The following is a 144,179-nucleotide window of genomic DNA, read 5'->3' on the forward strand; positions in this document are numbered from 1 at the left end:
TTCCCAGATCATGTCTGCATCCTGAAATTTCATATAAGTACTTATCCGATATTTATTTCTTATGTTGTACAATATAATAATTATAATTATTAACAACCACAATTACACGTAAAATTACTATTTCATGATTCTAAATTTGTACCTACAATATTCCTCAATAATGAATGCTTAATGTTAAAATGATAGGTATTTCCATTAATTAATAACAAAATTTCGATTGATATCAAAAAAAAACCTGCCACTAAAATTAAGCAAGCTTATCTTTTATATAACATATTTTATATGCCACCTATCTTTATATTAAATCTGTCAAAGGATTTATTTGATATTTATCGTCAGTATACTGGCAGAAAACGTTAAGTCAGAATTTAGCTGTTTTGACCTAATAATGCAACTTGATAGATTTTAACACGCTCTATCGTCTGGAAAAACAAGCTCATTCATATTCCATTTATTGTTTTCGTAATTTAAAGATGTCAGTACGAATTAAGTTAATTATGTTCGCATTTCTTACTGGAAAATAACTATAAGTACACTTAAAGTTTTATGACTGTAGAGATTTAATATTTCTATAGCTGCACAAAAACGTCAACGTGACTTATATCTTTTTGGCTGTACACATTTATGCGACTGCTAGGCTATTTGTACTAACTTAACTAAATTGCGTACGTCACCCGCGTATTCTACTCATCGGTTGACAGTTGATTTTATATGCATCAGGCAGTTTTCAGCGCAAATAAGATTTTATTTTAGGAAATATTGACAGCAATGCACCAAAGATACGGAGGCTTCGAATTGCTGAAGGTAGAGCGCGTGTCATTCGTAATTATGTATTTCTAAGAAGAAATAAAGATTTGTTGGCTATGTGTCGTAGTACCTAACATTATACCTCCAGAACTACATCCGTGGTGTGAAAATTTGCCTACTTCAACTTCATTGGATAGGACGTCATTACCTGAGCCATCGGAATTTGATTCTGATGTGGAAAAGGAATAACTCTTATGTAATTTATCTCAATTTATGTAAAATTAAATGTGGCTAACATAATTAACTATTACTTGTATGTTTTTTTTTTATAAAATAGATCATAGGTAGGTAGGTACTTAACTTTATCCTTCCCTAAATACACGTAATTGACATAATTAATTAGGTATTGATTGTATGAAAAAAATTATAAAGACTATTTTAATTTGAAATTAAAATACCAATGATACACAAAAAAAGTCATCAAAGTAGATATTTTTTCATAATAATGTCAAACAGAAGTACCTCTATTTCTGTGTAAATTTCTAATTTATATAAAATTGCAAGTAAAAAAATCCATTTCTATAATAATTAGGAGTCTTGTATATTACTAGCCAACTACCTATAACATTTAGCCTATTGCCACTCCATTGACTCCAATAGTGTACTGGTAGAAAACGATAAGTCACCATTTTATTTACAAATTCAAAAAATCAACAATATCTATTACAAAAAATACTTTCTTATACTTGAATTGAATTCTTACATGATTAATGCATTTCATAGAGTGGTTGGTTTAATAAATAATGATTTAGGTGAAAAAATAGAGAGCTCCAAACTTCTTGATTTTAGAAAAAGTCGATTTTCTCAAAACAAGGATTTTTGACTTATAGCTTTCTGCCAGTATACCGACGATATAATATGTGATAAGATAAGTTAGTGCTTACGTTTTATGGAATTCAGTTATCGAGTACTGTCCGACAAGAAGATCTAGACGATAACCGGAAGTCGCTGTAGTCGAAGTGCGATTAACTAAATAGGAGGAGCTTGTTAGTTCACAGTTTTAACACGTGGACAACTCATCGATAACCGGAAGTCGTTGCAGTCGAAGTGCGGCTAAAAACAGGAAGGGCTTATTAGTTCACAGTTTTAACACGTTGACAAGAAGATCTTGTTCGACAGTAGTAATATATTTTTTTAGAATGAAAAAAAATTAAGTTTGAAAATAGGTGGGGTCTTGATCAAACTTGTTGCTAATATTGGAGCAATTGCTCAAATATTTCTGCATAATTCAGCCAAGTCATAATATGTATTTCATTAGTTTAGCACCAATAGTCAAATAGTGGATAAAATACTCGCCTCTACTCCCTGTTTGTGGTCAACTACTAAATTCACATTTTTTTTTAAATCTATATAATATATGTGTTTGAATCCAGGACATATATATCTTTATTTCTAATCTTTGTTTCTAAATGTCATGTTGTGAACGTCTTAAACTTATAATTTGTAATGTCCACAATATTTAAAAAAAAAAAAAATTGAAAATTAAAAAAATTGATATTGATTGACCCAATGGTTTTTAAACCAATTGCTAAAAACTAATCCCTGTATAAATAACTGTTATGCTACCTCCACTTATTTGATGTAGCTTTTGCTCAATAGTAACAAAGATTAAGATTCAGTTGAAAAAACGAATCATAATTAAAAAACACAAAAATTTCAGGTGGGCACATGGTGGTACCGTTCAATTAGGTTTTCGGGTGATCAAGTATTGTTAGACACCACTCAGATATACATATACTTCATTCACAAGACACCCTCCATGGCATTGAAGCGAGTGATCATGATATTGGCTGCCAGTTGCGAATTTGACAGAAGGCACAATTCTGAAGTTACTGAAAGGATGTCGGATAATGAAGAAGTCCCACAGGTTTATAGAACATTATTTTTTACTCAATTTATGTTATGTACTTGTGTGGCTATGAAATTCTATTGTGTAATAAAAAAAATATTAAATAAATATGAACTCACTAGGTATATCACTGACGTACTGTATAAATAAGTACAGCCAAGATAATAATCTTAAATTTATACATGCCTAAAATCTGAATAAATTAATTAGTCATGTGCATTGTTTCGACTATTAAGTTATATCTAAATTTTAAATGCTCTAAAACGTTTTGCTATGCATTTGGCTTTACCAACTTTCGTAGCTTAGTAAAATATACTTTTGAATTAATAGCAATATGTATTTAGAAAGCTGGTGCACTTAATGTGCATTGGTTAACTGGCATCCATACCAAATTAAAATACATTTAAATAAGTGGGCTTATGCGTAGTCAGCAATTTTCGAATGCATAAGAAATAACACATAACGATAAAACAGGTGGCAGTCTTGGTGCAGAAATTTAATGTAAGTTGACAGCTGTCACCTAATTACGTATTCTAAACTAAAACTTAGTAAATATAGTATTTACAAAATTGTTTTGTGTATCGATTATTAAGTATTAAAAATGTCTTATATATTAATCAAACTATACATACATATTATTATTGTGTTGCAATACCTGCAATTTTTGTAGTATTGTCCAAATGCATTTATTCAACTAAAATATTGATAAAGTATCCAATGGATTATTTAACTGTTATTTTATAATCAATTAATTTATATTGTGAAATTTTCATGCTTAAGTATGCTTGTATGTATGGATGCTTGTATGTATGTATGCTTGTATGTATGTCAATGAAAAAATATGTTACTTAATTTATGGAAAATTACGATTTAAAAAAAGGCAACAATTTTGATAAACAATAACGATCTTGCCATGTTAGTGATTGTTTTGCTAAACTGCTATTTGTACATAGTATTCATAATTATTTAGTTTTACATGTCGTTGATATTCTATTCCAGCCATTTATTTTGTAATTAATTAAGTTATGGTGAGTTGACATATTTTTTTTAAGAGGGCACTTTTGTCTAGCAATATTTATGAATATGCTAGTTGTCATGTCGAACCTATGGCTCGTGTGCCACTAGTGGCACACAAGATGATTTTGCATGGCGCGCGAACGTTTGATTTTGAAGAGAAAAAAAAATACCTACAATAATATAAAAAAATACAAAAAAGTTTTACAAATAAATGTATAGGTAAGTATATGATATTAAAAAATAATGATAAAATAGTCATGCGTATTTTCTTCAGTTTTATTATTATTTTTACCAACACAGGCCTCATCAGGCAACTGAGGAAACCGCGCCAACACACTCTGATTTTTTATCGATTTACAATGCTTGAGATCAATCAGGCAACTAAAAATAAAAATATTCAACCAATAAACCTGATGAAATTTATCGGCAATCATTCAAATATAAACTGCTGGTTGTTATTTTGCCTCAAACATAATCACTAAAAATGGAAAACCGTTCAGTGATGAGGAATGAAAGACGGTGGTTAAACTACTTCCACAATCTCTTTGAAAATTTTGAAAATAAGGAAAAAAAATATTCAAAGAATAAAAGATATGCCTTCGACTAGAAACACCGTGAAAAATATAATCTCAATAACTCAATTATAATTTTTAAACTTTTTTAATAGTATTCTGAAAAACTATCTTTTCACTTTTTTCCCCATGAAAAACTGCTCGGCACGTCAGACTGTCGTAAAATAGTATTTGGGATATTTTGGCACCCATACGTAAAAAGGTTCGCCAACCCTGTGCTACTTGATTGTAAAACGTCTGCAGAGCTACATTAGTTGTGCACATTGATTATTAATTTAACGTCTAGCTATTTCCAATTGCAGCTATTGCGTGAACTCCCGAACCTGAATGAAAAAAATAAAGTGCAGCCACTATGCCGGATTTATTCAATAAAGGCTCGTGCTCTGATGCATGCTCACTTATCGAGAATGACGCTCAGCCCGCATACCCTGGAAAAGGACAGACAATTGGTTGTGCGCAAAAGCCCATACCTGATTCTCGAAATGGTCAATTGCGTCAATCAACTTATTGCGTTAACTTACGCGGGAAAATGTAAGAATTATCAATCTTTTAATAATTCCTTTCAAAAGCTCGGTAGCCCGGTAGAAAAGGTTAACCTGATCTGTGCCGGGAGGGTTTGTATGGCGGTAAGTGAGAGGCCGCGAATTTTTTAGCAAAAATAAAACCGTATTAATATTTTTTTTTTGAAATATCATTGTCTTAAGCTCTAAGGCTTTATTAAATTCATACTTATTAATTACCATAGCATTAAATTCATTGCATAATAATTAAATATTAATAATTCATTCATCCCAAGAATGTAATAGTATTTAGTCTTGTTTCACTCAAAACTGTTTTCATATTATTTTGTAGAAATATGTCTGATCGATTTTACCTAGCAATACTCAGAATCCTACAAGTTAGCTGAGCGAAGGGTCTGCTTCGAAACCCAGGTACCTACAAGCTTCGGGTATAATTTATATGCTGTACTGTAAACTGTAAATGAATTTCGTCAAATAAAACGCCCTGTTTTCGCCTGCAAATCCGCGTTGTCAATCAAGCACGCATATCCCTGAGAGTGAAGCCAGCAGATGATAAACCTTGACCTTACTTCATCACGGGGGGGTTCAGCGCAACCTACGCCCCCCCCCCCCCCCTCTGTCCTTTCGGAGGTGATATTTGGGCCCCGAACGTGGGGCATACGCCTTCTGATCGTGATCGTCTGCGATTAGGAGGTAGGCAGATATTTTTTCACCCGAATCCAAGCCCTGATAAGCGATTGGCAACCGGAAGAGAGAGCGGCGTGTGGAATCATCTGAAACAATACAGCGTCCAGAGGCTCGACCTCTGGTGGCGCTCAACTTGCAAGCAAGCAGAATCATCAAGCCAGCAAGATGCCGCCTGTTATGGATCCGCCGCAGTTGGAAAACTATCGCCCGCCGACTCATCGTGGGTGGCGTTATTTACAAGAATCACTCACGAGGATGCTGCCCAATATCAGCACGCAGGAGCGCTTACATTGCAAAGCCAAGGACTCTCAATGTTCCCGACCAGCTGCATCATCAGTCGACCCTGGCCCATGGAAAGATACGTCTTGGAGGTTCCTGGCGCCAACTGTCTGCGCGCCTTGGAATCAGCCCTGGTCCTAGACACGCAACAGCAAAGTGTGTAGACGGCGCCATCGCGCGTCATCTGCCACACTTTAGCAGAGTCAAGCAGCCTTCTTCAGCAGAGAAAAGCAGCCTCCAGCAGCAAAGCGAGCAGCCTAGCAGCATCCTCAACCAGCCGTTGCATAGCGTCATAGGCTAGGTAGTTTAAAGTGTTTTGTGTTTGAATGTGGTATAAAGTCAGTTTAAATATACAAAATTTTAGCGTCAGTTTATAGTAACCTAAGCCTGTGTAAGGCGGCTCTCGTGGTGCAGTGGATAAGGCGCTGGCCTTCCACCCGAGAGTTCTGGGTTCGATTCCCGGTCATGACAAAAACATTTATGTGTTTTTCTCAAAGCCTGGGTGTTTGTGATTGTTCAAAATTACTAACAAACCACCTTGTACGAAAAAGCAAGGACATGGTTATTAATAATTCAAAAAAAAAAAAAAAAAAACCTAAGCCTGTGTAAAAAAAAGCCTGTATCAATTATGTGTTAGCATAGTTTTTTTTCATGTAAAATTATCTGTCAGTGTGTGTAACTGGGGGCAAGCAAGCGATCGGAAAGTGGTTGCGAGGTATGCATCTCGGTGAAGGGTCGTTCAATTTTCATGCCGGCATTGTAAGAGAGGCTGGGTACTGTAAACTAAATGATTTTCGTCAAATAAAACACCCTGTTTTCGCCCGCAAATTCGCGTTGTCAATCAAGCACGCATTTCCCCGAGAGTGAAGCCAGCAGACGATAAACCTTGACCTTACTTCATCACGGGGGGGGGGGGGGGGGGACCATCGCTACCTACGCCTCCCCCCCCCATCCTTTCATAGGTGATAACGTATATAATTGCAAAAAAATACTTGCATTCTAATGAAATATTTCGCGGACCCCCGCAGAAGCCCTGCGCCCCCCAGGTCGCCGCGACCCATCATATTAAGTAGCACTGTTCTAGGTTGTATTGCAAAATCATCCCAAACCCCCAGTCAGTAGCGATAATTAGAGATTGCAGTGCCAGACAGAATGCATTTTCAATCCTGTGGTGTTGCAATGAAAAAATTGAATGGCTTCCTGATATATTGTAAACCCCAGTAATATTACTCAGTAATCATGAATACAAAAAGCATTTCATCAAAAGAAGAAACAGACGTACATCAATTGACTATTCATGGGGATGTATTTGATTTATTATTCATATATCAGCTTGCTGTTTACCAGTCTGGATTTGAATGCATATATTATGCAATTTTTAAAGATTTATCCCATTATCGATTCATTTCACTGACTGAAAGTTTTTTTCTATCTTGAAGACAAATTTAAATTAAAGGCCATATTCACATGTTTGTAATACAATTTGAAAAAAGAAACGATGTACAATGTAGATAAAAATATCGCAGAGTTCTGCACCGTATTTTTGTAACAATGAGTTATCTTCTTTTTATGTTTAAAACAATTATTGTGAAAAACATACCTACTCATATTTATCTTAATACTCCCTTATGGCTATCCACTTCTTCTTCTTCGATGGCGCTACAGCTCAAGTCGAGCCCTGGCCTCCTCCACTGCCGTCCTCCAGCCGGAACGGTCCTCCGCACGTCTTTTCCAGTTCATGATTTTTAGCAGCCGGTTGGCATCTTTTGTTTCATTTCATCCATCATTTCGATGGCTATCCACTAGTCGCAAATTACAAATTCAAGATGTTGACAACATGGCATGAAAAACAAAGACATAAAGGCAATATTAGTAAAACGAGTAAATACAAAAACTATAAAGTACATGGAAGTATGTTGAATGAGTTAAGTATAAGTGGACCCTATTTTAAGAATTCTTAAACAACGTCCACCTAAACTCATCGTCTTATAGGTGGAATATATCAATATCCGAAGTGGTTGAACACAGTTATTGTCTGTCCAATTGGCATTACCAGTGACAGGTTAGTTCTGCACCGTGGGAGAGCAAACAACTGATGATTCCGATTTCTAAGATAGGACACAGGTTTTCCTCAGGATATACTCAATCCACCAGCAACGCAAATTATGGCCGTATAATGCACGATATCATAATATGGTTTCTAAAAAATTCATTTTTCGTGTACTAAATTTAAGGTATGCAGTGTGTTTTTATCATTATTTTCATACTGGGACAAATACTCATAGAAATGGTTTCGTTTTTGAATATAAAGAGAGTTCTTAATACATGTTTTTGAGATTTTACTATTATAATTACAATGAAATGCGTGATAAAGTCGATATGTCTTGCATCTTTGATCTGTGGACTTGCAGAGCAAATTTGTTAAATATTAATATAGTAAGTATATAAAACAGACAATTTTTGCTTTTCATATCTTCGATATTTCAATGAAAATTTTTGATATTTTGTTTAATATGGCTTATAAAAAAATCCTCTGAAGATTGGATGAATAAATAAGAATTTGAATAAATATTTACTTACCTACTGAATATATCCATCTTTCGAATGAATCATATTTTGTTTTTTTTTTATAAAATGTTATGCAGTGTCTCAAAAACCCTGTAATTTTTGTTTCATTAAAGTCTTATATGTAAATCTCTTTTTATTTCCAGTCCCGAAAAATCTACTTCCATCAATAGGAACAATGGAAAATTGCATGAAACTATCTCCTATGATGGTGCAAGCATTGTGGGAGTTCAAATCTCCTTTGTTACAATTGCCGCATATAACAGAGGATAATTTGAAGTACTTCACGGGCCGAAAAAGGCATATACAGACTCTTCAGCAATTGGCCCAGATGCCTGACGAAGAAAGACGGGTGCTCCTGCGCGGACTGAATGATGAACAATATGAAGACTTGATTAAAGTTCTATCTCACATGCCTTATATACACTTCCATGTTGGCACCGAAGGCATGTATTCAATTGTAACTATTTAACTCTACATAGCTTCTTACTATGTAATGTCATCTCTTGTCATATGCACCCCCAGGTATTTAAAGCTGCCGATATTCATGTTCTCTCTGTTGCTAATCAGGAGGAAATCTAGATAAGAACAGGTGCAAAATGTTGATTTACACAACAATGCGAGACGAATTGTTATCCAGCCTGGTGATTGTCGTTTGAATGTCCTCGATTGAGTTTTAGAATTGGACAGAGCCATCAGCGTACTCCAAGTCATACAGTTTCACCGTGAGGATGACAATTATGCCTCTGTCAACACCTGTATTGCTGATAAATTTAGAGACTTAAATATGACAAAATTATATTTGTATGTATTAGATTATATTATTAATAAATCACTTTCGAATGAGTAATTTCAGCATCGTATTTGAAAATTCCAGCAGCATTGACAATTAATTGCATTAATAGTATGTTCCAAATTTACATGTCATGTCTACACAGCTCGAGGCCATATATTGTTGTCCATCTGTAAGATAGGACAACCTGGTTATAATGTCTTTGTTTATGTGCAGTGATTGATGATGAAGATCCTGGAGTGGTAACTGCAAATGCAATTGTAACAGTAACAGTTACTCTTAGACGGTCCTACATGAAAGATCTCTTCGGTGATACAACAGTGAAAGAACAACAACAACTCAAGTTAGTATTCAATTATCGATACCATAATGTCTAGGAATACTTTTAAATTAAATTAGATTTAATCCTAGTTTATGCAATATAAAAAACAAGCTTTTTTACTAAATAAGTCATTTAAAAATTTTCACAGAGAATCAGATGATATAGTGGAGGATGGCGTTGAAAAACCGGCTGTTGTCGCTGATGAAAAAAAGAAAGACACAGTGAACAAAAAGCCAGTCTGGATGAAGCAAGCTAAGAAATCTTCGTCTAATAAAAAAACAAAGAATAAAGCTCCATCGAAGCAACAACAAGCGAAAGAAGTTAAAAATGTGGCAGCTAAAGCAAATCAATCTTCCCCCGCACCTATTAACGGAGTTGCAAAGAAAGCGGCTAAACTTCAAAATGCTGGTGATGACAAAGCAGGTACCTAATTATTGTTGTTTATTAATCGCTTTAATGTTGTTTACTGTCAATTCTTGGTAGTAAGACATTGTAAATACGTATTCATTGAAATGAAAGACAATACAACCTACATAATTTAATAAAAATCAGGACCACTCAAGTGAAGATTGTCAACTGATATTATCTTTATTTATTACTTTGCCTGTTATTTAATAATAGATACATCATTTGCTCAATAAGTGTTTACTCAAATTTTTAGATGACTCCGGTTTATCTGAGTTATCAGATAACGAAACCGGCGGGGCTACTGAAGGATCAATAAGAGATTCAGAGAATGAAGATATTGAAATTGATAATGACAATGACAAGAAATTAGATGATGCTGAAGACGATGATACCGAATGGAATAAGTAAGTATAAATCATTTCAAAATTATTATATACATATATCAAATTTTTTCTCAAGATGTGAATACAAATCATATTAAACTGAATAAGTTAACTTTATTACAAGATTTTTTTATTATCATTTTCAATAATTATATTTTTACTAACATTTCATTTTATTAGATTCCAGCAGAAATTCCAAAAACGGGAACGTCTGGAAGGAAGATCAAAATCATCACATCCTGTGCATTGTCCTTATTATCCAGAGGTATATATTACACTTACATACTTTAAACATTGCCTATTCTTTAATGACTATTGCACATGTACCTCACTTAGTGGAAATACTTGAGTATAGTACGACTACATCTTTTTGGCTACGTGTTAAAACTGTGAACTAACATGCTCTGCCTTTTTTACCCGCAATTCCATTATAAACTAACAAGCTCCTCCCATTTAGTAGACAACAGCGCCTAGAAGTGTAGCCAAGAAGATTTTGTTGTACAGTAGTTATCATTCCCTTTGTTAGAACTTCTGTTATAGATACTTGAATGGCACCTTGATTTGCTCTGCTCTTTATGAAATGTGCTCAAAGGCAAAATAAATGTAACAATAAAATTTGAAAAAAAATCCAACTACTGCCTGTCACGTTAATGTGGAAAGGGATGATACTGATAAGAACTGATATGGACTGATAAGCATTCTTATGAAGGAAATAGATTAGGAGACTAGCATGCACTAAGTGTCAATTTATAACCAAACGCAAATAAAGCATCAAAACATAAAGCACCTCCTTGATATTTGAAGGAAGATTGATAAAAAAGCGAGCCAGTTTGTAAGTACTCACTTTGATATCAGATAATATATAATCAGATATGTATTGATTGTCGGTAGCACTGATAAACTCGAACAAACATGTCACAGATTAGGTACATGGAAATAAATAATCTAATGATATGATATCTAAAACCAAACTGATGTATTTAACTTTGACGTAACACACGCTAAATAAAATATGAAGGAATAAAACCAGTGAACTCTTTAAATAATATAGTGAAATAAAATGATTAACAACACGAGCGGGTTTTGACGTATCGATCTCAATCGATTTTCGAAGACTAAATTCACGCCGCTTGGGTGTGGCTGTGACGTGGTACTAGTTGAATCAAAGAATTAACTGTTTCAACAGACAATAGAATAAAATAAAACAATATAAAATGTCCAGCGAATTAAATAATAGGGAACAAAATAATATAGTAGAGTACATTATATTATTGTCTGGCAACTTCATCTTGGCTACGTGGCAAATCTGTGAACTACAATCCCCTCCAGTACAGCTAATCGAACTTCCGGTTTCAAATTAGGAACGCCCCCAAATTATTCATTACATTTTTGACACTTCATATTGGACGCATTTACGTAATTTGAAGCTTTTTATATTGAAAAGATGTCTAAAACAATACGAAATGATGTTCGAATTATTATCAGTAAACTTTTGATTTATTGCGAAGAAGAAAAAGAGTCGTATTTAAAAGGCGAGCCTATACAATACTTTCAACAGGCCCATTTTACGGGTTCCTGTCATGTCAGGTATGTCAAAATTCAGTGTTGTAATACTAGAAATATTTCCCCAAATACTGGAAATTATGTTTGTATATTATAAAGTTATGGGTATCGTAATCTATTTTATTAATATTTTTAGACGTATAATAATTAAGTATAAATGATCATTAGTTAGTTAATGAATTGTCCTTGTATTTTTAAACCGATAAGTAGGTACATATTGTTTTAAAATTTATGTAAGGTATGTGTTTCTACAACAATTTTACTAAAAATACGATATAAAGACATCATTTGTAAATTATAAAATATGTGATTAGGTCATCAATATAATATTGAATATGTTATATCTTTCACTTCTACTTTTTTAGTCATAATTTGTGTTCTAGTTATTTAATTAATAAATACCTGCAGCAATATTATCAGTTAATGTGGGTTCAATGATACATTTCCTTCCAAATTCAATAATTACGCTGTATTAATTAACCTAATATAATAGTAATAATTAAGAGGTGAAATTATTTGAAAAAAAAATTCTATTGATATTTATTGAACAATAATTAGACTTATAAATTAATGTACTTATAAACTTACTGAGAATAGAATTGATATAAACTTAAAACCTAATTTCGCGGGATATGTTTTCTCAAAAAATGACAACACTGTGAAAATATTCTATTCGCGACAAGGGCGACTTCCTGTTGTCGCCTAAATAATGTTGTCGTACAGTACATACAAAATCGCCAATACAAAATTTTAACTCTATATTGACAATTTAAATTTATGATAATTGCTAACTTCACGACTTCAGCGGCGTTGTACGAATTGAATCAAATTAATACCTGATATTTCAAAACTGTGATAGATCCAATTACCACGGCCAACATATTTTATAGAGTGAATAATGCAACTAAAATAAAAATGAAATCCTGCCTAACAAAACTTTATTTATTTATTGAATAAATTTTTTTAATAAAAAGGAAGCTAGACATTACCAACCTTTGACAAACAACTTAATGGCTTTAAAGATAAGTGAATCATTGTGTTTTGAAAGGTAACAATTTCAACACGATGCGATTGGCGCCATTGTCACGAATATGTTGAAGACTGGTAATCTGATAAGGATTCTTATGAAGGAAATAGATTAGGAGACTAGCATGAGAAAGGAACAGTGGTCGTGGGTAATTGATTCACCTCTCTAAGCCCAAGCTACCTGTCGGGTCAATCGGCCATGTTGTCTTTGCTGTAAAATATTAAAAGAGAAGGCGCCACCACGATACCAGGTATCGTGGAATTAAATAAAAAGATACTATAGAAGGTAAATAATATTCTGTAAATGAAACACGGATTAAGAATTTTAACGAATGTAAATTGTACTATAAATTTCGAAACAAGGTAAAGTTACAGGCTATAACAAAGATGTAAAATTAACCTATCGAGCACAAGCCTGGAAATAATTTCAAAATAAACAAATATTGTAACAAGAGAAATCAATCCAATCAACCAATAAGCCAATAATTAATTAACTAATTCGGTGGAGCGTAATATAAATATAAATAAATAACATCAGGCAGGAACAAATTTATAACTTCGGACCATCTTGTACGTGGTTTCGTAGGCCGCCGCCCAGGGCAGGACCAAACCCGGACCTTGGTGTGGCCATCGTAAGGGTGCCAAGAGTAAAGTGCAGGAACGAGCGTCGAAAACCAAGAGAGAAAATCTGCCGCCGACCGCCGTTTTATTAACTTTTTCGCGTTGGAAATGTTTGAACGGCCAACTTTCAAAGTTTGGTCTCGCGCATGCGTTAAAAATGCAGATATATAATAGTATAAAAATAGATAATCGAGTGTTCCAGTTGAATCGTCAATAAAATAGATGTTGGTAATGTATACAAGAGTATTTTGTATACATGAAATGCCGTAACTGCATACATGCGTGGTGATATACTTGCACAATAATTTTGTTTGCACAAATAAACATGGTGTAAGTATGTATGATAATACTAATATTTCACAAGTCTTTTCACTGTACAAGTTGAATTCCTATATTTGTATATTTGTGCAGGAATAATTGACCATGTCTGAACCAGTCGTGTTTTTCGACGACATGGTTCAAATGTAAACTGGCACTGTTCAAGTATATTTGATCTGTGTGGAGGCTATATTATGGCCGTCCTCTATACTGTTATACTGCAATAAAGGTATACCGATCAATTATGTAGATACATTTGTAACTGGCTTTAGCAAAGAATATTATTTTCCAATATTGTTTTGAACTAGATACAGATTTTTGTAATCTCAGAATTTCTTTGTAAGTAACAAGAGGTAAATGGAATGGTCATTGAGGAAAAATTAATACATGTTGATAACACTATTTTGCGCAAATTTGTCTCTATAAGTAAACATGCTAAAATGTTAGAGAAGTCAAAAAAATTAACAGTAGCGTAATGTGGCATGGGAAGGTGCTTGTTGGGCATAGTGCGGTAGAACCATAAAAAAAAACTAATTGACATGAAGGCAGACAAGAGGTTATAAAGGTTGGCAAGCTGATGAAATGATAATGGTCTGGATAAGCCGCCCGGTGAGTGGATAACTGCCAGACAAACACAGTCATACAGTGGTACCCAAGGGGCACTTAATAATCACAGGGATACCCTAAGTCGGGCCTGTGCACACTACGGCCCGCCTGGTATTTCTGTGGGGTCTGCGAGCTTTAATCGTATTTCTAAAAAAGGTTTACTTTTTTCTACGTTTTAACGTCTTTTTAAAAATAAAATTATAATATACATTAATTGCACAGCCGAGAAGAAATTTGCAAATTTGCAAAAAAACTCTTGATTCACACAAATTCGAACAACTTAAAAATTCTTCTCGAAAAATGTTATTTTTGGATCTTACATATTATGTGAACAAACATTTTCAATTATGAGTATCAATAAAAACTCTTTACGATCAAGCATCATCGATGAATATTTACAAGCAGTTTTAAGAATCTCAACTAAAAATTAACACCTGAAATTTAAAAATGTAAGACAGTTTCATTATTCTGATTAAATTGTTGGCTATTAGAGAACCATTTATTTTTTTATGTTGAAATTCCGTTGATAATAAATAATGTATGTCTAAAAATAATATTTTACTTGCGGTCCGCCGTTCATTTTATATTCCTAATGTGGTCCTTCATCCAAAAAGTTTGCCCAGGCCTGCCCTAACTCATTAAGTTCAGCAGATGTATATGGCAGCGAAGTGAGACTGATAAGAGTGGCAGGAGTTTCATCCAGCAGTGGATCGACCCCGGCTAATGATGATGAAATTATACATGTTATATTTTCTTTTCTAGGAAAAACAAGAATATTGGTGGACCTATATTTGTGATAGAAAGTCACATTCCCTACTCACGGCACCCACTCATATAACAAACCTTGTAGATTCTCAAGAAGTTCAACTGAGGTTTACAGCGCCGCGGTGGCCAAACACTTACACTTTCACTGTTTGTTTACGGTCAGGTAAATAAAACCATTATTTTGACTAAAAACTTCTTTTACAGATGAGAGAAAATTTATATTCCTGTGCTATCAACTTGTTCTTCACGATGCATGTGAACAAATACAAGACGGTTTCTTGAAGTGTGCTTTTAACACAGAGAACTGTCAGCTATTTATAGGTTAATAATTATTCAACACGAAAATGCACGTTGTCTTTCAATGTGTTTGATCCAGTGCAAGCACACAAACTGAAATTATTTACTAATTCACCAGTGTTGATTCGACTTTTCCCATTTCTCATTTATGCACATATGCATTATGGTTACATAATTTAGCATATTCAAGCCATAGACTTACCCTCCTTTTCCTTTCGCGCACAGAATTATCTCTTTTGATTTTGCACTGATCAATCAACTAAACATTCAACAATCCTCGTATGTATCTCCAAATATTAATTTTGAATGTTATAAATTACCACTTTCGCAAGTTGGAGCGTGAACGGGCAAACAGATTGGAGGTTATTTATATTCACATTTTATGAAGGATGATTATCATCTATTCACTTACTTCCATTTGAGTCCTTGCACTAGATAATAAACACCTTTAACCCAAAAAAAATCTTTGGAAAACCTTTTTGAATTTGAGCTAACACACTAGTGACCCGATAAACCTTGTTCCAATATAAATGCTCCTTAATAATATTATGTACCTAGTTCTCTTATCAAATAATGTTCTTTGGAATTCATATTCTAGATTCGTATTTGGGAATGGACCAACAACAAGATATAAAATTAGTCGTTCACGAAGCAGCTGTAGTGCCAACTGACCACCCCCAATGGGAAATCAGTGATTCAGAAAGTGATCACCAAGCACAGGTACACAAAATAACAATTTGCCTTGTAATTCTTTCCTACAAATAATACACTTGATGTTTGGAATAATGAAAAAAGTTGATTCCCGTTTCTCGAGATTTTTTTGTCCAGAAACTTCAAGATTTTCCTCGAGAAATCATTGATGAGAATTCGAGAAATGTTTCCAGGAATATATAAAAAAAATTGAAATTCAGAAGCAGCATTGAAACAGTGATTTTCTTACCAGATTTAGTGTTTTTTAATCAGGCTTTTGGCAGTAAATCTAACATTTTTTGACACTGCAAACATCTTGTAATCTAACCTGCAAACATCTGCCCAGCATGTCAGATTCCTGATTTAAAATAAATCAATAAACCAATCTTGAGTTCTCGAGAATCAAGTAAGTATTCTTGAATTCAAGAATTGAACAAGTTGAGTAATCACAAACTCTACTTGGGCTGTGTAGAAATAGATATATTAAGTATCAGTGGCGAAGGGTGGAGGTAGGCTGTTAAGATCCGCCATAAACAGTGCACATTAAACTTTTTCAGACATACATATTTGTTTTCATTGAAATAAGACTACAATTTACAGATAGTGTTGGTCAGTTTTTAAAATTCAATTAAACCCTGAGAAACCAAGCCATAATAGATAATAGTCAAAAAATACATGTCTATCCATAAAATATATAAAAATATGCAATTAAATCATACATAACTTTGAATATTTTATAAATAGAATAATATTTTTTATTTATTATAGTTTGGTTTAGCCAGGTCTTAATGAATTAAAAAAAATTAACCAACAATATGTGTAATATGTATTTTTAATCCAACGAAAACAAAAAATTATGAATGAAATTTTGTCGTATTGCCCAAATTAGACCAAAACTATTATGGTTTCGTTTAGGCAAGGTTTAATTGATTTTTAAAAACTAACTAACACCATCTGTAAATTATGATATAATAAAACAAATACATATGACTAAAAAAGTTTAGTGTGCACTATTTATAGCGAATCTTAACAGCCTACCTCCACCCTTCGCCACTGGTAAGTATATCTGAGGTTAAGGCAGGGCAGTGGAGGAAACTTGCGGCCGACAATTGTGAGTGGAGATGTTACCTAGAGGTGACCGCGATCCACATTGGGTTGTAGCATTGATAATAATAATAGGTACCATGCGCTAGATGTGTATTTTACAAGATTTTGAAAGCCTATTCAATTTTTTGCTGGAAATAACATTTATACTCCTGTACTCAAGTGACTCTTCTGTATGTATGATAACTAAAATGTTGTTTTTTTTAATTTTAGGATGGAAATGAGAGTGAATTTACCACAGACGATGAAGTTTACGATGAAGACTAAACCAGTGTTCTTCAACCGGTGGTCCGCGGACCAGCGCCGGTCCGCGACCATGCTATCAACCGACTATATCGCTACACGATTCGGGGAATTAGCATTAGATGAAATGCTGAGAGAATTTTTGAATGCTACTGATATTAACCAGAAAGTCATATTCAACATCATAAGCCAACATTTAAAAGCGTTAGCTGAAAACTTTAATAGATATTTCTCTGAAAATTAAGAGCTACCTACGTAAAGGCGGACCTCTAACCTCTGGATTAATAATCCCTTTTTGGAAGATATTAAATCATGCGCACTTGATCCTCGTGAGAAAGAAAAGCACTCTGATGTCACTCTGGTGTCCAGACATAATATAAAGATCAGATTATTGGTAATTTTTTCGACTTCCTATTTCTGTGACAAGACTTTTTCATCTATGTCAATAATAAAAACCAAACAGAGATATCGAATGGATGTTAATGCAGCGCTTCGTCTCACGTATATCAAATTTGCTTACAAAGAAGCAGCAGCAGATGTGGCACTAACCAAAAGTTGTAATTTAAAAAAATAAGATATAATAAATAAAATTCTATCTATAATGGTTACGCTAATACCGGTCTGCGAAATATTTCTCATATGTTTACCGGGCCGCGGGTGTTAAAAGGTTGAAGAACACTGGACTCGACAATATAATATTGTGTTAAAAATTAAAATGAACTGCATTTTGTGATGGTACTTTAAAAAGGGTTTGTCTGTCTTTTGTGCCGTGCAATCAACAATCTGACTTAGTCTCATAGTCTCTAAGTATCGGGTGGGAGTCAAATGTTTATTAACTTTTTGTGGTCAGGCATGGTGTGCTTGTGCCGCTAAATAACTTAACTTGTGACAATATAAATGATAACCCACGCATCTTCGAACAGTTATTAGTCATTGGTCCATTAGTTGTTTTTTTTTTATTATTCACTGAAATGTATTTACTGAGTTGCATTAGAAAATATAATGTCTATCATGATTTTTTTCACATTTATAATATATTATGTGAACTGGGGAATTTATGATATTATTAAATTTAAGATTATTTTATATGTTAGCAATACATGTGTTTATACATTGAATGAAACATTAAATACATTTATTGCCAACATTATTTACTTCCAGCAAGTTGAATCTCAAGATACTGATTATGTACAATGATTATAGGTTATCAGTGGGTAGTTAAAATATTTAATTAAATATTCTTCCGACACTGATCAAAAACATTATTTTGAAGATAGAAATCACCAAGTGCATTTTTTAACCCATTGGAGACCAAACACGAGAAATTCTCATGTTAGAAGAGGTACTTGGTAATGTTTTTTTTTACACCATATTAGGGCATCTATTGAAAATTTGTGTTATTAAATGTGTTTAGAAAGAAATGCTCTACTACAGATTTAATAAAAATAATAATGATTCTTACCAACCAGTTATATTGGATTTAAAAAATATCATAAATAATAAAAATAGTATCTACTGTATTTTATATATTTTTTTAATTTTCAGTTCGTGACATCTGTTGATTGAATCTTTAGTCCAATATGTATTATAACGGTTCACTGCACATAAAAAAATAAACCATCCATGTTTCCATAATCGAAAGCACTTAAAAATATGTGTCAGAAATGTTATTGACCATTTTTTTATCGGCATTACGATCAAACATCTGTTGAAACTTTTACAAACTTTTGAAACGATTTTACATACAGGATAATACAGGGATCAGTTTTATTAAAAAATTATCATTTGTATTTTAAAGTATTCCGATAATAAAGTAACTTCTGAAACTTCAGAATAAGTTCGAAAAATTACACTACTTGCTAAAAATGCGAAAAGTACGTCATTTCTCATTAATTTTCAGATATTTTATGCGTTATCATACGAAAATAGATAACAATACAAGCAGTTTTTTAAATCTTTAGGACGTAATATTGATATTTTATTTAGCACTAAACTTAAAATTCTGAAGAAAAATTGACGAAAGCTTTTATTCATTGAACTTTGAACCTCCCTATCATGCTTTAATTATTTGTGTTTTCTTTTCTGTCTTTTAAATCAGTACTTCTCAAACTGGGGGGCCGTGGAGCTCCGTCCAGGTAGCTGCGAAATGTTTCAGTATTTGAAAAAACAAAAAATCATAACATGATTACTGGACCATACCTGATACAAATCAGTCAAAATCTCGAATTTTTACACGATCAGAATACTTCATCTGATATGGATAAGAATTGTAGAACTGAACTTCGCCTCTTTCTTCCCACTTTAGTGATGAAAAATGGATGTGTTTTGCTTTATTGATTTGATTAGTACCTAAATAAAATGACACTGCTGACCTGTTAATTAATATTTAATTACCACATTTAAATATCATGTTAATTATATCTAATGGCCAACTAATGCAATATATCACTCTCGACTTCAATTAAAAGTTTTATACTTGATCACATTGTCGAATCACAACGATTTTTTAACATAATATACCTATTTCCCAAACTTAAATGAATACCAAAAGTATAATTGCATAAGAACACCATTTGCTAAATCCTTAAAAAATGATCATATTACGTGGGTAGCTCAAGAAGAATTAGTTGATATTATTAGATCAGATAATTCCCTTGAAGTCGTATTTAATGAAAGAAGTCTTATAGAATTTTGGATAAGGTGACAGCAAGAATATCCATCAATCGCAAAAGCAGCATTGTTAATCATAATTCCTTTTGCGACAACATACTTACCTATGCGAAACAGCGTTTTCATCATTACTGGTAATAAAAAATAAACACAGGTTGTGTCTTTCAACGGAGACTTTGAAGCAAACCCTGCGAATTAGCATTTCAAACATTGTACCGGATATTGATTTATTATGTAAAAATATGCAATCACCCCCCTCATTAAATTGTTTTTGTAGGCTATAGCTGTAATAAATTTGAAGTTAATTTATTTTTTATTTTTTGCTTTATAAGCAAGTAAATGAAATGTTCTATTATTTTTAATAAAAATGTACCTATAATAATAATTCATGTTAAATAAAGTACTGTTGGTTACTTAAGACTAAAAATTTTGGGGAGGGGATTGGATTAATTTTTTCTGATTCGTCATTGGGTCGTGGTATGAAAAAGTTTGAGAAGCACTGTTTCAAATCATATAAAAAGCGTCCTTTTTTATTTATGTTCAATTATTATGTGTTTAATTATTTAAACACATACTTTTTGAGTTATTATTATTTGATTGTTGGAAGTCAATTTATGTATTATATCGTCTCTGTTCTGGCAGAACACACTAACTGGATAATACTAGTTTTGAGTAATTTGACTTTGAAGTTGTTAAAATGTTTGAAATAATGGTCTATCATGTGAGTTTATTAAGTATTCGTAGTAGAAAGAATGACTTTAAAATAAAGACTGTTTATTTATTAAGAAGGTTTCCAGACGGTAAAGTTTGAAATAAGGAACATTTTGGTACTAACTCAATATGTCATTTTTTCGAATTAGTGTCTTCTGCCAGAACAGTGATGATATTATAATGTGTTGCTTTAAATGTATACAATGGGTTAAAAGACTTTGCATTCACTACATAGTGTGTTGATTTAAATGTATATAGGTAATTTTTTTAAACACTTATTATATTATGGCAAATTTATTATTCCATAAATTGTAATAAAAACACATTGAGCTGTATTACTATGTAACATTAAATTTGTGAAAGTAAAGTGAATAATAATTGGGATCATTTTATATGTATATAATGTTATATTCGGATCTTTTAAGTGAGTTACAACCCTGTTTATTTTCTGTGAAAGTCACTTGTCACATGTACTTCGATCTGACTGTTGGTGAAGTGACAAACTGCTAGAAACACTTCCAATACCTCTCATCTAAATCATCTGAATTACGCCTTCATTTGTGCTAAAGAGCAGTAATGATGATAATATAGGAATAGGTTGAAATTAGTTGTTCTCGTGATAACTTATTCTAAGCTACTTATCACCTCTGAAACAGTCATCAGTCAAAGAGATAATTGAGGTTATTAGTTTCAAAGCCGGTAAACTCCGTTTCAACATTTTTTGACATTATTGATTCTGATTCTGCAAGTATTTTTCCATTAAGTAAATGTATTTAAAAAAACATCAAACCCAGTTCCACTTGTAGTTAAATATAATGACACCGTGGTCGATTTCAATGTCGTTTATTTTCATCAGCCGCCATTTTTCATATTTTATGAATTTATGTAATATTTTATGTATTTAAACATGATTTTTTAATAATTTTAATGACAGACATTTTATTTTGCTTTTTCCGATAGTTTAATAATATTTTTGCAAAAAAAAATTTCTATTTGCAGTTTTAAATTTACTTAATTATCTTAAAATTGCGGAATAGGGAGGTTGCCAATTTTTAAACCAATAGCTTCAATTGTATTGAGTATCTACAAAATATTGTGTCTTTTAAGCTGTCCGTCGGCAGCGATCCATGCACACAGACCCACTGCTCGCCTGGCAACCCTTTCGCCGTATGATATTTAGAAGCTGATTGGCGCGGTATGCCTGCACGGCGGATAGAGGGATAACGCAACCACCAGATGGCATTAACTTGTATTAGTACTAGTATTTAATTACCACATTTAAATAACACGCTCTAATTATATCGAATGGCCAAATTATGAGGGCACAACAGATGTGCCGTCCGCGTTGAAAGGATTAATGGACGGACAGCCTTAAAACGTAATGTTGATCACACCCTGTAATAAGTAATATTTTTTAATGCATAATAAAATTAATCACTTCATTGTCAGTCTAGTTTATTTCAATAAAACTATTTTCTTCTGTAAATAATATATTTATAATTTTTCTTAATCTTCTTTTGGTGTCGGAAGATAACATATTAGTTATCTTGGCCAGGAAGTTGCACGTTCTTCAGTCAATTGCCAGCGGCATTTAGTGTTGATTATATAGGTAGAGTAGTTCCTTCACAAAGGTTTCACATTTACGAATGAATGATAGACCATGAGTTGAAGGCACTTTTATACCTATTTAAACGAAAATTAGTTTCTTTTGTGGAGACAGTTGAATTTTTTTTACCGTAAGATTTGTGTCCTATGATTTAAAAATTTAAGTAGTTAGGCGAGTCTTACGTTTTTTATTATTAATTATTACTTATTTATTTATTTCATACCAATAATATGCAGCCTCATTGGCGATTTCTTATAATATTAATTTAGTTGTGACAGTACAGTAGAGTTATTTTCATTATAACTAATTAGGGAAATTAAAATGCTAAATAAATATCGTCAAAAAAATATTTATTTTTCTATACATTGGATTAACAATAATAAAATTATCTCGTAGTGTCAAAATTCCGTCACTACTTTCACGACAATTTATGTACCTATTTTGCAGTTTGAAAGATTTTTTTTGGACCGGTTTATGGTTCTTGAAATATTTTAAATTCAATTTTATTAAAATTATCTATAAACGAACAATATTTATTGAAAACATTGAAACTTTAGAGCGAAAATTGATAAATCATTACCAAAGATTTCTTTTAATACTGCTTGGTAATAGTTTTAAATTACATTGTTTTTATTAATTCGAATATCCTTTTATACCACAGAAGTATCATCATTCTTAAAATTATTTGTCATTGCCATTCACCATTGCAGATCAATTATTATTCCATTATTGATATACTTCTTAAATTACATGCTTCCATACTGAGTAGGAATTATGATTATTGAAAATACCGATGATTCATTTAAAATCTAATAGACATACAACCATATTTGAGACATTTAAGAAATCTGAATTGTATTTCAACTATATATTTGATAACTTGGTACTTTGAATAGATACTAATTTAAATCACTGAATGAAGTAAAATAATTATTGTATTAGATATTATTAAAAATATTTATTTGAAAATTGAAAAACATAATTTCCCATAATGAATCAGACATGAATGACTTTCCATTAATTTTACAGTGTGCAACTACTTACCACAATTTTATCACTACTCCACTCCAGTGAAATTAAAAAAAAAAATAGACGGGATTGAATGTTACATTGTAATATTTATTTCATGATTAGGAGGAATTAATATTTTCTGTTAATGTGATTATTTTTACAAAAAAATAAATGAAAGGTTTTTCCACAAAAACTATTTTTCGTTTTATTTATTTTAATGTTAAGCTCAACATTACTTATGTATGTATTGCCTGATAGCTAGTTCCCAAACTTTTACTGTAGATGGAACACTTCACAAATCCTAAAATTTTAACTGAACACCTTGTTTATTTTATAGGGTAGATACATAATCAATAAATTTTAAAAAATGCGAAAAAAAACAATAACTATTATTTATTTACAATAATATATATAAACATGACACATTACATTATAAGTGAATGAAGTTCTTAATGACTGATGATTTTGGGTCCTTTAATTGCAAATCTTCTTGATATCAGGCACAAAATTAGAAAGTTGAATCCTTATAATATCTGGTGTGGAGTCGAACCTGTTCCTGGACTTTGACCTGTAGGATGCTTGTAGGCCATCCATGGACTGAAACCGTATGCTTTTGACTGACATCGATGAATTTGAACGATGAAAACCTCGCGCATTCGAAAATAAAAGAAAATCACAAAAAATTTAAATCCGTATACAACGCCATCTCTGATACATGACAGAAACAATAAAGAAGAAACAAACAAACAAAAGAAAGAATGATAATCGAAATGTCTAACTGTCAATGGTGTAGTGTGCCCAACATTTCGTGCTTCATGTCAACAGCTCAATTTGCTTGAAAACGATACTCATTGGGATATGACAATCGCTGAAGCAATTGTTTCTGCATCTCCAAGTCAGATATGCACATTTTTTGATATCATTATTTCGACATGCTTCCCATCGAATACACCTGAACTGTGGAACAAGTAAAAGGATGGCATGTCAGAAGACATTTTACATCGAATTTGTGTCAGTTCAGCTAATCCCGATCTCGAGGTGAATGAGGAGATACATAACCAGGCTTTGTTTTTGATCGAATACATGTGTTACCTCATGTGCGGCAGTTTTTTAGTCAAGTTAGGAATGCCAACGCCACATCGTGGAATGAATAACGCTTTCAATCGAGAATTGGAACGTGATCGTGAATATGATCGAGATGCATTGAACCAATCAGTTCGAACGAATGTACCACTGTTGAACCCTCAACAGAAGGAAGTGTACGATACGTTAATGAAGGCAATTGATGATGGAAATGGTGGCTTATTTTTCCTCGACGCGCCCGATGGAACTGGGAAGACATTCCTCATGTCATTGATTTTGGCTACTGTTCGTGCGAGATCCGAAAATGTTGTAGCAGTTGCTTCTTCTGGGTTAGCGGCCAGGTTGTTAGAAGGATGCCGAACGCCTCATTAAATGTTGAAATTGCCGACTGAAAAACCGACATGCAACATTGCGAAATACTCAGCAATGGCCAAAGTTTTGTTAGCAAGTAAAATCATTACCTGGGATGAATGCACAATGGCGCACAAACGCGCATTGAAAGCACTCAATCGAACTATGAAAGATCTGCGCAATGAATGACTCAAGAAGTTTTGGAGGCGCAATGATTCTACTATCTGGCGATTTTCGCCAAACACTACCAGTCATTCCAAGATCGACCGCTGCTGATGAAATAAATGCTTGCCTCAAATCATCGACTCTGTGGTGCTATGTGAAGACACTTCAGCTGACGACAAACATGCGAGTTGCATTGCTAAACGATCCATCTGCCGAAGATTTCTCCAAGCAATTGCTGACTATCGGTAACGGCCGTGTTCCTTTTTTTCTTTCCGTTTTTCGTTTCCGCTGAATTTTTCCAATTTCGTCTCAACTAAGGACGAACTCATCAACAAAGTGTTACCGAACATCATTGCTAATCACAAACATGACAATTGGTTGAGTGAACGAGCATTCTTGCGGTAAAGAACAAAGATGTGGATCACTTAAGCTTCACAATTCAAAATCAAATCGTTGGTCCACTGCATTCCTTCAAATCTATCGACTGTGTAACAAACGAAGACGAAGCAACCAACTATCCAACTGAATTTTGAAACTCATTGGATCTGCCTGGCTTGCCACCGCACAATTAACGACTGAAGGTTGGCTTGGTAGTCATCATTGAATTGAAATTGAATTACAATATGTGAACTTACCAGACCCAGGATTCGAACATGGGACCCTCGACACTATATACCAGCGCTTAATCCACGTGGTCATCGTCATGTACAGTGTGTACAGTTCAATATAATTAAAATACTTTTCACATTTTGATTTGATTTTTGCACATTTATTGAACTTATTCATTTTGAGTATTCATTTTAACTTAATAAAAAACTGAATTTAATTCAGCTAATAAGTTAACAAAAGATTATTGATTCTGAGGCGGTACGAAGTTTGCCGAGTCAGCTAGTAAGTAATAAGAATGGTAATAAGAAAATCCTGCTCCGCATAAATATGTCAGAACTAAAACAATAATAGCTTGTTTTTGACACACTTTGGGGTACTCTTCTAATAAATTCGTGGAACACATATTAGAACATAGGAACATAGTTTGGGAAACCCTGAGTGCTGCAGCTGCTAGCTGATAGAGGTGATCGAGAAATAATCAGAAAAGGCCAATTTCGAATCCTGAGAAATTAATTTTCCGAAATTCTCAATTCGAGAAATCATCAATGATAAAGCGTCAATTACATTGAGCTTCTTTTTTCAATTTCAATCTTTCAATTACGAGCTGTTTATTGGCGAATTTACAATTTGCCTGTAAAGTCGCCCAGTGTAATCATCGAACAAGCTAATAAGCAGGTTGTAAACACTGTACCAAGAAAAGTTGAAAGCCAGTCAACTTTACACGCTACACGCCGGCGTGTGGGCCTACTGCGTCTGCGCAGTAGAGCGCAGTAGCAACCTCCCCGTAAAAAAACGAACTACGTTCTGTCAAAATAGTCGCTGGCTTGTGGCTTCTCAGCGAATGGAAAGTTTTGTGTGTAATCATCAAATCGCAGTAGCTGAATCGCCCGCTTTTAAATTCGCCAACAAACAGCTCGTAAAGAAGCTCAATGTAGTAATTGACGCTTAATTCTCGAGGAATCAAGAATCTCGTAGAATGGTGAATCGAAAATTATTCCAGCATATTTATTTAATATTGTGAAATAACACATTATGTCATATATAACATATTGTGAAACAAGTCTGAATATAAATAACATAAAAATTTTTGAAGTGCGCAATATTAATGATGGGTAATGGCTTAGGCATGCATTACACTCTCAGAGATGTTACTGAGACAGATTGCACATCCGGTCTGCATATCTGGTCAGTACTGTATTAAAGAATCGCTCCGATTAGTTTATTAGCCACAGGTTCCTACGCAACTTTAGTGTATGCAGATTTTACTGGGGTAATAGCTGTTAAAGCCGTACATCAGTTGAGGCATGGTCTAAAAAGATCGTTGCTAGGCGATGCGCGGATTGCGGGTCGCGGGTGCAAATGACGCCTGTCAAACGAAATATTATTTGTCATATAAATCCAACATACGTCCATTTTATGTTCTGTTTATTGTTCTATTAGTAACAATAATAATATATTCATTGACATGTTTTCTTTTTAAAGTAAATGGGTAACGTTTTTAGTCATCTTTACACGATTTAAGAATTAATTGGCCCGTCGCCATCACGAGGCAAAGTGACGTGTTTCTAGCTCGACGTTCTCTCACTGAATGCGAGCGAGTCCAAAATTTCGTCGCGCCTACAGTTGAAAATTATTTGCCTTTCACTGATGCGTCACCTTAAGTTAAAATTACAATTTAAAATAAGTATACTTATTATGATCAGTAAAAAAAAAATGAATTTTTTAAAAATTGATGTTTAAACAGTTTATTCTCAATGTTAAATGGATATATCTGTTTGTTTATCCGGATTACATTCATTCCCAATTAGTCTGGATAATCGAGATTCTACTGTAATTGACTATTTCTCATGCCTCGATGACATTGAGCTACTTTACAGCTGCTTGTTGGCGAACTTAAAAGCGGGCGAGTCAGCTAGTGCGATTGTGATGACACACAAAACTTTCGACTTGCTCAGAAGCCACAAGCTAGTGACTATTTTGACAGGACGTAGTTCGTTTTTTTACCGGGAGGTCGCCACTATCGCTCTACTGCGCAGACGCAGACCGGCCCACACGCCAGCGAGTAGCGTGTAAAAGTAGCCCGGTTTTCAACTTTTCTCGGTAGATTGTTTACTATCTGCTTGTTAGCTTGTTCGATGATGACACCTGGGCGAGTTTATAAGCAGATTGTAAATTCGCCAACAAGCAGCTTGTTAAGTAGCTCAATGTCTCTTTCTCAGCTTGCTCAGCGACTTTTTTCGCACATAGGCAGCCGCACCCCTCGCATCGGCCCTGGGCATAGGTTGTGCGTCGAATTCCATGGGTTGCCGGTTGTATACCCAACGCAAAATACCCGTTTTTTTTTACGATAATATACCTACGTTTCGATATACATAACTAATAATCTCAGTAATAAAGCATCCTTCCATATCAGCGGTCGCGGCTTGCCCAACATTGGGTTTATTTCTGTCTGAGTCGGGAGGAGAGTCGCCGACAAAACGAAACCGGCCTGCATTCGAGTGAGACCGCTCAACGAGAACGCACGATCGCACTGCAACAGCTCAGTCCTTACGTCATTCGCCCGACCAATAGTAGCCCCGTCAGTATCGTATTACCAACATCTAAAAATAACAATTCCTACCCGCCATTTTTGACTTATATATTTTTCAACCGTAATATTTTTAAATAAAAAACAAACGAAAGAAATAATTACTTATTGTATGTGTTAATACGAACGTTTTTGTGTTATTTAGTTTATTGTGACTTGTGTTGTTTTATCTTCAGTTTGGACTTTGTACGAATATAGTGGAATTATAATAACCCAGGTAAAAGATTTCTCTTTTATTACATTTAATTAGTGTGTCCCATCATTCGATTATCAACATGTCAAAAATAAATACAGGTCCCATACAGACTAAGATTTACTTTTCGCTGCAAACTTGCGCTAGTTTAAACTCATAGCCGAATAACTTATAGGAAGAATTATTCCAGCATCCAACCCTGTGTAGCTCAAATCATCAATAATTATAAATAATATTAATGCGTTTAATTGTGGATAAGAAGTTAAACACCATCAAATATGGCCGATGATAATAATTTAGTAGAATATTACAATCTCCTTTAAAAGAACTACAACATAAGGGTTCTGCAATAGGATTCTCAAATGAATATTAATTCATAAGTCTGGCTTCATGCAAATAACATGTTATATTATTTTGAACTTACGTTCCCAATCTAAAAATAAGTTTAAAATACGTAGGGGACTTATTCTTACCCAATACAAATTGTAGAATTATTTAGTCAATGAAGTTTTTCGAATATATATTCAAATGAAAGTCAAATATAATTTTACTGTCGGCGCGTTATTTTATTGCAAAATAAATATTTTTGAATTTGGAATATTCCGACGCAGACGTCGGTATTAGGTACCTATACCCCGCAAATCTTCAAAGAGTTTCAAAGCTTTACTGAAACTTTTCCCCTGGCTATCTCAAATTTCTTGTTACGTGCTTTTAATTCTAATAGGCATGCCCGAGATTATTTTCAAATCGTTTTGCAAAATAACGCGTTCGACAGATGGAAAGTTGCCAAAATTTCGCAATGTTTAAAGAACCGAACGGTTTGTTTAAGTAATTACAGAGTGAATGCACCCCCCACTAATAAACTGTGACTAACTTGTATTATCGATTTCCCATAGGTTTTCGGATTTAATGATCTTTTTTGAATTTGACCTTAAATATAGTTATCGAATTGTAAAGACAAACAAATAAATATAATGTACATATTACTGCTATAAAATGACTTCACACTGTAGTGGAGTAAATTAATGAAAGAAAATTCAGTTTCCGGGACGTCGGGAAAATCCAATCCGGAACAACACCGTGAAAATCCATAAACAAGTAGCGGTAACTTTTAATTGGCTATTATTTTGAAAAAAAATAATAGATTATGAAAATGTTGCCAAGACAGCTAATATTATTGATAGGTATATAGTTATTTGGCACACCGAATAAAATGAAAGTATAAGTTAGCATCTATTAATCATGTTAAATAATAATATGCATAACGCCGATACATCATTATAAAATTATAGGTGAAGACATTTTCATGCAGTGTATTGGAATCGTTTTTTTATTAGTTGGCCAAATCAATTTTATTTCTAACAATATGGTGGACAGGAAATGTTTTTAAATCACCTGAATATCATTGATGTACTTACCTGTTTCCTTGTAATGTATAATCTCCAGAAGCCGATATGCACATATGATTATGATTATTGCTAACATAAATTATATTTTTAGAGAAGATGACATTACAATAATATTTGTAGAATTAATGAAAAACAGGTTTGTTTAGTTTTTTTGTTGTATGCACTTATGCACGGTCCAGACGAAGATACATGTTCGTAAACAAATTAACATTGCATAAAAACTATCCACAAATATTTGTATTTAATATGGGCAGATGTTTAGACAAACAATCTAGTTAAGCCATGTTTGGAGAAAAAAAACTACTGTTTCATCGGACGTATCGACGCATGGTCTTTTGAAATGTTGTTTTGATTAAAACACACACACATTTGTACGATTTGTACTGTCTATACTGCATTATTAATTTAATTGAAATATTTGCAGGTGTGGACGTGTGTTGAATTTCAAAATTTTCAAAACAAAAATAAGTACCTAAGTACTGTGTACGTAAATTTAGCCGGAAAAGCTTAAAAACCGTTGTATAATAAAAATTATTAATGTGGATATTTTGTATCTTAGTCTGGATTTAGGCATTATGCATATTATTATGATAGAATATATTATAATTATAATGAAACCATCGATGATAAAGCATGATAAGAATGTGAATCATGTAAATAAAACACCAACCGGTGGCAATTTTATTTCCAATATGAAAACAAAAGAATGCAAAACATTCTTCAGTTATTTACTTTAAGAAGCAAATTCGACGAACGCATATTTTGAATTCCATGCTACTGTAAGTACTTATTAATTGCACTCTGTATATAATAATCAGAAGTGGTAATAATAATTATTCATCTACCTGCCTATAATGCCTACCTGCTGAATAGTAAATATTTAACTTTTCAACAAGAATGTTTATAATTAATAATCAGTCGAAGCGTGCGGTTTAATTATTTTCAGTCTATAAAACGGACAGAAAATTCATGTTTAGTTTATAAATTATTTTTGGGAGTTCAATAAACTCGTCACTTCTAAAGGAACATATTTTTTTTCGATCAACGCCTAAAATAAAGTTTTTTTACGTTGGTATCTATATATTATTATATTACAGTAAATACTAAATATTATATAGGCTTTACATATAAGAATGATGAAAACAATACAATTTTGTGAACCTTTATGTTATAACAAAATCATAAGCTTTAAATATCATATTATGTACTATATTATTATACAATACATATTAACATTATAAGGTTAATTTTCAGGTGTTCTTTTTGTCACGCCGGATATTCCAATTTTGAAATAATGATATCGACAGAAAACTTTAAAAACAATTGAATGTAGCATTAAATTTGCTGTCACATTCACCTTACGTACTGGCATGGGTGGGAAACCCCAATTGACTTATTATACTCGCTGGTTATTAATTAAATTAAATAAAGTCATGTTGACCTCTTATTTTAGATAGGTATACAGCTTCAAATGTATATAATTTTGAAAACATATTTTTTATAAAAAAGTTGGTAGGGAATATGCTCGACGTCTAAATATGTGATGTTGGTGCTGATAGATTGGTGATTCATTAGTAAACCTACTTAATCCAGTAAGCAGGTAGTAGAGTGCCTGTCTACAAAGTCGTGAAAACGTGTTTTAATCCAGCATATGGCAAAAATTACATGTTATTTTTCAATGTGTTGATCCAAAGCAAGGACCCGATGCTTTGGGCAAATGGCCAACAACTATTCCTTTTAAAAATCGTCTCATGACATTCATGTGATTCGACTAGTATATAGTAAACGGTAAATTACTTTAATTAAGTATATAGGTACATATCATTATAGAAATTAATAAAACTCTGGCATTGTCCGATTTGTCCATTGTACAAAATGGTAATATTGTATCTCTTTATGTTGGTCACGATCTTCGAAACAGTTGACCTATAAATGCTGCATTCAGGTTTCATGTATTGAAGAATGAAGGTTAACGATTATGACAGGTAATTTTTAACGCAGTGAATTTTCTCCTTTTATAGATGCAGGCGAAGTTTTTTCACCCTTTGAAACGTTTTTTCATCAACTCAACAATCTGTGACCTTGTTTGGACAGATGTTTTGTAAATTATATTTGATTTGCCATATACGTAAACGATAATAATATTAACTACTATAGATTTTACTCCAATACTGACATTTATTATACTATGTATACACTGGCGATCACCCACTAGGTACTTTGTCCCCGTGAAATACGAAGAAAAAGTGGACATGGCAATGAAGGAAAATACTGATTCGTATTATTGATTGTTCGATTTCTAGGCGCGCGTCTCTCAAATCACGCCTCAACCAATATTGTTGTAAGTGCGTTATTTTCGTAAGTTTCTTTTGATAATGTAGACGAAAGTCTACTAAATTGGTAGATACCAATACCTATAGATAAGCTGCCATATTGGTCAAATGTTTCTTTTAAATCGACAACCAGACATTACAATTTTGTTTTCAGTATATTTCTTTGCTGAAGTCATGGTTATAATCATGTCCTCAGATTCGTCATGAACATTAGTCGCATCCAGTCAAGTACCTACTCATTACAAAACAACTCTTTTGTATGGATAAATGAACAACTAGGTACTTTAGAATGTATCCTACTTGCTCCTTTTTCCTTTAATTTTATCTACTCACTTGAGATTCTGGATTGAGAATTAACAGAACATATTGAAATACTTATAAGTTTAAAAAATGCGTTAGAGCAGTTGTTTACATACAATCACATAATTATTTATACGTGAGAAAACCCACTCGTGTATGAAAAAATATAAGCATAATATTATGTAAAAACTGCTATCGGTAAAGTGCATGAAAATCACTAAATTTGAAGCCAAAATAAACCCATCTCGGTCACCCATGCATTGGAGTTCATATTTTAATCCTCAGCTCTTCAATTATTATTATTAATAGTATGTAGGTACATATTAAATAATAATTATTATTCGAATGCACAAAGTTATCTCGCGATAAGTGCCACATATTACCCATGTTTCATATAAATAATATACGAATATTATCTGTAATGTTTTCGTTACATAATTTGATTAAATCAGTATGTACTACGAAATTTTGTTGACTTCTGAATTTATTCGATTGAAAAGTGTAATTATATCGATTATGATTCGTTGCTCATTAGCATAGAGTAGACTAATATACTATATCTCATTAGTCATTAGTATTACAATGATTCAAGTTATTAAGACTACTTTTGGTAAATAATACAAAGATGCCAACATCTTTTTAGTTTTGTTATGTATTAAATATAGTAAACACTCAAATTTATTAGAAAATTACAATGTTGTTAATAATCTCAATATTTTATTCTCGGCGAAAAACCATTATATTAAATGAAATAAAACAGAATAATATGTAATAGGTATTATATAGTTAGTCAACCGATAACAATAATCCTGAATATTATCATTTAATCAGATGCTGTAGATAGGTAGATACATAATTATTATGAATCACGTACGTTGACTTTTGCTTGTAGGGATGCTATTGAAAAAAATATTATAAACCCACCATTTATTTACAACATAATATTATCTATTGTAATTAATTGATTATTGGCCCGATCAAATAATATAATGTATGGCATTGCCATTTTCTAAAAATATTTCTAATGATATGATAAAACGTAATATTAATAAAGATAGTTAAGTAGAAATTTTCATACAATTGCACAAATAAGAACCTAAATCATAATTATTGCATAGTCGGTATGTACGTTATCGATTATTTTGTGGGGATGCTCCGTGTCTGTTGCATCTATAGACCGCAAGCCACTGCTAGGTACCTACTAGATATGGCTATATTTTGTTTTATTTTGATATTTGTATTATGTTTTGTTTATGTAACTACTACAACACAATTTTATTAGTTTTATAACAATAATATTGCGTTATTAACATCGACAATCAATCGGCATTTAGTTTCTGTACCTACCGGTCAAGAATGCGCACGAGTGCTTTGAGATAAAAGTTATCGAAATATTTTCATATGCCATCGATAGATTAGAGATTATTCTATTGTCCGCTTTGAATGACTCATTGGGTATTGTAATTATCTCTATTTATAATTTAGTCATCGCATCCACAATGTAGGGGTCAAATATCTATGTCAAATTTTGACATTCAGACATTTCAAAAATATTGATTAGATTAAATTACATAATGTAGCTGTGCTCTGTTAATTAAGAAAACTACGGACAACAAAACATGATTGGTGATTTTTTTTATAGAATGTTATATATTCTATTACTCTCGTTTATATACATTTTAATATTATGTTAAAAATAAGTCGAATAAGTTGACGCAAATATTTCATTTGCGATTTGGCCGCGCAATGAATATACCAGTCGAATACGTTTCATCCTTTTGTGTAGGTCGGTATTTCCTACGTTATTCCAGTTCTTGTATATATTATTTTAACTTCACTTTGTTTACTTCTATCAAAGCACTCGTGTTTGGATTAGTTGTTTCAATGAAATATCGATGGTTTGAATAATAGATGCATTTTTCGGAGATTGTTTCTTTTAAGATGGCACATAACGTATTTTCTCAGAGCAAAGGAAGTAGTGAACATCAATTTGTCAGATTCAATGTGTGGTTTTCGTAAATGTGTTAAAAGGACAAATACATTTTATTCTCTCGTTTAAGTTTATTAAGCATCCATAATTTATAAAACACTTGAAAAGTATGTAGGTGCCTTTCCAAAACAGTAACAGCACGGTATTGGTGTTTTATATTATGATCTTATGATACATCGCACATCCGATAAAATAGAGTCATAACTCAAAGAGTAGATTTTTCAGTAGAGCCAAAAAACTAATATGAAAATGGTCAAAATCACTTTCTTGTATGTTTCCCGCATTACTCTTTAGAGCAGGGGTGGGAAAACTGCGGCCCGCGGGCCGCATGTGGCCCGCCGGGTATTTTTTTGCGGCCCGCCATCATTAATTGTACTTCTGATTACGAATAACTTTTTATAATTTTTAAAAAAATATTGACATTAGATTAAAATTTGAAGAATTTGTTGTTTCGTAAATGTATTATCTCAGTACGTCTTCATTGCGTCTCGTCTCACACTATGTAATCACTATTTTCTACGTTGAACATCGTGACACATTTAAATACTTTTAACTCCGCGTTGCAAGGAAAAAATATATGCCCATGATATGGTAAAAAGTTTCAGATTTCAATTAAAACTCAAATTATTCCTTCAACAAATATCGAATAACAACGTGGACCACTTTCCAACTTTGTAGTTGCTGAATATACCAGAATATAAATTTGAAGAATATTGTAAAATTATTAAAGCTCTGAATGACGATTTTTTACAAAGATTTAGTCACTTCCGAAAAATTGAGACAAGTTTAGCAATAGTACGCGATCCATTTTCAATAGATATTGATAGTGGACCAACAGAGCTACAACTTGAGATTATTGATCTGCAGTGTGACACTGATTTAAGAGAATTGCTTCGTCGTGAAGAAATCTCCAAATTTTACAATGCCCTTAATTCAGACAAATTCGACCAACTTAAAGATTATGCAAGAAAAATGTTCGTTATTTTTGGATCAACCTATGTATGTGAACAAATATTTTCGATCATGAACCTCAATAAAAATTCTTTTCGATCAAATATCTCCGATGCCCATTTACAAGCAGTTTTGAGAATATGAACTAGAAAATTATTACCTGAATTTAAAAAAATGTTAAAAAATGTTTCAGTTTCAATTTTATTATTAATTTTTTTGTAATGTATATTTTTCGTGATAATAAATAGTGTATATCTAAAAATGGTATTTTACTTGCGGCCCGCCGCTCATTTTGAACTCTTGAATTTGGCCCTCCATCCAAAAAGTTTGCCCCCCCCTGCTTTAGAGCAATGCCCATGTTATATATATATTTGGATTCGTCGTAAAAAATGCTATGTTACATTGTAAAAAAAAGTCATTTTACAGAAAGAAAATCGTGAAAAACTTGAGTTGTGACACTTTTTTATATAAGATTTCGGAATATTTCAACAAAAAATATTCAATTCGAATTATGACAATATAGTCATTTTCCACTTTATGACTGTATTAAATAATAATATAGTATCTCAAATTTTGAGATACGAAATACAATACGTGCACACACCGACGCGTCGTAAAGTAAAAAATGACACTGTTTGAGAATGAACACGTTCAAATTAGTCTAAATGTAATAGTCATAATTCCATCTAGTGGTTTTAATATTAAAGCTAAAATTATGACTATTTTTTAGCAGATGGAGATTTTTTTTGTAAATCTATACTAAACTCAAAATCGTGGTTTTTTGACTTATGACTCTATTTTATCGGATGTGCGACATCTATAAATTTTGAACTCTCAATAACAGCATACAACGAATGTGTCTAATGTATTTTTTTTGTTAAAAATAGATTCGTTCTCATCTTTACATAATATATACAGGTTAATTGAATGCATCATTTGGTGATTAATTAAATAATTAGTACTGGCGTCTAAATTTAAATAGGTACAATAAAATTATTTGAGGTCAAGGAATAAATAAAATGCGATGAATCTGCATTAAAATAACCCAGGAAAAACTATGTTTAAAAGGTCTAACGTCTAACTAACGTATGTTGTATTTCTCGGTGTAGGATGGCGCAGCTGATCAGCGTCAGACTGACCAGACCCGACAACTGTCCCCTCGGGTTCCGCCTTCAGGGGGGCAAGGACTTCGGAACTCCGCTGGTCATCCAAAAGGTAAGTCCTCATAACAAACATATACATTTAATTTACTACACAACTACACCATCGCGACTTTTTTTGTATCAGATTGAAAGGCTAACACTTAGGTATTTGGAAATAGTCAATAGGTACATTGGCACTCGAATTTATTTAAGTATCTAGCTATTGACAATTTATTAAAATTATAATTCTATTTTCGTTTGTTATGTCAACAATAAAATTATCTTTTTAAGAAAAATATTCAGACGTTCGTCATTTTCGTTTTGTTACTAGGGTATTTACTTTCCATTACAATGTGCAGGATATTTTGGTTAACCGCATAAGTAATATCATTTATTTATTTAAATAAAACACGTAAATTTGCGGTTGTCTTTTTACTCACACTAATATACGTTAGTCAGATAATACACCAATATAAAATATGTCAATGCATACAAGTTACATGGTCGATTTTTTTAAATAGGCTGTCATCTTATTATGACGTGTTCATTTATTTATTATTAACAAATTAGGTAACGACGTTGCATTTATTTTGAATTTCAATAATTAAAACGTTGAACTTTTGTAATTGCAGCAGTGACAAATAATGTTTTTATAATGTCAATCGATAATAATTGATAATTGTTATTTTTACATAGGTACCGGTACATTTTCGTAAAATAATGACTTAATGCCACCGTAGTTATAATCGTGTAATCTTTTATAGGACATCCATAGACTAAAACCGTATGCGGTTTAGAACAGTGTGCCATACACTTACATTTGCAAATTTAGTAAAAATATATTTTCATGAACAGAAATCTTAGAATCTTAAATTTAGTATGGCACACGGTCCTAAACTGCATACGGTTTCAGTCTATGGATGGCCTATTAGTATGAGACCAATGTCGCAATTCTAAATTGATAACCAAAATATGATATACAATTTATAACAATATCATAACATTCACATTATACTCCGTTAAGTAATGATATTGTAAAACAAATCATCGTTTTTTAGAAGGATATTTAATACTTACAACAAATTTCGAGCTTTTATAAATGCGTACTTTTATTATGTTACCAAATTAAGACGAATTGATTTTCTTTAGAATCATCATAACGTTGGAGTTATTTATTAATGTAGGTTATGTGAACTGTCGAGTCTAATGAAACGAAACATGATGATTGATGACAATTGTAAAACTTTTTTGTTAATTAGTTCACAATAATTGATTAAATGTACCTATACCGATAAAGATATAACTAATATTTTCATTATAAGTAGATTTTATCATGCGGTAAATAAGGCGTAGTGAAAAGTAAGCTGGTGTGAGAAATTCAATTTGGACGGGCCGAGTGCAAAAATCAGCGCTGAAATTAACTTGTCCCCCGCCTTCTACAAACCCAACTCATGTCTTGAGATTATGAGCGGAGATTTTAAGAAAAATTTTCCCAAACTGTTTACAAAATGCGTGCATAAATCTCTTTCACAAAAAAATGCAACAAACCGGTGCTTTCTGTATTCATAAAAGTCTTGTAGGCTTGTAGGAACGCTTAGCAAAACATCTTACGTTTCTACGTTCATTCGGTTTACTTTTACTATATTGATAATTCTCTGTTTCTATGTAACATGTACATATATTTCTTCACCAATTAGGTATATTGTAAAACCGTAATATGTTTTCTAATACGTAAGAAAATGATTGTTGCCAAACGGTGAACTTTTGATACTATCAATTTCTCAATAAAAATAAATTTGTAGTTAATTTTAGCTCGTAATAAATAAAAAAGACTCATAAATATTAGGCACGAAAATCTTAATTAACTTTTTTCTTATTTTTTGGCAACTTACACGATTATGTTTTCAAGCCACTTACTAGACGAATAAATTTATTGCAAAGCTTTTTGGAGCTTTGTGGAGCTTTCACTTTTAAACATCTTGGCACTACATAACGAAGTACCTACACAGATTATTTATCATTTTAGAATATAAATATGCATTGAAAAATATATGTAACGAATAGTATATTATAGTAGATATGCGTTTATAGACCATTTTTGTTTACACAATGTACAAAAAAATGTTAATTTGTATTCTGATGCGTTTGTTGACACAATTGAAACATTATTTATTCCGAGGTGTTATTATTTATTCTTAACTGGAGAAGGAATTTGGGATTTTCGGAGCAATTTTGTTTTTATTTTTAGCATGGATCGCTGCACAAATAAATGTATTCTGTCTGTCCCTTTTTAACGGTCAGATACTCTTTTATTTTCAATGAATTTTTATACACCACGAAAATTAAGATTATCAAAGCATTGCTTATATTTTATTCCAGTGACAGCGTTGCCAACTTGCCAGCATTTTTATTGCCAGATCTACCATTTAAACTAGCCACGTAACTTGCAATGTCATTTAGTGTTGTTTAATATCTGAACCTGCTTTAATGTTTTGATCTGGACGATTTTTCACGATAAGTATAAACCCTAACTCGAAAAAGTTGGACCTTATTCGGTAAACGTATACCTACCTTCCTACATAAAACAATATAAATTTAATGTTGATTTTTTCGAGCAGATCGAAAAAAGCTTACTGTTTTCCTTGAAAGTCTGTAATTTTTTCCTGGTTCTTAATGTACCCCGTCTGGAATATGTTGTCGATGAGAGTTGTTGGCGTCGGTCATTTTATAGGAATGATAATTTGTAATACCGACTGGGTGAAAGAACCGTGAAAGATTTATTTTATATCAACTCATATTGTCGTCACCAAGAAGACACTAATTTAATAATATGTAAAAAAAAATAGATACACCAGCTATTATTTCTTAAAATCATAAAAGTTCATAAAAATAATAAAATGTTACCACCGTATGGTAAAACGATTTTTTTTCTCAAAAAAGTATTGAGTGATCTCAGACCCGGACTAGGATTTGAAAATGTAACACGAAGACATCAAAAGCTTGCCAAGCACTGGTTTATATATCATGCGTGACTGAATTATAATGATATCCTTCTGATCTTGTTAATATCATGATTTGTTTAGTATACTAATTATACTTGAATAGAATTAGTGAAATATAAATAGAAATTTATTTTTATTATAGAGTAAGTTTGTGCGATAAACAAACACGAAGTTGTACCTTGTACCTATAATATTGAGTAAAAAACAAGTAGGTACCTATATTAAATTGTATTTTAACAATTTATTACATACGGACCATACGGTATCCCCGTTTATTTATTTAATGGATTCATTTCAATAAATTGTAGATAGTAATATATTTTATAGTACCTATATTGATAATGAAGTGGTGCAATATGTACTTACAATAACACAAATCACATTTTCAAATTATCGTGGTAAAATATTCTTAGTTGCTATTCTATTTTTAAAATTCGGTATCATATTATATTTTATGTTTGAAACGAGTGGACCGAGATCTTTGCTGGGTTTCCTTCATTCAAGTTTTCTAGTTGAGAATACTTTTGTAATTTATTGTATAGTCTATTTTCTATTGATATTCAATACTTCCACGAACTTTAGCGTGATACAGCCAGATAGATATTATTATGTTGTTTACGAGCCAACATTTTACAAATTACATTACAAGACGGATGGATAATAATAAATAATCGATCCCGACGATGTAAACGAGGCGTCTAGTCTCATTTTTAAATATCTTGTTCCGGGAGCTGGGAAGAGTGACGACGGCATGTCATGATATTATTGACATGAAACGATATTTCAGTTCTCAATACCTACCCTATTTTTAGATAACTTTCTTTGTGAGTTGCCAGTGAATTTCATTATAAAAATATTGAACAGTTTATGTAGATATTATTTGAAGTATATTTCGTGTTATTTTAGCAACTAACTAATGCAAAAGTAGATATATACAATATATATATGTATATACAGTACTCTCTCAGTAATCCGCCACCCCAAAAACCAGACAAGTGTCCGATTAGTGAAAGCGGTGGATTATAATGCATACATACAAAATATGATAAAAATTAAAACAGGTATTTCATAAAAAATAGTTTTTTTGAGAAATTTGTACTAGCAAATTACAGTTTTATTTATAAACTCGCCCGATTCCATATATAAGTCCCGCCCGATTCCATATTTTTTTAATATGCATGTTTCTGAGGTGCTTCCGAATTATGTATGCTTAATAAGAATGAACTAATGTTATTTATATTGATAAATATTGGATCTTGACCGGTAATTGAGAGATTAAATCACACGAGTGGGACAGATGTGCGTATTATTTTATCAATAACAATTGTGTGTGGCTAAATCTGGATCTAAATTCACTCATCTAAATAAAACGAAAAAGTAGAATAGCCAATTTGTGTAAAAACTGGTTTATTATCTGTACATTAGCGATGTATTTTATCACTCTTAGAATAGGGCTTACTTTAAAATTAACTAACAAATAGTTGTAGGCACTCATCCTTTTGTGATTTGGCGCCTAACTTAAAATTTCTGATACCCTGCTTAAACTTGCTTCTTACTACGGTCCTGTCTCGGAAATGAAGTTGTGTGACATTAATTTGCTTTATCTATTTGAAAAGTCGGTACTGTTCGGTTATCAGGAATACAGCGGAAAACACATTTTGAAAATATCCGATATACTGGATTATTTGTTAGTTTGGGTTAGTTTAGGTTGGGTTAGGTTAGGTTTGGTTTGGTTAGGTTAATTTAACAAATAATCCAGTTTATCGGCTATTTTCAAAATGTGTTTTCCGCTGTATTCCTGATAACCGAACAGTACCGAAAAGTCTTAATAAATTTGTAATATAAAACTCATATAATTATTATAATATCTTGTAAGTATTACTACTTTATCGGTTATCTACTATCAGAATATTTTCCGCTTAAATAAAATGATATTATAATAATATTATGGTCGGAATTCAGTACTTAGGAAAATTTTATCACTTGATATCGCGTGAGAATTTTCTTTACATTATTCGTCACTGTTCTGGCAGAAGACACTAATTCGAAAAAATGACATATTGCGTTAGTTATAACAAAATATTCCTTATTTCAAACTTTACCGTCTGGAAACCTTGGAAGTCTTTATTTTAAAGTCATCCTTTTTACGATTACTAACTCACATGATAGACCATTTCAATCATTTTAACAACTTCAAAGTCAAATTACTCAAAACTAGTATTCTCCAGTTAGTGTGTTCTGCCAGAACAGAGACGAATTATATTGTGATCTTCGTCTAGGTATTTCTTGTACATCGTAAACATTCAAGTAGTTCTCAAGGTGGAACAATAGAGAATTTTAATCCAAGTAAAACAAAGCCATGCTAATTAATTGTCTACAAACGTTATCTTCAACTATAAACATACCTATTAAGTGTTGCAGTTTATCAAAATTGCATTGGTATTAGACGCACAGAAATAAACTGCGCCGCAAAACAGAGAATAGTTTGCCATGAATTCTGCTATTACAAAGAAAATACGGAAATACTGATAACATAATATTTCTTTAAAATGTCATAATTTGCATTTTAGTTATACCTGTATGTATATATTATACGTACATATATACGTACAGTAGAACAATTATCTGTTGTAATAATAATTGTGAATAAAAAATATACCTAAACATAGAGAAAGACGTGCGGTGCGATGTTCAAACTAAACCGATTTTTTAAAAAAATATATGTTTAGATTTATAACGTTTCTATATCAAATTTAATTGTTGGAACATTTTTGACTGCCCAACAATAATAGTGTGCTAGTTATACAAACCTAAACAAATATATCGTAGTGAGGACGTACTAACGCATTCAAATTTTACCATATTTCAGGAGAAATTGTACTGCTTACCATATTTTAATATAATTAGCCCTTTCTAGTAGTCGAAGATAGTCCAGGTAAAAAAAATAATTTAAAAACCTCACTCTTTTTATTTAAAAAAAAAGTATTGTTTCATTTAAAACAGCGCTTGCAATTGAATATTTTACGAACCGGGGCACTCGGCAATTTTCCGAAAATATTAACATAATATGTTCAATAATTAGAATGGTACATTCTTAAATCTTGCGAATTATTCGTTGAATAAAATAAATAGTAAATTAACATAATATGTTATTATTTTTCTAAGCGGGCGATAATCTCTGGGATTTCATGAACCGAAACTGTGCTCCGGTTCATTTCGAGGCCTCATTTATAATCATACAAAACCGATGATTTCAGTGAAATCGGGATAATCAACATTCGACTGTAATCCATACATCTTAGACTTCATTAGTATCCTATTTATCATATTTTCATAAAATTAGCCCTTTCTAATGATCCTGAAGTTAGTCCGGATAACAAAAATAATAGAACGTTCAAAAATATCACGCTTTTTAATTATTTTTAAAAGTATAGGTATACATAGTTTCATTTATAATTATACATCGTATTCGGAATTTTGTACGTAAACAGTTCACCGCAGGACGTATGGAGTATATTTGTACGTATGCTACAACATGTGGCGCTAGTTTGCGAATTTCATGAGATGTTTTTACTAGGTTAGGTTAGGGTTAATCTAATTGGAACAGTACTATTTGCATACTATCGCCGCATATTGTAAGATACGTAAAAATGTATTCCACGGTGAAATGTTCACCGAAGAACTCGTCATTTGATAAAATGTTATACGAACTCATGTTTCACGTACTGCGACGCACGAATAAGTGTCCCACGATGAACTGCATACGTACAACTTACATGTAACCATCATACATAACTGCTGACCTTTATGAAATCTGGATAACTCTGGATTCTACTACATGGGTTGTATATTATAATTTATATGCTGTATGAGAAATCGGTTTTCTTTGTGTTGAAAAGTAGGAAAATCTCATGTTGTAAATAACTATATCCGTATCCTAGTTTAATTTAAACGTTATTCCCAACACTTTTTGAAGGGCACAACCTTGTGATGAGATGAGTTGTACTTTTAATGTAAGCTTTTGCTAATTCTTGCGTAAGTCTTGTTGTGAATCACTGCCTTATGTTATGTAGATAATTAAAAAGTCAATTTACAATATGTTTAAACACAGTATTTAGTTATAACTTGTTATGAATAAATAATGTAATAAATACTAAAATGGCGATACATACTCAATTCATCACTGTATATTATATAGAAGTGATTAAAAATCAATGTGATTACTGCACCTGCGATAGATCATTGACCCATTTCAGATGTTATGCATTTATTATGAAACTTTTGGTAAAACATCGAATGTAATTTCCCAGCGAATTTCGCGTAGGTGTCAAATTTTGGCACGTTTTGCAATTATTATCTCTCAAAATCTCTCAAGGTTTCCAACAGCGATGCTTGAATTATTGCCACTGAAAAATTGCACTAATATAAGTCAGATTGTTATTTTTTGTGTATCTGTTTTATTTTATTTTAAAACTTTTGGCACTCCCGTTTCCTCATGTAAAACTAAAAATAATGTTTACTGAAGTGATTCAAAAGACTTTCAAAGTTATTTATTTTATATTTTGCCCTCCGCATAGTAAATTAACTATATTATAATATTACTTATAATCTTACATAATTCGGAAACATCTCAGACATATACATATTTGCATGAATTTTCGTCGTCGTTACGTAGGGTGCAGGTGGCTAAATTAGTAAAGCACATTGGTTGGAATTTGATGGATACAGATTCGAGTCCCGCCCGGAACTATATTATTTTATTTATTTCTGAAGGGAGACAATTATGAAGTTCATTAAAAAATGTTACATTCTCAAATCTTGTGAATTATTCGTTAATTAACAAAAACCGTTGCTAATTTTTAGCCATAAGTAGGTATACTTAATTGACAATTACTTGGAGCAGTGTTTTTCAACATTTTCGAAATAGTGACATAGTTTAAAACTAATTAGGATTTCGCGACACACCAAAAATATTAATTTAAAAAGTTGTGTTTGAAATAATAATGCGTTTGCACATACTGGCTGGGAAACACACTGGTTTAGAAGAAAATCTGTATTATAGTAACATCACTAAAGATGTGCAGTATCCGTATTTGTATACTGTACTATGGTAGCTATCGTCGATATTGTTCAGATCGCTCCTGTTGTATTGGATTGTCTCGCTTGACCACACTCCCGCTCTTTCTTATTACCCGTCCGACAATCAAACCTGATTTATAATATGGTAATAATATTTATTCCTCATTAATTTAAGTACTTATATAAAATTAACGTTCAAATGTTGTGAATTTTGCTCATTCACATTTTTCTCCTTTCAATTTTGTTTTCATGTACCAACATTGGCACACCTTGTTAGTGAAATGGATTGAATGTACCCCTTGGAATTCGATACTATTTTAGTTCTAATACATTAGTATTCAAATACCCCGTAGAGTACTTACATACGTTCGTATGCCATACATCTCGACGACATTTCTCCTATTTTATTTTTAACCACTAATCCCACGAATGTATTTTTGTACATTCGTTCAGCTAACACTGAAATAAAAGACCTCGGTATATCTTTCGAGAAGAGCTCGCTAAAATATCACGATTTTCAGAAAAAAATACTTTTCTATAGGCAATAATATAAATTCATGCATTTTTTTTCGGTCAGGGTCGATAAAAAGTGTGCTATTACGGAATTGAATTAGTATAACTTACGAGCGATATACAATCTAATTCAAATTTCTTATGGGCAAAAATAAAATATAATTTATTGTTCACTTCACGTATAAAACTATAAATTTTGGGCAATATAAGATGCTAGATAGACACCCAAAATACGAGCAGACATTAACTTCTTTTTAAAGGTAAATTTCCATCAAATGATATATCCAGACCACCCAAATATAATCTATTGAAAGACATTATTACAAGATAAACCGAGCGCAAGATTCTACACAGGCTTTTGTTAAGCGATTGATTATACACAATATATACGTAAATATTGCGTTTCAAACGAGTTTCCTGTTAACTACCGTATTATCGACTGAATTAAGTACAGGTTTTAAGTATAATTAATGATTTTACTATAGCTTTATCTTATCAAATTTTTCAACTGTTATAATGGGTCAAGTATTTTTTTTATTATTAAGAATTATGACGAACAAAGGTTGGATTGGAAAGTACCTAATACCAAAGTGCAATTATTTCCCTATCTATGTACTGTTAGAAAATATATAAACAGTGCCCACTATTTTAAAATGTTTATGTGTTGTTTATTCTTTTCACATGCCCAATATCTATGTATATGATTATTCTTTGTCTTTGTACGCTTTCTCTACTACAATCCTATGAGTTGTGAAGTTATAAGAATGTGTAGGTAAGTACTATCATCTTAGCCCAACGAAAAAAAATCAGTCTTAGAAACTTAGAAAAATAACTAAGTATTTATTATATTATTAAATCAATTAAATTATCCGTGATCGACCCTTGCATTAAGTATACATATCTACTTAGTTGGTTTTTAGTGTTTCTGTTTTATGGTATTCAAGATTCTTTTAATGTAAAATATGACATATTCAGTCCATTAAGAAGGAATGTATTTGTCCATCCGGTTGCATTCCTTGTGGACATTAAATTTTATTGTCAAAACTGTAACATGTTTTAGCGTCTCAGTAATCATACGATATAACAACTTAACAAATTATAATCTGTACGAGTAATACAGACTTGGCGCCACTTGAATAAAGCTCGTAAGTTCCTTTTTCATTCTCCCTATCAGAATCTTCCAGTTGCTAATGGTATAACCACACAAGCCCGAATTTAGAGAGTTGTTTTAATAATGTCATTTTAGCGTACTTACATATTATTCACACAGTTTATAATAATATTTTATATTCGTAAGTATGTGGTGTACAATAGTATTAAAGCACATTGCATTGATCTATAGTAAATAAAATAAGTTTATTTATTTAAAAAAATCTGTGTGTGTACTTATGTACGCGCGTTAGAAGTTATACTTCTTTGGCGTAACAAAACAAAAACTGTGATAAACTAGATTCTTCGTCTAGCTCTTAATTATCTTGTTAAATTACACACTCAAGAAAAGGGACCGCTTATTGCAACGCCGTTGGTTTATTTCTATACACTTTAACTTATATTACTAAATTATATAATTATTTATCGTTGCTTTTATTTTTAAAGTAATAACTGCCACCATGACGTTTAATAGTTTGTTTACGTAAGGAATTGCAAATGGCCGACAATAATAAACTCGCTGCCTAGGCAACGGAACAATTTTAAGCTATACTATTATACTGCATGATCGTCACGATTGCAGTATCATATTGTGGCGTAAAGGTAGTGCGTTCGGCTGATAACCGAACAATCAATCGGTGGTTCGAATCCAATCGAGTGCGTTTCTTTTCGTGTGAAAAAATAAATTATGTGTTACATGTCACACGCCAAAAATACACTCTGATCCCTAACGCGCCAAAAGAAGTATAACTTCAAAAATCAATTAAATTTGCCTAGTCATTCCAACAAAATCAAAATTAATACGTGATTACATTAAGCTAGCCAAACGAATAGGCGTAGGAACTCTAAAAGTGAGCCTGCCATGTAATTTTCCGGTTTTCTTGTTCATAAGAAAATCGCACCGCAATAGTTACGTAAAACCAACGAAAGCACAGATTTGCTATCAATGTTTAATGGGATTATGTGTAACATAATTACGTATTCGTTTGATTTCGTATTTAGTGTTGACAATTCAATAATATTGTACGGTAGTCCTCGTACTCGTAGTGTGGCTTTTCATCCGGGGGCTCCGGGCTCGATTCCCATGAGGTCACGATATATTTATGTGATATTCTCAAAGCCTGTGTAGCTGTCATCGTGTCACTTATATTACTAATTATACTACTGTTGTAGTGTTAAAGAGTACTTAAATATATTTTATATAATATATAATAACTAGTTTATTAAGGTTATACCTCAGTTGAGGGATGGTCTAAAAAGATCGTGGCTAGGCGATGCGCGGATTGCGGGTCGCGGGTGCAAATGACGCATGCCGACCGAAATATAATTTGTCATATAAATCCAACATGCGTCCATTTAATGTTCTGTTTATTATTCTATTAGTAACAATAATAATATATTCATTGACATGTTTTCTTTTTAAAGTAAATGGGTAACGTTTTTAGTCATCTTTACACGATTTCAGATTTAATACCCCCGTCGCCGTCACGAAACAAATTGACGTATTGACACCTCGACGTTCGCTCTCAGACTGCCAGCGAGTCCAAAATTTCGTCGCGCCTATAGTTGAAAATTATTAGCCGTTTCACTGAAGTATCGCCTTATTAATATATGGAACGAAAGTATGTATTATTTTTACGCACTTAGCAATGTTTAAAAAAAATACATTCAACTTACGAGTATTTCCTTTTATTTTGATGTGTCAAATTCACTTAAATTTCCGTCAAAATTTCTTTCCGACTACAATCATGATTTCAAGTGCTAGGATTTACTAATGTTTGATACATTATACCAGCGACGACACTTGAAATTTTTCATGAAATATGATAATTAGTATTAAAAATACCACACAGCATGTCTGCGATGAAACATAATTACGTGCATATATACTTTATTGTATACTAATGGTCGAGGAACGTTATTATTTTTCTGTAATTTAAGAATTTAAATTAAGACATGTTATACCTATATATATATAAAAAATGAATTGAATTGTTTCGTGTCTTTTTAGACCTGCTAAAATCATTAGAAATATTAAAATGTAAATATGATATAAGGATGGATATGTAATAACACCTTTGATTAAACAATTATTTTATCTTATAGTTTTTTAATACGAAAAAAAACCTATTATTATTGTATAACTCGCAGATTTGTCGATGCTCTACCAATACACAGCAAATAAACCACTATCAACAAAGTATACCATAATAATTATAAATAGTAAATAATATAAAGAAAATACAATAGACATGAATAAATAAATTAAAATAGAATATAATTGTGAGACCACAATGAAATAAAACCCCTACCTATATACGCAAAAAATGATATCAAGTCGGTAAACCACCAGATAGAGTAAAATAAAGTTGGTATAGAAGAATTGTAAATAAAACCACGAAGATGTGAAAACATGTTTAAAAGAAAAATGTCTATTCGAGTAGGTAATGTTATATATTATATTTGCATGACAATATTAAAAATAAAAAGTCTTATTGAGACAAGCTTTGCTAAGCAATTTTGTTTGGCCAATACACCGCGTCAGAGTTTTACGCTTTGAGATGTATGTTAGTAAACAATATTCGTTGTCAGCTGATACCTACTACAATAATTGATTCTACAAAGTATAGTTACTATTATAGTACAACGACTCGTCAAATAATGGAAAAATACGCCACTACACTCTGAAAATGAAACAGGGGCGCTCCGTTCACTATGCCAACTATGTCACCGGGTCAGCTGTATTAATATACTCAGTTCTATAATAATGTCTGGTTAAGTAATTACTATGAACCTGTAGAAACATTTCTGCAGGACTTTACAATATCGCATATGAATAAAAAAATCTCTTGTAAACAGAATGTGTGGATAGCTTGTTTTGTAATACAAACATATAATTTCATTTTTAGGGTATCTCGTTATGAAGTGGTTATTAATCAGTTAATCAGTTAATCACATCTTAACTCAAACGTCTTCAAAGTATACGATGTAACTACTTGTCGTATCGCATGGTATTTTTATTTTTAATCCTGGCAATATTAATTCAATTCACTGATACATGGTAATATCACTCATAGTGATAGATTCGTATGATTTGTCAGCTGTTTTCTATAGGGATTTAATATCAGTGGCAAGAAATGGCAGTGCATTATTATGTTTGAATATTTTTCATGAGAGTGCAAGCAATCAAGTAAGCAAAAAAATGTCAAATAGTTGGTAAACCAATCACCGCAACATAGTTGGTTAGCCTCGCGACTATTTGACAATAAAGTTGATCATTTTAATAAACAAGTACTTTTCTAAAGCATGCGTCAATACCAAACGCTTTCCTAACATCCGTACTACAGAGTCTATCTATAGGGTGGCACGTAGAGTCGCAACATTTATAAAGTCTCATACCATGCACCGCAAAATAATTGATTATTTCAGCTGCTGTCGATACTCGTATGGTAAACAGAATGATCGACGAATGTGGTTGAGTTTTGGATATAAATAAAGGATAAAACAATATTGTTTACAGAGCGCCAAAGCTCAGCGAACCCTGATTCTATTTACGATGATTCATTATTGTCGCGATTATAACAACAATTAATATTACTCAAAACCGAGGAAAACGATTGGACACTCCGACATATTTTGCGATTTTCAGAGCTTTTTCATGGTTTTTCTCGGTTCAAACACATTATCATCATGTTATGTGCTGTCATGTGCTGTCACAGCACTGCCGCTACGGGAAAAAAGTGTGTAATGTCGTTTTTCTTGGTATTGAAAATTCACACTGATGCTTCCATCCCGTAACACACTTTGAACCTTTAAACTTTAAATGAACATTGTCAGCAAAGTTAGCAAAATCAGTCGAAATCGCCAGAACAACAATGAGGACACCTCACGCATACCACGCTAGCAACAAGAGAGGTGCTGTTGAAATATAGCATTTATTGAAACAATTACAAACATCTTATTGTAATTTTTACAATAAGTGCTAATACTTTGATACAAACCTACTCTTAGTTTGACTGTGACTTAGTCTTACTCTTAACTGTTAAGATTGATTGAAATTAGCACAAATAATGAATAATAATTCAAAATACCAATACATTAGAGTTGGCACTCTCCATAGACTATATAGAAATATATGCAAAATCTGTTAACTGTTCAGATTAATTGAAATTAGCATAAATAATGAATAATAATTCAAAATAATAATACATTAGAGTTGGCACTCTCCATAGACTATAGAGAGATAGTGATCATTCAAAATATTCTGCGGAATGATGAAACAATAGGCTAAATTTGTCGCCGTACCAGTATGTGACAGTACGTGACGTGATCATAATGTAATTGCAGCTTTAGTGTGCACCTATTTCCTATTTTTCTATATTTCAATTAACTATTAAAAATACATTTACTTAGTACAAAAATGTTGATTGCGCTAAAATCATGGTTCAGGTATTTGCCATTATTTTATAGATTACACTTATAAATATGAAATCATAATTATGAAAATATAATATATTCTTGCTAATAATTAGTATGTTGATCAAAATTCGGGAGATATTTTACTACATATTATAATACTTATACAAGTTTTTTTTATCAAATATTTTAATTTAAACAGAGGTTCATCGGAACTAAAGAAGTTCATGTAGGTAGTAAACGGTCCTATATTTAGAAGGGCCAGCCCCCGCAATACTGGAAGCTGATAAGTAAGTTACAATAATACTCGTAGCATGAGTTTATAGCGCCATATTTATATATTTTTTGTACATCTCCCAAAACTGGTTTTTGCATTCTACGATACCGTAAGCAACAATAACAGGCTTCGGAACGACAAACTTTTCTTTGAATCATACTAAAAACCGTAAAAGTGTGTACGATAGATTTTTCTCTCTTTTACAAATTGTTATATAGATATTTTTATTATAGCTTAATATTATTATTTGCAGGATATTTACATAATATAATAACACCGGGGGGTTTTTTTTAAATTACTTTGTTAGTACCTATATATTTTCTTGTATTTAAGTTTATTATGTGAAGTACAGTAGTGACTGATGCATATTAAAAGCTCTATGGTGAAACATACAAAAGGGTCTGACGCTCGTATAATGTTGGAGGAAACAGAATAATGTAAGCTTTTATTTTTTCACTGCTGCGTAAATCTCTCTTTTACTCAACAATATTACCATAACTACTAATAGTTAAGTAGGTATATGAATCTTTGAAATCTATAATAGTTATCTGACATATTTTACTGCTAGATCGTAATGTAATATCGTAGCCATTTATATAGCTATGCACACCTGGTAAATGTATATTTTTAACATAACATTGAACAGAGCTTTTGTACATAACACACCTTCCGATGTAGGTATTTCAACTAGCAATAGATTCGCAGGCTACATCGATACGAGGGTGGGTCAATAATTCCTTAGAAAAAAGCATTAAAACAGTTTTTATTTTTGTATTTTTTTTTTATTTCTCAACATAATCTCCTTGGAGCTCAATACACTTGGTTAGACGTTTCTCAATTTTTTTTAAACCGTCAGAAAAATAAGTTTTCGGAAGGTCCTCAAAATAAGCATTTGTCCGATCGATGACTTCTTCATTTGAAAAAAAACGTTGTCCACTTAGCCATTTTTTTAAGTTTGGGAAAAGGAAAAAGTCACTGGGGGCTAAATCTGGCGAATACGGTGGGTGGTCGACCAATTCGAACTTCAATTCTTCAATTTTAGCCATTGATCGTAAACATGTGTGAACACGGGCATTGTCCTGATGAAAGAGGATTTTTTTCCTGTTTAAATGAGGCCGTTTTTCTTCAATTTCGTTTTTTAGCTGGTCCAATAAAAATGCATAATAATCCCCTGTTATTGTTTTTCCTTTTTCCAAATAGTCAACGAAAATAATTCCACGTGCATCCCAAAATACAGTAGCCATAACCTTACCAGCTGATTTTACGGTTTTCGCCTTCTTTGGACATGGTTCGCCTTTCGCAATCCACTGCTTTGACTGTTCTTTCGTCTCGGGAGTATAGTGGTGTATCCATGTTTCATCTACAGTCACAAAGCGACGAAAAAATTCATCCGGATTGCGTTGCATGAGCGACAACAGGGCTTTAGAGGCCACCACCCTATTGCGTTTATTGTCGACTGTGAGCAAACGCGGCACCCATCTTGCAGAAATTTTTTTCATGCCCAATTTGTCATGTAAAATAGAAATGACGCTACCTTTTGAGATCCCTGTAACCTCAATTATCTCACTCAACTTTAATCTTCGGTCACTTAACACCATATCGTGGATTTTATTGATCATTTCTGGTGTAGTCACCTCTACAGGACGTCCTGAGCGTGGTTCATCCTTTGTTGATGTACGACCACGTTTAAATTCATTTAACCAGTTATAAATAGTTGCAAGTGAAGGAGCAGATATGCCGTGAACTAAATCCAACTCATTTTTTATTTCCTTTGCTGTTAACCCTTTTATATTAAAATTTTTAATAACAGCTCTAAACTCAATTTTCTCCATTTTTGTAAACAAGCAAATTTTTTTTTTAAATGTACGAAAATAAAAAACAACAACCCGACCAATCTGATTGAAACTTCGCAGCATACTGAATCGGTAGTGCCGCTGCATGAAAACAAACCGCTTACAGTACTAGTCGCGCCACCTGTCGGCTTTTCTAAGGACTTATTGACCCACCCTCGTAGAATGTTGCCTCATTCGAATATTTAACACTGGATCATTACATCCATTACACCAGTATCCACTTTAGAGTAGACTTATATTACAACTCGGACAACTTCTACTGAGGGAATGAATACAATATTACATACCATAGACGTATCTGCCAACTACTTTCTCGTAGATATGTGGTTTCTTCGTAAAGGTGTGGAGGATTCAAAGATGCAATGAAAATTGTATATTTGGTATTAAAATGTAGAAACACGATACAGTAGGTAGGTAAGTCCCAAGCTACGTCTTCATAAAGGTAATACATATATTTTCTGGAAAGTGCATTAGTCATACAGGTATCGGTGGGTCGATCGACGCACAGAGCGGCTATCGACGGTAGTTTATCATATTTATGTATTGATGAGGTTAATTATTACAATAAGTTAATCGTCTAAAGTCTAAACTGTCGAAAAGTGCCATATTTTAACAGCCCCTTTCTCCTGGCTGTATTAGCTTTTAGAGCGAGATAGACAGTTTTGACAGTTTAGACTTATTATCACTTAGCCGTCGATAGCTGCCTCGTGTATAGAATATACCCACAGAGGTTGGTGATACTTTTTTTCACGAGGAGCAGTCGTGGTTATTAACACCTACCTATTTACTGTATTGCAATTAAAAATCACATAGGTACGCAATGTCTACATTTGATCACGTTATCTTCCACTTCACTTAAACTTTTTCATTGAGTAGTTTTGCGCATGCTTTAGCGGCGTCCACTGTCTACACTTGTACGTCAAATAGTTTTATAATTTTCATAGAAAACAGTATTGTAAAATTTTTATAATACTGATTTTAATACAAATAGGTAAGTATATGTAAAAAATATAATAGTTTGAAAAAACTAAGAAAATCACAAAACATTTTTCGTTTTGAATTCTTATAAATTATAGTACCTACTTTCATATTTTAGACTTATTTGGCGTAAAATTATAGTACGCATAATATACTATTATACATTTTCCCCGGAATCATTCGGTTAGCAACACTGACGTGATGTTGAACAGAAGTTCATCGGTGATGGAATTACGTGCGCTATTATTTTAATTACGAAAAACGGCCATTTTGAAAACGATTTGAGGCAGACAATGCGCATGCATGCCTTGCGATGCGTTCATCTAGCGAACGAAAAATGTCTGAATGTAGGTAGGGCTAGTCTCTTCAATAAAATAAAGGAAAGATGAAGATCGGGTGATTTAGACGTAGTTGAATTGTGCAGAGAGACACTGTATTCCCAAAGTAACTATGTTTTCTACATTTAATATAATATCTGAGACTATACTGTTCAGAATATTTATCACAACACATAAATCACAGACATATCCATATAATATACCGTATCAAAAGAAAAAAACTTGGACTATCGACATTTTTTGTCATTCCTCACGGTAAAATATTTCAAAACCTGGTGAGAGAGATTTGGAATCTTGACTTTTGCGAATTCCTGCAGATATTATGAAGTAATATTTTTTTAAATAGCTGGTTTGTGGTCGGAGAATTTTGGGATTTGAAAAATAACAGGACGTCCGTACACATTACATATATTATTATGTATTTGATATTTTGTAATATTTGGCAAGAGGCCATTGCAAAAGAGGTATTTCTCAAAATAACTCAATTTTATGCATGCTGTACATTGTTATAAATACGCGCGCATCAACACTGCCGACCGGCTGGGACAATAGTCCAAACTACGTGATTATTTTTATTTATTGAGCGAAGTCTTATACATTTAACATTACAAACTTTTCTTACGCCCCATATGAATAGATAACATCTCAGTGTCCTGTCTTTCTTAAATATCTTACATTTTCAGGCAATTTTATTTAAAACCTAGAGCAGAGCCGCGCCAATGGTGGCTCCCATCCGGTTGCTAACCACCCCCCGCCAAATAATTTGTCATAGAAATGTATAGCAAAAATTATTATGACATATTTTATCTATTAAATAATATAACATTCTGAATTATAATGTAGAGCGTCTTAAATCAATAGATATGTATCAAATGAAGCACATTTATTTATATTAAAAAATAATGATATGGAAAATGCAGGCGAGTTTTTTTCATTATAAAGTTCATTTTATTTATATATTTTTTCGGACTCATTAATTTGTAATACATTAAAAGCACATAATTATCAGATTTTTTATTCGGATTTATTTTCTGTGAACTTGTTTTTGTCTTTCTATTTACTCTGTACGCACACAAAAAACTTATTCCTTGTAATGTATTATAATGTTAATCGTTATATTAAAACTGATATTAGAAGCAAAGTATATTTTTTGTTTCATTCCCTGATGAGATGACCTCAGCGTAGTGCCACCCATAGTCAGTCTGTCTTATTATGCTTTTTGTGACAAGGTTAAATTTTGTCCATATAGGGAACTGTTTTTACAACCAGCTTTTACTCCAAAGGTCGCAGTGCGGCACTTAGTACAATATGGCATTGGATTTAACTGTCGAATTCAACGTCTACGTTTCAAAAGCATTCGCTTTAAGTGCACTTCAACACTAAACAGGTGCTAGAGATGACACATACTTTATTGAACATTACACGGATCGAGATAACACACGGACGTCTTGCATTGTTCTCAGTGACAGGTTTAGAAATGTACCGAGGCACTGACTGATTTTGAGACCCCACGAAAAATAAAATAAAAACCACCAATCTCAATACCAACATACATAGTAAAGTAAGTCTAAGACCAAGAAAAACAATTATTAATGTAAGTAATTAGGTAATGACTCATAAAATTTTAGAGGTTTATTTTGTATGTACAGTTGGAGTAGTTATGTTATAGGGTTAGAAGTCTTGATAGGTCATTTAAAATTAGTATTTTTGAAGTTATACTTCTTTTGGCGCATTTGGGAAATCAGATCAGAGTGTATTTTTGGCGAGTGTCATGTAACACATAATTTATTTTTTCACAAGAAAAAAAAACGCACTCGATTGGATTCGAACCACCGAGTGTTCGGTTATCAGCCGAACGCACTACCTTTACGCCACAGTATGATACTGCAATCGTGACGATTATACAGTATAATATTATAGTTTAGAATTGTTCCGTTGCCTAGGCAGCGAATTTACTATTGTCGGTCATTTGAAATTCCTTGCGTAAACAAATTATTAAACGTCAGAGTGACAGTTGGTACTTTAAAAATAAAAACAACGAGAAACCATTATATAATTTAGTAATATAAGTTAAAGTGTATAGAAATAAACCAACGGCGTTCCAATAAGCGGTCATTTTTCTTGAGTGTGTAATTTAACAAGATAATAATTAAGAGCTAGTCGAAGAATCTAGTTTATCACAAGTTTTGTTTTTGTTTTGTTACGCCAAAGAAGTATAACTTCTAACGCGCGTACATAAGTACACACACCGATTTTTTTTCATATACATATAATATTAGTTGTATTGTCCTATTTAATAATTTATATATTGTGTGCCGTGGACGTAGGCTTTTCTAGTTAATCGATTTAATATTGCTATAATTATTTACGTAGTCATTATAATTGGACTCTTTTTTTGGCGCAATTATTAGGATATGTTATTGATGATGTTCTAATAATGATGCATACCAGCCGATTAATCGACAAAAACTATCATGCACACATAATAAACATCAAACAAAATTGCACCACAGGCGCTTTTTTTACTATGACTTATGAGTATACATGGAACAAATTTATGAGAAACGTACAAGAAAATGTGACGTGTCGGAATTTATAAGAGCTCTACAATAGGGTAAACTTGTTTGAAGGATTTAGTTTTTCCTTAACTATTAAGTATTTTGAAATTTCAGAGTTCAGGGAGGGCGTAAGAAATTTCCCTACAGATGACACAGTACCGACTCCTGTTGGTTCACTAATTTACGAGAAGCAGGATAACAATTTTAATAATAATTATTATTTTACCCACTATTATAGCAGTCTTCGAATGACAAAAGAGTTTCGTGAAACTGCATTATTAATACACGTGTGTTTTAATTTTACAACCATACTATTATAATATACAGACGCAATACATGCTCGTTTTTCGCGATACGAAAACGCTGTCTACGTTTAAATTTAAATGATAAATATTTTAAAGACCTAGAAATCACGCTAAAAACTAATCTTATCGTTGTCATAAATAATATTCGTGTCAAAAAACCTGGTGACGGTTACTGCACAATGATGCATAAAAACAATACGTGCTGTTTGTTGTTATCAACAAAGGTTTATCATCTCACCAACACATCTGTACATACATACATACTTACATGCAGCGAAATTGAATCGCGTTTTTTTTTTTAAATCGTGTTTTCATAAAAATCATATGGTAGCAAACGTAGCTATGAAACGTGTTTGTTAATTTTATTTATTAAGTTACTAGGAGTAATCCGTTTTAGAATAATATATTACCTATTTACATTATACAATGAATTTTTTACTTTACTTTAATTCGTCAGCAGAAGAGTTCTGTCACGATTTTTGGCGTAAGAATGTAATTTTTGAAACTTGATCTCTATTGAACACTTTTTCCTTTATAAATATTTTTGTCATCACTCATCAGTCATCACTCATCAGTCATTACGTGTTCTACGGTAGCGTATAAATAAATATATCATACTCTAAATTAGTATCAGCTATTAAATCATTATATTAAGTTTATCATACCTGCAAGGTAGATTTTTTGATTTTTATTTAAATTGTAACTTGGCGTTGGTCTATGATTATAACATCTAAATTGGTTTCAAATGAGGACAACTTAAGGTCTTTTACATTTTTACGTCAAGAAGAGGATCCACGGAAACCTATCATAAGAGCAGGACCAACTCTCAAACTGTCGTGCTAGGCAACCCGTTCTTTAACACCACACGTGGTTGACGATATTATACGTAATCAAAAAAATATAAGTACCTACTAAGAAATTATTCAATTTTCCACGCCCATAGCCAACTACGTATCATAAAATATAAAATTAGTTTTTTTTTTTAATTTCTTTTTGCGCTACTTTAGAATAATGTGAATATATGCGTATTTATTTACCTCTAATACAACTTTACAAATTTTCTTTTGGGACATTCGGTCACCGCGTCTCTTCGACCGGTTTCAGAAAGTTGCTGAGAAAATAATAAAAATGAAAACGTAAAAATAAAAAAAATGTTGAGTAGGTACTCCGACCGGAGTCGAAAGAGGACCGCAGGGAATTTTAATCTCCGCTCATCACACCATGCAGCTGCACTCTGCAGGGAGCCCTATCATCACTGCAATTCAGTTTGCATAACTCTCAACATTGTGTTCTGAAAATATATGTATTGCATTATAATCATATCATTAATTAGATACATATATTTATACTATTATTTAGAATCTACGGGTCGATCGACTCAGGTACACTAATTAGGATAGGATAATATTAATCTAGTTGTGAGTAGTAGATAAAATCGACAACATAATTATTTTACTTCAAAAAGTTGCATTAATGTTTTGCAATTTTCAAAGAAAATAAACCATCGGTATTCAACTGCTAAGAGTAATAAAAACTGATAATGATTTTAGTTTTATTGCACTTGGACTTATGATTTAATCTAGGGAAGTGGCCTTTGAAATTAATGTTGATTGTTAATAATGATATGGTGCTTAAACAATAATGAAATTAGTTAAAATCCATATAATATTATTATCGCCACGAGTTATTTAACATTTTATAAAATGACAGATAAAATATAATGATTAACAATATATTCTATAAGCTACTCGTATGTATAATTGTTATGAAAATGAAAGGTTAAACAATATAGTTATTTTATTATTTAGAAATATTACTTACTAATAGTTATGAATGGTTTTTGATATTAGATAAGTATTACTGATAAAATATACTTTTGAGAATCAATAAAGAAGACAAATCTAATGCAATTGGATATTTATATCGAATTATAGCGATCGTTATAATTTTTCTTTGCAGTTCATGAAAAATAATGTGAAAAGTTCTGGAAGTAGATGCAATTCTAGCGATGTAGCAAAAGGATTTCCTGTGGAGAGGCGAGAGTTGAGTAGGTACTGAGACCAGAACAGGCTCGCCAACTTGACATTGAATTTGCAAAAATAAAATAAATGCGCACGAACCTCCGACGTCACTGCATGCCATTTCAACTCCACTGCGCCTAACCTTTCGAATGCATTTCATTACTTAGCGTTTTTTAATCGTGTATTTTTAATTATCACATTTCCATGTCCCTAAGAAGAAATGTGATTATGAAAGAGAAAAATTAAGGCAACTGTAAACGTAAGCTGGTTAAATAAATAAAAGCGTTGATTACCAGAAAATGTAAATCAGAGAAACGCTTACTTCTAATTTAAATCTGTTCTAGAATCTAGGGCACGAAAATCTGTAATTTTGATCCCCTGAACACCCTTGACCTCGCATACGTACCCTTTCATCTTTCAGCGTGTTATTATTAAATACTTGGCAGTCGCGGGGGGTCAGGTCCTATATATTATAATATAAGATATCATTTTAGCTAAATTCACATGGGTTGATGCGTACATCATTTTTGAAATTTTATAAGATAGCCTGGATCACGGTTGGCCTATTGGTATTAGGCGGTATTCAGTCAATGTCCTGCCATCTCCATAAGTGAAACAAACAAAAAAAACAACCTCATTGATTTATTAAACATAATATTATGTACTTATTTAAAATACACTTACTTATTTTTTAAATTCTTTTCCATGCAAATTCAGTCACAATCAATTTAAATGAAAACACATTACAAACAAATGGTTAGTAACTACCTAAATACAATTTATTTGTTCTTTAGTCTTCATATATCAGGGATGAATGATTTGCATTTTTAAATGAATTGGTTCAATTTATTAAATATTGTATTACTTGATTGAAAACGGCGCTGCGCAGGTTAAATAAAGCATCCGTGACATCAGTTTGAACTTTTAACAGGGCTTTATTGCAATGGATCACTGTAAACAAGTCTTGATTGTGCCTGACTTTATTTTAAAACGTTTTTTATACGTCTACTGCACTGAACTTTGCATATGGCCAGCAAAATTAATTCAGCACTCATTTTACCGACAATATTTTTAAATTATTTTTTTCATAATTTGAAAACACCTTAGAAACATACATATTAGAAAAAAATCTTGAAATAAATACGACGCCGGCGGATGTGCTTTACCAATTGAGCCACCTGCGTTTTACCTAGTTACGACAAAATTAAACAGTAATTAAAGCGCGACAACCCATTCTAGGTACTGGCTTCCTCTAATAATTCTTTCCACCTATACCTATCTAAGAGGTCTTCTATAGAAGGAAACCGTATTTGGTTTTGTACCGTGTGCATGTATATATTTATTTTTGACCATGTCCGATCCTAATAGGATCGTATGGGCCCCCACAGAGGAGAAGTTTGTATTAACATATTTTTGTTTTTTACGAGAAATGGATGTCAGCCACTTGCTCAACCTATTAGCTCCATACCCTGACTCACACACACATTGAAAAACAATATGTGTAATTGCCAGACCCAGGATTCGAACCTGGGACCCACGGCGTTATAGTCCAACGCTTAAGCCGCACGGCCATATTATGCACTGTAAAATAATGTTTCCACATTTTCTTTTCTTTCTTTCGACCATGTCCGATCCTAACAGGATCATACGGGCCTCTACCACAGAGTCGAGGTTTGTATTAACAGATTTATTTTTTTATTTTTACGAGAAATGGATGTCAGCCACTTGCTCAACCTATTAGGTCCATACTCTGACTCATACACAAATTGAAAAACAATATGTGTACTTGCCAGACCCAGGATTCGAACATGGGACTCTCGACTCAATAGGCCGGCGTTTAAGCCACGCGGCCATCGTTTTAATGCATTCATAAAGAAGGAAGGTGATTTCTGATTACCTTCATATTATAATATGTTAGTAGGTATACAAGAAGTATGTTATATTAATGAATATGTCACGTATCAAGTTGGAACCTTTTATGGTAATGCCTACACGAAGTAATTCTTATGCCCTTGCCGATGTCAATATAAGTATCTATTATTTTATATCCAAAATAAAGCTACAGAGTATTAATAAAATTAAAGATATCTGATTATATAAATTTACCCTTGGATGAAAATATTGTCTTTGAATGTCCTGGCCATGTTATTGTTATTGCAATTACTATGATCTACGTGTATTTACGTGCATTAAATAATAATTAATAATTGTGTTCAAGTGGAACGCAAAAAAGATTTTGAGATTCCATATTTTTCGACCTACATAATAATTCTCGAAACAATCATTCTGTTAACTGCGTTTTTTCGTAGCGCCGATTAAACGCTATGGCCAAAGCGCAATTAACAAAACAAACTCGTTTTATTTATCTTTTGTTTTACACGGGCGAAGATAAAACACGTTACACTTTCATTGTGGAAGGTTTAATGACATACTAAAGGCGCGTATGTAGCAAAAAATAGACAACACAGGTTTATCAGTAATGTTGCGATAGTTTGCCTTTCCCCTTGAAAGAAAATGTTGCGTTCTTACAGACAATATGCGGGTGCATATCGCATAGCACTATAATTTACATTATGTATGTAGGTACTATACTTACATGCATTATGCTCCTCATAAACCTTCGAATGTGGTTACGTTGCACGTTACATCACCTGATACAGACTTTAGTCATACATAGGCTGACCATACGTCTCATGTTGAACAGAACAGAATAGATTCTTTTTTTTATTCAAAGTACGTATGTATGTACGTACTGTCAGCGGCGATTTTCTTTGATGCAAATGACGCAATCGATTCGTCAGAGGATTTAAAAGGAGGCCTCGAAACAGTTCAAATAAGTCACAATTATTGTTAATTTTTTTCAAAATCTTAAAGACTATAATATCACAAATTGAGTGCGAAATATTTCTCAAAGCATATAATAAAAATAATCGAAACTAATTTTCATATGCCAATATTCGTGTATTTTAATATACTTACCTAAGTACATATTTAAAAAAAATAGTATTGCTCTATTTAAGATAAAAAGTGCAATAAGACAAAATGTTATACAAATAGTTAGCATGTATGGTTATTTTTTTAATGGCCGTTGGGCTTATGCGTCCAAAATATTAGCCGAACGCTAACTTCCTTCATACTGATGAAATTGTCATCCGGCGCTATTTGAAACTAGACATCATTGTCGTAAATGACACATTAGGTACTAAACGTAACCTTCTCTTTACGATGCTAATAAATTCCAATCGTTCCGATGATATCACCTAGGGTTACCGTACGAGATTGACAATATTACAGTATGTAAATAGGTAAAAGGAAAGTGCATATTTTGGCAACATCAATAAGTCTAATAAGGATCTAATTATCAAAAACGCGTAAAAACTTCATTATTATCATTTATATACATTCTTACAGCCAACAAGTAATAATACTATCTTGATCTCATGTCTTGTTTTCATATCTCTTTCTCACACTTGAGTATGTTGCTCTTTGTCGTATATACTTTTAGAGCTATTATCTAATGCTACGCTCTATGTACAATAATTTATGACAGTTAAATTAAATCTGACGGATATCTATGCATTTAATGGATACTGCTATCGATTTTTAAAATAATATAATTTGAATTAGATGTAATATTATTGATAATTCTAGGAATAGCCGAAATATGAAGATGACGAATTGCATATTAACTGAAATATTTGCAGTTTAATGGGTTAATTAACCTAATGTGACATTACAGTAACGGAAGTGTTAAGAAACACGGTATTTAGAACATAATGAATTATATAAAAAGTTCTTGGAATAGGTACCAAATTGAATCCATTTTTCATACTGCTTGAAACAAAAAATGGTCAACGTACATCGAGATAACAATACAATTAATTATAATGACAATTATATTATTACATAAAATGTTGAAAAATTTCCGTTTATTATGAATACCTAGATTCTAAAATCTATTGTATACGTTTAAAAACGTGAACGTGGTTATGAATAAATAATCACAAAAACATGAAATGGGATGGTCCTGTTTCACGTACAATTAAAGAATATAATATAAGTACCTTTCCACAATTAAATTAACAGTTGAAAGTAATCTAATGCCATTTTAGTGAATTGTGAAAATGTTGGTATGCATAAAATATGGCCAGCTTGTTTATATGTCATAATGTTCATAATCTGTGTTCTATTTTGCTGGAGATAAACCGCAAAGTTGCTAAAGTCGTCCATTCATTACAACTTGCAACATGGCATATTTCTATCATATTATTTTTTTATCTTATCTAATACAACTTACACGTCTTAACTTCAATTAGTCACCGTTGAGTAAGTAATACAAAATCGAAAAGATATAGGTACTCAAAATCAATACGGCTGGTCCCCATGGCATAGTTTGTTTTATTTATTTTATAACGTCACAATTAAATGTGTGAAAACCGTGACAGTTATCTTCATTATCAATTCGTTTGTGACCATCTATCGGGAAAGCAATGAATGAAGAAGACTAATATTAATTTTCCATTTAATTAATTGATATTATGGTAGATTATGATTATAGGGTCAATTTAAAACTTATTTTAAAAACAAGTTAAAACTCAACTTCAAGTTAAAACTTTATTTAAAAAAGGTCAAAAATAAAACGATTTAATAAAAAGGTTTTTCAGTTTCCTTCTAATTAATTTATGAATAACGCTCAACCATAAATTAAACAGAAAATGTTAAAAAATCTAGGATTGAAGAATAACATTTGGTTTTTGATCGCGGTTTTAAATTTTCTGTGATTTTCTTTTCCTAGTTGAGAAAAAAACGAATCCAGTATCCACGTACGTGGGTACTGATATAAATACACAATATTTCTATCGTTCATAAATTTAATATTGACATACACATAAAATATAATGATTATTTTTTCTTCTTCTTCTTTTGACCATGTCCGATGCCAATATTGGCCTCCACAGGGTGGAGGTTTGTATTAACAGATTTTTGTTTTTACGAGAAACGGATGCTAACCACTTGCTTAATATATTAGTTCCATACTCTGACTCCGAACACAAATTTAAAAACAAAATGCAAAAGTTGCCAGACCCAGATTTCGAACCCGGGCGTTATAAGCCGACGCGCTAGCCGCTTGGCCATCGTGGTAAGTATTACATTATAGTAAACATTAATTATTACGCCAATCACTACCGGTGAGTAAATTTGACAAAAAATACTTATAACCGGCTACACACACACTCATGTACATATTATACTTGTGTGTGTGTAGCCGACTTCCAATTTATATATTATTTTATAACTGTTATCTAATATATGTTATGGGTGACTATGAGTAATGCCTATTATTGATTTATCTACGTACTTGAGGTAGCCCATAGATGCGTTAAGTACATTCTGATAACGATAATGTTTTTTTATCAGATTCAGAACATTATTTTCGATATAGCTGCTTAACGAAACCCGCAACTACTGATCTTCGCCGCTGCGTTTTTCATTTTTTTGCAACTACTTAGATATATCTAGTATTTTAAAATAATTAGTGTTTCATTACAAAACCATTTAAATTAATGGTAATGGTAGAGTATTTGCGAATCAGATATTTGTACATGTTTTTTTTTAATCTGGTATAAACATTGTGTTAATGCAGGGGATTTTATATTGCTTCAACTCGTTCACTTTCATTTTTATCCTTACGTGCAGGACACAGTATTTTGCAAGCGTCTTGAAACCCGTCTATCTGGTTGTAAACAAAGACAAAAACGAAGTAAAATTCTTTTAGCAGTATATACAGTGAGGATGTGCAATCTCTTGCAATAGGTACGTAGAAATTGAGTAGGTACCTGCTAAAAACAACGTCAGTTTATTTACTTACTCTTAATAACTGAAAAATAAATTTCTTAATATGCTATCAATCAATTAGGTTAGCATACGTAATATGGAACACTTAGAAGCAAACTTATTAGTTTTATTTTACAAAATATTTTGAACGAATATAATTTGAATCCATAACCATCGCAATCTGGGCTTTGTACTTTAAAAATTAACCTATCGATGCAATCACTAATTACTCCCAAATTTTCTGACAATATTACGTAGCTGCAATTTAAAATTCTGTTGATATTAGCAACCATTTTTGTAATGAATGATAAGACTAGCCAAATGTGGAATTTGAAATAACATAATATTGATAGTGTTTGGCGTGATAGATATATTAATTATTGGTAAAGCACACCGCCCTGATTTCGATTTCGTTTAACTTCCATCCACTACATTTGTTTCTAAAAAAATCTAATTTATTATATTATTACGTAGGTATTTGATGTGTTCAAAATTATTATGTTTAACAAAATTATATTATATTCATAAATCTGGCACTGGCACAACAGGATGCCAAGACAAGTAGGCGCCGCACTGTCGAATGAAATTGATGAAATAAATAGACGTCAGTTACGATTTGATACAGACAGTAGACGAAGAAATATAATAAGTTTATATTTCTTAGTAGTTATGATAAATTCATCTTGCTCTTAAAATAATGTTTTTTATTGTGAATTAAGAATTATTTTATTAACACTTTATATAAAAATATAAGAACTCTCTTCCTGTTGGAACTTAAACATTTATGCACAATTAAATCATTATTGACGTATGCAAATTCTCACCAAGTATTAAATAATATATATTTTAAAAGTACGTATAATTCACGAACGTCTACTTATTTTCTAACTTCATAGATTGCGTAGCGCCCAGTTTTCCCGGGGCCGAATCGTCCTAGACCCCCATAAATCTTGTATATTATTGTTTTAATAAAATATAATTTAAAATAAATACAAGAATAATTTAGCCTTAGGTTATTAATAATAATTACCCTGTGCATATTATTTATACACGATATTAACGTTAGAATATTATTTCCATTGCAACCTTCCTAATTGCTTTAATGATTATTAACTGAATTTGTAGTGTATGTCATGTGATTTTAGTCAAAATGAAATCAAATACAATACCTATATAAGTACCTACATTACCGTACTAATTTCAAGTTATATTTCAAAATAAATGGCATTATTATGCCCGGAGACCATACATAAAATATCAACTTAGTCAAGTAGGTATCTACCCGACTGATAATATCAGTTCAGTAAGCAGTATAATTCCCATTCCTGATATTATTGGTGTCGTGTCTTGTATTCATTGGCAATACACAATAATTTGCACTAGAACAAAACAAATTTTTACTTAGTTTGTAGTATTAAGCAATTTATTCTTAGAATTTCTGCTTATCGAATGTTACACACAATTCTAGGTGAGTCATGTTGTATTCGAATTATTATAATCTTACTTATGTGTGGTCACTCGAATGAGGTAACACATGCATACATACCTAATTTAAATTATTCATTTATACATACAGGAAACACAGATTAAATCCCTGATTAAGATATATTATCTACCTGAACTCAAGACAAATTTTAATAGTATCTATTATGATTTATGATATCTATTAGCCGTACATATTTTGACTGATATTAATATTGTCAAAATAAGTCCCAAATATATGTCATGTGAATGCGCATTTTATTAGTCATCAATGAGGATTTATGTGATATTCTAAAAAAAAAAAAAAGATTCGGACTTATATATACATCGAAAAGCCTTTATGCACCACTATTGGTCCAAATGAAGGTATCTTAACATTTTACAATTTAAGGCCGGAAGGCATTACCTACCGCACAAAGACACGTGTCTTGGATGTACCTACACAGTGACTGCAAAAATTAAACAAGAATTTAATCCAAAATTAATATGTCAAGTAATTTAATAAAAAAAAAAACTATTTTCCCCTGTACCTATTTTGTAATAATTATGCACATTATTATATGAGGCTCCACGCTCTGGTCACCCACTAAGAGGCTTCGTTACCCTTTCGATGATACTGCAAAATTTCAATTTCATTAAGTATCTCGAAAAATAGATCACCGACACCATGCTTTTTATATTTATAACTGATTACCAAGAGAAATTAATGAAGGTTTCAGGTCGATTAACAAAAAAAAAAACGTTTTTTAAGATCACGGAAACTCGGTGTTTGGACTACCAGACTAAACCCAATTTTTTATCAATTATAATTATTGTCACCACCACCAGTGTACCCTGCTTAAAGTTTTTGAATATATTATGGAAAATATGCTTTTTATATTCTAGAGTAGATATTATGTTAACAAACTCAATTTTGAAAAACTTCAAAAAAAGAGACCCAGTGGGACTCGAACCCACGTCCATTACTATTCTGGTGAATAATTTCGCCTCTAAGATATCGATAATGGTATTCTTTGATTCTAATTAAGTCATATGTGTTTTAAAGTTTTTTTTTTCATAATTTTTTACTTTAATACCATTTGCAATACCTATCTAACCTCCGATCATGATTGATCATTTATTTAATATGTGATAGGTATATAGGTTAGTATCTAAATTACTGTCATGACTTAAATGCCGGCAATTGGTAGAGGAAACTGGGTTGAATGATATTCTAAGACCAAGCGGTCAATTTATTCATTGTAAGACTTAGTCATCTAAAGATTCACAGAATACTAAATTGACGTCATGGAACACATGGGCAGACAAAGGGGAATCAAAATATCAATAGTTTACTCAACTTTTAAATTGATCATTGTATGCACGTTGCATAAAATGACTATGCGTCTACAGTCAGGCAATAAACTATTAATAAGTTAGCAGCATGCAAATGTTACTGTCAGAAATGCCAATATCAATAAATTTTTAAGTACCTACCTACCTTGTTCAATTGTACTTAATATTATATTAACTTGTAAATAGAGACTTTGCACATTCAATGTCACGAAGTGACGAAGTAATATTTATATGTTTGCTACATTTTTATAAATCTGTATTTATTTCATACTTATTTCATTTTAACATGCGCGTGTCTTTATAAAAAACATAGTGGTGTCCTATGGTGGTAGGTAGATCATGCGTTGCCTAGGGACAACGAATGAAGGAACTAATACATACAATTGAGAGCAGTGGCAGTTTTCAATGCACCAAACGATACGGTCACTTCATCTAAGCACAAAACACCCTGTTAACATTACTATTATTGTATTTTAATACTCATTGTAATACATATTGTAATGGAGGTTAATAGCGTTTTTTTACAAGGGTGTCTCCAAAACCGTCAACGCCAGACCACCACCTACCTAAAATCATTTTTGTTTGAGAGTAGGTTTCGTGGAAATGCTCGAATTCTCAATTTATGGTGTATAGTTATATCAATTTAAAGATTTTTAGTGCATGTGATAACCGAAAATAAATCATAAAATAGGGAAGTAAGATTCTAAACTAAGACTGAAAGGGGACAGAATTCTAAGTCTGCTTAAGGGCGGCACTTTTCCTGAGAATGTCACTGGCAAAACATACTGTTTTCAGTGCAGGTATATCAAAATCACTAAAAACCTTTTTCTATAATATAGAGTATAGACATACATATTATATTGTGAAAGTGAAGCTGAAAATATCATAACTAAAACTAATGATTAAAATCTTCACCCATTATAATCGCATGAGTAAATACTTAGAATTTATTTAGAGATTCGAATTGTTACATATGGTATAATTTTCAAGTTTTCTTATGTAATATTTGAATAAAATAAATCAATCAAGTTATGCAGGTATATAATTTACTTTCCTGATAAACATTTGAATATTGGAATTTGTGAAAAAATGTTGGCATTTTACTTACCTACGTATTGAATCATGTTTTTCAACTTTAGACGATTTGATTTTTCTAACAGAAAAAATCTCATCACGATACTTCATTATACCTACCAAAGATTTTGTATTCATTCGGAAACCAGCTATTAAATATTCTGGAAAATAAACTGTTATCTAGATGAAGGACCAAAAACTAATGTGTTAGTTCCGACTTCTGACACAGAGGCAGCTCTTATTCGCGCGAAATATTTTCTCTGCACTAATTCAAATATGTTATAGCAAGAATTAATCGGTTGTGCTCCAATTAAATAACATGTAGACACACACGTTTACAGCTTCGAAGCTTAGTTGCAAGTTGCAATCTATTTACGGATCACTATTTGTGTTACAAAATAGTGCGGGTGCTACGCCATGGCGGCGCAGATTTGTCTGTCTAGCTTTAGCTACATTTAATTTATCGCCCAAAGCTTTCTAATTATTTACCAGAATTTAAAAAGATTTTAATAAACTGAAGATTATTATTAGCCACTTTAATCCTATTTAGACATAATCTCCCCGCTTGCGTAGATAAATGATATATAGGTAATACCTATCTACAAAAAATGAGTGCAAATAAGTCATTCCATCGATGTGATTCTATTCGTGAAATAATATCGGTACAACAACGAAAAATATTTATTTACTATGTAACGATTGAAAAGACGTAATACACATCAATAATTTCAAAGTCGGGAATCACACTATCGTATTTCTCGTTATAAATAATAATTTATTATACTTATTTTAAATTATTATTGACTTTCAAGTTCAAGAAACCGTCTTTGTATAGTCTTCGCCTAAGCCCTAAATACATAATAGCATAGTGATTCTGTAATAACACTCACAAAACTAATGATTGAAATAGCTGCAAACTATTTCCCATTGCAGATTCGTGTATAAAAACTTTCAACTGATATCAGTCAATTCCACAAGTTATTTAAATCACCAAGACTATGAAACTTGAATTTGTTATGAATGGGTGCTATTATTTCATTAATTAATACATATATGCATAGACCATTTAAACAAGAAACATGTTGGACTATATATAATAATATGTAGATACACCTGCTTGTGAAATGATAGACTACGTCAATTATTGTACTTATATACTAGGTAGGCAGGCAGACACAAAAACGATGATATTTAAAATATTTAGATGAACACACAAAAATCATATATACTTACCTAATATTATGCATAAGTAACTACAAAAATATAGAAATATCATAATATGCCGTATAAGATGGCGGTTCTAAACAACAGCTTACAGCCGTCATCTTCCAATGTACCAACGAGCAGTATATTAATACCGTGCTTGGCGTGAATATGTTGACAATTCTCAGAGCAACTATTTGTACGTTTGGATTTCTGTGTTAAATGATGAATGTTTTTAAATATTAGTATGTTGTGAATTTACTATCATTTTACTAAAATTTAAATACATCCAAAAACATGTAGGTGATTTACCACAGTAAGCCAAGCGTACAAATAGTTGCCCTGAGAATTTATGATTTTAGACTTATCAACATATATCTACAGGGAATTATTATATGGCTTACAATAAATTCATCCATACTAAAACGTTGAAGAATGGTCATCATAAAGTGTTGCAATACAACAAATTCATGATAGGTATTCCTCAAAATATTCACTAACAACCATTTTCTACTGCCGTCTACTAATGTGTTCAGATTCAGAGAAGTGTCCAGCTTGACGAGATAGTAGGTGCCTACGTAAGAATAACTTTTTAAAGTCTTTTAAGCAAATGGGTAATATAGATGTCTTGTGCCTCAAAAGAACAGCTGCACTTCTAGATTAATCGTTGATTCAGAGACAATCTAAAACCGACTCATCGATTCAAAAATTAGTTCTCTACGCCTGTGACATTATTTGATGATCTCAACACTTTAATACACCAGTAACAGCTGAAGATTTGTTTATTATTATTCACCATTTGAGTCAGCAAAATGATTGTGCATTCACGTCGATAATAAGTATTATTGTGCAGATATATCGCTAACTTAACATAATATGTATAGATTATTACTACCATCCATTTTTAGTGTGCATTCTGTAAAAAATACATAGAATACGTTCATGGCCCCGAGGCCAGAATTTTTAGCGCCCCCCCTACCTATCGCTAAAGTTAAAGGCACGTTAAAGTGCCCACCACCACCCGTCATATATGCACAACCGTGGATATGCACGGCCGCTTTCTATGACGCTTTAAACGTGTCTGAAAGAAGTGATTTTAAGTGCTCATTCCGTCCCGAGACGGAGCCGCACGGGACTGATGCTGCAACCATGCACCGTAGTGCTGAAAGAAGAAAGTTAAGAAAGTGTCATGCTTTTCCCCAATACTGAAAAATTGCGTCGCACAACATATTTTAATATACTTATAGGTATATTATAATAAATTGCGCCGCAGGCTACTTTTTTAAAACTATTTAGCAAATTTGTGATGTGTGTCATATCAAGTATTTGGTCGACCCGCCACGCCGGGCCCCCCTAAGCCCGGGCCCCCAGGCTAGGGCTCTGTCAGCTCCCCCCTTGTGTGGGCTATGGATATGTTATATACTATATTATATTATTGTATACTCAGACCACTTAAGGGTTTGTAACTAGTTGAATCTTGAAACAAGGTGTACGTTTTACAATTTAAATACGCTTTTATTTATTTATTAGGAATATATTTTATTGAATATTTTGGGCATGCTCCGCATCAACAGCATAATATATACCACATGCCACTGCTATCTTCGTATATATTCAATATAAAAAAAACTTTTATAATTTGTTATGAAACAATCATCACACTGGTGTATGATAGCTTGATTTTACAATAAACTATTATTGTCCTACTTACAGATTTAGACATTCGGATGACCATAGGATATATTTATTATATGATGGTGTTTTCTATACTTAATGTAGAGAATCTTGCGAGTAGCTTTAAACTATACCCACGTTTGTACGAGCACACGAGCTTTATAGTAAACGCACGCGACCAATGATGGATCTTCGCATGATGTGTAGCTCAATCGAATTAATTCCTAAACACGTTTTGTGAATTGAAAGATAAATTAGTACACAATATACAATAGGTATGAATAACCACGTCTACAAAGTTTTCATATAAGTAATCTGTAAACATGATTATTGCGCCTTATTAATTACTACAGGCAAACAATTTATAAGAATAGTGAAAAAAGATATAACTTTTTAACATACTATTATGCAGGATTTATAAGAAGGTTTTCCCACCGTGAAAATTATTGTATACAATTAGTTTCAGGCATTAAATTATATTGTGTCTTAGAACATCGCGTTGGTTACCTCTGCTCTATGATATAATATGAATTCTGTTGTATTTGTCTTGCTTGTCTGTTATTATGTTTACTGTTTTTAAAGTACCTATCCAAGTTTTTTCTGCGCATAAATGCTGCAATATAAAATTAGAAGAAATATTGATTGCGAGGTTTTTATATATTTATGTCTAGAAGGCTTCCTTTACTGTATCTAATATTTTGAAGTTATAAGACTACACTGCAAATATGTAGATACATAAAGCATGTCGAAATATAACATGTATTTATTTTATCCACTCATAAATTGCGTGAAAATTGATAGCGCATTTATTCAAAATTATTACGTGAACGATTGTTTATTTTCTGAATAATTTTATGCAGGAGTCATCAATACTTTTTTAGTTCATAGTTTTTATCTGCTTAATGTTATCGGTGTTTTGTGATTATTATAGATAACACAAGCGACTCATTCCAGTTTTTGTATTAATATATATATTTTTTTTTTAAACTATAGTAATAGTTCTGTGTAAGCATTGTGTATGAACACACTGCAGTTAAAACGTGCATAGACTAACATTGTTTTATTCTATAATCCATCAAGTTTAGATAAAAAATAATATAATCGAGTGAACGTATTTTTGTATGTAAGTAAAATGTTATTTTATAAATTGTGTGTAAGATGGTATAGTGTGGTTATTTATAAGTTTCTCTGAAAAGTTCATTTAATAATAAAATTGTAGAAAAATAAAATAATGTTTTAACTAAATAATGAAAATTAACATACGAATATAATTAAAATGTTATGATTGGCTAAGATCAGTAATTAATTACTGTTTTAAATTTTTCCATCTTGATAATTACGATACGGTACATAATTGTAAATACAATAAGGTTACCGCCTATGAGTTCCTACCTATTGATATTCTACTGTCTTACAAATTTCAATTCCGGGTGTTCCAGTAAAACCAAAGAGTGACGTCACGTCATATAATAATCGATGTTATATAAAAAAAACAGAATGGCGTGATACTTGATGACTATGATGTTACATTACTATTTAGTATTTATAATGTTTATTAAACTTTGTTTTTAAAATTAGAATTCTCGAAATTGTGTGTTGCCATTCTGGTGATGAAAATGATGATGAGGGTCAAATAATAAGATATTATTATACTGCCCCATTATAATAGTTGTATATCTTGTATATCACATAGCTTAAATTTTCCATTTCAATTGAATATATTTATATAATATTGAAAAGGCAATTGTGTAACTTAATATGACTTGTTTATTTTTCATTATTACGCTGTTTCATCAGCGCCGGCGTCACATAATCTTCAGCTTTCATCTTCTTAGCCTGGGGCTTTACGAGGCTGATGCATGATGCATACACGTATTCCTCGTTCATTACATTAAGCTCAATAGCGCTTTCTATATTGTTGTAACTTATAACCTCTGATGTCATACGTATGCACCAGCATAATGACGTCACAGAAACCTGGTATAAATCATACCTGCATCTTTTATAAATTAAATAGTTTATAATAGGTTATTAATAAATTAAATAGTTTATAAACCCATACCTACGTATGGGTTTATAAACTATTAGATAGGTAGGAATATAAAATATTTATGATACTGATCAATATTAAAGTAGGTACCGGTTAATTATTATAAATTAGTATGTTCATTGATTATTTTTCCATTTGAAAAACAAACATTTCAACTTGTATAATTTACGTTATTAATTAACTGCCTACCTGTCGCTTCCATATAAGGAACCTGTTCGTATTGAAAATAAATAATCATTAGTTTATAATCGACGGGCAATAATGATAACAATGAATAATTAACAATATTGAATGATGAGTGTGACCCATTGTTATGTTATACATCGATTGATAAATTTAAAGAAAATTATTAATTCATAACATAACATAACTAAAACGGGATAGCAACTTGTATGTGAGTATTTATATATAATAGTTGAATTATAGTAAACAGAAATAATAATATTTCTTCATAATATTCAAAGTCAAACTCACAATCATAATTTATTATCACCGATATTTTTTTCTTTGATTTGTGAATTCATGAATTTATACTTCATGGCGTAATAATCATATGGCTGTAAGAAAAGAAAGAGAAGAATTAATATATGTTACTTGGTAGGGTAAAAATGAGAGTAGGTACTTAGGTACTTTATAATATAATACCTAATATTATAAAGTACTTATTCATTTATACCTGATTTAGCGAATCACACCACTTTTGCATTATTTATAAATTGTTTGTTTGTAACACACTATCACAATAAATTTTAATGCATTTCCATGAAACATGCCTACCTAATATTTAACGATAAGAATTTTAATCTTTTTCCGATATCGCGTGCCCGCAAACCGCAACACAATTTTGTATAAAAAGTCATTCAATACTTTTGAATACTTAGCAACTATTTGTCACATTTTTTTACACATTCTGACTAATTTAATTCATCTCGAGTGACCAGCAGACCTTCGTCTAGTCGTGGATTCATTCGAGGTAGACGATTAAAAATTCTACGAACTTCTCGATTGTTGTTATTATTTATCGGAAAACAATATCAGTCATGGTCAAAACAGAGAAATATTTCCGCATCTGTAATAATATTATCTTTTCGATGTTATCTAGGTAGGTAATATCATAATAATTGAAATGCGTCTGAATTTTCACGTTAAGTAGGTATATTGTATTAATTTTTTAGTTCTTGTTTTGAACATTGTTTTGTCAAGCAACAATATTATTACAATGAAAATATAAATAATAGTACCTACATACGAAATATTACGTATTACTTTAAGGTCATTAGGAAATACTTATCGTATGATTAATTATTATGCAAGTACATAATTAATATTAGCACAATGGAGATTCCTAAATATTTAATATGTTTAAAGAAATATCGAAATATTTTTCTAACGCAGATACAATTATTAAATACCTCTGTATTGTTCTCCATAAATAAAACTATGAGTTTTAATATTGCGCAAATTGCCAAACGTTATTGCAATACCTAAATGAAGTTATTAAAAAAATTCATCAATATAATAATAATATTACAGTGTCCGATTTTTGCGCTTGACCTTGCGTTGAAGGCTTTTAAAATAATATGGCGTCACGCGTCACTCTTCATGAAAAACGAAAGTGCGCATCCGGATATTGAAAAAAGCTTTCTACGTTGACTTGCAGACATCGATCATTATTAATACATGATGCCACACAGAACATTTGACTAATTTGTTCACATTTATTTGTCAATGGACCGGTTTGACAGGCAATAATGACTCTTTGTTAACCTTTTAACCTTTTGATAGTTCATTCCAATGGCGTGCTAAAATGCACACTGCGCATGGATAGTTCGCATTAACGAAATCTGAAATTGTGCAAAGAGTGGCGATTTGTAATAATAAATGATTGTTTGTTAATTAAACGTGTATGGTTTTAGACCAAAGTTTTTTTTGTAATACATATGGATCATTTAGGTTTGTAGTCCTGTAGAATCGTAACCAATGAGGTTTAATAATTTTGCTGCATTAATGGAGACGCCCTTACAACCGATAATCATACATTGCCCACCTTCAGTGTGGGTAAACCTGTATCACAACCCCATTGATTGAATACCATCTAATACTAATACATTGTTCAATAAATGCCTCTGAATGCTTTACGAACTTTCGGAAATTGTGTACACATAAAATATTAGTGAATTTGGCTAAAGGCCTGTCCTACCTATATAGTAAATCAATGTTCGTATATTATATAACATGGGTACCTATATTATTTTCTAAAAATGTACAATTTACAGAAACTTTCCTACAATGTTCAAAACACAGTTCGCATTGAAAAATATAAAACCAAATATATTTTTTGAAAGCTGTTCTAAAATCCTTATCAGTTAAATTTTAAAATTCTGTTATAAAAAAATCACAGAATTCCGTTGATTGATGCTTTCATGCTTGTCTGTATAAATATGCTGTTTTTAAAGAGAACGCCACTGAATTTTATATACTCAAGTCTACCACATTTAAGTTTTAAAACGCACGTTATAATGATGCATATTGTGAAATATGATTGATGAATGATTGACAGGTAAAATCAATTATTAACGATATATTATTATATAAAGTTCACGGCTATATTTTTTACTTAGATGACTCGAAAATCGCACATGTTATTAAGTGAGACAGACGATAGGTATATTCTTAATGATAAATTAACTTAAAAATGAGAATAATTAACTAAAAATATTTGTAGGAACATGTGAAAGTTTTCACTTATAATGGTTCATTAAAAAATGATACAAACATAATTAGTGAAAAAACGAAAATTATTATTATTCTAGAAGCTTTCTATGATACGTATCTACCTATATTACGACTCATAGTTGACCCATTTTATTTTGATGTTGTTATACCAGCTTTATACTCGCATGCATTATGATGTGAAAGTTTTAAAAATAATGAGCTTTTAACCTGAAATAATAATTTTTATTTTATGAAATACCTACCTAGTAATACTATACAATAATAATTACTAACGAGAAATAAACCACCCTTTTATTTTAGCTAATAGTTATTGAGTCCTCTTTATATACACACTTTCTAAATACTTAAACTTAATTCATCAAACCACTGTTTAAAAGCCGTTTTTGAGAAAATTACTTTATCGAATATGTAGAAATAACAAAATCAACAAAATCGACTTTAATTAGCAAGACATTTTATCAAATTTAATATTGAAAGACAGTGTCCTTTTACGTATAGGTATTAATGCTACAATCGGTATATTGTATCTACTTATATCAAGTTTTTACCTATTCTATGATGTGATATTAATCAATAATGTTGCCTTATCCGTATACTGTGTTTGCCCCTTTCTAACAAGAATTCATACAAAAACAATAAGGAAAATTCCTTTTGTATGTACAAACCTATGTGTATTTTTTTTCGTACTTACTACATAAGTTTTTGTTTTAGTATTGCGTGTCTCAATTTTATTTAGTGTACTTCTTTATAAACTATATGATGAAATCAATAATACCTACCTAATAAATTAATATTTTTTCTACAAACGGTTTAGATGACTATGAACCTTACAGTTCAAACCCAAACGAGTTTTCTTTGATTATCATAATCGCATTACGTAATCATTGTTGTGAAGTCTATCCACCAGCCAGCTCATCCGTCAATACACATCGATGAGTCCATTTGGCAGTCGGTCTGCCCTCTTAATGATTCAGCCGATGGCAATGAACATCTTGATCTCGAAACCATTCCAAGGATATCACGATAACATGCTAAACAAAACGAGTTCCCAAATTGAAACACACAAAAAAACGCATTTAAATAACAAGTAACGATTCTCACATTATATTACGAGCTGATTTTATTGCGATCTGTCAAATAAATAACACAATACCATTAAAAACTACGTTACCACTATATATCCGTATTAATACGATTGATGAATATTACTAAAAATACATTATCACTAGTTATTGATTTAGTTAATTAACGACTAATTGCTAAACATTCAATATTTCTGTATTACAGTTAATGATTAAGCAATGATTAGATACTAATTAGGCATTATCATTAATCAAAGTTAATTTTAATGGAATAGGTACATTTATTTATGGTGGGTAGCCACTGGTCAATCTATTTTGTATGCTGGTCAAGTTTTTGCCTTTAGGCATCTTCACAATAATAAATTATTGTGTTTATTTATATTTATAACTAGCGAGTACCCGGCATGCGTTGCAATGCCATCAAAAGAAAGAAAGTGTTTGTGTTTTAATTCTGTTTATTGAAGTACTTATGGATACACAATATTTTTTGTTTTTCCGTCCGGTGCGTACACGAATAAATCAGATGATTTTCCAACTCGTGAGTAGTCCACATACAGCTGTCCATGTGATAAGCATGGATTTTCCAAATTTGGTATAGGAACGCATACGAATAGAAAAAGGTAGAATAGAAGAAGAAGAAGATGGTTGTACTACTACAGAAACCTTCGCGGGCGTGCGCACAACAACTCACCAAAGTTTCATTGCAATCGGATGGATGGTATAGGAACGCATACGAATAGAAGAAGAAGAAGAAGAAGATGGTTGTACTAATTCATAAACCTTAGCGGGTACAGGCACAACAACTGACGAATGTTTTATTGCAATCGAATGAATGGTATAGGAACCATACGAATAAAAGAAGATAGAATGATGATGACGAAGTAGAATATGGTTGTACTACTACAGAAACCTTCGCGGGTGTACGCAGAACAACTGACCAAAGTTTCATCGCAATCGGATGAATGGTATGGGAATGCATACGGGACAGACAAACAAACATTCATTTTTATATATATGGTTTACTGATATTTATCATAATTTACCAGATTCATCGTACGGCATTATCAAAAACCGTTAACAAACTTAACACCTAGATAATAATTATTTATTGTGTTCTTATTTTTTTTATCCATCCTGTCTTTACACTCAATAAAAACATAATAATACCTACTTATCTAGGTAGGTACATAGTATTTTTTGTCATTTTATAAAAAAAGAAATATAGCATAGATCATAAATATAAACATATTGATACATTGTATTTTTTACATTCACATAAAATGGCATTGTCCATCTTCTTTGAATATGAATGGATTTATCTCTATGACTCTGCAGGTAGTGTGTCGGACATTGTATTATTTTTAATAGTAATAGATAAGTGATGGGTTTATACCGAAATTCCTAAAGTATGGGTACTTAGTTAGGTCACAGCAGCGATGACGTGTTTGCTATGGAATTTTGAAGGATAGGTATGTGAAACCATGATATCATGTCTTCCCGCCCTACTGGCGCGGTGAGAACAACCCAAACTGACCTGCGTATTGTGGAATTTTTACCTTTGTGCACACATTTATTTTAAAATCGTTTAGAAACTGGTGCAATTAAAATGTTGTTGAAACAGTATGTATTTATTTGTAAATCAATTGTCAGCAGGCACTAAATTTTATGTGTGCTATTTTGGTAACCTTTTATTGGACTACAGCAATTTAAAAATAGAACCATGTTTGGATTTAGCAATACTATCAATGAACTATTATTAACAGTGATAAATTCATGTAACTACATATTTTTGTTGACTGGCAACAATTTGTCGATCGTTGATGATGTATGTATTCAAATATTCATCTTGTTCTTTGTTTCTGCATTGTCAGCGTCTGGCAAAACAAGTTTCAAAAGAAATATTATTCCCTCGCAGAATAATTTCATTAAACCTTTTTCGCCCACAAGAAAACCTGAATTCCTAACCAACTTGCGCTTTTATTGTGTACCTACCATAGTTACCTTTGCAGGTATCACGTTGAGTAAGATGTAGACAAAAAACTTCGAAACTTTCCATTGTTTTGGTTAAAACGATTACGTTTAAATAAAACGTATTATTTTATCGTTTCCCAAATCACCATACCACTTCTTTCATGTATTACAATATCGGTATCGGTAGAAAAATAATTAACTATCCATGGTTATTGGTGTCATTAGCACACAGTAAAGTTTATAAAAAAACGTTTTGTTATAAAATATTATATCTGAATAATAACAATATTTTCTTATTAGTTTAAATAGACGCAATTGTATAGTATTTACTTATTCTAACTAGTTGACAATGTCCCTCTGAGGTAGACGAAGCCCGTCCACTTTAATATTTTTTAATAAATGTGGACTTGGTACTATGAAATTGCGTTTTATTTAAATCAAGGCGGTTCTTCAGTGAAACGGCAAATAATTTTCAACTATAGCTGCGACGAAATTTTGGACTCGCTGGGAATCGGAGAGCGAACGTCGAGCTGTGAACACGTCAATTTGTTTCGTGATGGCGACGGGAGTATTAATTCTTAAATCGTGGAAAGATGACTAAAAAATGTTACCCATTTACTTGAAAAAGAAAACATGCCAATGAATATATTATTATTGTTACTAATATAACAATAAACAGAACATTACGTCACTGTTCTGGCAGAAGACACTAATTCGAAAAAATGACATAGGTAATGAGTTAGTTATACTAAAATGTTCCTTATTTCAAACTTTACCGTCTGGAAACCTTCTTAATAAATAAACCGTCTTTATTTTAAAGTCATCCTTTTTATGATTACTTAATAAACTCACATGATAGACCATTTCAAACATTTTAACAACTTCAAAGTCAAATTACTCAAAACTAGTATTCTCCAGTTAGTGTGTTCTGCCAGAACAAAGACGATTAAATGGACGCATGTTGGATTTATATGACAAATTAAATTTCGTTCGGCACGCGCCATTTGCACAATCCGCGCATCGCCTAGCCACGCCACGACCTTTTTAGACCATGCCTCAACTGAGGTATAGCCTTAATAATACAATGCATTTCCATCATGAATTGATAGTTAACACCATAAAAGAAAATAATATTTTCTCATTATAAATAGGAAATTACCACAGTCAATTACTTAGTACGTAATACTTATAATAAATAGGGCAATTTGTAATATTTTGATTATTCTTATTCAATTAAGTGCATTCTGCTTTAATGAATTAATTACAGTTGTAATAACAATTCTCGACTGAGAATATTATTGTCAGGGTATAAGTAGAAGCAGACGAACCATGAAAGCCTATTGTTCCGAGATCCGCAGCCAAGATACTGAATCACATTTCCGTTTCACATACGTTCACATTGCATTTCATTTAAACCCAACGAATAATAATTATCATGTTGAGGTATTCAAACGCGATGTTGGCGCTCTTGTGTTAAAAAAAGAACACTATTAACACTACTACTTAGTATCTATCGTAAATAGGTACATGTTGTGAAAATATCGGTTGATAATAAAATAAATATAGGTAAGTATTGAGATACTTTGGTTTATAAATTAATAAGATTTTTTTAAGTACTTGTATGTACCTAATAAGAACGTGACCAACACCACACAATTTAAGTACCTACGTATCGATTTAATCTCTCTTCACTATTTTGTGGTTTGGTCAGATCTCCGCGTCTTCTCGCGTAATATAAAAAAATACGCAATTCGTAATAAATGAAAATCTTATACCTACTAATAATAAAAAAAGAGAAACAGGTGGGATTTATTAGTAGTATTATGTGGTTGAAAGCATATTCACAAAAAAACTTAATGGTCTAATCCTAATTATGCTAATAATATATTATTTAGAAACCATGAAATAAACAATATCATTGCAAAGATACAAAACATTAAAAATATTATGCTTCATACAAAAGGGAGAAATGATAAAATTCGATTCCTATGTTAAAATATCCATTATAATAATAAGCATTATCAATACTTACTTATATATAAATATATGCCTACATATTTTTAGAAATGTTAAGTATTAAGGTGAATTCTTTATAGGAATATATGACCAAATGTGACTTTTAATGACATCTAGTTTTTTTAGTAAATAAATGAATTTTCGTTAAAAAAGCTTTGGTATATTTCGACCAGGTGGCAGTAAAAAATTAAATTATTGAAAATATTGTATTATGTTGTAAAAGAACGAGGCACCGCTTCGTGGTCAAGTGGAGAGGCAGACAATATTTGTTAATAAAATTTGTATGTGTGATTTTTAGCATTTATCTTTCTTTATGTTGTGATTTGCATATATTCGTTGATGTAACTTTATTACAAAAACAAAATAAATAATCGTCATACACGCGTATGAATAAATTACATAAATGGAATAAATAATATTTCCTCACACATGTATGTAACAACTGCGCGTATGATTTCATTTCAGAACGGGTTTGTGCATTTACTGTCTGGCGCCACAGACTCTTGAGTCATGGAGTGAATCTGCGTTGATCATTATTGTGCAAAACAATAAATCCGATGATATTTTTGTAAATCATTCCCAACATGCAAATGCCCAAGCATAAGACAAGATATAAAGTATACACTTTACATACAGCTGCTAAAGATGACGTCCACAACAATGTAGTTGCAATAATTATATTATATACGTTGAAAAGTCTATTTTAAGTATCGATACCTTCATAGTATTGATTTGGTTAGTTTTCACATTTAAAATGATTATTCAAATAAATACTATTATTGTTTATTGTTATGATAATACAATCTTGGCCGACAATAGACAGTAAGAAACTGGAAGTAAAACGCATTGATACAACTATGTTTATAATTTTCAATATAAAATAAAACTGTCGAATACAATATGGAACACGAACATCGTCGATGACATACGAGTGATCCATTTTGTGCAAAAAATATTATCAATTTTACCCAACAACATATTATGTACCTACAATTATATTCAGTGGCGGGTTTAGTGACGTGGAGGCCCGATGCACTGACTGATTTTGAGACACCACGATACAAATACATTAAACAATAGATATAAAAATAATTATTATTGAGGATGACAATGATACATAATAATATTACTTTTTGTATACAATTAGGTAGGTACCTACGTATCTGTTTCTGTGGATATGTCATGGGTCCGTTTGATGTTAGTTCGATGGATTTTGTTATGCTTTGGATATCTTATATCCAATATGTAAGAAATACGCATCTTTTAAAGATTTTTTCAATCAATTACGATTGGATGGTTTGAACTGTTTCGAGGCCGTCTTTTAAATGTTCTGGTGAATATTTTCCGGATCTGTTCTATACACAAGGCGGCTATCGATGGTAGTTTATCACATTTACGTATTGAGGTATTATAACTGTTACAATAAGTTAGCCGTCTAAACTGTCAAAACTGTCTATCTCGCTCTAAAAGTTAACACAACCAAGAGAGGGGCTGTTAAAACAGCACTTTTTGACAGTTCAGACGGTTAACTTATTGTAACAATTATAATAAGTAGGTACCTCAATGTATAAATATGATAAACTATCCTCGATAGCCGCCTTGTGTAAAGAATAGCTTCGCTGATTATATTGATACATTTTAATTATTTTATAAGTTAGCCATTGCACATCGATAGATATTTACAACAGCTAGTTAGTGTTTCCTTCAATACATGATTATTGTGCTCACGATTTCGTCCGAACTCTAAACATTATTCAACATAACAAAATAAATCGTATTGTTTATGTAGTTATTTATGAAGTAAGTATGTAAAAAGATAGTGAATCATGGAAGAATTATTTATTTGTTGATTTATTCAAGAAACAGATAGATATTTTACTTAACGTATATGCACTTATATGTAGCAGGATTATAAAATAATTGATAATCGGGGGTAAATTCGCAAAACTCTCCAAAACACAATTACCTATTCACTGCGACGTTGAATACTCGTATAATCAATTATAAGTTGTCATTAAAAATGATACGACATTCATTGTGTTTCACTACCAAATACCGTTTGATAATACGGATTAAAGAGTTCCCCCTTTAGAATTTTGATTAATATTCGAATATACAACCAATAATATTATTAAATGTGTTACATTAATAAATTTCCTATGTAATGCGTAACCAATTACTGGTAAAAGAATCCTATAATTAAAAATATATAAGATGTATAATGCAGGTAGATACTCTGTTTTTTGTCTGCGGTATAATTGTCGGCTTTAGTAAATTGTCCGTAAACCACAACGTATTAATTACGTCACCGTATACACGTTAAAACTTCATTATAATAATATTAAATGCAAGGCAAGGTATTCAAAGGCAGCAGAAGCGTATGTAGAAGGAGATTATCTAGGATACGCCAGTGGTATATTGTACAAGGTGCTGGGGATCTGAAACGACTGACCCAGGATGGCAGTAGTGAGTTTCGAAACACTGATTGATTTTGAGTCCCCCACGATAAAAAGAAAATAAAAACCATAACTTCCAGCGACCGATGTAACTTGTAAACATAACAACGCATCTCTTCCATATCCAATTACTGTATTATACTCAATCTGTGAGAAATATCTAAATTTTTAAGATGTATGTATAATTTTAATACTTTATTGAATGACTGGTTGGAACCGTTTCGAGACCCCTTTTAAATCATTTGGTGAATCGACTGCGCCTTCTGCGATAGCTGCGGTGCTGGATAGGAATGTGTACTGCAAGTCGGTCGTCAACCTTCGATAGAAGCTGGCACCAAAAGAGAAATAATAATATTTCTGTAAAAAATGTACAATTATTTGAGAAGACCGATTAAATAACAAATGATTATAATTATTTGTCTTTGTCGAAAAATACGCCTTTAAACTCTCATTATTATACCTCTAATCAATTAAATTATTTCTTTTTCATACTTAGGTATCTCAACTATCTATTTAAAAGTAAGTAGGTATGTATACACTTGGGCACTTTATTGTGCTCGTCGTTTCGAAGCAATGCCATTCAGAATTATAATGATAATTTGTATTCGTCACTTTGATTAACAATAATAGAAATAAATGAGTTCTCACAATGGATCGTGAATTCGTTTCAAAAAGAAAACTTTTTTTTAGATGAAGATAAGTAAAAGAATCGTTTGGTACAATGATGGCTTTGACCCGCAATGTGGATGTAATGCCATCCACCACTTTCACCTACTTATCATTCTTGGAATGTTGTTTAAAATCCGGGCAATCGAAACGCATTTGGGATGCATCGATAACGTTCGTTTTTAATGATACCATTTAGAGGTTTTATGACTCTCATACTGCATAATATATTATTATCAACGGATACTGTATGTCGATCAAGTAGAAATCGTACTCTAACTTAACTCAATTATCTATAAAAATGTAAGGGATATCGCAGTAGCGAAGGGTGACTTTTGGAAAGAGGTAGGCTGTGGAGATCTGATAAAAAGAACACACTTGTCAGGTAGGTATAGGTACTTACGAGAAATAAGAAGATATTACGATATTACTACTATTGAATAGGTACACACTAACGACAACGACACACTAATTTAATGAAACTTCAAAAACTCACTGACGACATAGAATTAAGCGATCAGTTTAAATTAGGTACGTATTTTTTCAAAACATTTATACACATCAAAAATCAGTAGGTAAAAGTTCTTTTTATTTTTAAAAACAGTCTATATTTATTAATATTCGATTAAACACCATAGAAATTATTTTTTTTCGGTTTTAGGCTCTGCGATCGGAGCTTATCTTAGTTCATACAATTCGATAGACTGGGCGTGGGGCTACGTGACGTTAAGTCCATATGAAAAAAAATGAGAATTATTTGAAACATAATCCGACCTTCATTTACGTCAAGACAGATGTGCGCGCTGTGGTATATTTTTTAAAACCTTTGCAGATTGTTTTGTAATTATCTGTGTAATACATTCCTACACATATGGCATCTCTCGTTGGCAAAATAAATTATTGTATAGAATATTATAATCAAGTGAATATATAAATAAGTCAATATGCAATTAAAATATATATTTTTTAAGAAGGTAAGCTTCAAATAATCGCCTAGTATGGAGTATTCGCCACTGGGATATCAAGGATTTCTGCCAAAAAATAACATCATGTTGGAGTAATAATTGGCATTCGATATAATAAAGGTACTTACTCAACTAGTTAAATTTTATGTTTGATTTTTATTGAAAAATCAAGAAATTTTCTTCACTTCGCAATTCGTAGCTATAATTAAATTTGAACTTTATGTTATTTGCACTATCTTAGCGTGTTTCCGTTATTCAATTAAATTGCATGATGGAAATTTATAATAATGTAATTAATCAGCAATAAAATTGCAGAATTGCGACTTCATGGTTAGGTAACTTATTTTAATATGTGTTGTTTTGTTTTATTTCATATTTTTATTTTGTACCAATTCGTGGTACTCCGACAATCGTAGATATAGAAAAGTAAGTCGAGTTTCTACTACCTATGTTTTTTCGATGAACTCTTCACTTATCTAAATCATGTTTTGATTTTACTTCCAAGAAAACTATAATTACGTTAGCCGTGTATGATATCCATAATTTTCATCAGCGCTCTATGCAATGATAATAAACGGCTATTATTGGCACTTCTCAGTCTCCATTACCTAATGTCGGCGAAGACGAGCCAACGCATCTGGCCACTTTCCAAGTCGATTTAAGACCGATGGATCATTATTTTCCGCCATGAACTAATTTGTTTTTGCTCAATTTTCAATGTGACGCTTCCACTGACGGATTGACAGTTTTCTAATGTCACTCGTGTATGATTTTGACATTTTAGATATCCATACAAATTTAATTTAGTTCACCTAATTATACCTATCGGCGTTTTCCGCACGTTTTATAAACCACTATGTGCTAAAAACAAGATTAGATCGTTAGGTCAAATTTAAACGCGGCAAAAACAAAAACAAAATTAGTTTGGCTTATGTTTCTATTGTTATCTACGGTAACCGTACAGATTACTTTCGACACGATACATTTTTTACACAGATTTTTCAATTCCGATGTACCTACCTACATTCTTACCTAAATTATCAACCTACTCGATAATTTTTAGTGTCATCAAGCAACCTAATTTTTCGTAAAATGTATAGGTAGTTAGTAGAATACTGAACAAAATCATATGAATTTAATTTATCTGTCTAATGCAGTGATGCACAAACCGCTACCCGTGGGCAAAATGCGGTCCAAAATAATATGTAGGTACTTTCATCATCAAATCTTTCATTGAAAACGACAAAATTCTAATTTCCTATACTTATATTAAGTTCTATCGTGCAAATACATTTGTACGTAATGTAGAGTGGATAGTGATTGGAGTAGCTGATATGTAACTATTAAATTAAAAATAATAAAATGTAGATATTCAATTTCAATTTTCAATTATTTGTCTCGTCTAATATAAATATCATTATTTTTTAACACTTTTACCCACTGCAACCCGTGAAAAATGAAAAAATCGAAAAATTAGCCCCTCTTTCAAAAAGGTTGTGCACCACTGGTCTATTGCAATTAAAAAAGTAGATATTTAAAAAAATGTAGCATTCGTGAAATTCTTTGTACATTGTTTCAAAGGTTACGGTGGATTTCAAATACTTAGCTATGTGAATATGTCGGATGCAGGGCTCGAAATGGACCGGAACGCACCGGAGCGCCGTTCCGGTACGTAAAATTGATAAAATTATCGCTCCGTCTCGTGGAAAAAATAATTTGACCGTCTGAGCGAGATATGTCATATAACAAAAATCTAACAAACTTATTTTTATAAAATACACAGAATTTGATAACTATGTTAGTATCTTCAGAAAGTTGGCGAGCGTTCCGGTTCGTAAACTTTTTCATTTCGAGCGCTGGTCGGGTGCATAAATTATGTAATAAAACACGAGATATAGGAAAGCAAGATTGAGGGAGAATGTCACGGTGAATGAATAAAGAAAACGGAAGTGGCTAAAAGAAACGTCTAAGGTTGAACTGGGATATAAAGTGCTATTGCTGAGAGACCAAGACCGTGACGAGCTCTTAAAGGACTCAGACAAGGCACTCAACGAAGAAGGGATACCTAAACCCAAAGCTCGCAGGCTCATTTACATGGCTTGCAACTAAAGTCATTTAAAGACGACCCTCATAGCAACTTTTTTTTTTTTTTTTTTTTCTTTCAACTATCTGATTTCAGCAGAGTATTATGAAATTCAGTACCTACTCATTACTGCTTGCTTATAAAAAAACCAGTAGTGAATTGTACTGAAGATACAAAATCAGTTGCAATTAATATAGGATCTATTATCCCAAACTTTATTTTTACAGTCTATATTTCGGTATGGGCAATTTTACTTACGATTTCCCTTTTTATTATTTCAGGTGAACGGCGGTAGTCCAGCTGAGAGGGCGGGTCTTGTTGCTGGAGACTCTGTCATCAAAGTCAACACCACCGATGTCTTCACCCTCAGACACAAGGAGGCACAAGACGTCATCGTGAGAGCTGGTCAGAACTTCGACATCACAGTACAGAGGTAAGCTAGTAAGAGCATTATTAAAACAGGAGAAAAAAAGATTGTTCTACTCCTCCTATTGTTAAAAAATGTACACAGGCCGGTATTGATTGGTATAACACTATTAGGTATTCTAAGTAACTATTCAAACATGTTTGAGACAGGCCCTATTTCCGCTGAAATTGTTAGGTACCTAGTACGAATTATAAATTAAGGAATTTTTATATTTCAGTTTCGGGATTAGAAAAAAAACTAGTGACTTGTTGGGACAATAACCCTAGTGCAGACGTTATACCTAAGCTTTTGTAATAATATGACCTCTGTGTAATATAGGTACGTAGTACTATGTTTAGGCTTTTAGTGCTTATAGAGGCACTATATTAACCTTGATCGCTAGCTTAGCCGTTAGATTTTTTATGATAGATTTTATTTTTCCACTCTTATTGAGATCCAAGGCTTTCATTCGAGCCATCAATCACCGACATTGGTTCAGTAGATTTCGCAGAATTTTATGTGGCGTATGTAATTATATGATTATAGTTTGCACATTTTTTTTAAATTGTCTACGAATGAAGTGTGAGTCTATCCTGACGAAAAAAACACACAAGATAATTTATATTAATTAAGTACAAGCAATTATTTATTACGATGATTTTTAATCAACTTAATATAATAATTAATCGTATGTACCTACTTACGTACATTTTTCATAAATTTTAATATGTTCTTACTATAAGTGTACAGGGGGTCCTCATTATCCGAGTCCTCTCAGTTACAAATTTGCAGGGAAATGCAGAAAAAAACTATATAAGTAAACTCAAGTGCAATTATTACTAGTAGCTCACAGTCGTCAACTGTCACTTTCAATCTTTCAATCCCACACTCCTACGCTATTTCTGTCTTGCTCGTGTGTTTTTTTCTTTTCTAAACGTGTCCCAATTAAACCCATTTATTAAGAGGTATTTTTCGGTCCCAATTACCCTCGGATAACGATGAACCCCTGTACTTACCACATTTATGTATATAAGATTCGAAAGTGTCGGCAGGAGTTAAAACGGAATGGAAGAGACGTCGTGCCAGACAAGGCGGTACATGGCGAAATCTAAACACTTTCGGCGATAGCGACCACAGACAACAAAACACAAACCCCGCCTACTCCTTGCACACCTTAATGTGTTGTCAATAATTATGACAAATAACATACGTAATAATATGATATTATTTGTCATATTATTATGAACATCTCTCTCAGAATTGCAACCTCCGGTGGTGCTTACACATTCCGATGAAAAATGCACGTTTGAATCTGAGAAAGGAAACCATAACAGGCTTAGAGAATGAATATAATATATAATTAATAAGGGCCACGCCACACGGTGCTACAAAGAGGTTTTAATACCTACTCTAGTCAGTCTAGCTAGACTATTGATGAGCAAATCTTTCTTTTCAAGAGGGTTAAATTAAATAGGTACTTAATAAAATCTTTTTTGGAGCTGCATTTATAGTAAAGTTAAGTATACATATAAACATGGCCCTCACATCCTGAAGCGGGCCCCCCTACCTATGGCCAAGGATAAAGGCAGTGTGACGCTCTACAGTAGCGTTTTCCAAATGGTGTACGCGGTACAATTAATATATTTAGTGTTTGTATATTTAATACATCCATTTGAATTATGGAGTTGTCGAGTATCGATACTCAATTAAATTTTTATCGTACAACCACATAATTTTAAATAATAACATTACCGAAGAAAAGGCGACTTTTTTTTACTATTAGAGCAAATTTGTGATGTGTGTTTATCTCACTACGTATCAGGTCGACTCGCCACGCCGGGCCCCCAGGCTAGAACACTGTCAGCTCCCCACTTGTGGGGGCCATGCTTATAAATATATTGTTTGTTGCATAATTATCGAAACCGATTCTTTTTCATAATGAAACAGTCACTTTTCAACATAATATTTTTTTTTAAATCTTCTGGGCTTCAGACAATCATTCCGGGGTGCGCAGGTACGAGTAACTCATCAATGCTCTAGGTCTAGAATTAATATTTTCTAAGTGAAAGTTAATTGATTTCTTTTCCGTGTGTACCTCACAAAAAGTCACATATTTTTCTGTCTGTTTTTTAGGCATTTAAAATTAGAATAGTAATGGCTGAAATTGAAATGCATTGCGCATTGCAGCATGTTGTGAATTAATTGAGAATATGAGGTAAATGAGGTCGGTGAGAAAGAAACAATGCGATCTAAAAACACGGTCACGGTCGTGGTCGTGGGAACTCCTCGACTTTACTGAGAGAGTATTTATGATCACCAGGTTATGTCTAACTATGCTCGTATCAGCTGACGGACGAAAGGGAGTCATTATAATATAACGTATGATTTAGTTATTCAGTATAATGATAATTTGATTTATTCATACTCTCACTAAATGTCGATTAATTAAACACGCTGCTTAATAGTCTCTAGCAATCATAATAAGCCGATTAAAATAATATATCGAATTGGAGATATTACGAGAATTCCATGAATTCACAATTTTCGATATTTGGCTATTAAAAAAATAGAAAAGTGAATAAAACTTTTTAAAATACCTAATAATGCTCATTAATCGTACACTACAACGTTTTATGTCCTGTGACATCCATAGAAGTAGGACGTGTAGCGGTATATAGATAGCGATAAGGAAAAGTTGAGAATAATATTTTTTCTTATGAGTTTTTTATCTTTACCGTAAAACCATAAACGTTAAGTAGGCACATACCAACTTTTTTTAAAAAAAATTTACTTTGAAGTTGGCAAAGATGTTCCTACTTTCAGATAGTATTTAATTATAATAGCATTAAATTTGTACGTCTACTGCTTTTTTAAAAGATGAAATTAAAGATAGAAGATTCTCGGAAAACAAGATTTAAGTTTGATTTAAATTTCAAATTTTTACATCCCTAGTCTATGAAGTTCTCTTTCATGAAAACAGCTTCCTAAAAAATAGTTGTAATGTAAACATTCGAATAAGATTGGTAGATAAATTCAATATCATGAATATATTATGATAAATAATGATAAGTATTTACTATTGTTGCTGATTTTTCAACTTTTTTCGATTGTCCACAATCGAAAATTCTCGTATTCGAGAATAAATTTATTCTTGAGAATTTAAAACTGATTTATGGATTTACCGAGAAATGTCCCTTTATGGTCATGGTCAATTTCCTTCAGGATTTTTTTCCGTCCAGAATTTCTTTTTTGTAACTCGTCCGGCCTAATATTTATCTGATGAGCTTTAACAAATTCCCTTTAGAAACAGATTCGAGACATTTTTTTAACTCTTCTTCCTGGTAACTATTTCTCGAGATTCTCATTGATGATTAATGGAGAAATGAAATTCTCGAAATTACTGAAAAATTATTTCTCCAGAAACGTGAATCATCTTTTCTCATAATTCCTCGAGAATTTATTCTCCTCTAGTGCACGTAGATTACTCTCGTATCATCGTTGCAGGATAAGGGAGGATTCATAAATATTTTCAACTCACTCAACAGTTCCCCAAGTTTTCCATTAAGGTGATCACGTCAATATTCAAATAAATTGAGATATTGTACTTTTGAAGATCATTAGGTATTGAAAATAATTGCCGAAATGTTGAGGGTCGCAGCTTTGCAACATATTATAAAGATTTAAAGCTGATACCAAGTTAATAACTAAAAAGCGATCCTTATAGAGACCTCTACGATGCCTTCACAATGTTATGGGTTTCCAAACATTATGCCTGGAGCAGATGTTGTGAAAAAAAGAAGTTCATACCTATACAAATATCTGATATTTTGCTTTCAGGGGAGGCAGCACATGGAAACCACTGGTCACACCGACCGGAGCGATGCCATGCCCATCTAAGTCAATGAACTCAATGTCACCCGTCACTCAAACATCCCTAAAGCACAACCACCAGGCCGGCCAACACATTGGCTCGGGCTACAATAGCGCTGCCAAGCCTTTCAACTACGTAAGTTTTATTGTACCTTATAAGGATACAACCTTAATCAGCGATTTCCACCAGCTATTTGATCCATTTATGTTTCCTGTAGGCAACCATGACCCACAGTGGATTTCAATGACTATAGTTGATTACACACAACTTGGAAAACCCTCAAAAGCATAGGGCGATTGGTTGTTTGAGGGATTTAGCCGCTAAGCCACTGACCCTTGAAAAAGCCTTACAAATACATCCTAATAACTACTATACTATCTGAGATCATATTCAGTCAATAATGAATTTTTGTAATCAAAATCAAAGACAGCACTTACTTGATTCATAAATGGTGTCAGGATTTTTACATCTTTGTACTAACTAATAATTGTTAATCTAATAATTTGTGATGAATATTCGAGACTGAATAAAAAATAATTAATTTTTAATTGATTGAGTTGAAGAATGAATTTGCGGTAAAATCTAATCAAAGGTAACTTAGGTAGCATAATATAATTAGTAACATATTCAATATTGCCAGATAATTCGGTACCTACTTCAGTATTTTCTATTTTGTTCGTTATACCCAGTTTATGCGTGCATGGATTTACTACTGACAGTACGTAATATCGCGGCCATAACAAGAAAATGTATGTGTAAACATGTATTATCCTGCAGTTGCATGATTGCATGCATGAATCAAAATAGTTCGGAAGCTTCTGAATTTTCATGCGACAGTTGGAATTTTTTCAATCTGCACCTACGCAGTAGAACGATATTGGCGAACCTCCCGGCAAGAAAACGAACTATACTGCGCTGAGACTCATTTTGAGGTTAACCGATTTTCTCTACCTGTCAAATAGTACCATAAAATGACAAAATCGTGTCTCACTTACTCTTGAAGAATGAGATCGGTGAGACAGTCTGCACTTTTACGTGTAAACATTATTGTTACGATAGTTTCAAATAATTACTATTGCTGCTAGTAAATCCATGCACGTGTACAGGCGCTTTTATTCTGAAGTATTCAATATGTCAATATTAAAATTAAGGTAGAGCGTTAAAAGTTACCAGTGACATGTAGTGATGGAATTATGAGACATCATAATTATAGGACATAATATAGAGCCATAGATCTCTAAATCTAATTTTTGTCAGATAACAGCTGCTGAAGAGGTATCGATAATTATTACTCTAAGTAGTTTTAATTGCAAGTTATATATAAATTAGGTTACTAAACTATCCAAAAGATATCATTCTCCCAATAGGAAAGGAAAGAATAAAAAAAAAACATAATTTTATTTACAGAAAATCGATTAAAAAAATTAAATATGGTATTGATAAGCTAGATTTTTCATTGATAAAATTATCAATTTTTTTAAATTTTTTATTTTTCTTATTATTTACTATTTTTAGATTTATATTTACACTGTCGAGGTAATTTTCCAGTATTTTTTATTTAATTTCATGTTTCATAATTACGTTACTAGATGTCACTCGTAATCAAAATAAATTCTGATAATCCTTATCGTTACGATTGTTGTTGCTAAATAGAAAATAAAATCACAAATGACATATAAAGTATCTCGCCCAAAGACAAATAGTATGAAAACGTTACTGCAGAAGACAGACTGTACAGGTTTCATTTGATTTTACTTTTCAGATGAATGGAAACGGTAATTCCGTGAAGAGCATAGTGAACAAACAATACAACACTCCTGTAGGAATTTACAGTGAACAAACTATCGCAGAGACTCTCTCCGCACAAGCGGAAGTCTTGGCCGGAGGAGTTTTGGGGTGAGAAAATTTTTTCCAAAATAATGACTTGTATTAAAATGTATTATTTACCGTCATCGTCATTCACTCACTTTTTGTGTAATCAATGTAGTTTATCCAGCAAAAGTTATAGAACAGCTGATATTTTACTATTTTAAATCTTCAACAGAGGTAGCCACCTAGTTGGTTTTTTTTTTTTTTTTTTTAATATTATAATTCCTTTATTGACTAATAATTTTTTATACCTACATATTGGACTATACGTAGAAGTTTATTACAACAAATTTAATTATCACATCGGCAGACACTTCTTGAAATGCTCTACATTCTGATAAATTCAAAGGATGAATTTCCGAATATATTCTATGTCACATCGGTACATAGTAGTGTAAGTACGGATCACTTCGATATTGTTTTCATAGAATAGGTTATTATTTACTTATTATCAGGATCTAAGGATTTGCTAGCGGGTAAAATAACCAATTTTTTTTATCATTTGTAGGGTCAATTTCAAGAAAAACGAGAAAACCTACGACTCCGAGAAGAGTGAAGTATTTAAAATGCTCCAGGAAGCTGACAATGACCCAGAACCCGGTATAAATATTTTCTTACTTCATATTACCAACAATAAAATTATTATCAGCCATTCTTCAAAGATCGATAAATCCGTGTAGCAAACATTTCCAAATTTAATGGAAAAATAAATTCATCTGCATGAAAAGAACAAAATATACATTGAATTTTTTTAACTCTGGAAGAAGTATGTATAATGGAAGTATCTACCTCTCTAATTTATTATCCTAATATGTTTAGATCTGTCAAGTTTTGTAGACATCGATCTTCAACATTGATAATAAAACAAGTCAACGGTCCGGCCTGACACTACCATGAGTCCAATTTATTTTTGCCTAGAAATAATTTTAATTACTCTATAACACCCCGCATTGAATGTGGTCTCGTTTCATTTATGCATGTTTCCTCTGGATGTACCATATAGAAATGTCATCGTTCTCACCGGCGCCCCCACCCCAAGCCGTGTCGGGCCTCAGGCACGTGACGGCTCCCATCACCCGGCCGGATGCCCCCCTCAACAACACCGGAGGCCTGCCTCCAGGACAGAACATCTGCGAGGAGTGCGAGAGGCTCATCATGTAAGTTTATCCCGCCGCCTCGTCTCTGTCTTTCAGGTGAACGAGAGAGCCATCCTACTCCCGAACTTGAACGACGTTTGAAACGGTAGCGAACATTATTGATTGAAGTTGTCTTTATTTCTGTCCTACCGCGACTCGACGACGATCACAGAAACTTGCCAGTATTATGCGACCGCCAGCCGCATCCGCACCGCGAGCCCCAGGCCTCTGACTCCGCGGCCCCGGAGTGCTCCTCCGCCGGTGTCCAGAGTCACCCACGGCACTCAGACACCAACGCCCGAAGCGGCCCCGCCCACTTATCTGTCGCCGGAACCTCCGCACCGCCCCAGCATTCCCGTGGGTTGCCACAACGTTCTGCCCGGGGGTGAAATCCAACTCGGCGCACCGCCGCCATCATCGGAATCGCCACTTCTCGGGCCCGTCCCTGACACTCCGGTCTGCTCCGACTGCAGCCAGTTCATCGTGTAAGAGCGGCGCGGCGCTCTCCGCGTGTCCCCGGTTTCCGGCTTGCTCTGTCGTGTGGTGCCGATAGTCCGTTAGAACTGACCCCGGGCATGTGCGGCATATAATTTTGTGCACGTAGTTGCCTGTCGACGTTGTAAACGTTTCGCTCCCTATCGCTCTCATCGCCGTCATCGACATCCTGGTGTTTCACATCGTGCGAGTATATTTATATGGACAGGCCAAATTGGTACAACATAATGATTCTCTGTGATTCCAAAAAATAAGGTTTTGCGAAAGCTTGACAATATGAATATTACTTTCGCGGTCTTTTAGCATCAATAAAATGTTAATTTCATCATATAAAAACCTTCACTGCACAGGCATGGCTACGAATATTGTGACTGTGACATGTTCAGTAGTACTTAAACTATAACAGATGTAATACGATGCAATAATATTATGTCAAAAGAATTGGTGTTCTGTCTAATGATATACCAATGTAATAATGTTCACCGGAATGAATTGGATGTTGTACATTTTTCATCTTCATTCAAAATAATACTTTTAGATATTTGCATACTCACCCCCAGTTGAACTAGTACATAATACTATTAACTTGTAAAGTATCTATCTTTGTACTGAACAGTGAGCCATAATAATATTATTATAATGCTATGTACCTACCTACCTAAGAATATAATTACGTACCTACCAATGATTTGTAACAACAGATCAATATTCCCCAGTATAATATTGTAATTATTTAGAATGTAATGAGCCTGTATTTGTGACTTTTCCAAATGTAGCAACAATATAAAAAGTTAAATATTTTTATTGAACAACAATATGTAACCGTTCAGGCAAAAGTCACTATCAGCAGAAACATTATCTTAGATATTCATTATAATTGATAACACTTAGGCACTATCACTTTTGGCAAGTCTTGGCCTACTTCAAAAATCTTTCTTTATCCGATCCAGTGTCACCGTTTTGGCCGAGCATCCTTAAATCCCCAGCGGTGCCGTCCAGCCATCCGTGTCTTTTCTTGCTCTCATCCCCTCATGGGAATCAGTACTAGTACTCATGTACTGACATCTATTGGCGGCCTAGTACCAATATACCAGGCCGCCTTGCTGTTAACTTTTCCGTCACTTTATGCATGTGGCCGATCCAGCACAGTCTCTGCATTTTGATTTTTTGAAAATGGCATATTTTAATTAAAACTACCAATTCTGCTTATTGTGGTCTTTGCTCGGATGGTGACAATATGTAACAATATAATTATTGGTATGCACAATGATCACGGTTCATTATTTTAATGTTGTTTTACCAAGCGCCCTTTCCTTTTTTAATTTTCCAGAGGAGTGTTTGTTCGCATCAAGGATAAGAACCTTCACGTAGAGTGTTTCAAGTGCGCCACTTGCGGAGCGTCTCTGAAGAATCAAGGATATTACAACTTGAGCGGAAAGTTATACTGCGACATCCACGCAAAGATGGTAGCTCGCCAAAACCCACCGGCGTCCAATCTCGAACCCGTCACAATCCCAATGTAAGTAAATAATTATTTGTCACTAATAGAATAATAATTAGTGTCTTACTATAATATAATAATAGTTTCTAATACACATTATAAATTTAATTACATTTTCAAAATTTCATCAAAAGACTGTATATTATTTAGCAGAATTTTTATTGAGTAGTGGTCAACTACAATCGTTTTAAACAAACAAAATTCCCATATATATTATGTAGTAACAACAACAACATGAATCGCTCTCAACCAACATGATAGTAATACAAATTTTAATTTGAATTTCCAGGGGTAACCTGCCTTTGAGTACCATCTCATCGGCTCTGTCATCTCACACAATGCCATTACCACCATTGAATACTCCGATGTTACCGACATCCAACGGCTCGTCAAAGTTCATGGTAAGATTAGCTGCCTAGTCGTTAATAACTTTGCAAATGGATCATTCCAATAGACTAGTGGCTTCTGTTTGTTGGTGTCTCTTTCCCTTCATTCAGATTGTAATCCTTTTCTCAATTGAATTCTTACATTTGTAAAATACCAGTTATTCTAACTACAATTTATTTAACTTAAAAAGTCTTATGTAATTTTTCTCACCTGAGTGGCACCTCTTCACTAATATTCAACATAATCAAATGCCCTCTATTCCATTTTTAACGCCATTGAATGATTCAAGTAAACTTTTACTAATATTCGCATTCGTACTAGGGAACTTAAAGAAAATGACAGTTGAAAAATGACAATGTAATTTTATCATATACATATTAAATAAATCGCGACCCTAATACTACAAGGTGCTAAGTGTTTATTTTTGACAAAACAACATGAATGACTAAAAATGAAGTATGTAGTATTCAAAGCTGCCTTATTGTTACTTTTGTTTCTCGAAAAATAAACACTTAGAACCTTGTTATATATATATAAAATATTAATATATAAAATAAATATAAGTATGTAGATGGTAATAGGGATGTGTTTTATGGTATTAAAATTTTATTTCAAACATATTGTTATGATCAGTACATTTTTGAGGTGGAAAGTACCTATTGATTGGCAATAAAGTACTTTCAAATGTAAATGTATTCAATTGTTTGTATCTTTATCAATGTGGCAATATTAATTGAATTGGCATTGTTTAAGAAGTTTAGAATAGTTAAATTAGTATAGTAGCATCTGTGTTTACACAAAGGGTAGGCCGCAACTAACATTTAATAAATATGACATATTATTGGTTTGTTTTCATTTTTTCATGCATGATTTGTGATTAATCGTATCATTACGTCGTCGTGCGGAGTAGAGGATAAAATGCCCGGTTCCAAATCGCCTGGTAGTTGCTTTGAGTTCCACGATATGGTCAAATTTAATTTATATGCACCTATTCAATGGATTGATCGAATGCCTAAAACCAATCCAAAGAACTTTTTAAAATATCTTGCAATAGAAAATGTAATGTTTTTTTCAAAAATAGAAAGATGTAGTTTTTTTAACTTTTTTCATTTGGTCAATTCAAATGATGTATTGAAATAATGATAGTATTAGATTTGATGGTTAGTTTTATAAAACAGTTAATAGATCATTGCAGTTTCTTTTTTCGGTTTACAGGGAAAGATGAACGGTTAAAATGAATAATAAAGTTTTCATAAATTGACCAAAGATTGCAGATATTTATTTATACCAGTAATGTACGTCTTATTTATTAAATTTTAGCCGCCATATAGCCCAAAACTATTATTGATACTATTCTATAGGGATATACTTTAATATTACTGTCGTCTGTAAGTTATCGTATTAAAAAAAATAGCATGAGACTAACATTTATGTTGTACTTTCCTATTCCATAATTTTCAGCCTGCCGCAAATTATAAATCCGAGGATCAAATTGACAATTCACTTAACTTAAATCAAGAAAAATTGGACGCTTTCGCCTCCGCTTTAAACAACGGCGAACATGAATCGAAGAATAATAACTGTGCCCCTCCATTGCCTCCTAACACAAGCACGACTTTGAGTGTAACACCCAATATTAACAATAACACGGTCGAGAGCAATCCGGCGAGCGGCGTCCTCAAATCGGTTTCTAACGAATCGAACGTATTCAACGGCAGCAGCACCGGCGCCAATGCCAGCATTCCGCCCGCCACCCCCTCTAATGATGCAGTCTCCGCCAAATTCTCTAACAACGCAAGCGACGCCGCCAACAACGGATTCTTTAAAAAAGTCCTCCCGCCACATATGGGAGGAAACTATAAGGTAAAATATCTCCAGCCCTCTCAATTAAGGGTTAGAGTGTAAAAAACTGATAACCCTGAAAAGATACAAATTCAATTTATATACTAATATTATCTCGAAGGCATGTTTTATGATTGTCGAACGATTCTTAAAACCGTTTAACTGCTGAAAGCGTAATTGTACGTTAATTACACCAATTAACTAATTGCAGTATAGAAACGATTAATAGCGTTAAATTACGAATACTTTGAATCGTTTTGAATACATTTTTGGGTTATCAATTTTTCACCACCCTTTTAGTATTATAATATACTACAATACAATTACTTATTGTGTTTTATGAGATAAGATTCATCGAAAATATGAGTAACAGAATTCTTTCGAAGACATTCCTTCGTATCAATTCGTACTTGACTGCAGCCAATCAGCAATAATAATTTATAAGCCTATTAAAATAGGTAGCAAACAAATTCAATATTGAAATCCTATAATTTTTTTTATTTAGCCAATGAGCAATATCTCCGGGCCTAAGCCTTTCGGGTCACCGATGTCTCCCATGGCGCCCATGTCCCCGATGGCACCAATGGCCCCATTGTCAGCGTGCTCGCTGTCCCCTCGCTCCATGCAGTCGGTTCCATCGGCGCCCATCTCACCCGCATCCACTCTGACTAGACCTCTTCAGCAGGCCCCCATTTCTCAGCCGTTGCCAGGTAAGCGAGTCACCTTCGCATGCTAAGCCGATAACGGATCATTTATATGCAAACTCATTATATCTTTTTAATCTGCAAATAAATCATCGGTTCAAAGATAAAACTCAAGATTTACTTCATCTGAATCAGTTTGTACATTCCTACTATTGTTTGGTAGTGCCTTTGTGGATATTGGAAGCAAAGGCAACAAAGTCCAATCGGACTATATGGGACTTTGTTATCTTTGATTCCAATAATTCATAATATTGGTCATATCTGTGAGGAAATGACTTTTCATTTAAAAATGATTGTCAAGATGAGAAACAACCAACTGTTTGGAATCTATTGTGTGAGTTTTACATTTAAACCGATGAGATAGTCATCAGAGAGATGTATTCAATTTTACAATGGTTATTATTGGCTATAAATGAATCATTACCATAACTGGACAGACTCTAAAGTGGTATGCAAACTGAGCAACAGCTGCAAAAATCGTTATAAATCATCTCCAGGTTGATTAAATTGTCGTCACTATTGTACCTGGTACAATTTAATTAGCTTCTGTCTTATAATTCCTCTTCACAATGGCCCAAGTAAGACACCCTTTGATGCGTGTTGAAACACCAACACCGTGTGAAAATATGGCAAACGTTTGTTGACCATGGGTCACACAATGCGAATGTTGGTCTCTTCACAATAATAATCGCATACATTCGCCTTGCTTGGGCCATTGTGAAGGCGAGCATTACAGTTTGTGCCAAATACAATCATAGACTAGTAAAAGTCTGGATATGTACTTAGACATACATAAATATTGATATCCTGTATAATTTAAAAATAATCAGAAATAGTATTGTTTAATAATAATAATATGTATGTACATAGACTAAAATATTCACTTATACTATACCTATCAAAATACACTCTACCGACTATTATGAGGTTCATTGTCAATCTTTTAGGTGATATTGACTTGTCTGCCAGTATGGAACAGTAACGGAAAGTACTTTTCCAATTATAAAACTTTAATAAATTTATTAACTTCAAGTGAGGACTTACAACATTATAATATTTATTATTTCTAATGAGTTTATACCTATTTCACATACCTGTAATACTTTGTTCTCAATACTCAACTATTTACAATACTAATTTAATTATTGTAATATTGTTCTTATTATATGTATAGCACGCAGACACTGTATAATATTATGGTTGAAATCTGTAATGATTATTAATGTATATTTTGTGAATAATAATTTTATTGTGCGTATAAATATTTCAGAGAGTCTGGAATTATAAATTTTTTGTTTGTTGTTAATGTCTCAAATAACAATAATTAATAATATTTGAGTTACGAAATCATTTCTTTCGAGTAGTTACCTTTAAAGGTTTCAAAACGGTTCGCCCATGGAGACAATCGAAGCACACAATGTGATTGGAAGAAACCGCCTTGTGGAGAAATATTCACAACAAAAGAAACCTAAAACACCACAGCTACGACATGCTCTCACATAAGAGAAACAACACTAAAGGTAGACGTTGGGACCTGGCGATAGAGACAGATGACAGGCGACATTAGTGCTCTTAGTGCTCTAGAAGCGGTAGTGTTGCCTGTCGGTGTCGTCTATCTCGGTAGAGGGGTTCGAATGGTTAGCTTATTATGGAAATTGAAACTACTATGTACAAAGATGATTATAGTAGCTTATCAAGTAGACATCACTCTGTACAGATATACAGAGAACCTCCAAAAAAATAAAAAATAAATTTTGTATCACTTTTATTGGCTTTTAGAAATGAATCTTATGGACTTCAGTGCATACTCCTCCCATTGAAACAGGCATCAAAAATTGTCACAAGACTTCATACAAGAACAGTTATCTACATTCTCCCCAGATTTAAAATCTAAGAAATTACCACATACTGTTTTCATTTAACTTAATATGTTTTTTTCTATATTTAGAGTCAACTCTTCCATAGGGAAATAAAGCACACTTACAATGGACCACTCACTACCTACTGGGATGACATAACACCACATATAATTACATTTTCTTCATAATCGAATAGTTTTCTTTTTGGCAGAATAAGGAAGGAGCAATGAACACATTCCAAACTGTCAACATCAGTCTTATTTAATTCTGACCAACACATTTTAGGTTCATATTCTCCATACAAGGCTGCAACACCTTATAGAGGTAATTACGCCACAAAAATGGGTATCTACCTAGTAATATAATACATAATTGTGTTTCTACCAAAATGCGGAAATTCTTCTTAAAGCATATTATTTCTTTTCGGTTAAGTAATAATTTTATGAAAAACAATTAGTGTTCAAAATATTTATCGACACTATTAATCTACGTATAAAATTTGCTATCATTTAAAATTTAAAATGATAGTAGGTATAGTAATATTTAAAAAAATACTTACAAAAACAATATTCACTTTTACTGACATCCCATATAGATCACATATTCCCATATCATACAAACACAAAAGCATCTTATTTATGAGATCTTACTTAGTTAATATTAAAAACTCCAGTCTCATTTTAATATACCATAAAACAAGCTTTAAACAATTTAGATATTTAATAGCAATAGCCATAGTGTACAAAGTGATGTTTATGATTATAGACCATTTTATACGTTGTCCGTGTTTCATGATTCAGGCATTTAATAATTTTTATTATTCTTATACGTTTGTATTTGCTGCGATGTGAAGCAAAATTATTGTTGAATTAGATATTTATAACATTATTGTATACCTTTGCACTTTGCATACAAGGCTATTGTTAGTATTAGGTCAAGTCGCTACTAATTACTCATCTAAAGTCATATTTTTATAATTGAATATCGAGGATAGGGAGATTTTATAATTAAAGTGCAAGTTTGTTTATTACGTTGGATGTTGGATAAAATATGAATATGTGGTCGTCGTCAAAGTGAAATTGAAATAAAATAATTACAAAATACCTACATACTACTTAACGTGTGTTTTAAACAATAACACATTTATGTTGCACTCTTACGATATATTGCATTAATTGAAAAGCATAATATGTATATATTTACAAATGTTTTATTCTGCGATATCTTCAGATATGATTTTTTGAAGAATTTTTGTTGTTCGCTAATTTTGTTTTCGGCTTTTGATTTAGCGATGCTTCCTGTAATAATTACAGCTTGCGCCTAGAAACTAAATATGCAGTTCTATAAAGCATTCGATTAAAAATAAATTGGACAAATATCTTCTCCGCTTATTCCACAACTTCACCACACGTCATCATAACTATGTACCTACCTGAAACCTAACCACAGTCGAGTGTTCCTTCATATTTAATTATTTTCACGTAAGCACACGTAGACGATGAATAATGCAAACAGAAATAATCTGACAAAGTTATTTAGAACGCTTCTATTCTTCACCTGACTGATACTATTTTCTGTAATTTTCCATCCCTCTCCTCGTTGCGTGTGCTCCAATTTTGTCCATGACTAATATGCGAACAATTTTTGTCTCCACATTTTGATAAATAAACTAACGACAAAACCGTTACAACAATAATTAACCATTAACCCGAAAGCTAAAAGTGTAAAGAATGTAATATGGCCCCCGCAAACTCCCCCCGAAGACGAAGAGTCAGAAGGCGAGGTTACCCGTCCGATTTTGATCTCTCATTCGGAGTCCCCGCATCGACCCCCGTCCCACTCCTACCGCACCGAACCGGCCCCCCAAATGCCGGCCCCCTGGCTCGCCAAACAGTCTCGCTCCGACCCGGACTCCAGCGCCCATCATGTCAAGTTTTTAGATGAAGTCATGAACGACCAGGGCGCCTCTCAAACGCTCTCCGCTGCTCATTCTGAAACGGCTGAATCGTCCGTGAAGTCTTCTGTCCAGATCTCGGCCTCATCGACAAATTCCAGCAGCATCACTCAATCCTCCGTGCAAAGCATGCAAGTCATGGAAAGTGTGAAGCAAGAGAGCGTCTGTCAGAGCTCTCAGAGTACGATGGTTTCCAGCGAATTTCAACAAGAATTGACGAGTGACAACGTTCAACAGACCATGTATCAATGTCAGACCAGTGTGCCAATCACGACCACCTATGACACGCCTCTGTCGAACTCCAATTCGCCCATGCCGATCACGAATAAGAGTCTATCTCAATCGGAAAATGAATACTCATTTACCGAGGCGACGGAAAATATGGAAGCTCAAAGTTACGTCAAACATAAGCAATCAATATGCTCTGCGGAGGTATCAAACATCACCGAAAGAAAATCTCCCATGGAATGCGCCGAAACCATCGGAGATGCTCTAGAATCGCAACAGCTGGTTGATGCTCTCACTTCCGATGGCGGAACTCCCAGGCCTCCTTCCCCCACGCCTGAAGATAAACCAAGTCCGATTGATGAAAAAAATTGTGAAGATATTAACGATTCTGTGGATTCCTTCAATGCGACGAATGTGGAAAAAGATTTCAACGACGTCAAACAAAATACTGAAAATAATTCCGCATGTAAAATGGAGAGTTTTACAGATATGACTTCATCATCGAAAACATTGACTGAAACTTGCGAGATTTCTTCATCCCAGTGCAGAAAACTGCCTCCCAGTAATATTCTCAACTCTGTTCCCAGAGCTTACGAGAGTCCTATGTTGACGGCATTGACAACGGCCCCCGAAAGACCTTATTCCCCATTGCCTCAGACCACTCAAGCGGATCGGATTTCGTCTGCGAGTGAACCGGTTTGCGCGAAGACTGAATTTGTCCCGGCTCAAGTGCCATTCACAAATGAAAAAGTGGAGGAGATTCGCGAACAGATGACCGCAACACAAAATTTGTGCGCTTCAAAAGAGATCGAAAGCCATCAGCAATACAAAAGAAACAGTTTTTCGTCAATTCCGCCGATCAAACCACATATTCCGAATAAAGTGTCGTCCGAGGCTGTCCCGATGCCGGAAGAGACAGTCCCTTATTTCCCCCCGGAAATACCGATCAATATTGAACCGAAAAAGCCCAGAGGAGGCGCAGTCTCCCCTTTCGTGTCCGCTCTCACCGTTACCCCTGCCCGCTGCTACACTCCTCTGGGATCGCAGCCTATTGAGAGAGGTTCTTTCGTTGAAGCGCTCACCGTGGCTCCCGACCGACCCTATACGCCGTTAGCCGGCGAAATGAACACAGCTGCGCCCAATCCCCCGGCGGTTTCATCCCCATTTGGCCAGGAGTGCGTTAGGCCGGTAGCCACACAGCCCTGTCAGACTTTTACGCAGACGTCGAAAGCACCAGTTCAAACGGCCTGTCGGCTGCAAACCTCGACTCAGTCGTCTGCTTTCAAACCCGTCGTGAGAAATGTACAAACTTTCCCGCCTCCACCTCCGGAAGAATTCGCCGGTCTCCAGCCTGCCTTCCCGCCCGTGAGTGACGAGCTGAGAGCCGCATACTCTGGGGCGGTCAGCGCCAAATCACAGAGCACAAAATCGAATGAATCTTACTCTCAAATTTACCATTCGGAAGAGAGTCGTCAAATGCAAATTCAACAGACCGCTGTTTCCAAAAGTCAGATGACCTTCGAACAGACCTCCAGTGTTCAGGCCGAAAAATTATCTACTACTGCCAAACGAGCTTCGTCAGGCCTACATAAACCAGCCAACATACCCTGCTATCAGGTGAATCTCGAGCAGTTGCCATCCCAGAGAGGACAAACACCAGAAATAATTAACGAACCGGCAATTCTTCAGGCTCCCGTGACCCAATCGGTGGCGCCCGACTCCGTCGATCTCCACTTGAAAAATAAACTCAAATCTCAAGGGGAGCCGTCGCCTGCACCGATAGCCAACCACCGTCAAATAGCTCAATCCACCTTCTCAGTTTGCGAAAAGACGTCCCAACAAGAATATCATACGTCTACGGCAAAAATCGAAAATCTCCACAAGGACGTACCCATCACAATGACATTTCAGCCGGTAACGGAAGATCGGAACCTGCGAACTACACCCGTGATGAGGAGCCGCCCCACCACGCCCAGCGCGATCAACAAACCAGCACCCCTTATCCCTTTCTACCAGATGAATCTGGTGGCAGTGGAGCACTCGGCCGCTGACTCGAGCCTGTTCGAACCGTCCAGCCCGGAAGTGAGCCGCTCACCCACGCCTAAACTGCGTGCCAAGTCCCCAGCCCCCGGCCCTCCGCCCAACCCGCTCAAGGCCCAGGCGCCCCGTGTCAAAGACGCTGGGCAGCCAACTCACTCTCTCCTGTCGCAGGCAACAAGTAACCTACGCCGCGAACATGACTGCGTGTTGGCCAACTTTCAGAGTGGTGTAGAGATATTCAACGCATCAGGAGCCCACAACTGGGCTCAAAGCCAGCAATCGGCCATGCAGTCGCAGCAGAAACAGGTCTCCAAGATAGGATTCCACTCGAGAGAGACATCCGAGTCGACGTCCATCACTGAAACCAGCGAATTCTCGTCTGCAAGCAGACAGAGCTCTGCGTTCACTACCTCCGCCAGTGAGACGCGGTCAAGGCGCGAGTCGGGTGATGCATCTGTACTCAGGACCATGCGTGTATTTGAGGAGTTTGAGAGGACCCAAACTGCTGAGGTCGCGGAGATGGAGAGAAACTCAGGGGGCATCGTATCCCTCTCTTCCCAATATCCGGTGGTGAATCCGCAGGCGGCCGCTCCGGGCCAGAGCTGCGTCCGGAGCAGACCGTCTCGGATTGAGAGCCTTGACCCCCCTGCCCCTCCTGCGGCGCCCTCCCCAGCCCGGTCCCGATCGCAGTCCATCCCGGCCTTCCCCCCCGCGGCGAGTCCGGCATCAAAGCCCGAACTGCGAAGCGGGCCGCCTCCCCCGACCGATAGAGGTGCTAACAATAACTCCAGTGGCCCGGTTTGTGACCCCACCCCCTCCGCAGGTGCAGGCTCCGGCGTCGTGGGCGTGGGCGCGGGCGCCAGGGGAAAGACCTTCGGCATCGCGTCGGCCCCCAAGCGCGGCCGCGGGATCCTCAACAAGGCAGCTGGACCGGGAACACGTGTGGCACTCTGTGCGCACTGCAACGGACAAATTAGGTACGACGCGCGCATCCCTCCGCTCTTCGTTTTGTGTTGTATCATGCACGCCTCTGCGACTCACCAAGTTGAAATTTTATTTGACGCTAATAATTATCTTAACTTACAGCTATCGACTGTCCCGGTGAATAACAGAGCATGGTTTTGTATTTGACGGTTTTTTGTTTTAAATAGGTTTTCTCACATTACTAATTTTTCTGCATGCCTGTCTCTCGATAGATTCCTCCGCCGATGCTTCGACGCGAAAGAATATCAAGATAGAGGACATCCTCGGCGAGGGGGTGTCCAAGAGCTCTGTTATCAAACAGATTTCCAAGTATGCCTTCAACGGCAACTACGAGATCGGCATCCAGCGCAGGATCAAGCCAGGAGATCGGATCGCAAGCGCGGCCAGCAAGATCCAAGACACAGTAGTCCTGATGCATCCCCTGCAAAAAAACACCCTCCCTCGGCCGACCACCGAAGTCGCTCCCAAAAATTTTAAAAATTACAACACTTTGCCCTCTCAACACGGCAACACGGAGTGTATAAAGAATCCTAAAAGTTTCCACCACGACACTCCCAATTTTACGACGAGCGTGTTCAACGGTAATGGAGACAACCGAATGCCGCCACCGCCGCCGCCTCCTAAGTTCGACTCTGAATCTCTACCCCTCGCTGACTGCAAAAATTCCTCAAACGGAAAGCACTCTCCTTCGAATCAGCAGTTATCGCCTGCCACCAGCGGCTCCGTGTCACCCGCTCGCGCTATGCCCACTCCCCCTGCTCCGCCAAATCCCCCCACTCCTCCTGCTCCCCCTTCCGCCTCCGCAAATAACCGCACATGTGATGACCTCTCCGACATGCCTCCGCGTCATCTCACCTCGGTGCTTCTCAACAAGCTCACCTTGAACAATGCTCTTAACAAGGAAATCTCCAGACGCAGCCCTGATAAAATTTCTGTAGATACAAACAATGAGCATGTCAAACTTAAAGTGCCGTCCAAGAGTTCACATCTGAAATCCAATGGAAGTGGAGAGAATTTTCCGGCAGAAAAGAAAGTGGTTTCCGAGGGCCACCTCAAGTCCGAAGTTGCGGATATCTCGGACAAGTTGTCAGTGGTATTGAGAGAGAGGAAGCGTAACCCGCTTAATGACTCCGACTCAGGAAAGAGAGATTCTCACATCGTATCGAGACCGTTGAGCACTGTAGCGTCTGTGGATCTGGTGGACGGCGTGTACCCGATATGTAACCAATGTAACAAAGAGATTAAAAGGTAAATGTTTAATCATGTTTCCGTATTTGGTCCTATTCTAATGGAAAAACAAATGTAACTGACATTACATTGTCTGATAATGTGGATTTTTCTCCTCCTGTCTTGACATTTCGAGCTCATTGAAAAAAAAAGTGTGTCAGGACAGGAGAAGAAAAATGCATCTAGTACCATTGACAGGCCAGTATATTAAAATACTGTGAAAATCAGAAGAATATAATGAATTGTTGGAACAATGTTCGGTTTCACTACCTATGTCTTTATGTAGTAACCTATTTCACAGGTATTCAGAAACCCTAAACATACACTGTTACTATGAAATTCCAGTCAAAGATTTAATTATAAGATATAATTTTTTGCAATATATTTACCAAGAAAAGTGTTTTAAATGTTTTTGCATGGTTTTACAAATAACAAAGGTGCTCTATTCAAATAATTGTATGATGTTAGATTTTTTCGAGTGAAACTGCTAATGTGTGCGTTGTGTTGTCTTTAGTAAAACTAATTATTGTATTGATGTCATATAGAATATGAATTAATCTGTTAAGAAACCTCATTTTTAGACAGTCAAGATCCATATTGGATTTTAGTCCCAATAGAAAAATGTAAATATGAATCCACATTATAGTACATATTATACTTAAATTGTGAATACTTTTATTAAATTGAAATGAATAACCTATTTTAAAAACTGAAGTGCCCACCTGTTCACAGGTTCGAACCTATGTTTTGGTCAACCCTACACATTGTTTAATTAATATGTGTGATCAGATTCAGGTAAAAGAGTGCCCAACTTGTAAAAAATCAAAATACATCAATAATATGGAAGTGTAATATCAGTAGAAATGATGATCTTAAAAAAATTCACAAAAATTTGTAGACTGAACAATTTTTCTTCATCTGTAGGGGACCGTTCATTTCTGCGTTGGGCCGAATCTGGTGCCCTGAGCACTTTGTGTGCGTGAACAACACGTGCAGACGCCATCTTCAAGACATTGGCTTTGTGGAAGAGAACGGCCAACTGTACTGCGAGTATTGCTTTGAACAGTTCATTGCCCCCGCTTGCAACAAGTGCCATGGAAAAATCAAAGGGGTAAATTAATATTATTTACACATTTTTGTTCAACCACACTTATGAATAAAATTATAAATTTATTTATTTGAATGAGACCTCGATTCATGAACTCCAACAACTCTCAATACAATATTTGTGGTAGCTTTCAACTTACAATAGGTTACAGGTTACAATATCGGTTGCTACCGCCTATGATAACTAAAAGCAAACTAGATTCAATATTAGGTTTTAGAGATTACAGACCTACAAACTTATCTGAAGAATGGGATGGGGGAGCCACTGTCGAAAACTACCCAATCAAGACTCGTAACTGGACAAAATCTGACATTCGAATGACATTTTCAAAATGGCGTCCTATGGTAGTTCGTAGTTACATTTTTGGCCATTCTACAGACAAGTTTGTAGGTTTGTACAAGATTACATTGTTATGATATTAATGTCAAACAGTGACAAAATTAGAGACAGTTGACATATGAATCAAATGAAGAAAGATTTGAAAAAACAAAAACAAACGAGCATCACATGGCTTAGAGCAGTACGGTCATAGACACTGTGTCAATATTTTTCACCAACACTCGTTGATGTCTATATTGTAGTTGTATTCCTTCCGGACGCAAGGCGGGAATCACATACTATTTGTGTTGTTCAACAATGAGTTTTGTATTCATGAATTATGGCTAAATTATTTCTAATTTATTTTCAGGACTGTTTGAATGCTATCGGAAAACATTTCCACCCCGAATGTTTCAACTGCGCCTATTGCGGAAAACTGTTTGGAAACAATCCTTTCTTCCTAGAGGAAGGATTGCCATACTGTGAAGCCGGTAAGCTCTTCATTTTGTATTCAATAATATAGTTAGATAATAGAGTCACTTAAAAATATTCTCTAATTATAGTTAAATAATAACACTAAAATAATTATGTTGTTTGAGAAGCCAGATTTTACAACTCTCATCTTAAGGGGATTGCTCTCATTTATTCACTTTCTCGACAATAACGTATATATATCTTACAGGCATTATTGCAACAAAGTGATACTTATTAGCCACAGCTAACATTTTGCTGTATATTTGGAAAAGTTACACGAGTTATAGATTTTAAATGATAAACATAAGTGTGAAATAGTACAATATGGTAGGTATTTTAAACAAAGTGATCAATGTGTTTGTTTTAATCATGCTTAAAAGATACACGTTTCATTAAAAAAATTAAAAAATCATGCAAGTCTCACTATTATGTTGTATCATCTCTTTGAAGCGATAAAATAATCAGAAACCTTCTTCCTTCAAAAGTGAAACTCATAAGTTTTAAATATTGTCAACAAACAACAAACTCATACCTACTTTATTCTATTACTATTACACTGTTTTTATTATACCTAGTGTATAATTTTATTATTTTGTTTAATTATTTATGTGCGTCCGCTTTAACGTTGCAGATTGGAATGAGCTGTTTACGACAAAGTGCTTTGCGTGTGGATTTCCCGTTGAGGCAGGAGACAGGTGGGTGGAGGCCCTCAACAATAACTACCACAGTCAGTGCTTCAACTGCACGGTGCGTATGCTCCACTTACACTTACACTTACTCTCCATTTATATACATCGTCAATATCTTTTAATTCAACCGATTTTGTTGTATACAACATTTTCAATTTTGTCAATCAATTTCATATTTTACAAGTTATTCATGTGCTTGTTTTTGCCCCACAATAATATACAGAAAAATATTGCTTCCCGCAATTTCATATATGCGAAATCCGCCAGAATCAAGAATTATTATTCGGAATGTTATAGAGGTATTGTAGAAAAGCCCTTTGCAATTAATCCATGCCCAAAATGAATATTAATTTGACACTGCTATTTTCGAGTTCATTTCATCGTCAGGCAAATCCCTCCCTCTTATTATTTGTAATATAGTATTGCATAAATTATAAGTAAACAATGCGTAATATTTAGATTAAAAATAGGTGACTTCTACTAAATGCACTTGAATGATCACTTAGATAAACTTAAATTAAATTAAAGACCTTTTGAAACCATGAATTATGTTTTAAAATTGTCATTATAATTTTATTATTTTCTTTTTGAAAAAATTGATAGTGCTTCGATCGTCTATAAAAATCAACTTATGAAGAAATAGTTTTGAATCTTATTGAATTTATTCTCGATGTTAAAAATTCGTAAAATCGTCATATTGACTATGTTTCTAATGGTACGATGTTCCCTTTTAAGCTGAAAATTGTCAAATCTATGAAAGTAGTATGAAATTGTCACGTAATACTTCTCATCGACTTAATAAGAGTCACCCCTAAACATTAAATAGTTGTACCAAAATAATTTAACCAGTAGTGTAACATTTCACGAGTGAGTGTACGTTGGCAATTTTGAAGCTGTGTGGACACACAATCGTTCAGTTTAAAGGGAGCGTCACCCACTCACTTTCATTTTACCATTTACAGTCCCCGCTTCATTATAATGAATTGCTCTTTTGCGTTTTACTTAACAATAGGAACAAAAAACCCTATCAATTGCAGTGAACCAGATTTTCATTGTTTTAGACATTAGTAAACTATAGAATAGATGTTAATAGTAGTATAACTAATTATTATTGATTCCAACTAGTTTAGTGTGAGGTGTGACATTGCTTACTAACTATAGTTTATGTACATATATACACTTTCCAAATATTGTTTAAGGTTTTTGCGTAATATCTATCACCCATTCATCGCTGCTGTTGTTTGATCACTCGCATTGAACCATTTAATATTTTTTAGTGAATACGTATTTTGCCACAGACCTCCTGCATTTTCATATTGTTGAGAATTTTGTAAGAATATAATCTATAGAAAGTAGTACTAGAACCCTGTGAAATAATCAAGTATCTAGTGAATAGAATTTGTTATATCAATAATTTTCTCTGTATAACAGAAATTGAGTTTTATAATAGATGTCATGTGAACTTAGAGTGTGGTTTATTATTGCACATAACTGTTATTATGAATGTATTTTAATCAAATTTGAAAAATTATTTTTAAATCTGGACCCCTGTAGTTTATGTATGTACTTACCTTCAGTTTGTACTTTTATCTTTAGCCATCTACTTATAGTTTTTCTAATCTATCTTTCACTTTAAAGCTATATTTTTTTGCAAAAAGTAGGTATCTCGTGACATAAAAAGATTAAAAAATAATATATTGTAAATAGGTGATTCATTCATCTCATTTTTTTTATAATGAATTAAAAAAAATCTGTAATTATTTATTAAATATTTTTTTTCCACCGGCTGACTGGCCCATATTAACTATAATTGCCAAATAACACATCTATAAATATTCTTTGAATTCAATTTCATTTGTTTGTGTATAAAAGTATTGATTATTGGTATGAAAGATATTCGAATTCGACTGATTGTGCCGATGAAGGTACGACTGTTTCTTATTATTTGATGTTTTTTTTATAGATGTGCAAAAAAAATCTCGAAGGACAGAGCTTCTACGCCAAGGGAGGAAGACCGTTTTGCAAGACTCACGCCCGCTAGTTCGTCACTCGGCGGTTTCATCTCGCCTTCGTACTCATCGATGACCTACGACACGCTTTTAGATTCAAAAATTTACAATAGATCGCCGAGCAGATCGCCGATGCCATACGGCGGCGGTCTGTTCGATGACATTCTCAGCCCGTCCGGCAAAGTCCTCAGTACCGTCACCGTCGACACCGTTCACAGCTCCACTGTCTGCGACATCACCGACGTTCCCATGTACGACGATCTGGCGGAGATCGAGAGAGACGCCCTCTATCCTGACGGGGTGCCTCCGAAATCTGTCTGCGACACTTTCCGCACCGAGACGTACACCAACGAAGACATTCTCAGAATTAAATTAGAACCCACACTGATGGAGTTTGATGATTATTTGTTTGGAAAAATTACACCCGAAGTTGGTTATCTGCCGGAGAGGCAATATTTACCGGAATCCAGGACTCCTACTGCATCTTTCTATCAAAAACTCGCTGAAGGATGTTTCATCAATGAAGCATTCAATGATAATTCGATGATGTACAAAACTGACGTAGTCATCGAAGAGAGCAATATGATCCCCCAAAATAAATTATTTGAATCCAACGAATATATCATCAAAACTACGAATTACAATTCTGAAATAATATCTCCCGGTTACGACTCGACTTGTGAGAACAATAATAATAATTCATACAGATTCGATAGTAATTCGTTGAGTACGTGCGATACTAAGCCGGAAATACCTATTATTAAACATGAAATAAGCGTCAATGTCAATAAGGAAGAAGATTCAAAATGGAGTAGGTTAGAGAGAGACTCTCAGATTAAGCCATCTAAAGATAAGAAAACAAATTTGTACTCTAAAATATCAAGTATACCTGCACACTACCACGCAGTGATTCTTTGCTTTTTTATTGTTATGTATAATATTATTTACAATATTTACAGACAGTATGAACCAGTCATGTCAAGCCATAAAACCATTTGAATGCAAAGTATTTTTGTACTTATTTATATATTTATTCTCGATTTTACTCTTTGACTCTTGTTAAATTGTAATTAATCTGAGTTTCACAATTTGTTCATGTAGCTATTAATATCATCAATGCGGCCATTTTTCGGCCCTGAATTTTTTTTTAAACAGTAATCATAATATTATAAACTAGTCAACATAAATTTATTGTATTAAGGCAATAATATACTTACTTTTATTTGTATTATGCTGTATAATAGATAATTATTATTCATTAAGGTATTCTTATCATATTTATCTCGCTTTAAACATGTTGTCCTAATATGAGGGCAATATTTATTTTTAATTAGCTCTTCCCGTTTGTAGTTGTTTTTGACTTTATTCTATACTGTGAAGTCTTTTTATTTTCATATTTATAAATTACCCGGCCGAGATGTTTTATTAATATTATATTTAAAGATATACGTAACCTCTAATCTAATCATTGTAAATTTTGAATGTATCTTATACTAATAATAATTTTATCAATGTGTATGATTTTATTCTCCTCACCGTTATTTAGTTGCATGATTTTTAACAAATAATAATACTATGCGTTAGTTACTTTTCTTCCTTAGCAGTGTTTAAAAGGATATTAAATTTGTGTTTATTATGTGAAATTACTTAAATGAAACTAAGAGAAAAAAAAATACCACGGTGCTCTATAATGATAATTAAGACTGTATGTTAAATTGTAAACACATGCATACGTGCAAATAATGCATGACATTTTATGGATATATAATGTATACAGAAAATATAATTTATTTGAGTTATGTTTATCGAATTGTAGATTTTTGCTTATAACAATAAAGTATTTTAATGATTTCTTATTATTTTATACCTATGTCAAGTGTGAATATGAGTCCAATACAAAGATATTAAAAAAAAACCTTCTTCTTCAGAGATGAAGCATAAATGTATGAAACAAACTGTTAATTACGTACGTAAGGGTACGATTGGTACAATATAATAAATAATAGGTACAATGACAATGCGATAAGATGTGTTTTTATAGGGAAGTTATGTTAGAGTGGCATTCCCAATTAATTGTAATCTGCTATTTAGCGACTTACTCACAATAGAAATAATATCTTGAAAATAATATTTAGGAAATAACTATTTTTTTTTTTAATCAACTATTTCTTTTATTCAACGAATAATTTACAAGATTTAAGGATGTAGGTACCATTCTAATTATTGAACATACATAATTCTGAAAACACTCATGAGAAAATATAGCCATTTGAAAAAACCCGACAGGAATAGAACCTGCGTCTTTTGGGTATCGCGCCCAGTGCATTACCACTATTCTGCGACTGCCATGCTTAATTGCGACAAACTTTAACTATTGGCCTTTTTAATACCTGCTCATATTCGCTCTCCAAATTTAGTTACGGTAGGTACGAACCTGGGACCCACAACATTTTAGGATGACACTCAAGCCTCTCAAGAAACTCTTTGGTCCTATACTATTTCCAAAATCTACTATCTTCATCAGATGCAGGAACACTTAACGAGGCTACTCAGAATTGCTGCACAGATGTTAATCTGTCAACTAGCTGTCAAGCTAGTTGTATGACAATATGCACAATACCTCAGATGTTGAAGTCATAAAAATCTAAGCTTTGACACATAGTCCGGAGCCACCAATATACAAAAATACACATTCCTATTTTTAAGATCAACGAAACCTCTTCTGATTTGCAAGAGCTGTTAAAAGGAAGGTTCTTAAAAAAAATCTGGTAAGAATTCCTATAGATATATTATTAATATATAATATATTTTATTTTAATTTCAAAATATATGAGTGGGTATTTATACTATATTTTAAAGGTATTATACTTACTAGGTGGAACATACAATTTAGCACCACATTTGTTTGTATTCCACATTAGTAAAATTTATAAAACGTTAATTTGGAATTTATAATGTATGAATAATACCTAATATTTTATTTTTGGTATAGGTAGCTTCAGGAATAAAAATAGTACACAATTATAAATGAAAAATACTAAAAAAATTCTTCTGTAGAGATAAAACCTAAATGTATGAAATTGAAGTAAAAAAAAGGACTCGCGGTTTACTGATAGAGTTAGCTACAAGCCAATCTCGCAAATTTTCCAACAGGGCTACATTCAGAAATAAAATGCCCATGATTTTTCAAAGTTCCACAAACAATAATTATTAATAAATCTCCAGGTTGTTTAATAATTATATCCAGTGGAATTCAAACAGTGTGGCAAGCTGTTTAATAATATCAATAATTCCACAGAATCTCAATCAGTAATCAGAATATTATCATTACATTCGAGCACAATCATACATTCCATCGCTATATGTGTTTGTGACTTCCACTGCTTCCTCACATGATATAAAATTGTTTTTTATCAGTACCTATCACAACTTAGAAACTGGTTTCAAAAATAATTTCAGGAATATGGACTGGAGTAGACCCTTTCAATCAACCATTTTTTCTCCTGCGGCACCAACGATCTCTGTATATCTATAGGTATATCACAGTTAAAAAGTCTTTAAATGTATCCATTTTAAATAGCAAAATAATGTATTTTAAGTTAATAGGTAATGAGTATACTAGTATACATATAGTTTGACACCAAAAATAATATGGGGCGGCATTTCAAGCTGAGAACAGTACCATCCGACTAATAGAAATGACGTCGTGGAAATATTTACAAACACTCTATAAGGCGCCATGAGACTAAAAAGTTTGAACACCACCGGTTTACTTCTATAGCAAATATGCCTTTCACAAGAAATTAGCCTAAAGATTAAAAAAGAAAACAATAACATTCTTTGGGTCCAGACTTTATATTATATTATCTATGGTCCAGACCCCCCTCCCCACCCCAGAATTGAAGAAAAGATTAGAAACTTTTCAGATGAATAGATTATTATTTATCATGGTATTAAAATAAATAATATGTGCTTTTAATATTACTATTAGCGTTTAGCATTAGACAGAATGTTGGCAAAGCAAGTCTACTCATAATGGATCAAATGTCTTAATTAATATGACAAGACAAAAATTAAGAAAGGGTCTGTTACAAAAAAATTGTGTTCAATTATTCAAAACCATGATGCTGTTTCAGTAGTTGACCACTATATTTTTCAGTAGTTGACCATGTCTAATCAGAAGGCTTCATGGCAAATCTGTCATCAGAGTTGCCTCAGGGTTTCCTGTCAGATCACTCTAGCCCATAGCTACTTGAATCAACTCAGTAGCAATGGGCGGTTCAGTAACAAGCTACATAGGAGAGGATTTTCTTTGACAGCCAATCATCAGTTTTGTTCAAATAACAAAAGGTGCAAAATTAGTTACTTCAAAGTAAAAATACAAAAATATATTTATTTTAGCAACTAAGTACATACATACTGATACCAGATGAAGGTCTCCCACAGGAGACCACCTCAAAGGGCAGACCGAACCATCATCTTTCCCAAAACACCACAGCCTACGTCCACTCTTCGAGGTTCTCGCAACCCTCGGCCGAGCGGAGCCCGCCTCAAAAAAATTCGAATTCGTCTACGCTCCCGCCAAAACACAGACGCGGTCTACCAAAAACGGCCGCTCGAAACAGCGCCGTCGGTAAAACAGGGAGGTTCGCGACCGACACGAAAAACAGGACGCCGCGAATCTGTCAGTTGGTTGGACACGAAAAGCTCGCTCTCGCCTCGGACCCCGAACAAGAAGCATCTCCAGATTCTCCAGCCAAGCCGCAAGCCCCGATCCTCTCTTCAATTGGACGCCGGATAGCTAGCATCACCTCTGCTCGCCTCGGACGCGAAGACAAGCCAGCATTTCCCGCCAAAAAGACTGCATCGCCAAGCCACAAGCACTGACTCTCGCCTCGGACCCCGAACAAGAAGCATCTCCAGATTCTCCAGCCAAGCCGCAAGCCCCGATCCTCTCTATCGCATTGGACGCCGAACAGCAAGCATCGCCTCGGACGCGGAGCAAAAGCATTCTGAACAGCCCAGCCAGCATCTCCCGCCAAAAAGACTGCATCGCCAAGCCGCAAGCACTGACTCTCGCCTCGGATGCCAAGCATCAGCAGCCCAGCCCGCGACACCACGTCTGCAGCTGCCAAATCGCCATGACCAACCCACCGCTAACGACAATACCCTGTATGTACGATAAAATAAACCAGCAACAGCATACATGTGCGTTTCTCTCATTCCACCCCGCTTCTGACCTGCTAGTGATACGGCCTTCACCGTTCTCCTCGACAGAGAAAGGCCGGTATCAATACTACATAGTAACGCATAGGCTCAGTACTTACCAAAATAAAACTTAACATAAAATATGTACGTCAAGTTGGACTGCCCACTTTTGAAATTCAAAATTTTGAAATAGCCAGTCGTTAGTTCTGCGTTAGTGCTGGTTAGTGCTGCAATATCATCGTTAGTGCTGTTGTATTAAAAAAGTTATAGGCAATTCAATGTGGGCAGTCCAACTTGACGTCAAGTTGGACTGCCCACTTTGTAAAAACAAATAAAATTCAAAATTCAAAATAGCCAATCGTTAGTGCTACATTAGTAATGGTTAGTGCTGCAAAAATTATCGTTATTGCCATTAAATTGCAAAAGTTATGGGCAAATCAAATTATAAAAAACGTCAAGTTGGACTGCCCACTTTTTAAAAACGAATAAAATTCCAAATCCAAAATAGCCAATCGTTAGTGCTACGTTAGTGTTGGTTAGTGCTGTAAAAATTATCGTAATTTGCATTAAATTAAAAAAGTTATGGGCAAATCAAATTATGACAAGCGTCTAGTTGGAGTACCCACTTTTGAAAAACAAATAAAATTCAAAATCCAAAATAACCAATCGTTAGTGCTACATTAGTATTGGTTAGTGCTGCAAAAATTATCGTTATTGCCATTAAATTGCAAAAGTTATGGGCAAATCAAATTTTAAAAAACGTCAAGTTGGACTGCCCACTTTTTAAAAACGCATAAAATTCCAAATCCAAAATAGCCAATCGTTAGTGCTACATTAGTATTGGTTAGTGCTGTAAAAATTACCGTCATTTCCATTAAATTAAAAAAGTTATGGGCAAATCAAATTATGACAAGCATCTAGTTGGAGTGCCCACTTTTGAAAAACAAAAAAAAATCAAAATCCAAAATAGCCAATCGTTAGTGCTACATTAGTATTGTTAGTGCTGCAAAAATTATTGTTATTGCCATTCAATGACATTAATATGGACGAAGCATCTAGAAAATAAAATGACACTCACTTTGTGTCGGGTCTGCCGGATGGCGAAATTCATATTTTATTATCGGTATCCTACGCTCAAATGAACATTCTGCTTGTAAGCGGTCTGGCGACACCGCTGGGTCTGCCCATACAAAATTTCTGACTGTCAGGTTTCGACTCCACCGTTATTATTATGTTACAAAATGCCAATGTGCCTAGTTAAAAATTGTAAAAAAATCTACTAGACACTCCAAGAAAGATGGGATATCACTTTGCATGTGTTAGTATTATTTATTATTTATAAAATGCCATTTTAAGATATTGATGAATGTTTATTCAATGCAATTGAATGACAGGAACCATTGGACAGTCAGTCGCCTGTGATTCGCTAGGCTCGCTTGCGTCTAATCTCCGAGAAGTCGTAAGTAACCGAGAATCTGTTTCTAACGCAATGAGTCATGACACTAATACGCCATTACAATAAAGGTTATATTACTATAAATTCTCGAAGCTTGTATCGCATAATGGAAACGGATACGTCAATGGTCACGTGACATCTACCTATAAATCTGTGAATGACTTTCATGGACAATTTCTCGTGCGCGCCGGGTATGAAGTGAGTCGTCCATTTAATATGTCATTGTTGCCATTAAATTGCAAAAGTTATGGGCAAATCAAATTAAAAAAAAACGTCAAGTTGGACTGCCCACTTTTTAAAAACGCATAAAATTCCAAATCCAAAATAGCCAATCGTTAGTGCTACATTAGTATTGGTTAGTGCTGTAAAAATTACCGTTATTTCCATTAAATTAAAAAAGTTATGGGCAAATCAAATTATGACAAGCATCTAGTTGGAGTGCCCACTTTTGAAAAACAAAAAAAAATCAAAATCCAAAATAGCCAATCGTTAGTGCTACATTAGTATTGTTAGTGCTGCAAAAATTACCGTTATTTCCATTAAATTACAAAAGTTATGAGCAAATCATTTAGGTACTAATTGTGCAGTTGAAGTTTTTATGTACTTACAGGTAAGTACCTAGCGCAATTGTTAGAGTGAAAGAAAAAAGAGATTAGAATGGATAGGTACACATTTTTTTGCCTGATTTCCCAAGGTAAACTCAATGATTTTAGTTCATAATTGAAGCCTGAAAATAATACAAGATAATGTTTGATAAGTTTTATGAGCGAATACAAGTAGGTGTGCACGGGCAACAGTGGATTGTATGAGGCGAAGGGATGGTGTTTTGTTTGAAGCCAGCGAAGGCAGGTAACAAAGTATTGTGTCCATGGCAGTGTTGCCAACCGTACTATAATTATAGTATTTGTACTATAATTTTGGCCCGCGTATTATGTACGATATAAAACAGGTATAGTACGTCCAAAATACTATAATTTTTAATATCGGAAAAAATATGTAAAAAGTACTAAAATTTTGATATTTTCATTCGATAAATTGGTGCAAAGTACTATAATTTCGCAATATAAGAAGATTTTGAGTACTTGGAAAAAAATTGCTCGAAAAACGTAAAAAAACCCTTGACTGGTTTAAAATGAAATTTCTTGAATTCTTCGGTAAGCATTTTTGGTCGTAAGAGGTACCTAAATAAAAAGGGGTCTCGGAGTTTCTCAAATTCTCCGTTATATTTTTCTGAGAAACTAAAAACCTATACATTTTCAACACTATGACAACGCGTACTATATTAGTTCTCTGAACTATAATTCCACTTTGAAAAGATGGCAACACTGACGGTTGGTAACACTGGACTAGGTATAAAATTTAACCCGGCCAAAGCTGAACTTCGTCATACAAAATTGAAACTATGCGGTGTTATTTTTCGGCATATTTTTTGCCGTATATGAATGAATAGGCTAGGTAGTTAAAATATAAACTCTGTATTTATTGGAGGCCAAACTTATAAAGATTCCGTGAAAACATTAAAATATGCAGTTATATATCAAGTGCTGTCATAATATCCTAAGTGACAGTATTTAACCGCTTGTAGGTAGTTAAGTTAAGTTAAGTTAAGTAAAAGTATCTATGTTATAATATTATGATTCGTTTTATTTAGGCACAAATTTGCATACCTACCTTCAACAGTTGTAGGTAGGTATATGAAGTACCGTCAGCGCTCGAAATGGAAAATATTACGAACCGGAGCGCTCGAAAATTAACACGGTTATCAAATTTTATGTGTATTTTATAAACATAAGGTTGCTAGATTTTTTATTATATGGCATATCTAGCTCAGACGGTCAAATTATTTTGTCCACGAGACGGAGCGATAACTTTACAGATTTCACGAACCGGAACGGCGCTCCGGTGCGTTCCGGTCCATTTCGAGCCCTGAGTACCATGTAATATGTTTGGTTAATGCAACGGGCGCTAAAAAATCTTAAACTCCTGTGAAAACATTATTTCAAATTACCTATTTTAGCATGTCATTACGGAGAAACTTGATTGTACCATTTAAACACACGAAAGTAGGTAAGTACACAAAATATAAATACTTACACTATTACCATTTAGTGCTGCCGATTATTAATTGTATAATCGGCAATATATTCTGTATCTGAACATGTCTATCTTTGGCAACAGTGTCTGCAGTCTGCAATAACGGAAAAGGCCATGGACCAGTGTTGCCATCTTTTCAAAGTGGAATTATAGTACAGAGCCTCCAAAATAATAGTATTTGGGGAAAAAATATAGTACGCGTTGTCATCTGTTGAAAATGTATAGGTTTTTTGTTACTCAGAAAAAAAAATAACGGAGATATTGAGAAACTCGGAGACCCCTTTTTATTTTGGTACCTCTTCCGACCAAAAATGCTTGCCGAACTATTCAAGAAATTTCATTTTAAACCAAAGTTAAGGGATTTTTTTACGTTTTTCGAGCATTTTTTTTCCATGTGCTGCAAATCTCCTTATATTGCGAAATTATAGTACTTTGCACCAATTTATCCAACGAAAATATAGAAATTTTAGTACTTTTTATATATTTTTTCCGATATTCAAAAGTATAGTATTTTGGGCGTACTATACCTGTTTTATATCGTACATAGTACGCGGGCCAAAATTATAGTACAAATACTATAATTATAGTACGGTTGGCAACACTGCCATGGACACAATACTTTGCTACCTGCCTTCGCTGGCTTCAAACAAAACACCATCCCTTCGCCTCATACAATCCACTGTTGCCCGTGCACACCTACTTGTATTCGCTCATAAAACTTATCAAACATTATCTTGTATTATTTTCAGGCTTCAATTATGAACTAAAATCATTGAGTTTACCTTGGGAAATCAGGCAAAAAATGTGTACCTATCCATTCTAATCTCTTTTTTCTTTCACTATAACAATTATTGCGCTAGGTACTTACCTGTAAGTACATAAAAACTTCAACTGCACAATTAGTAAGTACCTAAAAGATTTGCTCATAACTTTTGTAATTTAATGGAAATAACGGTAATTTTTGCAGCACTAACCAATATTAATGTAGCACTAACGATTGGCTATTTTGGATTTTGATTTTTTTTGTTTTTCAAAAGTGGGCAGTCCAACTTGACTTTTTTTATAATTTGATTTGCCCATAACTTTTGTAATTTAATAGAAATAACGATAATTTTTGCAGCACTAACAATACTAATGTAGCACTAACGATTGGCTATTTTGGATTTTGATTTTTTTTTGTTTTTCAAAAGTGGGCACTCCAACTAGATGCTTGTCTTAATTTGATTTGCCCATAACTTTTTTAATTTAATGGAAATGACGGTAATTTTTACAGCACTAACCAATACTAATGTAGCACTAACGATTGGCTATTTTGGATTTGGAATTTTATGCGTTTTTAAAAAGTGGGCAGTCCAACTTGACGTTTTTTAAAATTTGATTTGCCCATAACTTTTGCAATTTAATGGCAATAACGATAATTTTTGCAGCACTAACCAATACTAATGTAGCACTAACGATTGGTTATTTTGGATTTTGAATTTTATTTGTTTTTCAAAAGTGGGTACTCCAACTAGACGCTTGTCATAATTTGATTTGCCCATAACTTTTTTAATTTAATGCAAATTACGATAATTTTTACAGCACTAACCAACACTAACGTAGCACTAACGATTGGCTATTTTGGATTTGGAATTTTATTCGTTTTTAAAAAGTGGGCAGTCCAACTTGACGTTTTTTATAATTTGATTTGCCCATAACTTTTGCAATTTAATGGCAATAACGATAATTTTTGCAGCACTAACCATTACTAATGTAGCACTAACGATTGGCTATTTTGAATTTTGAATTTTATTTGTTTTTACAAAGTGGGCAGTCCAACTTGACGTCAAGTTGGACTGCCCACATTGAATTGCCTATAACTTTTTTAATACAACAGCACTAACGATGATATTGCAGCACTAACGCAGCACTAACGACTGGCTATTTCAAAATTTTGAATTTCAAAAGTGGGCAATCCAACTTGACGTACATAAAATCCTTATATATTCCAAATAAAGCCCAATTCCAACTCATTTTTTACTTTTCGCCGCAGTGCGAACAATGACTTGTCATCTTGATTATGTTCGTTGTTTTTGCGGAATGATTCAAGATTTTCCTCATCAATGTTTTTACTCAGGAACTGCAGTCCTCTCTCTAAATACCGCTTGTGTTCCTCTGATGTAACCATTGAAGGCACACTTTCAGATTCTCCTGGTACTGTTACAGCTTGAGGGCTCCATGGACAAAGTCCACATATTTGGAAATTTCTTGAGGAATTCTTTTGTACTTGTAGAGGACTGTCGTTGGTGTGACAGCCCCACCGACACTCCCTGTTACTATGACGGTTATGCATTCTTTATCGTCGGCATTTACCTGCTGGTACACTGTCTTGATTCCTTTTTTGGCTAAGACCCTGCTCCCCTAGGGGCGGCAGGTTATATGAAAGTATGGTGAAGCAGGCAGGTTATATAAAAAAGTATGGTGAGGTAGGCTGATAAACAATTTGCGGCAAAACTAACGATAACATTATTAATTATATGGATACGTTATAATGACCATAGTAAATACTCCGTGATGCCCTGCATTTTTTTTATCGCGTCACTATTTCTCGTAAGTTGTCGGTTATTGTTGGCCTGCTTCATTCAGTTGCTATAATTATATTCAGGGCTATAATTCAAGAAATTTTTGTTTTTCGAAGAAAAAATACACAAACCCGTTGCTGAAAAAATATTTAAAAAAGTTGACGCCTAGGTCATCTACTGGATAGAACCACCCTAGACACTTCTAATTAATAGATAATCATCGTTTCATACTTATGAATGTAAAAATTGTTCAAAACTAGGTGATATAATTTTATTTAATTTATCTAGTAGATAACCACCCTGGTCAACTACTGAAAAAGTATTAAAAAAAAGTTTGAGTAGTTGACCCCCCACAAACTTGCTTCCTTGTAAATATAACTTAAAAATTACAAATGATCTCGATACTTCAATATTATGACTGCCCGTAATGCATTAACTTGATATTATGAAGTCAAAAACATTAAATTGCCATATGCTTACATCCACTGATATCCTTAACAATTTACTTAAGAAATTAAAAATAAAATGCTTATGGCGTGATGTGTTGTTTTCAAATAGCTGCTATGACGCTCATATGACGTATGGTGGTGTGTTAGTTCCTCAATCCGACCACAGCTGATGGCTTCACTTGTCTGAACTTTACAATTTAGAGCAATCCCGCGTCTAAGTTTCTTATTTTGGGCATTTTATTGAAAAAAGGTCAACTACCGGTACATTTACCTTACAGGTAAATCAAATTAGTAGAGAAAAAACAAAACAAAACAAAAAAATTTATAGCAAAAAAACACAATAATTCAAGAAAAATAAAAAATTAATGAATAAAATATATTTTTAAAAACAAAATACATAGCATATCGATAAAAATAATAATAAAAAAATCTCTAGGGAGTGTATTGACCAGCCGCACAGCCCTTGCTATTGGTGAGTGGTGAGCCTGACACGCACATTACCCTTAAAAAAGAGGACTTGTCTGGGTTAAAGAGGACGCCTGGGAACCCTATATGTAATCCATCCAAATTAATAGTATAGTATCAAAAGTAGAACTGTCGCAAATATATCGAAATTTAACTAAGAATGCCAAATTATTCTTCTGACCATAATGTACGACTAGCAATATAATATTCGAATCAAAATCATATCTGTGTGGTATAAAATTGTGATGGAAAATAGGGCTTGGCATGGGCTTGGTATCAGAATTAGAACATGATTAGAACTGTTCAATACTTTGGAAACAAAAGTAGAACTGTTGAATTTGAATAGAATTTCTAATTTCTAAATGTAGAAACATATTTAATGCTATTATAATACTAAAAACCCAACAAAACGTTTTTCGTCATTTTCTCGAAATGATGAATAACGCACGGATCTACTTTTGATACTATATGACTCATATTACAAATTAAATTAAAACCTATATAACACCTCCACTCTGTAAAAAAACAAAATAAATTATTATAATAATACAAAAGGAAAAGGAAGATAAGTCTGAAGATTGTAAAAAATACCTAGTTGAATAGGTAACGATGTCAAATTAACTGTAATACATACATAAATACTGTAGGTATATTATGTGTGAAGGAGACAGGGGTGACTCGAATTAACATTCCCGAATAGATTAATTTGACACAAAATATAAAAATTCATACACACTGTTTTCCTAAAATCAATCGTCTTTCGACTCTCCTGCAAAGTATTGATTTTAGGTTTATCTCCCCGTTTCCGTATACCATGGCCCCCACATCCTGAAGCGGGTTCCCAGGCTAGGATGCTTGCGGCCCCCTATATGCCTACGGTTAAGGACAGTGTGATGTTCTACAGTAGTGTTCCCTAAATGGTATTAAACGAAACCCCAGGGTTCCGGTTGATATTTTTTATTTTTAAATAAATCTACTCGAATTATTCAGTCATCGGCATTAGGTATCGTATATTAGAACCACTGGTACCGACCCCTTTTTGTGGTAGCCAAGGAACATGCGACCCTTCGCCATATTTGATAAAATATAGCCATTTTTATCTGTCAGGAAGCACATTCAAACACAAACAAAATTCTATATTTTGTGAATTATCAAGTAAGGTGAGTCGGGGTAAGTGTAACTTTGGAGTAAGTGTAGCTACTAAGATATCTCAGTATCTACTACAAATTGGATGATGCCATCTTTGGAAAGGTGATAGCAAAGTCACCGATTTATAAAAATAATCAGAAATGGTGTCGATACCATGTTTTTTGAGGTGACTACATGGATTATTCTCCAGACGACATTTTGAAGTCGACGAGTGAGATGGTAGCTGTTACTAAAATATTTTGTTAAACACGGAAATATGCACATTGTGGTTGTAAAAATTGGAGAGTATATGTGTTTTGATACGCTGCTTCGCGTTGTGTTATCGTTTTACTGAATTATAAGCATTTGAAACCTTTAATCAAGTAGACACACTTCCCCAAGAAAGTAAACACGTGGGGTAAGTGTGCCTTTGTATTGTGTCACACTTCCCCCATATATTATTTTCTATGAATTTGCAAAGTCTATATTTTAACTAGTCATGACGCATTATTTATATCGATCGAAGTATCGAAGATCGAAAATGTTCGTAATTGAAATAGAATGTTTATATGTAAGAATTTGTATACCAGTATAACCTAGATAATTCGAAATCCAAGGGACTCTGAAAATTTGATTTCGAATTCGCGAAAATCGCTATAAATCGAATTTTCTGAAGAAGAAAAAATCGTCAATTTGTATGTTCTTCTAAGCCTATAATTCTGGATTGCAAAGTTTGTCAATTACCAAATAAAGAAGTTACCGAAAGTTTAATAGAAATGCCACTGTTACAAAAGTTTCCTGCAGAAAATATAGAAAAAACTTTGTTTGAAACACTTTTGCTGAATTCTATCAGTAGTAAGGCGCCTATAAAGAATAAGAGAAAAATGGTTGCCCCAGGAGCAGAAGTGATTACATGTTATGATGTTATAGAGCGAATGAAAAATAATGTCCCAATAGAGAAGAAAATAAAGCCATTGCAAGACAAAACTAACATGCAGAAGAAGGTATTGAAACCGATAAAAGTACACCAAAACAAAAAACAAAAAAAACACGAACCCATGTCATCGGAAGAAGATTTGTCATGGACGTCAAGTGACGAAAATGAAGATAATATGCAAGACTATATTAATGATTTGCTCGGCGATGAGGAAAACGATCCTTCAATTAATATGCTTAATATATCAATGTTTGATCAGTTTGATGATACTGCAGTTGCATCTAATTCAGAAATGTTAGAGATTGGAAAATGGATTGTAGTACAATTTGCTACAAAAAAACTGTGAAACATTTTGTCGGTGTTATAATAAAACTTGAGCAAGATGACAGAATTCTGACAAAGTTTGCTCGAAAACTTAAAACGATTAAAAAAAAAAACGAAACTATGTTTTCATTTCCAAGAGTAGAAGACATTTACGAAGTGAAAGAAGAGGATGTCATCTGCATATTGCCTCAACCATGCCTCAACCATCAACTGGACGAAGAGGCGAAATAATTTTCAAAACAAAAATCTCTGGTTACAATATTCAGTAGGTACCTAGTCATGCAATTTCAAATATTGCAATTCGAAATAATTAAGTTAAAATAAATAGTTTTGTAAGTAAGCACTTAACTTGAATTGTAAGTACAGTAAAAACGAAAGAATGATTAGAAAATGAGACCCAAAACGTTACTAGAGATTTAATGTTTTTGTGTATTAATTATTATTTTTTCATTTATATCTTACTCTGTATTTGTATCCACATTTTATTTTTGCTGATTGTTATTTAATTTTGTAATAATACGAAAATAATTATGTTAGGTACTTATATTAAATTTCATCAACTGTTTCGAGCTAAAAAAAATAATACCCTGTTAATTCTTGATGAAGCTAATATAACATTTCAAATTTCACTCATTCTTTCGTACACTTATTCTCACGCCGCACACAATCGACAAACCTTTTTATCGTTTTGATTTTACTGTAAGTGCTTACGTCTTTGTCATGGAAGTACTGACTATTTTTAGGGTTACTCTGCATTCCTGTATTGTATACTTTATATTTGTGATCTTTCGAGACGAATAAAATTATAAGTTAATCTTCAAAAGCCTTTGATTGATTTACCTACCACTCCTGTTGCTGAGATAACCACATTAAATAATTAAGTACCTACCTAATAAAAAACGTCATTTTTGTTTCAGGACATCACTAGCTCTACATACATTAAGTAGTATGACACACTTACCCCAAAAAAATGATAGAGATCATTTTTGTTGAAAATCTATACAAAAGTTTTAATTTAAGAATTAATATCCATTACTTAAATGATATATTACCTTTATATGCATGGAATACGTTATGGTTTTGAAGAACTTTTGGAATAATGGTGAATTTAGTTACACTTACCCCAATATTGGGGTAAGTGTAACAAACTGACTAGTAATCAAAAAATATTAAAATGTCGTATTATAGTAAGATATACAGTGGGCTCCTTCTGTACATATTAATTGTAATGATATTGTAGATCATATTATGGTAAAGTTTTCAACTGTTTAAAACATACCTATTCATCATGAACCAGGTTGAAATTCATCTCATTAAATTTTATGTCACACTTACCCCGACTCACCTTACCTAATTACTTATATTAATTATCATACCTGTCACATCAAATTCCATCCCACAGCCAAATACTTTAAAGCGACTGTTTTTACTATTGGTGATAAATTCTGTTGTGTATTTATCTCACTTAACTGGTCGACCAACCACACCGGGCTCCCCTAATCCCGGGCGCTCAGGCTAGAGCTCTGTCAGCCTTCCCCTTGTGGGGGCCAAGCCGTATGCACACAGATATGGATATTGGATGATTTTTCTGTGTAGTGGCTCTTTGGGCGCATTTGACTAGTCCTGCAGAGAATGATGATCTTATCGGTCAGGCTATTTTGTTGCGAAGCAATTTTGATGAGTTGAAGAAAGAACTATGGGGTATTTTATATTTTAGGCATGGCTATGTACAAGTACAAGATAATATTTTTGTGTGCTTACCACATTGATGTAAAATGAAATGTCTAAATAAGTTGAAAAGGTAGAAAATTCTAAATCTAAACACAGCAAAGATAATTTTATTTATTTGGATTTGTTGTCCTGCAGGAGTGTTGTGAAAGAATTGAGGAAGATATTTTGAAGTGATGGCTTTAAACATTTAAATTTTCAAATTTAAATTACATTGGAGAATGAGGATTTTATTCCATACTGGTGACATATTTGTATGCAGTGAACTTGGAATATAATATTCAAGAGTAAGACAATTTATTTACCTTGACCTGCTTCATGAAAGCCTTACAGTTATGACTAGTTATTATTGTTATTGTATAGTTTATCAATTGCGGAAGGATTTATTTTACATTAAGTGCTTACCTACTATATTATATTACATTACTCAGATACTTGAATCACTGATTTCTATTCCTACTGCTTGTCCGACGTCTATAAAATAAAATAAGCAATACCAACAATCGGGAAGTATTATCATCTTGTTAAATCTATGATTATTTTAGAAATAAGGTTAATTATTAACGTATTCCAATAATAATTTTGTGATAGGTATAGCCTAGCCCTTATGGCTTATATTGTAGGTATCATTATTGTTGATGGGAGTGTGATGCAGTGCAATGTCAGTGAATGTTACTCTCTGCTCATGCAGTGGTGCACTGAATATCCACCTGTAAATCGGTGAGGCACCTTAAAATTTAAGAACCAATTAAGATTTTTCTACAATTTGCACTTCACATAGATCTCTATTAAGTAATTACAAATTACCTAGCAAAAAGAGTATAAAATGAATTGTTGTTTTTGCCAAATTAATAACTATTCGGAAACCACAAAAGAAAATGTCAGATATTGGCATGATAGGTGCTGTTATGCAGTCGCGAAGGGTGGAGGTAGGTCTTGGATTCTGATATAAAAAGTGCACACTAAGCTTTGATAGGCAATCTTTTTGTTTTCATTAAACCAACAATAAAAATTGCATACGGTACTGGTAGAGTTGGATTTCGGGAATTTCCCGACGGGAATTCTCGAGAAATTTTTGAGATTTTCAATCCCGAATCTCGAGAATTGAAATTTTTAACATTTCGGGAAATCCCTGACCTCGAGAATCTTTTTTCGGGATTCGGGATTTCTTTATTATCAAAAATTAATTGAAAAAACGATTTTCTATATGAAAAAAGTGGACAGAAAACACAAAACGTTCGAAGACTGATGAGGGCATTTAACACAATTAAGCCAACGTCGACTCAAAATGAGCGCAATTTTTGCAACATCATTGAATTTTGTGTATCAAAAGCGTACGCGATTGTCAGATGCAGCGATAGACAGTCTGTGTTTTTTGAAATCCTATTTTAATAAGTAATGTTTTGAAATATTTTTGTTTTCCTACTTCTATTTTGTTTGTCTTCCATAAATACATAAATAAAAAAAAATATATTTTTTTGGAATTTGTCTGTTTTTTTCACTGAGTTTAGGATTTTTACAGGTTTTTTTAAATTTCCCGATATCTCGAGAATTCTTTTCTGGAAATTCAAAATTTCATCATTTCGGGAAATCCCGAATCTCGAGATTGAGATTTTCTCAGGAAATACCCAACTCTAGGTATTGGATAGTATTTAAAATTTAATTAAACCCTGCTGAGATCAAACCATAATAGTATAGATAGGCTGTGGAGATCCGACAAAAATAATGCACGCTTTGTCAGTAATACATATTTGTTTTCATTGAACTAAGAATACAAATTGCAGATAGTTTTTAAAGTTCAATTAAACTCTACCTTAACCAAACCATAATAGTTCATTTAAAAATTCTTCTATCCATAATATATATAAAATTATGTATGATTGAATGGCATAACTTTATATATTTTATAGAGAGAAGAATATTTTTTATGAAAGATCTATTATGTTTTCCTTTAGGCAGAGTTTATTTAATTTTAAAAACTAAGACAACACTATTCTTAGAAAACAAATGTATGTCTGGCAAAGTTTAGTGTGCACTATTTACGTTGGATCTCCACAGTCTACCTCCACCCTTCGCCACTATTATGAGATTATTGCATTATCTTCATTCATCATGAATTTATTTTGACTTCAGAAATGTGGAGCAATATGAAGAGTATGACGTGGCTTTGTCGGCAAATATATCCGTGGTCGAGGGGTTCTCAGACTCTCCGACCGATGCTTTTGAAAGCTACTTCATCTGACGGTCAAAACATAGTCTCCCAAAAACAATTGCATTACTATTACGAAAATGATAGACATTACTCTGCCCTGACAAAAACATGCTGCGCTTTATTTGCTGCGACAGTTATAGGCGTCCTAGCTGATTACAAAAGGTAAGATTTGTACTTATATTACCTATGTGATAATATGCCACTAGTGTTATTAACAAAAAAATTAGCCAAGAGTCCCTCAAATGAATTGATATGAATAAAAACTAGACTTTCAATACTTTTCGATAATTTTAAATCAATATGGTCGAATATAAGAATAAAATATTCCAAGAAAACATTAGGTAGGAACAAATGGGGGGGGGGGTAGTTTAAAAATGTGACATAATTTATGCAGGGAGGTAAAAGATTTTGCGACAAAGTGTGACGATCAGGGGGAGCCCAAAAATATTGAAAATCACAATTAAATCACAAATCAAAGATAAAACTCACCAACTACAGGTAACCCATGTTCGTAGCGACCCTGGCGAGTGCGAATTTGTTATATCGTGATCGATTTCTAATAATATTTTTTGATGATGTGTCTCTTTAATCTCTTTGTCACCTCTCATTAGTGGCTGGCGATTGGATGGTTTGCAATAAAACTCATTAAATTTGCATCATGTTTTAAATGGTAATTCATACACTCTTGTTGTAACAGTAATGAAACAATTGTCACTGGTGCTGTTCAAAATCTCATTACTGTGGCTATATAAATTTACATTTTTCGAGTGTGAAGAAAATGGGATACACTTAAACACGTGTTAAAGAATATATTATTTTATATTTACGTACATATGTAATAGAAATATGCATTTAAGTTTGTCACGTAAATGAAACGTGTATCAGCATTGGTAATATTTGAGAATAATCAGCAGATTTATATTTTTTGCATTTTATACCCTGACCGTCATTAAGTCGTAAACAAAAAATGGCTTAATAGTTTTTATCTATGGCGACTGACTTTCATATTTCAATCTTATTAATCTGTTCTACTACTAGAAACGACTGGTTGATCAAGTATTGATTTTTTTTAGATTAAAAAATAACCTCTTTCCAAATGTGACTGCAGCGGCAGAAGAAAGCACTTTAAGTGAAACAGAAAGCGAATTAGAGGATCCGGAGGCCAAAAAGAAGAAGCACCGCCGGGAAAATATTGGTTTCAGGGATCGGAAGGTAGGATAGATCAAATTAATGATTATTATTTTATATACTACTTTTTTTAATCATTCTAAGTAAATAAATATAATCGTAGAGTTTATAAGCTGATTATGTATGAGTATATATCAGTCATGACGTCCGTGACGAGTGGCTTATGTGTCAGCTTATGTCGTGGGTCCCAGGTTCGAATCCTGGGTTTGGAAGACGGATATTGTTTTTCAATTTTTGTTTAGAGTCAGAGTAAGGATGTAATAGGTTGAGCAAGTGGGTAATATCCATGTCTCGTAAAAATAAAAATCTGTTAATACAAACTTCCACACTGTGCAGGCCATATCGTCGTTAAATTTCTACAAACACGTATCTCAATTTTTGTCAGTTTTGAGTTATTTCATGCAATGAATTCAGAATTTGAATATGCACATATTCCACTAACACATATCTCAAAACATACTTTATAACATGATAGATTTAAGCAATGACAAAAAACTCTTATCACAAAAAAAGACTTATAAATATTATAAACTCGTATCTTGAGTTACGGGTTTGTAAGTATACAGAATACTGAACTCCAACAGATGATTGTACTGAAGCACTTCTCGTAAGTCAAGATACGTGTTTACTGCAGTAATATTGTGGAATGACTCACAGTAAAGTTGCAACGCATTCTCGTATCTCAGACAATATGACTGATCAGTCGAAAGTATAGTGCGATAGATTGACGAAAATTTTTCATGAAAATATGTGTAACTATTCTAAATGGATATTTCATAGAAGAAAATTTATTTCTGAATTAAAAACTGAGAGAATAAAGTTGTTATTTGCCTCTCCTGAAAAGTTCTGTTTTTTGAGATACGTGTTTGTAGAAAATTAACGACGATATGGTCCTATTAGGATCTGACATGGTCAAAAGAAAAAAAGATATACCACTCATAACACTAATAACTGTAAAAAATAATTCTAGACCTATGTTAAATACTTATAGCTACCTCCTAATATTGAAAGAGTAATTTTATTTGAAATCAACCAGCTTAGGTTTTTTTTTTTTTTTTTTTTAAATATTGCTGATTATAACATGTTTTAGGAATTTTGTATGCCTCTCAAATAAATTAGTATCAAACGAATTCACTGAATGTCTAGAAGATTTAAATTATACAAATCATGTCTATTGTGCAAAAATAGACATACCTACTTACTATTAATTTGATGAATGTAACACTTCGTTTAATATGGAAAATGATATTCATAATTGGCACCACAGATTATAGAATATGAGAATCGTATGAGATCTTACTCGACTCCGGACAAGATCTTTCGATATTTTGCAACTGTCAAGCTTTCGTACGGAGATGCCAACGAGGTGTACATGACTCCCGATGATTTTCTTCGCGCCATAACGCCTGGAATGAAGCAACCGGATGGTAACATTTAATCAGTCACATCATTCTTGGGCCTATGTAAATTATGCTGCAACTAACACGTACCCTAAAAAGCTTCACTAACCTGCAATTCCTTGGATGTAAATTAAATATGGGTATTATATAAATCAGTGTGTAGGAAACGTCTTATGCTACCGATGTACAGAAAAGGCATGGATTTGTTTGTACAGCATATTATTACATTATGTGTGTTTCAATTACTGTGGATAATCAACTATTTACAATCTAGGTTTGCTAATCTGTGTTCTGATTAATTAATTGCATGGAGTTTCTGTCAATTTCTATGACGGTCTCAGTGTTACTACTTTATTATACCAGTACTGACTACTAACAAACTAGATATTTTGTTACTAACAAAATATCTATCTTCTAGGGCCTAGGTAGTCCTTGCGTATTTGTTGATAACTGTGTTCATTTAGGAATATTTGATTGGATATTGGATTCTATATCGAGAAAATAAGAATTTGACAAAGTTTGCTTTCAAATTTCTACTTGCATATATGCAAGATCATAACTTCATAGTTATGTCATACATAATATAAAGTTCTCAAAAAGCATTTGATATTGTGCAATGTACAATCTAAACTATTGCATATTATATAGATGCCCAAAAAGCGACTTTCATGTTATGGCCAATAAGTCACAAGCCCGCCATGTAGTGAAGTGATGGCCGGGGAATAGAGATCTATTGAAAATATACTGAGGATTTGTAGTAAGCAGGGGAGTGGGGTATTAAAGATGTATCTAAAAGAGTTGGGTAATTTTTAATTTGCCTAGATGACTGTAGTGATGTATCGGGCAGAACATAACAGTCGCACTATACGTACTGTACAGTAATCAAAATTAAATCTTATATCATTTCATTCACCTTTGTCTTCAAATATAATGTATCGGTAGAGGGTATTTCATACTGCTTCATGAAGTCAATTTATGAGTTTAATGGGATAGTATTACGGTTGGGTTGTCTTTCTATGCTTCATACATACATGTAATAATACACAGAATAATTCAGTTTATTCCATTCTCTCCTTGCATGCTTCTGGCTAACTATATGTTTGTGATTGGAACGGATTACTTGGGGTGAAATGCAATATGGTGGATGTATATAAAAAGATAATGGAATATGAAAACCGAATGCGTCACTATTCCACTCCGGACAAAGTGTTTCGCTATTTCGCCACTCTCCAAGCGCAACACCATGACCAGCATGAGGTGTTCATGACTCCCGATGATTTCTTGAGGTCAATGACTCCAGGACTTAAACAGCCAGACGGTAAAATAATTTATAATAAATTCGTATTTTGTTTTCTGTATTATGAATAATTTTATCATATGGAATTTGGCATACTCTACGATTACTCTCCTCTGACTTTTCTTCCTTACGATTCATCTTCGGTCGCCGGGTCGTCCCATTCTGCACCAGTCGCCTTTTTTCACTCAATCATTTTGGGATGGTATTGTTACAAATTTAAATCTCCTTTAATCGGATTTACATAATAATCTCTGTTAAATTAAGATATAATTCAATTATATAATGATCATTCAAATAATAATCATTATGAAGTAAAGTATATATTTCAAAATTCTGAAAACTAATGATTGTATAATATATATTGTAGTGTTATTCTAATAGTATTTTTTCTTCACTCAGGTTTGGGTCTTGACCAGTATAAGCGGTACGATCCCAAGGTATGATTTTAAAATGTTCTTATATGTAATCAATTCATTTGAATCGTCTGACGTATGTGGCACCTCTATATATGTACATATTATCTAAAAAATTAATGTTCCTTGGCTAGTTTTGCCTGTAAGTGTTTATAATTTTAATGCCAGTTGCATCGTTTTTGCATTATATATAACTTACTGAAAAGTTCTTTCTAACTCTCTAATATTTTCTTGTCTATTAAAAAATGTGTGAAGTCGGAGCTGTTGTGAAATGGAAATATTTATTTTGCCACTAGCACAACCACAACCACAACCATTCTCTCACTGTTATTGTATAATGGCAACTATATCTGTCTGTCTCTTGTTTCTTTACAGAACTTCAACGAGGTACTAACATCTCCTTTATCTATCTTTATTTTGAAGCACAATTTTACTCCTACAAATCTTAAGCTTTTTTTAAACAGAGTATTCGCACTAATTACATAGTGTTATTGTTAGCTTTTTCACCTATAGTCGGCTATTTTTCTGCTTGGTTGAATGATATTTTTATGCTGTAATCGTATTACAAATAAAACCGATAATATATTGGAATTGTTGAATAGGCATAATATTATTTGAATTGCATTATTTATTATCTAGAAAACAATATTTTACTGTTTCCATATGCAGTGTGCGAGATACCTCGGGGCAATTCTTACGTTGCTTTCCCATGTTTTCGCCACACAATGCAGTCAGATTGTACCACTATTTCATTTTATAATAATATGCATCTTTTGATAACAGATGCGTTAAAAACATTTTTAGAAGTCATGGAGTAATCATTTATTATTGGATTTTATGAAGAAAAAAAACAGAATTTTTTTATGCTGAAATACATATAGAAAATTGACAATATATAATATACATAATGGGTAAATTTATGAATGTCTTTAACGGGACTATATGATTGTGTAACTATATTTCGTCTTTCTTTAACCTAATTTACAATCGATAATCAAGTTAAACCTTAAATCAACATCAGATAAAGAACTGTGAATTTGAAAGAAGCACATACTAAAATTTAGGCTGTAATAATTTTGACGATAATGTATTAGTTTTGACAAATGTAACACTCTTTTGAAAATACACCCGTCTCAATCGAGAAAGGTCATTAGGACATCTCGGTTAACTTTATGATTTTAATATTTTTAGGTTAGTTAGAAAGTTAAGTTATTTTTATAAAACAGACCGCTAGACTTTAGTGCATTCATCTTGCATCTTTTCTATTCTTAGTTTTAATGTAATGAATTTCGAATTATATTGAGTTACTTATAAATTTCAACATTGATGCTGATATTTGACTTGTTTTCTTGTCTTGGCACCGTTTATTTTCACTATAGACTTTATTTCACCAATAATATTCATAGCTAATATGCTAAATAATATCTATTTTCACGTCATGGACGTTTCATTGGTAAGGGGTTCACTTATTGATTACGCACAGTAATTAAATAGCACTTGATATAAAGCCGATGAGCATTCAAATGTCATTTTTAACATTACTAACTACCAATATTCATGTGGTGCAAGGTATCAGTTAACCAATATAGCCATTATTACAAATAATATTTTTTTGAGTATCAAAGATTGATAACGATTGTAATAATTTCTATTTCATAACATTAGAATGGTATAATAATAGTGTTACTCTGGTTTTTATAAATTCTCTTTTACAAAAGTTCTCTTACTACCTTTCAATATAGATTGCTATTAATTTCAGTGTTTACACAAACATTTTACATCGTATTATTACTTAGGTCTTGGTTTCTGCATCTTGTGCACTTACCTCCTGACTTGTACAGTAATTATTGTCATTAAATTTCGATACCAAGTTTTAAATAGGATTTTTTTGTATTATCAATAGTGATTTATTAGTGAATTTTTAAAATGACTTTTTATTTCATAAAAACTAGAGCTTGCGCCTAAATGTAATATATCAAATATTTACAATTTAATGCAGAGGAGTATGTTTTCAAGTTTTTTTTACAATTAGATTTTTTTTATTTGAAGAATAAATATTCTGATTTAAAACCCTGAATCCATATGCGCCGAATGGGAAAACCGAATATCGAATGTTTATTGAAATATTCTAGTACGGTGCAGTGAATACGAAAAATAATCTTTATTAAAAACCTTCCCATATCTGGGGACAACGTGGCAGTATTCACTATATATATTGTCATTATCTCATACATATATCTCAAAATAATTATTCTTCTTACTAATTTATGAAAGCCTTCGACCATTCAGCTTTAGTTTAGATATTTAGGAAGTTACGATCATAATTTCTCTGTGATAATGCTTTTTCACTATTATTATACATAACGTGTTTTATACATCTTTATGGGTAGCAGGGCGATGATTTTCTTTGACTAACACCATTTATAATTTTTATAATACTTCATTTCATGATTGTTTCCATTTTTTCCATTTTAGAATGTTCACAGTCGATTGGTTTTAGAACTGGACGGTGATTCAATATTTTACAAACTCGGATCGGCGGGTCTCATTACTTTTTCGGATTATATATTTCTTCTAACCGTCTTATCCAGTAAGTTTTATTTTTTCACTTGACGATATTAAATGTGTAGTTTGACCAAAACGTCAATACCGATGTATATTTCAATACATATAAGTTGCAGCGTAATTTCTGCATTGCGACATAGTCGATAGAGTCCAAGTCCCTGGCCATGGATTCAGGCTCTATCCCACATCTAGCAAAAAAATCATGTTATTTTTTTTATGCATTTATATTCAGAAGAACCATCGGGTGAATGGCTTATCATTCCTGGTATTAGTATAACCTCCACCGTTTGGAGCCTCATATGCTAAACTTACGAGCGAGAAAATGATCTATTATTTTTTTTATATACTTAAGTGGCTCATCTGCTCGGATAAGAAGCTTTGGTCAAACTAATTTTTTTTCGTTAGTATGCATGTTTTTATTTATATTTACAAAAAATCTTGGAAGTAATCAAAAATATGTGTGATAACAAAAATTTGTCTTTGTTACTAGTGTAATGCATATAATATTATGTATTTGTAAAAGTGAATCATTACGATTGGTTTTGAAAAATAAAACAAAATTAATATAAGTTTCAACATCAAATGTTTTATTGATCATTAAATAGGTTTGCACATTTATGAAGAATAATATAGTCCGTATTGTACGATAATAAAGTACAGTTTATCCTAGTAAATATAGATTTTGTACAAGCATACTGGTTAAGTTTAGACACATAATTTGGCATTTCTGAAATAATCACAGTTAGATTTTCTTAAAACAATAAAATATCAAGTGTTTATTTGAAAGGTTTTTTTAAAACATTTTTAAACATGCAACTGTTGTCGATTGTCAGATTGTATCCTTCGAGTGGACTGACAATTTATTCTTAAGCTTTCGTTAAACTTTTATTTATTAAATATCTTAACGTAATCACATATATTTTTAAAATTATGTCATAGGTACAGTGTGAATCAATATCAAGTATAATAGACTAACATGTAAATATTTATAATCATTTCTAATTTTTATGCCAGTTTTAATTCAGTTCATAGAAATATATTTTTTTATAACTTTCATTTTATTTCCAAAATACAATAATTTGGTCACCCAAGTATCTAATTTTTTTTGTTAATTTAATATTACAACATTCATCGAAAAAATAGTATGTTACTTACAATAGATGTCTAAAAGTGCTCTGTTTGATTTAATAACTTCGGTTTCACACAAAGTGATACGTAGTGTGATTTTTTAAAAATATCCAATTGAAAAATATACGGTTTTCAATCTACGCGGAAAGCTTGTTATCGGTTTGTTGCAGTATATCTCCCGTTCTCACCATGTCATAATATATCTTCGGATTGTATCCAAACATTTCAAAGTCAATGCCGTATATTTCCAACAGGTCTTCTAAGTTTCGTTTATCTAATTGACGAAAGTATTTCTTCAGCAGCAATTTTGTATTTTTCCCATCTTTAGCTTTATTCATTATAGTCTTCACGCGTAGCTTTTTTTCGATCACCGGTTTCAATAGGAGACTCTCGAGACCGGCTTGATAAATGACGTATTCCGAATCCCTTTTTAAAGTTTCCACTTTGGTTATTACTGTAAAATTAACCTGACACGGGGTACAAAATTGGTAATACGGCACCCAATGTTCATCGAAATTCATATTGGCACCCTTGTTTTTATAATTATCTGTGATGTACTTTACAAATTCGAAAAACGTAGGACCGTAATTTTTTACTTTTCCAAATAAAAATTCGGTTTCATTTCTGTATCTTTTTATCATTTCATGCCCCATCTTACGATAAAACTTCTGGCGGTATCTCTCCAATTTGTTTCTGTAAGCGGACAGTAATCTTTCGAAAGGTTCTCTTACCGTTAGAAATGATATGGAGCTCGGCAGGCTCGATTCCAGAAAATCTAATGATGGCCTCGGAAACCTCTTTCGGGCGAGGGTCAGAGGAGTTTCACGTGTACGCTTTAAGAAATCTTCATTATAGCCACCTAAAAATATATTGTATATCATTGATATTGAGTGTATCCTCATACTTTTAATAGATGCTAGACAATTAACCTTGCAAATACACTTTGATAATAAAATTCTAATTCTAGGCAATAGTATTAAATTTGAAATTGATTTAAGTCAAGAGTTTATTTGTGTTACGTTATGATAGCAGGTAGCGTATATTATGATAGTAATAAATTAATGTTGTGAACTTGGCAAATTTACAAGATTTCTAGTAGTATAATCTGTTACAACTCACCTAGAATGTTAAATTTATACATCCAACTTGAGCTTGCTGCTTTAAATATATTACACCACACAAGATTGTGTTGGGGGGCAATAAAAAACTCCCAATGGTTCGCCTCCCCCGCCTCGCTCAGCCCTCTGTTCTTACACGTCTTCCACACTTGCTTTCTTCTTTCCTCATGCTCTTTTGCTAACTTGCTGATTTCTAAGTCTGTGTAATCTTCATAGTTTTTTACAATAACTGGCGGTTCATCTTCAAACTGTTCTGCCCATTTATGCTACAAAATTAAAAAAATATCAATAAAAAAGAATATCAAACAAACGGTATAATATTAAACGGCATACCCACTTTTGCTTAAAATTCCTTGCTCATGGTATACATCCGACACCATAGAGATATAGTATACTATCTGGTATCCTCCTAACTAGGTTGCTCAGTCAAATTATACAATATTATTGGTTTACCTTGTAAAACTGGTAAATCCCAATTTGTCAAAAATTAGATTTTTCTTGATATGCTAATATTATTGAATATCGTACATCTATATGACGTGTGAGATTCTTACACCTATAATAGCCTCATCATTTCAAAAATCAATCCACAAATACCACATAATCCATGTACAAACAACGGAGAAATCTCGAATATATCAAGACATTGTCATTTTGTTTTATAGAGTTTATTCTTTTTGTTCATGTAAAAAATGTTGATTTCTAATTTTATGTTGTTTTTTACTGTCGTCTGAAAAAGAATTTTTGGCTTTACGAGGTTTATATAATTGAGTGGAAGATGTTACACAATTATTTTCTGTAACACCCAATTGGATTTTTTTTTTTTTTTTTTAATATTTGTCATTTATTTTTAACATATTTGTTTATTTTGTGGTAAAAATATTGGTGCTAAATTGAATTAGGAATTTGTTATTTACCTGCCACAAGTCTGTTTCATTGCTGGGATATAGTCCCTCCTCCGCAGCTTCAGAAGTTTTATTATTTCTAAATATGGTCAGTCTCATAATTAGCATATAAACTAATACCCATAAAAAGAATGTACCAGTCTTGGCTATGCAATGTAAATATTTATTGCTGACACGTTTCAGTTTTTCTTTACAATATAAAAATACACAGCGTGTATTCATCTCATACATTATTTCGCTTTCGTGTATCTCTATCACTTTGATGATTCAGGTCAGATTTATTCGACTACCGTGTTCATTTTGTGAAAATTTTGGCACGTTTAAATAATCTCTTTTGAAAGTGTAATTTTTTGATAAACTATCAGCCTTTAATTTATGTAGCTATTATATAAAATATTAAAAATACTCTTGCCGAAATATTGACGTTAGATAGATATTTTTCATACTCCACATGTTAACAATTTTCTTTGAATATTATAGCCAATAACTTGATTTTTCATTGAACTTTAATTATTTTAATAAAAAATATGTTTTTGTAAGAAAGCTTCACATGTTATATATATTCGACAGCTGATCGAAAAAGGTGCACAATGATTGGTAATCTGAAAATATGTCATTTTCTAAAATAAAATTCTTGTTCATTCCACCATTACAAATCTAACAAAATATAGTTTGTCAGTATAATAACCAATTATTTTGGCTGAGCATTAAAATTTAGTCCCTATTCACTTATATAGCCAACATAAACATCGGCTATTATTACCCATGCCTCCTGCTAATTTCTACTGAGCATGTCAACATGTATTGATTTTCTGTAGGTTCAAAACAACAATTCTTCTCTAGTGTTGTAAAGGTAAAAAAATATATTTTCCATGGAAATATAATATTGTTCTTAAAATGTTTTCAATCGGTTTATATAATATATTAGATATGGGTAAGTAGGTAGGGGTCTAGGTATGTGTATGTCCATGAAAAGAGGCTGCAATATTATAATGTATCCAATTTTTAACATCATTGTTTTATTTGAAAGAAAAAATGTGCCGATTTTAATTTCTTTAAATAAACCTACTACATGCAGTTTTTCTTCTTCTTTTTACCTGCCGTACAAAAATGAGTTCAGATATATTCATGACGATTACTTTTTTTAAAAATTTAATTTTTCAAATTAACCCGTTGTAAAATGTTTTATTTTTAATTTTTGGATTTTTAAAACTTTACACCATATTTAAAAAGTATAAATTGAAGTGCTTCAATACGTACGAAGGTTTAACAAAATATTGAAATTAAACATGATATAATAAAAATTGTAGCAGTTTTAGTAAACTCTTGTCAAATTGACTACAAAACTTATTCTGGTTGTTGATCCACTTTTTTCTCCTTTTAAATCTGCCTTCAATGGGTTAGTGATTGTGTTGGCACCGAACCTGTCTATTAGATTTTTTAGCCACTAAGTTTGCCTTGTTGCAGTTAATTTATTGCATAGTTTGCCTTTATTTTGTGTGTTACAACTTTTTAAACATCCATTGCAACATTGCAAGATTTTAGGTACATCCGAGTGCACCTACAACAAAATTTTGATAAAAAAAGAATATTTAAAAAAAAAAAAGTTTTTATACATATATATAAAAATCTTTATTTCATATTATTAAGTATGACAATATAAAGTATATTTGTGTATTTAAGATAATAAAATTATTAGGTAAGATTTATTATCCTAGGTTAGTGGTCGGCATACTCATTAGTCAACAGAGCCAAATATCAACAGTACAACGATTTCGACTTCTTTTGAGAGCCAAATTTCTTAAACATAAATTATATAATAAATGTAGGTGTACACTCTTTATTAACTTAATAAATCTTGATATCATACGTAATAATGATTTTTTTATCGATAAACATTAAATTGAAAGTGGTATCCATAAAATTAAATCATGACAATGACTGACAAACCCTCAATGTGAATAATGGTGTTGCATCTCCTTGGAAAGTTTGGGAAGTCAAGTTTGGGAAGTCAAGTTTGCATGTTGTTGTTTTTAATTTTAAGCACGATTCCAGGTTATCATCAATAAGACGACTTCTCAATTTACTCTTGATTTCCTCTCTTAGAAATCTCTTTACTAACCACAAAACTTGCACTACTATTAACATTGTTGGAAGATTGTATTCAGTAATTAAATACGGAACTTGATTTTTCTTGACTCTTCTAAAGTTCCTCTACTGCTTTCTTCCTTGCATCACCGACAGGATATTTAGTGTTAAATGACGTGACAGGGCGTGTTTAGTTGTAAAGTGTCTCTCAAAATTTGACTTCTTGTTATGCGCCAATTTTTCCCGACAAATAATACATGTCGGTAGGCAGGCCATTTAAGTTTTGAATAAATGTGAAAGTCTCGGTCCATTCAACTTTAAATTCACGATTTTTGTCTTCCGTCTTTCTTTGCTTCTTCTTTGTAGCCATGTCAAATAGGGCAGAGGGAATTTGTGGCAGAGCCTCACTCAAGGGGCCAAAGAGCCGCATGTGACTCGCGAGCTGCGGTTTGCCGACCACTGTCCTAGGTGAAATACACAAACTTTCATCCTCAAAATGTTAAGTTCTTGGAAAAAAAAACCTCACTAAAATTTCCCTTCCTAAATTTTGTAAATTCTAATTTATAAGTTTCTGTATTATATACTAATAAAAAAAATGATCTTTGCACAATTTTGCTAATTTATTAACCATGGAAAAACTGTGTTTACTCACTAAAAAACAAGTAACAAATTGTAACATTGAATGTATATTATTTCCATTCCCTAAAATTGTGGAAGTTTCAGTGTTCGCCGTTCCATCATGATTATAAA

General features: G+C 33.1%; 5 protein-coding genes and 1 long non-coding RNA gene across 25 annotated transcripts in view; 5 read left to right on the forward strand and 1 right to left on the reverse strand.

Annotated features, from left to right (window-relative positions):
- Window positions 1–18,141, forward strand: part of Sec63 (translocation protein Sec63) — a 20,075-nt gene extending 1,934 nt beyond the window's left edge. The window contains exons 4-13 of the mRNA XM_085953300.1: window positions 2,468–2,674; window positions 4,548–4,776; window positions 8,444–8,743; window positions 9,307–9,433; window positions 9,561–9,835; window positions 10,074–10,224; window positions 10,384–10,468; window positions 15,100–15,265; window positions 15,998–16,119; window positions 17,407–18,141. Of these exons, the coding sequence (XP_085809426.1) occupies window positions 2,468–2,674; window positions 4,548–4,776; window positions 8,444–8,743; window positions 9,307–9,433; window positions 9,561–9,835; window positions 10,074–10,224; window positions 10,384–10,468; window positions 15,100–15,265; window positions 15,998–16,119; window positions 17,407–17,460 (1,716 nt within the window). The 3' untranslated portion in view covers window positions 17,461–18,141. The remainder of the gene's footprint in view (window positions 1–2,467; window positions 2,675–4,547; window positions 4,777–8,443; window positions 8,744–9,306; window positions 9,434–9,560; window positions 9,836–10,073; window positions 10,225–10,383; window positions 10,469–15,099; window positions 15,266–15,997; window positions 16,120–17,406) is intronic.
- A 9,993-nt stretch (window positions 18,142–28,134) lies between these two features.
- LOC147068096 (PDZ and LIM domain protein Zasp-like) lies at window positions 28,135–114,617 on the forward strand. 20 transcript variants are annotated; one of them, XM_085952430.1, is made up of 17 exons: window positions 28,135–28,446; window positions 36,515–36,620; window positions 87,946–88,097; window positions 91,908–92,076; window positions 93,704–93,837; window positions 94,319–94,410; window positions 94,814–94,967; window positions 96,772–96,960; window positions 97,232–97,343; window positions 98,791–99,192; window positions 99,677–99,881; window positions 102,020–102,058; window positions 106,780–106,933; window positions 109,092–109,278; window positions 109,964–110,084; window positions 110,699–110,814; window positions 112,720–114,617. In XM_085952430.1, exons 2-17 carry the CDS (start codon window positions 36,516–36,518, stop codon window positions 112,795–112,797), a joined length of 2,409 nt encoding a protein of 802 aa, XP_085808556.1. In that variant the 5' UTR covers window positions 28,135–28,446; window position 36,515; the 3' UTR covers window positions 112,798–114,617. The 20 variants fall into 20 exon arrangements, with proteins under 20 accessions (XP_085808556.1, XP_085808548.1, XP_085808542.1 ...); XM_085952422.1 differs by having other exon boundaries at window positions 110,699–110,762; XM_085952416.1 differs by lacking the exons at window positions 102,020–102,058; window positions 106,780–106,933 and adding an exon at window positions 107,153–108,188 and having other exon boundaries at window positions 28,135–28,220; window positions 28,406–28,446; window positions 110,699–110,762.
- Window positions 39,833–42,521, forward strand: LOC147068097 (uncharacterized). Its single transcript, XR_015071336.1, has 3 exons — window positions 39,833–41,164; window positions 41,373–41,566; window positions 41,800–42,521. It is a non-coding gene; the product is annotated as an uncharacterized LOC147068097 (long non-coding RNA).
- LOC147068098 (uncharacterized) lies at window positions 102,133–106,775 on the forward strand (the record flags this gene model as incomplete). Its single annotated transcript, XM_085952406.1, has 1 exon — window positions 102,133–106,775. A coding segment is annotated over exon 1 (3,174 nt), but the record flags the coding sequence as incomplete, so codon positions are not given.
- Window positions 114,618–129,149: 14,532 nt separating the features above from the next.
- The window catches only part of LOC147068099 (calcium uptake protein 1 homolog, mitochondrial-like), a 26,309-nt gene continuing 11,279 nt past the window's right edge, over window positions 129,150–144,179 (forward strand). Inside the window, exons 1-6 of the mRNA XM_085953090.1 lie at window positions 129,150–129,402; window positions 131,249–131,489; window positions 132,401–132,539; window positions 133,783–133,942; window positions 135,612–135,649; window positions 138,101–138,215. Of these exons, the coding sequence (XP_085809216.1) occupies window positions 131,251–131,489; window positions 132,401–132,539; window positions 133,783–133,942; window positions 135,612–135,649; window positions 138,101–138,215 (691 nt within the window). The 5' untranslated portion in view covers window positions 129,150–129,402; window positions 131,249–131,250. The remainder of the gene's footprint in view (window positions 129,403–131,248; window positions 131,490–132,400; window positions 132,540–133,782; window positions 133,943–135,611; window positions 135,650–138,100; window positions 138,216–144,179) is intronic.
- LOC147068100 (carbohydrate sulfotransferase 11-like) lies at window positions 138,765–142,916 on the reverse strand. Its single transcript, XM_085953091.1, has 3 exons — window positions 141,354–142,916; window positions 140,438–140,702; window positions 138,765–140,177 (listed from the first exon to the last, which is right to left on the reverse strand). The coding sequence occupies exons 1-3, from the start codon at window positions 141,570–141,572 to the stop codon at window positions 139,456–139,458; spliced, it is 1,206 nt and encodes a 401-aa protein (XP_085809217.1). The 5' UTR covers window positions 141,573–142,916; the 3' UTR covers window positions 138,765–139,455.

Source organism: Rhyacophila brunnea, unplaced genomic scaffold (genome assembly GCF_057557595.1).
Source record: "Rhyacophila brunnea isolate RB1 unplaced genomic scaffold, BYU_Rbru_1.0 scaffold_3, whole genome shotgun sequence".
In the NCBI taxonomy this organism is placed as follows: Eukaryota; Metazoa; Arthropoda; class Insecta; order Trichoptera; family Rhyacophilidae; genus Rhyacophila; species Rhyacophila brunnea.

Bases quoted from the DNA above. Each gene is read 5' to 3' on its own strand.
- LOC147068096 (XM_085952415.1), top strand. From the start codon at position 36,516: ATGGCGCAGCTGATCAGCGTCAGACTGACCAGACCCGACAACTGTCCC. The intron at 93,838-94,318 runs GTGAGAAAATTT...TATCATTTGTAG, and splicing joins TTGGCCGGAGGAGTTTTGGG to GGTCAATTTCAAGAAAAACG. The intron at 110,763-112,719 runs GTGGGTGGAGGC...TTTTTTTTATAG, and splicing joins CCCGTTGAGGCAGGAGACAG to ATGTGCAAAAAAAATCTCGA.
- LOC147068100 (XM_085953091.1), bottom strand. From the start codon at position 141,572: ATGTATGAGATGAATACACGCTGTGTATTTTTATATTGTAAAGAAAAA. The intron at 140,703-141,353 runs GTAAATAACAAA...TTAATTTTGTAG, and splicing joins ATGAAACAGACTTGTGGCAG to CATAAATGGGCAGAACAGTT. The intron at 140,178-140,437 runs GTGAGTTGTAAC...ATATATTTTTAG, and splicing joins GTATAAATTTAACATTCTAG to GTGGCTATAATGAAGATTTC.